The following is a 126,145-nucleotide window of genomic DNA, read 5'->3' as shown; positions in this document are numbered from 1 at the left end:
GAAGCAATACAGGACTGGTGAATTACTAAAATACAAGAAAAGAATGGAATGAGAAGGAAAGGAATACGAGAAATGTACATTTAGTTTGAGATAATGAACAAAAAGTACTTAGTGGTAAAACTTGAAAATAGAATGAAGAATAGTAAGCTTTTGGCAAAGAACTTTTGAATCTTGCTACATCCTTACCTTGTCCCAAACCCCTGCATCTCTAAAGTCTTACACCCCGTTACGTCGGGTTAGTCTTGTTGAGTACTTTTGTACTCAGGGTTTGTTAACCCTTGTTGCAGGTGAGTCACATGCGTAGGCTTGTTTTGGTCCCTGCTGCATGTCGGTGTTTGAAGTCAACGACGATGAGGAGTAATGAATGGCCTTTGGACAAGGCACTAGTTTGTATGATAAATAAAGTTAATGTAATATTATCCCGCTACTATAGTTGTATGACACTTATGGTATTGTAAGTTTGAAAACAACTGGTTTGTAACTATGTTATCTTAAGACTTCCGCTATCTTTTACTCTGGTATATATGTTTGAATAAAACTGTTGTAATCTGCAATGACTGTGGATGGGATCCTGTTTGAAAAGAGAATCATGGATGATTCGGGTTTCCCGAGGACACCCGACAGACCTGTTGAGTTGTTGGGAACTCGTGTACGCTATCCGAGGTCTGTTAAGACAACGATAGGTGCATGTGGGCCTGATTCCTCAGGAGGTTCTGCCACAGCTAGTATCAGAGCAGTTCCCATCTAAGATCATTGTAGGTTACTTTGGAAAACCTTCAAAATGATTTGGATCAAAGAAAGTAAACTTGATATTTTAAAGTTCAAATTTCTTTCTTCTTACCTTTGATCTAGCCTCAATCTTGTCTTATTTGAAAGTTTATGGCGGATAATATGCTTAGGTTTGTCCTATGTATTAAAAATCTAGTACTTATGATTATATTAATCTTTTGTACTTAGATTCGTAAGATCGATTCATGCATCATGCTTAAGCACATTGCATAATAAATCCCCTTAATAGTGGTTGGGTAAGTAATGTCAATCCCATTCTTGCTAACCTCCATTATCCTCAAGCTATTCTTATAGTCCTACCTTAAATCCTACAGGCTATGGCAAAGACCAAGAAAACCGCACGCAAGTCCACCGGACCTCATGGAGTCCCTCGTCACCAATTGGCACCAAGAAGCCACGAGCTTGGTGAGGAAAGTTCCAAGAACCTAGAAGAGGAAGGATCTTCAAGCAACCCCGCCAATGTCGAGAACCTTAACAAGGAGCTCAACACTCTTCGTCAAGCTCATGCTAAAGATCAAGAGGAGTTGGCGGAAATGCAAAGGGGCATCACCATGACCATGGAGCTACGGAATGAAGCCTGGACACAAGAGGATGTGGCCAATGAACGCGTCCATGAGTTGGAGTTCTACGTGGAAGATCTGGAGATGGACAATGCCATTCTTCATGAGAATGTCCACCTGTTGTACGCTCAACTTCATCCTCTTCATGGGGATGGTGAAGTTACAGATGAAGAAATGATTGTAGCTCCAGGAGAAGTCGAGAATGAAGAAGAGGAGGAGGATCCCGAGGAGTTAGTGTACTTCTCAGATGAAGATGAGGTTTCGTCCGATACGGGCACGGATGCCGAAGACTAAAAGCTTGGAGTAGAAGTAGTTCCTTTACTGCTTTCCTAGAAAACCAGGGTTGTCTTGTGGGATACAAGACATGTAATATAAATAAGGACCCTTTGTAGCATGAAACCTTTTAAATGCTTTCAATAAAGAATAATGTAAGTAAATGTGTTTCTCTAACAGATGCCTCGTCCTATCACCTGCACTGGTGCTAGTGGCTCACACGACGATGATGAGTGCCCAAATCCTCCACCAATGCCCTCGACTATGGCAGATGCCATAGCCGCACTCGTCAACGCAACGGCAAAGAATGCTAGGCTGTTAAGGGAGTTGGCGCAGAACCAGCAGGCACCATACCCTAATCGTGGCCGTCGTAATAATGGAAACGACGAGTCAACCTATGTGGATTTTACTGACACCCGTCCGCCTGTGTTCTCTAAGGCAGAAGAATCTTTAGAAGCTGACGACTGGCTTAGGACAATAGAGCAAAAGTTCGAGCTGATTCACTGTACTGAGGTTCAGAAACCAAGGTTTGTGGCACAGCAACTTCAAGGAGCTGCTGGTGCCTGGTGGGCAAATTTGGTAGCAGTACAGCCCGCTGGTCACCAAGTCAACTGGAGGGAGTTCAAGGATGCCTTTAGGGCACACTATATTCTAGACGGTGTGATGACCATGAAGTTAGAAGAGTTCTTGGCTCTTAAGCAAGGGGAGCACCCGGTGATGCACTATGTTGGACGCTTCAATCACCTGTCGCAGTATGCTATAGAGTATGTGAATACTGATAGGAAGAAAAAGAATCATTTTCTTAGAGGCCTGAACACTAAACTTCAGACCATGATGGCAACTTGTGGTAACACAACTTACCATGAGACAATCAACATTGCTATCGCTTCGGAGGAGAATTACCGCCGACACAAGGAGGCGAAGAAAAAGAAAATATTTGCTTCCGGATCATGGTCGTGCACCATTCCGCCCACAACAAGGCCAAGGCAGGCAGCATATCTTCATTCGCCCTGCAACTAATACGCCTTATCCTCATGTCTACCTCAAGGTATCACCGATGAAAGGAGTTCATCATTTTGGGATTCGGGGAAAGTTAGCGCCCTGTTATGTCGGTCCTTTTCAGATCCAACAATGATGTGGACCAGTCGCCTATCGCGTTAAGCTCCCAGATCACATGTCAGCGGTGCATGATATCTTTCATGTATCTCAGTTAAAGAAGTGTCTTCAAGTACCTGACAAGGAGATTGACTTTGGTGATGTAGAACTAGAACCTGATTTGACTTATGCCAAGTACCCTATTAGAGTCTTAGATCAGAAAGATCGAGTCACTCGCAGACGTACAATCAAGTTCTACAAAGTACAATGGAATCAACACACGGAAGATGAAGCTACTTGGGAGTCCGAGGATTACTTAGAAGAGAACTTTCCTAACTTCTTCGCTTCTATCTAGTTACAATACCTTTGTCTATATTGTAACTTGTCTTGTTGTTAACAGAATGGAAAACCCCCTCACTAGCCTTTTGAATAAAGTTATGATGTGTTAGCTTGACACATTTTCTTTTCCATTACTTAGCCTTAAGTTTTAAATCTCGGGACGAGATTTCTTTAAGGGGGAAGGGTTGTAACACCTCTGGTGTTTTGACCTAGCACTAAAATTTGATGTGTCATCATATGCATTACAAAGCATTCATAAAGTAGAAAATTTTGAATGCATTCACTAATAAGCTTTATTTCATAACGTTGTTATTTCATGTGATGCGATTCAAAACCCTAAATAAAGATCATGACTACAAGGGTCAAAATTCATGTGATCATGTGAGGTCATGTGTCATTTGACTCAAATAACCCTAATGGACCATGTTACTGGTCAAAAATCAAAATTTAAGTAAAAGGAAGACAAATCAAATTTGAATTCAAATTTAATTTATAAAAGTCATTTTTGCCCCTTTTGGCTAATTCAAAATCCATGTGGAATTTGGGGTTGAGGCAAAAATCAAAGTTGGAGATTATTTTATGTAGATCAACTTTGGTATTCAAAGTTTTTCAAGTTTACATATAAAATTTGGAGTAATTTTGAAATGATTCAAATGCTCAAATGCACCCCAAATTCAAATTTCAAAATGGAGGTAGAATTTGAAAATATTTCTAGAAGCAAAGTTGTAGAGTTTGAAAAATTGAACAACTTTCATTTTTGGAGATTTTCAACTTCTTTAGAAAATTTGTGAGTAATTTGAAAAATGGACGCAGTGGCAGTTCTGTAATTATTTCAAAAATCAACACCCACCTCTCTGCTTGCCGCCGGCGCCACGCGGATGTCGCCGCCGATCGGATTTCATCGCTTCCTCGCGCCTTGACACGTAGCTGGTGCCGTGGTGGGTCCGTCCATGCGCTGTCGACGCCGAGCAACCCCTTCCCGGCTATAAATAGCAGCCGCCGCCGTCGTCATTCCCGTTTTTCCCCGTCTGCTCTGCTCCGCCGCTAGCTTGCTCCGCCGCTCGCCGTAGCCTCCGTCGACCAGCATCCGTCGTGCCCAGCTACGCCTACGCGATCGCCTCAGCCCTGCACTTCTCTATGGCTTGCCTACGCCACTTGGGTTGGCCGGAGTCACCCGGCGCAACACTTTCTTCCCCGAGACTGGTCGGACCTCCGCCATCATCGCCTCGACGTGGCCAGGCCGTTCCAGACCGTCTCCGGCTTCACCGAACGTACCGGCGTGACCGTGGTGAGCTATTGAGCGCGATACTTACCTTGTTTTATACTCTACTGCGCCATTACCGGGGTTACGCCGTGAGCCGTCATGCTCGAGCCGCCATGGCCGGTGTGGAGCCTTCTCCGGCGCGCCTTCTTCCGATCTGAGGGCTAGGATGAGTTCGTAGGAGTGTGTAGGTCATTTGGGTGCGGTCTGCCTCGCCGGAGCGTCACTGTCGACGCATTTGGGGCCGGCCAGTGAGGGCAGCGCCGCCGTGACTTCTTTGAGTCACTGACAGTAGGGCCTGGCTGTCAGTGCGAGTGAGGAAGAAGAACAGTGAAAATTTTTATTTTCTGAAATTGTGAATAGTGCTGAAACTTTGGGAATTTGTAGGAAATTCATCATAGCTCCAAAAATTCTGAAAATTGGTATGTAGCTTTTGTACATGTTCTAGTATGGTTTAAAAATATGAAACTTGAAATTTGAATAAAATTTTAATGTTCAAATATTCAGTCCATTAATTGATAAATGCAATTTCCATGATTTTTGTAGGTCACTGAATAATTCCAAAAATTATGAAATTTGTTTTGGTACACTAATTTGATATGAGGAAGCTTACATAAAATTTTGAAGTCTTTTCGAACAAGTTCATTTTTGGGCTTATTTCCAAATTAATTTAAAAATAAATAAAAGCAAACCCTAAGTGTTTGATTAGTGTTTGGTCTTGTTTTGGTCATGTTTTGTGACCAGTAGGGTTCAAGATCAGTGTGGTTGGAAAGTTCACCATAGTGGTCGGAGAGTTCACCATAGTGGTCGGAGAGTTCACCGTAGTGGTCGGAAAGTTCACTGAAGTGGTCGGAGAGCTCGCCAAAGTGGTCGGAGAGCTCGCCGAAGTGGTCGGTGCTGGCATGGTCACATCTGTTACGAATATAGTTTGGTTAGTTTGGCTTGTAACTGTACCATGGAGGAAAGTTGTATTCAAGGTGTTGTTATATTTCATGCACCATGAAAGCATCATGTTTACATTATCATCATGTTGAAGCATATGCTATTATTTCGTGTAGAAACCGAGAGTGAAACGATTCTAGTTGAACAAGTTCTAGAAGAGTCCCCGGTTGTCATGAGATTCGATAATCGTGGTACTGATCTGGAACCTGAGATCGTCAACGAAGGCAAGCCCCAGTTTATGCATTAAACCCTTACCTTGTTTACTTTGAAAAGTTTATCAACTATGTTACTTATTGCATTAAGTTAGTTTATTCAAATGTTTCCTACTTGATGCATTACCTACCTTGTTACTTGTTTACCATCCTTGGAGATGTTTTTATTTACAAAGATGTAGAATGCTTAGTATGTTTTATAGTAGGCTTTCAAAGTAAAAGTTTTGATACAATCAAAGATGGCATACTGGCCAAACAAAGAAAGAAGGTAGAATGAACTAGAGACTAGTCGAGTGACTTATCTTGAATGTTGGGTAATGTTGCCGACTATGTTGCTTAAAGGCCACTCATTGTGGATCTTCTGAACGAGACACTTTGTAGTACTGGTCACATACTACGGTAAGCCTACTTCGGCTAAATCCGATACTAAGACGAATGCCCACGCACTGGGAGTGGAGAGATGGCAGGAGTAGCGTGTACCCTCGTGGCTAGAATGTGGCCGAATTTGAGGTGTGCTGTGCTCTCGGGTGGTGTGGAGACGGCTTAGTATAGGAGGACCCGGTAGCGAGGTTGATATATGCAAGATTAAGTTCTATATATGTCGTGTGATAAGGAATCCCCAGCTAGGACTTGAATCAATTCGAATTGCCGGTGCTCCGCGGATATGGAGACTCGATTCATTACAGAAGCAATGCAGGACTGGTGAATTACTAAAATACAAGAAAAGAATGGAATGAGAAGGAAAGGAATACGAGAAATGTACATTTAGTTTGAGATAATGAACAAAAAGTACTTAGTGGTAAAACTTGAAAATAGAATGAAGAATAGTAAGCTTTTGGCAAAGAACTTTTGAATCTTGCTACATCCTTACCTTGTCCCAAACCCCTACATCTCTAAAGTCTTACACCCCGTTACGTCGGGTTAGTCTTGTTGAGTACTTTTGTACTCAGGGTTTGTTAACCCTTGTTGCAGGTGAGTCGCATGCGCAGGCTTGTTTTGGTCCCTGTTGCATGTCGGTGTTTGAAGTCAACGACGATGAGGAGTAATGAATGGCCTTTGGACAAGGCACTAGTTTGTATGATAAATAAAGTTAATGTAATATTATCCCGCTACTATAGTTGTATGACACTTATGGTATTGTAAGTTTGAAAACAACTGGTTTGTAACTATGTTATCTTAAGACTTCCGCTATCTTTTACTCTGGTATATATGTTTGAATAAAACTGTTGTAATCTGCAATGATTGTGATTGGGATTCTATTTGAAAAGAGAATCGTGGATGATTCGGGTTTCCCGAGGACACCCGACAGACCTGTTGAGTTGTTGGGAACTCGTGTACGCTATCCGAGGTCTGTTAAGACAACGATAGGTGCATGTGGGCCTGATTCCTTAGGAGGTTCTACCACACTCATGTTCCTTCATCTTGAAACTAGCAAATTTATCCTTGAGAATGTATGCCTTTGCACCCTTGATTGCCTTGGTGCCCTTAAATGATTCTTCCAATTTCTTCCATGCCTCATGAGCTCTCTCAATGTTCTTGATTTGCTCAAATGTTCTCTCATCCAAAGCATCATGGATGGCACTAAGAGCAATGTCATTGTTTTGGAGTAGCAATTCTTTAGCGGCGGTGGGAGCATCTTCATCTTCTATCTCAATTTTTGTTTCTACCACCTTCCAAATCTTCCTATTGATTGATTTGATATATATTGTCATCTTAGCCTTCCAATAGGGATAATTTGAGCCATCAAATTGGGGTGGCTTCTTAGTGTTGTTGATTTGAGTTATTTTAACACCGAAGGTTGTTAAGCCTCAAATAACGGTGACCTCGGCTCCGATACCACTTGAAAGGTCCTAATGGCTAGAGGGGGGTGAATAGCCTAATAAAATTTCTACAACAACACTTAATAAAATGGTTAAATAATTATGAGGCGAAGCAAGTGTTGCGCTAGCCTACTCAAAATGCAAGCCACCTACTATAATTCTAGTTTAGATAGTATCTATTCACACAAAAGCTATGACACTAGCCTATGTTAGTATGCTCTCAAAGGCTAACTAAAGAGCCACACCAACCAAGCAAGCAAGCTCTCACAACTAGCTACACTGAAGAGCTTAACAACTAGTTTGCGGTAATGTAAAGAGAGTGATCAAGAAAGTTATACCGCCGTGTAGATGTATGAACCAATCAATCACAAGTATGGATAATAATGAAGACCAATCACCTCGAAATCAAATGATGAACACAATGATTTTTTATCGAGGTTCACTTGCTTGCCGGCAAGCTAGTCCTCGTTGTGACGATTCACTCACTTGGAGGTTCACGCGCTAATTGACTTCACACGCCAAACCCTCAATAGGGTGCCACACAACCAACACAAGATGAGGATCACACAACTAGAGTACCTTTTGGCGCTCCGCTAGGGAAATGTCAAGAACCCCTCACAATCACCACAATCGGAGCCAGAGACAATCACAACCCTTCGCTCAACAATTCTTACTGCTCTAAGCTGTCTAGGTGGTGGCAACCACCAAGAATAACAAGCGAAATCCGCAGTGAAACACGAACACCAAGTGCCTCTAGATGCAAACACTCAAGCAATACACTTGGATCACTCCCAATCGCACTATGATGATGAATCAATGATGGAGATGAGTGGGAGAGCTTTGGCTAAGCTTATAAGGTTGCTATGTCAATGCAAATAGCCAAGAGAGTGAGCTTGAGCCGATCATGGGGCTTAAATAGAAGCCCCCACGAAATAGAGTCGTTGTACTCCTTCACTGGGCACAACGCGTGGTGACCGGACGCTCTGGTCTGATCGACCGGACGCTGGTCGCCTGATGGCGGCCACGTGTCTCCTGCGTTCAACGGTGATCGTTTGATCTCAATGGTCGAAATGTTGACCGGACGCTCCGACACTGTTGACCGGACGCTGGACCCTCAGTGTCCGGTCGTTTCCAGTAAGGGTACAAATCCTATTTTTGCCGACCGAACGTGTTCGGTCATGCTTGATCGGACATAGCCCAGCGTCCGGTGCTTAACCCTAATCACTGCGTCGTCTGACATTATGATCGGACGCAGCCTTTCCGCGTTCGGTCGCTGAGTGACCCAGCGTCCGGTCAGAAGACCAACGCCAGCATCATTGCGACCAACTCTATTTCACCTCAAACTTCTTCACCCTTGTTCAAATGTGCCAACCACCAAGAGTATCACCTTGTGCACGTGTGTTAGCATATTTTCTCAAACATTTTCAAGGGTGTTAGCATTTCACTAGACCCTAAATGCATATGCAATGAGTTAGAGCATCTAGTGGCACTTTGATAACCATATTTCGATACGAGTTTCACCCCTCTTAATAGTACGGCTATCAATCCTAAATATGATCATACTCTCTAAGTGTCTTGATCACCAAAATAAAATAGCTCCTATGGTTTATACCTTTGTCTTGAGCTTTTTGTTTTTCTCTTTCTTCTTTTTCCAAGTCCGAGCACTTGATCATCACTGTGGCATCACAATCATCATGTTATGATCTTCATTTGTTTCACCACTTGGAGTGTGCTACCTATATCATGATCACTTGATAAACTAGGTTAGCACTTAGGGTTTCATCAATTCACCAAAACCAAACTAGAGCTTTCAATCTCCCTCTTTTTGGTAATTGATGACAACCCTTATACAAAGATAAGAATTAAAATTTAATTGAATCCATGTTGCTTGTCCAAGCATATTTACCATTTGTAAAAGGATATGGACAAGTTTCATGAACCCCAAGTGGTAGCAATTGCTCCCCCTACATATGTGCTAAGAGTTTGGATTTTAACTTGCACATATGCTTAGATAGGAAATATAGGAGACAATGTCTACCAAGTGATGCTAAGGTATAACAGATGGACCTTTGTAGCGTGATACCAATCGGAGTGCACCATTATACCATTCTTAGCACCATAGTTAGCTTGATACCACTTGGAAACAACACTTTAAAAATGAAATCATTAGATGTCCTATGCATGCTAGTTTTTCAATTCATCATTCAATTTACCGTGTTCAAGGGACGGATCTAGGAATCTATAGAGAAAAAAAGAGGCTCAAGTCATTATCAACATCTATATTAACTATATGCTATATTCGTGTTTCTCTTTTCCATGTCTAAAAAAGTTTGAAAAAAAGTTCTATCGTCTGGTAGGAGAGTTTAAGCTTTAAGCCCCGCCCGTCCCACGGCTACATCCATCAGTGCCCCCAAATTCAGTACCTAATAACAACAGATCTTTTCATTCTTCTCATCTAAATTTAGTGAATCAAATATGCCAAGCATAAAAGCATTGACAAAAGTAAAATGGCTTCACAGACTACAGGCGCATCAGGCCATCTCCACGGGAAACAATCGACGGAGAGAGAAAGAATTCAAAACATAGTTGTTAACTTTCTTTGGATCAACTAGAGTAGATCTAGGCGGATGAACTCATAGATCCATGAAACACATGCACATTTAGACCTAGAACACTACACCGAGAGGGAGATAGGGGAGAGAGGGCTGGTGATGAACCTGAGCCTCCAGATGATGTCGCTGTTGTGCTAGCCATCGCGGGTTCGGTGATGGAGGCAGCACACGGGCAGCGACGGGTGGAGTAGAGGTTGCACGGACATCGATGCAGTGCGGTCGGGCGTAGCAGTGGCGACGACGAGGATCAGCGGAGCTTCCCGTCGCTGGCTGCGCGCCCTCTCGAGATCGGTCTAGGGTTTGTCGGTGGGGTTTGCGGCTCACGACGAACCTCGTACTTTGAGCCGCCGGCCCCCACCTCTTTATATAGCGCAGTGCGACGGGGGCCCACCAACCATGTAGGGTTGGGCGCCCCCGATCAGGGCGCGAGACCAAGGCCCAATAGGCCGTTGGGCTTATTGGTCAGGAGATCAATCTAACATTCTCCCCCTTGATCTCACTATTACTTTTATCTTTAAACTTTAAAACTTCAATCCTTTTATCCTTACTCATTTCTTCACAGATGATGCATAGAGCATGTCTCATCGTCACGGTCAATCGCCGATAGATTTAACAGCTACAATGCACGTCTCTGATCTGAAATAGTTACTTTAACTTTTGGGCCCTTTATAGTCCAGGAATCATAGGCTTTCCCTTAAACCCATGCCGGCTATATGTTCTCTGAACACGTTGGGTGGTAAGCCTTTTGTAAGCGGATCCGCGAGCATCTTTTCGGTACTTATATGCTCAAGACTTATCATTTGATCCCGGACTTTATCCTTCACAACATAATACTTTATGTCAATGTGTTTGGCAGCACCACTTGACCTATTGTTGTGAGCATACTGTACTGCTGGATTATTATCGCAGTATAATTTCAGTGGTCTATTGATGTCGTCAACCACCTTCAAACCGGGTATGAACTTCTTTAGCCAGTTCACCTGCCCCGTTGCCTCATAACACGCTACAAACTCGGCATACATTGTGGACGATGTAGTGACGGTTTGCTTTGAGCTTTTCCATGAAATAGCTCCCCCTGCGAGAGTAAACACATATCCAGACGTGGATTTTCTATTATCTCCCGCATAATCAGAATCTGAATATCCCACTATATGAGTGAATCAGATCTTCTATACGTCATCATGAGGCCTTTCGTTCCTTGCAAATAACGCAAGACTTTCTTTACCAATTTCCAGTGTTCTATTCCAGGATTGCTCTGGAATCTGCCAAGTAACCCGGTAACAAATGCCAAGTCAGGGCGCGTACATACTTGAGCATATTGCAAGCTTCCGACAGCTGAAGCATATGGAACCACTTTCATTTGATCGATCTCATATTGGTTCCTGGGGCATTGAAAATCCCCATATCTGTCGCCCTTGACTATAGGAGCAGGTGAGGGACTACATTTGTGCATACTGAATTTCTTTAAGACTTTTTCTATGTATGCCTTTTGTGACAGTCCTAATACCCCTTTACTTCTATCTCGGTGAATCTCGATCCCTAGAACGAACGAAGCTTCACCAAGATCTTTCATATCAAATTTTGAGGACAAAAACTTCTTTGTTTCCAGTAGTAGACTGACATCACTACTAGCAAGTAAGATATCATCCACATACAGGACAAGGAAGATAAACTTCCCATTCTTAAACTTTGCGTAGACACAATTGTCCTCAACATTATCTTTAAACCCAAAATTCTTTATTGTCTGATCAAACTTCAAGTACCACTGTCTTGAAGCTTGTTTTAATCCATAAATAGATTTCTTTAGGCGGCATCCCAAACGTTCTTTTCCTTCCATGACAAAACCTTTCGGTTGTGCCATGTAAACATTTTCCTCTAAGTCTCCGTTGAGAAATGCCGTCTTTACATCCATCTGATGTAATTCCAAATCGTAATGTGCCACTAATGCCATTATGATTCTGAAGGAATCCTTACATGAGACTGGAGAAAAGGTCTCATTGTAATCAATCCCTTCTCTTTGTGTAAAGCCTTTTGCCACAAGTCGGGCTTTATATCTCTCTATATTCCCTTGAGAGTCAAGTTTTGTTTTGTAGACCCATTTACAGCCTACTGTTTTGGCTCCTTTAGGAATTATCTCCAAATCCCAAACTTTATTTGCATTCATTGATCTCATCTCATCTTCCATGGCCTCAAGCCACTTTGATGAATGGTCACTTTTCATGGCTTCTTCAAATGAGGTGGGATCATCCTCCATTTGAAATTCTTCAGTGTTGTACACTTCATAATCAGCAGGAATAGCTGATTTTCTAACTCTTTGAGACCTTCTAGGGGCCTCCTCAATTGGCACATTTTCTGTTTGAGGCTGTTGTTGCTCCCCCTCATGTGTGGCAATAGGTTCTATAGGATCCTGAGCCACAGGTTCCTCATCATCATTCATTGTTGCCACAGGCGGGATAACAACAGGTGCTGGCACCACAGTGTCTTGTACTGTTGGTGCAGCAACAGCAGGTAGTGAGAAAAATGGCTCATGAATGATCGGAGTGGGTGCATACACCCGCTTCTCTTCAAGGTCAATTTCTCGAGCTACCATGCTCCCCCTAATCATTTCATCCTCTAGGAAGACAGCATGTCTCGTTTCCACAAACTTTGTATGTCTGTTAGGACAGTAGAAACGAAAACCTTTTGACTTTTCTGGGTAGCCAATGAAATGGCAACTCACTGTTTTGGGATCTAGCTTCCCAATGTTTGGGTTAAAAACTTTAGCCTCAGCAGGGCTCCCCCACACACGCAAGTGGTTAAGTGAGGGTACTCTTCCTGTCCACAACTCATACGGTGTTTTGGGCACCGACTTACTTGGTACTCTATTGAGAATATGAATGGCGGTTTTTAACGCCTCCATCCACAGACTCGTGGGTAAAGTGGAGTAACTTATCATACTACGCACCATATCCATCAAGGTACGGTTACGCCTTTCAGCTACTCCATTCTGCTGAGGTTCGCCCGGTGTTGAATACTGGGCGACTATACCATTCTCCTGTAAGAACCTTGCAAAAGGTCCAGGAACTTGTCCATATGGGGTATGCCGACCGTAGTACTCTCCTCCACGGTCAGACCTGACTATCTTAATCTTTAAATCATGCTGATTTTCAACTTCTGCTTTAAATATTTTAAATTTATCCAACGCTTCTGTTCTTTCTTTAATTGGATAAATGTAGCCAAACCGAGAGTAATCGTCTGTGAATGTTATGAATGAATCATAACCATCCACACTTTTCACAGGAAAAGGACCACATATGTCTGTGTGAATAATCTGTAGAATTCCTGCGCTTCGTTTGGCATTTTTCTTAATTTTCTTTACATACTTTCCTTTTATGCAATCTCTACATTGTTCTAACTCTGAGAGCTCTAATGGAGGAAGAATATCATTCTTAACTAGTCTTTCTATTCTCCCCCTCGAAATATGGCCTAAACGACAGTGCCATAATTTCGACAACGCATCTTGAGCTCTCTTTCGTTTTCTGTTTCCATTGTTCGATGAGGATACATTTTCATTCACATCACATACGGAATTAACATTTTCACGAAGTGATAACAAATAAAGCTCGTCTTGTCGGAAGGCAAGACCAATACATTTATTATTAAACAATATCTGACATTTGCCATTTCCAAAATGGCAATCATAACCATCATGGTCCAACTTTGAAACACTAATCAAATTTCTTTGCAAAGAAGGTACATAAAGAACATCTCTAAGAATAATTATGAAGCCATCAGCAAGCTCTAACGGAAGATCACCAACGGCCTCAACATCTGCTTGTTCTCCATTTGCGACTTTAATGAAACTTTCGCTTCTTTGCAAAGTTCTCATCGAACGGAATCCCTGTAATGAATTAGCAACATGAATAGTTGCACCTGAATCAATCCACCAAGTAGATTTTGAAAACTTTACATACAAGGATTCATTTACGAACGTAATAATGTTCTCACCTTTATTCTTCATAATCATCTTTAAGAAATCAGGACAATTCTTTTTATAATGTCCTGTCTTCTTGCAGTGGAGACACTGGTCTTTAGCCACTGGGAATTGCTGGTTCTGAGACTGTTGCATGGGACCTTTTCCAGATGATTTGGAGGAAGAACTGTTATTATAGTTCTTTTTCTTATCTTTTAGGTAGTTGACAGAACCACCTTGTGAAACTTTTATTCTTTCCTCCTCCTGCACACACATGGCTATGAGCTTTTCCAAATCCCATTTTTCAGGCTGTATGTTGTAATTAACAACAAATGTGTCAAATTCTTTGGGCAAAGAAGCAAAAATCAAATGAATAAGAAACTCATCCTTGAGTGCCAAATCCATTGGTTTGAGCTTAGATGCCAGATTGCTCATTCTCAGTATGTGCTCTCTAATGCCACTGCCGCCACCAGAGTACCTTTCTGTGACCAGCTGCTTGATCAGCTGGGTTGCATATGTCTTTGAAGAGCCAGTGAACTGACTCTTTATTCTGTCTAGGTACTCTGTGACCGTGTCACAGTCTGGAATTGAGCCCACAATAGCAGGCTCAATCGTGTTCTTTATCACTGCCAGACACTTCTTGTTGGCAGTGACCCATTTCCTATGCTCAAGGTCATAGGACATCTTTACGGGAGCAAAATCCCGCTCTCTGTTCTGCCATGCAGTATCAGTCTCATCTGTTTCCCTCACCGGTGCCTCAGGTTCTTTAGGGCACGGTGTGGTGACAACCCAGTCCACCTCAGCGAGGATAAAGGCCAGGTCTATCTTTTTCTTCCACTCAATATAGTTATCACCTTTTAGAGTGGGGATTTCTTTGATACAACTCATCAAGTTGTATCCTCCTGAAAACATAATTCAAATAGGGTGAGAACAGAAATAACAACAATAATTGCATGCCTTAGTTTAACGTTGGTCAAAATTAAAACATACAATTATTTTCTACACTAATTCTACATCACCGTTGGGCAGAAATAGAATTAATGTATAACAAAAAACATTATAATATTGTCATTAATCAACGTTGGTCAGAATAACAACAACATTATAATCAATTTAAAACATATCCATTTTCAAAATTAAATTCTCCCGTTGGTTCGAATTTAATAATGAAAATTACATCTTTAAATACGCAGCGGAAACTTTAACATTTAATAATCTTTTCCTATTTTCCAGAAGCAAATTTACTATTTACTGAACAAAAAATATCGTTGGATAAATTTTGTACAGAAAATTATCATAAAAAATCAATTCAAATTGATCAAACTGTTTTCTGGAAAATAAGAAAACAAAAACTGTGACAATATCTGTTCATTTGACCATTTCGGCCCAGCCAGCACACGCGCGGCCCACGGCCTGCTCACGCGCGCGCGCGCGCCAGCGAAACCGGCCCAGCAGCCGCGGCCCATCCGCGCGCTCAGCGCAGCCCCGCGCCCAGCCGTGCGCGCTCTCTCCCCCGCGCCCAGGCCGCAACCTGGGCCTGGGCCGGGATTTCGGCCTTGTGCCCTATCCCGCCTGGGCTGCGGCGCTGGCCCAGTCGCCCGTGGCCGTCCATCTCCATCCGACGGCTGCCCGCGCGCGTCGCGAGATCAAAACCCCAGCGACCGGCGCGGCGCCCTTGACCTAGCATCATTCGGCTTCGCTCTCTCTCTCTCTTCGCCCCTCTCTCCTCTCCACTCAGTCCCGCCGCAGCAGAAACCGAGCGAGGAGCTTCGACGGCGAGAGAGCTCAGCAAGCCCCGGCGCCGTCTCCGGCCCCCTCGCCGGCGTGCGCGCTCCCCAGTGGGTGAACGCGCCGCCGTCGAGCGGCCTGGTCGCGGCGCCCTAGTGGCCGTTCCGGCGAGCAGATCACCCCCGGCCGACCCTTTCTTTTCCCCGCGCGGCGGCGTGCACGACGGTGAGGTGAGCCGTGCCGAGCCACCCTCTTTCTTTTCTTTCCCCTTTCTATTTCTTTGATTCGGATTTGGCCCGATTTTCAGATTAGGGTTAGGGTTTGCTTTTCCGATTTGAAATCGGTTCTTTTCCCCTTCTCAGTCAATCACCGAGCGGGTTAGGGTATGGGTTGGAGACGGCACTGTTTTCTTTTCCCCGAATCACCTTCGGGTTTTAGGGTTCGTTCTTTGCATGAAAACCGAGCCCTCTTCTTTTCTCAGATCCGACGGATCGAGTTAGGGTTCAACCGAACGTCGGGTGACCCCTTTTCTGCTTAGATCCACACTGGATCTAATCAACTTTTCCTTTTCTAATCGGTACCCGTTCTAGATCTACGTGCTAGTAGGCTCTGGTACCATTGTTAACTTTCTTTGGATCGACTAGAGTAGATCTAGGCGGATGAACTCATAGATCCATGAAACACATGCACATTTAGACCTAGAACACTACACCGAGAGGGAGATAGGGGAGAGAGGGCTGGTGATGAACCTGAGCCTCCAGATGATGTCGCTGTTGTGCTAGCCATCGCGGGTTCGGTGATGGAGGCAGCACACGGGCAGCGACGGGTGGAGTAGAGGTTGCACGGACTGTCGATGCAGTGCGGTCGGGCGTAGCAGTGGCGACGACGAGGATCAGCGGAGCTTCCCGTCGCTGGCTGCGCGCCCTCTCGAGATCGGTCTAGGGTTTGTCGGTGGGGTTTGCGGCTCACGGCGAACCTCGTACTTTGAGCCGCCGGCCCCCACCTCTTTATATAGCGCAGTGCGACGGGGGCCCACCAACCATGTAGGGTTGGGCGCCCCCGATCAGGGCGCGAGACCAAGGCCCAATAGGCCGTTGGGCTTATTGGTCAGGAGATCAATCTAACAATAGTAACTAAGTAAAAAACAAAACAAACTGTGCTGCATCACCACCTTTCCTATTCTCATATAACAAAAAAAAAATCGCATCACCATTCTCATCATACAAGAACATAATTCTCGCGACGTGAGAAATTGGTTTCAAACGACAAACATTCAATGCAAACAGAGACGTGAAGTATAAGAATCAGGCAAGATTCATTCACCAACAAGGTGTCAGCAAAATCGATCTAAGCAAAACAGTACCTATACCGGAGAAGATCATTCACCACCGAGGTCTCAGCACATCATCCAAACAGAACAGTAGTTATCGACTATCGAAGAACACCAACACCACGATCGAAGTACTAGAATACCCGGACTCCGATTCAATCGCGGTCGACGCTCAACCTCCCGCGGCGCCGTACTGCTCTCGCACTGGGTCGGCTTCGGCTCCTCCCCCTGTTGCCGCTGCACCCTCATGCAGCACGGCGCCCTCGTCGTCGACGTCGTCCTGGTGCTCCGGGAGCGCGTCGTCGTCGCCGTGGAGCCCCGGGAGCGCCTCGTCGTCGTCGTCGTCGTGGTGCTCTGAGAGCGCGTCGTCGTCGTCGTCGTGGTGGTGGTGCCCCGGGAGCGCCTCCTCGTCGTCGTGGAGCTCCGGGAGCGCCTCGCCGCCGCCGCCGCCGCCGCCGTCGTGCTCCGGAAACGGCTCCTCATCAGGACCGCCCTCGACGCCCTCCAACGCGGCCTCCAGCGCGTACCTCTCGTGGTCGGCGCGGGTGAGGTCCAGCAACTTCCTCTCTGCGACCTCAATGTGGAGGTCCGTGTGAGAGAAGTCTCTCCGGGAAAATCGCTCGAACATCTGCCGAGGCGGTGCCACGGCGAAGCGAGCATCCGGGCGCGTTGTGCGCACACCAGCATCGGGGGATCGTCACCCTTTCCCCATTTCTCTGAAAACTCTAAACTCTTGTGCAAGAACTTGTGGGGGTATGGGGATGGGTTGGAGGTATTGGAACGGATTAGTTGGTTCTGATGCGGCGGACGGGTATATATAGAGGCATACATACGTGCTCCTTATACTAGAAATGGAGCCACAAACCACAATGCGGTAAGCCGGTAAGATCAATTAACAGTTTTTTTCTTTACAAAACCCATGACATATTTTGTAATTTCATAAAAAATGTTATTTAAACATTTCTATAATAATAATAATATAGGGAAAAAATTCCTCAAACAGGTCCTAGTGCAACTTCGCAATCTGTAGCCTGTTCGATTGGCTGGTTCATTTCGTTGCTGGTTTGTGAAAAAGTACTGCTGACTAATTTATATGAGAGAAAAATATTATTCCAGACTCAAAATTTACATCGTCACGGACCGCGGTGCACGAGTCGGTGAGTCCAGGTGTCCAACCTTCTCTCGTCTCGGGCCGAGTCGGCAAGTCCGCGACGGCGAGCCGTATATTACCCATACCCACCCAAGCCCAACCCGGACCAAAGAAAACCACACACCACCTGCTCGTCGGCTCGTCATCGCCATCATTTCATCGAGTCTCCATTCCATCCTCCCCAAATTCCCCCAAATCGATCTCCCCCGGACCCTCGAATCCCCACGCCCCCGCGTCTGAATCCGGCGCGCCCCGCTCCGATCCGTCCGATCCGCGCCGAATCGCCGCCGCTCGGGGCGGAACCCTAGCCCGATCTCGACCCGTTTCCCCGCGATGGGCGCCGGCCGTGTCTGCCGCGGCGGCCCCTCCTCCGCCCACCCCGCCGCCGGCGCCGCAGCGGGGCGGCCGTTCCCGCCCCTCGCCGCGTCCTCCTCCGCCTACCCTTCCTCGGCCCCCTCCGAGACGGCGTCCTCGTCGGTCACCAAGACGGTGAACGGCTCCCACCACTTCAAGATCGCGGGCTACTCCCTCTCCAAAGGGATCGGGGTGGGGAAGTTCATCGCCTCCGAGTCCTTCAACGTGGGGGGATTCGACTGGGCGATCTACTTCTACCCCGACGGGAAGAGCGGCGAGGATGGCGCTGCCTACGTCTCGCTCTTCATAGCCCTTGCCAGCGAGGGCACCGATGTGCGCGCGCTGTTCGAGCTCACGCTCGTCGACCAGAGCGGCAAGGGCCAGGACAAGGTGCATACCCACTTTGGGAGGTCGCTCGAGAGCGGCCCATACACCCTCAAGTACCGCGGCAGCATGTGGTGAGTCTCCCTCAGCCTGTGCATGTGTTAGATAGGCGTGCCTGCCAAATTGAGCTGACCTGCCCAATCCCTCAAGTACCGTGGCAGTATGGGCTGAGTCTATCTCAGCCTGTGCATGTGTTAGATAGGCGTGCCTGCCAAATTGAACTGACCTGCCCAATGAGAATTTGCTAATTGATCATTATCTTGAGTAGGAAGTGATGTATGCCCTCTAAGATACATGGTTATGTTGGTGAAACTTTAGTTTTGTATGATGTGAAACTGAGATGTTGGTGTGCATGTTAGGCTGATTGCCCCTTCAGGTTTATTAGCCATTTTGTATTCACAAGTACTACTGTTTTGAGGTGAAGTACATTCAGTTTTTGATATTCTTAGGGCCTGTTTGGATACAAGGGCTAATTGCTAGCTAGCTAAAAATTAGCTCAAGTGCATCCAAACAGGAGGGCTAATAGGTGGGTTTTTTTTTTTGCCGAGTCTTCAACTAGTTAGCCAACTAGCTAACCAACCACACTTAATTTAGGCTAATATTTAGCCCCCACTAGTAACTAGCCATGTTTACCCAAATAGGCCCTTAGTTGCATTCCTCTTATCGTTAATGTCACAAAGTTCAAAACTGAGTTGGTTCCTGTTATTGCCATTGGCTAATGCTGAACGTTTGATGGTTTGGTTGTGTGGTTTGCTGTAAAAATTGTGATGAATTCAGGTTACTTGAGATTATTCTGCGTGCCTTGATCTTTTATGTGATCTGGAATTCGATTTGTTATACATGTGAACTTGGCTAGTTGGCTTCATGTCATGAGTTCATTGACTGCTCTATGACGGAGCTTGTTTCTGTTACACCTTACTTTCAGGATGTGCAGTAAGTGTCATGTGGTTTAGACGCAGAGCTTAATTGTCTGTTTTTGCCTCATTAGTTTGTGAATCAATGAGGTGACTAGTGCTATAGATTTATGCCTTACCCTGTCAATATTAACTGGTTATCGTATTGTTATTATTGATTGGGCCATATAATTTGGTTTTGATGACTCTGGATTGAAAAATAACCCTGTCAATATTACTTTTATTTGATGTATGTGTTGATTCATCTTTGTTCCCACTGTGCTTCTGTTATTACACATTATTTCATCTACTATCCAGTATCCAGTTTGACTGGCTGTGTAGTTGCTTCTTGGATATAGCTGCATGATTTGATCCTTGACTACTTTTTCCGTTCACTGGTTATGGGGAGTAACTTATCTTTCTGTGCATGCAGGGGCTACAAGCGTTTCTTCAAACGAACTGCCCTGGAAACATCAGACTATCTTAAAGATGATTGCCTTTTAGTGAACTGCACTGTTGGCGTTGTTCAATCACATACTGAAGGACCAAAGATATACACAATTCCAGTACCGCGGTCCAACATGGCTCTACATATTGGTCAGCTATTGACAAGTGGAAAGAGGACAGACATTGCATTCGAAGTTGATGGAGAGATGTTTCCTGCCCACAAAGTGATTCTTTCAGCCCGGTCTCCTGTTTTTAGGGCACAACTTTTTGGTCCGATGAAGGATAAGGACATGAAGTGTATAAAGATTGAAGACATGGAGGCTCCAGTATTCAAGGTGACCCTGGCTCCCGGTTTTACTTGGTTATATGTCTTCTTTGGTTTTGGTACTGTCATGTCTTGGGGCAATCTCTCCCGTGCTACTACTATCTCTGTGTTATATTTAATTAAAAATAAAATACAGTTCATGCATTTTGACATCAACGGTATATACTACCTCCGATCACTCAAATATGGCGTTTCAGACACAAGATAGGTAGAAGACAGATCATTTATATTGTCTGAAACATCATACCTAATTTACTGTAGGTAGTTTCAACACCCAGAACATAGACACGGTTCAATTATGCCCCAAGCCCCCAACTTGCAAAAATGGAAATTTTAAAATCTTTAGAAGCTAAAAGGCAAGTTTTATAGGACGGCGATTAGACATGCTATGTTGTATGGTGCGGAATGTTGGCCTACGAAAAGACAGACATGTTCAATAGATAAGTGTCGCGGAAATGCGTATGTTGCGTTGGATTTGCGGTCATACAAGAAGGGATCGAGTTCGGAACGATGATATACGTGATAGATTAGGGGTAGCACCAATTGAAGAAAAGCTTGTCCAACACCGGTTGAGATGGTTTGGACTTGTCCAACGGAGACCTCAAGAGGCACCGGTGCGTAGTGGAATCCTAAGCCAGGATAGTAACGTGAAGAGAGGCAGAGGAAGACCGAAGTTGACTTGGGTAGAGGCAATAAAAGGAGACTTGAAAGGATGGAATATACCTAAAGACTTAGCCTTAGATAGGAGTGCTTGGAAGACAGCTATTCACGTGCCTAAACCTTGATTGCTTCTGCTGGGTTTCAACTCTAGCCTACCCCAACTTGTTTGGGACTTAAAGGCTTTGTTGTTGTTGTTGTTGTAAGCATTAAAATCTTTCCTTTGATTGCATTTAGAGTGTCTCGAAGCAAATAAAGCAGAACTCTGCTGGTTTTCTGTTTGATGGTTGGTACAGTGCTAACTAATGTTCCATGGTGTGCACCATTTTTAGGATATTTCAGCGATTCAATGTGCTGCTAGCATCGTTTCTGAGTTTCACTTAGTACCTATAGTTAAGCAGTCAAGTTCATCTACTATTACTTGCTTCATCGTATGGTAGTATAGTACTCCCTCCATTTCTTTATATAAGGCATGCACACATTTCAAGATTCAAACCTTGTAATTTTCAACCAATAACTAACATTACAGGATGTAGATTTAAAGTGATATCGTTAGATTCATAATTTCATATTTGAAAGTACCATAGTCTATGGTTATGATTTTGTTGCTACAAAGATCATATCATAAAAGAAATTACTGGTCAAAGTTAAGTTAATTGTTAATTGGTGAGATGTATGTTTGCTAAGTTTTGCCGCCTGGTGCAAGCGGTAGAGTCTTACCGCCTGTGACCAGAAGGTCCCGGGTTCGAGTCGTGGTCTCCTCGCATTGCACAGGCGGGGGTAAGGCTTGCCACTAACACCCTTCCCCAGACCCCGCACAGAGCGGGAGCTCTCTGCACTGGGTACGCCCCCTTTTTATGTTTGCTAAGTTTTGCTTTTGAATTCCATTTGCTGTCAGAAGCATGTCACATTCAATTTCTTGCTTGTCAACGTCTAGCATTTATTTATTCATTCTGAGTTTATACACGTTGAATTTTGCAGGCCTTGCTCCATTTCATGTACTGGGATGAGTTGCCGGATATTGAAGAGCTTACTGGTGTAAATACAACTTGGGTATCCACCTTGATGGCTCAGCATTTACTTGCTGCTGCAGACCGTTATGCATTGGAGAGATTAAAATTGCTCTGTGAACTTAAGCTGTGTGAAGATGTTGCAATAAACACAGTGGCAAATACTTTGGCACTGGCTGAACAGCACCACTGTTATCAGCTAAAAACTGTTTGCTTGAAATTTGTGGCTCTACCTGAGAATTTGAAAGGCAAGTGCAGCATTTCTCTATGTTAACTTGATTTTATATTGATTGCTCATGGAAGTTGTTTGCTCTAGAAGGTCAAATTGAGTATGTATCTGCTCTAGTTGCTATTTAGTTTTATGATCATGTCAATAGCCAGACTTATTCTAGGCTCACATTTTGCTGAAAATCTGCAAGTGTAGCATTACTTGTCTGCACTGGTCTATGGTCTTTCAACACTACTGTAAGGCTTTAGGCCTATGACGCATAATTGCCTCATTAGATTCTGTGCACTGTAGCTTAAGTTATACAGGGACACTTCCAATTTCTCTTAATTTGATGCTGATGAATGCAAAGATACGATGAGCCTGCATCACAGTTGTCATGAGTAGAAGTTCTGATTATAATTTGTTAAGGGTTTAAATCCTGCCAACCATTTCTGGTTTAAATGTTCTTGTTAGCTCTATAACTTTGTTCACCGGATCTTTCCTTCTTTTTGTGGGTGGATGGGTGGGGGTCGACATGGTGATTCTTTCTAAATTTCGTGTTTTTTTTTAAAAGATGTGAAACATGTGGGTTCTTTTGAATTGAAAACTGTGTGGACAGTTTGTCTTGAGACTATTTGAGGAATGAGTAAAGAGCTTGTCAAAAAGATTTCTTTAGTCGTAACTGTTTATTGCTAATTTTGGCTGGGTAGTAACTGATCATATCATTTGTTATGTGGAATGCTTGCTGCAAAATATGATACTTAGAACTGTTCATCCTGTACCATGTGTTACAGTGTCATTATTATGTACTGTACTGTTTACTGGCATATATCACCTTTATGCTGGAACATAAATAGGTGGAGCACATGCTTTCATATATCAACATCTGCTTAACCATGTTTTTTGTTTCTTTGCAGCTGTCATGCAAACCGATGGGTTTGATTATTTGCAGCAAAGCTGCCCATCCATCCTAACCGAGCTTCTTGAATATGTGGCCAAGGTAGGAGAGCACTCAGTGAGCCCCTGCTTGTATTCAACTGAAGTCCTTGATGGTGGCGATGCCAATGGACGACGCGTGAAACCAAGGATCTAACGGCTGCCCAGATGAGCCTAGAAGAGGAGTTCCTCGTGTCTTTTTTTCGTTGTAAAGTGTTTCCAATGACGGGTGCTTCTGTGGTGCCATATCATGCATGTTGTAGCGTGTGGGTTTGTGTGTGTGTGTTGTTGTGACTTCCAGCCCTCTCCCCAGCCCTACTGCTGCTACTGTGGAGGGAGTTGTGGCTAATATATATCCTACTGACTAGTGTATTGCATTGCTGCTGCAAAGCAGCCTGTCATCATAAGTGCACACAGGTGGCATATGGCAAGGATGGTCTGGTGCAAAGGTTTGATCAAGGGGAAATAATGGCGCAGAATGTGTTTTGCAGAAGTTTTACCTTTTGCTAGGCCAGATTTGTCGATTCACGGTCGTCTGTATTTGACTGTATTCAATTGAAATGGTGAAATGCAATGAAATGTATCCTGGACATTCACTTCCATACTGATCCGTTCATCTTTCCTACCCTGAAATTCTGGAGTACTTTTCACCTTTTTGAAATACCCGTTTGGTTATCTTTCACCGTTGTGAAATATCCCCATTTGATTCGTGACAGGAAACTATTATATATGATGAAACGGCTGGTGGTAGAAGGATTTGTACCTTTCGTGGTTTCCTCTCTTTGGACAAGTCATTCTAGAAGAGATTAGCCACTGGATACTTGATTAGTTGCAATCAAAAAACAAAATTTAGTTAAGCTAGCCGGGGAGAGGATTCAGCAGTATGCAGTTAAGCTAGCTAGCAGAGACAGAGGAGACAGGACTCAGGAGAGGAAACCTGCTCGCTGCTCTCTCCAAACCCTGACTCCCCGACCCCCCACAACCTGCTTTGCTTGCTCTGCACTCCGCTAATTCCTTCCGCGGCGATCCCGAGCAAGAAATCCAGCAGCAGCAAGTGCAAGCGGCGGCCGCCACTATGATGAGCGGCAGCTCGTTTTCGCCGCCCTCGCTTCCCGCCGGGGTACACCTCTCTCCATCTCTCTCTTCCCGCCGGGGTATACCTCTCCCGTTTCTCGCTAGATCTGGGAGTAACCTGTTTGTTTAGGGCGGGCGCCATGAATCAGGCGACCTTGTGATCTGATACTATCTGCCGTATCTAAGATTTTGATTCGGCCCCAGTGCGTTCGCGCGTGCTGCTCTCCACAGGCTAACCAATTTGTTGTTTGCTATTGTCTGGCGACAGAATTATGCTTGAAATTACTGTATGTCTCATCCTGCCTTTCGCCACCGATTAGATGCCGCGTGTTCGAATGAAAAAAAAAATACTCCGTTCTCGCTCTCATGACATCTGGTCTCGCCAACGAATGCAGAGTGGAGGCTTGTTCAGGGGGTACACGAAGCTGTGCAAGGGCCTCGCCGTCATATTGCTCCTTGTGCACCTTGTAGTCCAGCTGTTCCCGTCCGCCGTCACCTATCTCACGCTTATCCCTGGAAGGTAGAAGCTCAGATCTCCACTCTGTTGGAATTCTGTATCCAGAGTAACATCTTTTACTAGTTGCCTGCTTGGCTCCTAGTTTGCCCTAGATCTGTTTCCTAGTTACCACCGCACTCAATGGCCAAATTGTTTCTTAGTCACCCTCTGAGGTGAAATACTTAGTACTGACTATTATGTGGAGCTACTGATATTGGTAACCAGAACATCCATTTGAAATGCAGGTTTAAGCTGCTGAGTGCTGAGTTATTGTAATTATAATAATTAGTCAGTGTGTTAAATTAATGACATGTCGGTTAGTTGGTTTCACGGTTTCACCACTAGATGTCTGGGCTTCATTCAGCATTGCATCTGGTTTGTTTTGGCCTATGAAATTAATTTACCAGATATTCTCTAAAGGAAAAACCACTGAACCAAATGCGTGTCTTGAATATTCAGCTATTTGATTTATATCTGCAGGACGATCCCTTTTGCTTGGAACCTGCTAACTGCTGGCTATGTCGAGCAAACAATTCCAGGGGTAAATTTTTCCATCCCATCATTTAATTTATTCAGAGCACCTTCCTCATATATGCATGTTTATTATCCTTTCACTTTCATGTGAAAGAAAAAGTACTTCCAAATCAAGACAAAAACCTAATGACGCTTATATGTAATTAGCTATCGAAAGAAGCAGCTAACTCAAAACAGGTAATGAACTGGTTGAAATTCAGGTAGGGGGTAGAGTATAGTACATTGTGTTGGTTTCTGCTTGTTTGGATGTAACTTATGTCATGGAATCAATCGCATTCAAATAAATACTAACTTAATTTAGCTTCTAGCTTTCTCTTATTACAGTGGTGGTAGAGCATGGTTCTTGCTAATTATTACTTAGAGTTCTTCTAGATGTTTGTTGTACACTTGAATGTCACCTTAGGCAATGAAAAATACTAGCGTTCTGTTTTATAGATGTTTTTCCCTGGAGTGTTTGATCTGCTGTTTGCTGTTTTTGTGCTAAATAACATATTGCATCACATTTGTTAATGCATCTGCTTACTGGTCCTTTCGAGTATTACAAATATGTCATGTTTATTAACATATCAGAGCTCCTTCGACTCACATGACCAATATTTGTGCAGGTGGTTGTCAGCATCATTGGTCTTCTTTTATTTGGGAAGTTGTTAGAACCTCTATGGGGTTCAAAAGAGTTATCAAAGTTCATCTTTATTGTCAACTTTTCAACTTCTGCTTGTGTCTTCATGACTGCTATTGTGCTGTACTATATAACTCAGCAAGAGATCTACCTGTAAGTACTGTATTTCTCTTATCTCTACAAAATAAGTAGTTTGACATTTCATATTAGGTCCAGCCTTGGTGTTCTTACAATCTGTTTTTTCAGCTATACTCCTCTTTCTGGATTTTATGGGGTTCTATCAGGATTGTTGGTGGGCATTAAACAGCTTTTACCTGATCAAGAGCTTAATCTTTTTGTGCTACACATCAAGGCAAAGGTCGGTCTCTTTGAATATCAATAAAAGTAACCTTAATTTTCATGCTACCATTAATGTTTGCTAACGATCTTATTTTTTCTGGCTACACAGTGGATTCCATCTCTTGTTGCATTGATCTCCATTGTTGTAAGCTTCTTCGTAAATGACTTGATGTCTTACCTCCCAGTTCTGTTGTTTGGCATTTATATGAGTTGGATCTACCTCCGTTACTTTCAAAAGAGACTTGAGACTGGCCTGAAAGGAGATCCAAGTGAGGAGTTCTCTTTCTCAAGCTTCTTCCCTGAATTTGTAAGGTAGTTCATTTTCCCTATATAGAAGCTCTAGACTATTCTGCAGTTCGCTGAAGTATATTCTGACAAATTTGTCAAAACATGCAGACCAATTCTCGACCCAATAGCATCTGTATTCCATAGGCTACTTTGTGGAAGATCCGAAAGATCTGATGCCAGGGGAGAAACACTAGATACCTCACCACTGCCTGGTTCAGATTCAATTGAGGCAAACAGGAGGAGGTTAGCTTTCGTGGCTTTGTCTTCAGTTTTATCAGTGCATTACTTTTTCCTGCTTGTAACATTTTGTTCCTAATAAGCAATCCTTCGGTCCAAGCAATATTACTTCTGTTGCCCTGCTTTTTGACAAACAAATGATCCTGGATTCTTCCTCATGGGTTCTAGACCGTCATGTTTTCTGTTGTCAAGTCCATGAGCTAGTGGAGTCACACATTGTTCCTGTGACTGTCATGTTTTCTGTCTTTGTTCAACTATTGCCGTAGCTTGTAGCTCCATTTGGTGGTTTCATAGCACATGACTCTGTTGGCACTTGCCAGTTGCTAGTTGCGTGCAACCGTGGTTCTATTCTGTCAGGCATAATGTTTGTTTGCCTCATTGTAGAGAGAGGGGTCAACGGGCGCTGGAGCAAAGATTAGCCGAGAAGCTGGCTGCAGTCAGAAGTTCAGAGGGCACATCACTGGATGCTGCTGACAAAGTTTGAGTCTTCTATGCAACGAACAACAAGCTGTGCAGTTTGTGAATTCCTGGCGATTCGTTTCTTTGTGATTTCCTGAAGGATTGATCGAATGCGAATGATTCATGTACCTTCAGCAGCCCCAGCCCCACTGCCGAGTGCTTCATTTTTTTATGGTTTTTCGTAGTTATCATCGGGAACCAACTAATGATGAAGCGATGCGCTTCATTTTTCCCATGGTTTCTCTGTAGTCAACTAGTGAAGTGATCAAGTACTAAGCAGTGTACAATGCGATACTCCATAGGAGTATAGGACAAGAACTCATCTATGTTTAGTTTTCTGTTTGTTTCAAATGGTGAGGTTGATACTTGATAGTACGGAGTAGTTGACAAGGAACAAAATTATTTTTGTAACCTTTTAGAGCTTTGCACCCCACTTCTAAGCTCAAGGTAACTCTAATATTTACCTGTCGTCATTTCCACTTCGGTAGCCAAGGAAGATGAACCCAGCACACTCGGTCCATTGACCTTGCCCGCTTGTTATGACGCGATGGAATCGCCAAGGTTAGTAGCGTAATAGTTATCATAATAACAATCACTTTTGCTGAGTACTGGCTTTGTCTTTCTGTTTCATTCTCCCAATTTTAATTTTTGGTGTTCCTTTGGTCTAACAACCTGATCGCTTGGTCGTATCAGTCAGACTTATCAGTCATGATACAATGTTTTTTCTCTAAAAAAAACAACATCAGCTGATTTATAAACCATAGAAACGATCAAGCGATTGTCACGACCAAGAATTTTAAATCACGGTTCTCTCAATAAGGTTTTTGGTTAGCTAATTTGGAACCATTATCACAATCATACAACGCATCGATCTACAGAAATATAAAAACTTTATTACAAGTGGCTAACGTACGATTTACACTAGTGCTTACGTGGCTATAAGCACCTATCCTTCAATATACCTCAAGTTCATGGGCGTGATTGGCCTTTTAGGATTTTTGCTAGTCAGCAGCAAAAAAAAAAAAAAAAAAAAAAATCTTTCTTGCCAAAAGAAACTCCTAAAAACACATAACAAAAACTCAAAAAGCAACAGAAAAAAAACTATAGAAATAAAAAAAGTTGGAAAAGAGAGCCAGTAAAATCAAATCGGAAAGGGAGAATCTCGAAGCCTAACCGGGACTCTGGCATCCCACTCCGGCGCCACATGCCTCCTGTCTCCCTCGCCGCCGCCGCCGCCGCCACCACCACGAAGTCTGGACCCGCTTCCACCCCTTCAGCATCCGGCGGCGCTGCCGCTTCTGGTGCTAGCCGCAACGGAGCTTCCTTCTGAGCGCTGGTGGCGGGTGGGCGGGAGGGTCAGCGATGCCGCCGGCCCGTAAGAAGCGCGGGGCGGCGGCTGCCGCCGCCGCAGCAGCCGCGGCGGCGCAGTGGAAGGTGGGCGACCTCGTGCTCGCTAAGATGAAGGGCTTCCCGGCGTGGCCGGCCATGGTGAGTAGCACTGGCCACTTGTTCTCTCTGATCCGGCGCCCCCGGCACTAGTTTAGGCATCACGCAGTTTGGGGATTCTAGCTATAGTTGGAGAGCTTGCCTAGGGTTCGTCGTTTGACGAGAGCAGTCTTTTTTTTTACGGTGCTACTACGGACGGTAATCCCTACTAAAAGTTGAGGTTTCTATGGCTGCTCATTTTGATTTGGCAGACCTTTACAATTATGTTCTAGTTTTTGTGCTGCCTTTAGTGAGGCTTGGCATGTTCAGGGGCTTCTCGGTATATGAGATCAGTGGTGACCAACTTGCCGTGAATCTGTTCTGACCAGTTCGCAAGTTTCCACTAGTTCCATGCCCTAAGTATAATTTCTCACTGCAATGTCATATTGTTTCTCAAATATTGATTGCCTTGATAAGTGAATGATTACTGCAATTGAGATCTCTTCCTTCTGCTAATCGGGGTTGTAGAGTTTAATCGGCTGGTATATGGGAGCTTGTTTACCTTTGATATTGATGAAGATGTGCTAGATAAAAAACGTTTGTTGGAGCAAATGTTGGTTCCCCATGCCATAAGCTTGTGACCAAGGGTTATAGTCTATATTTCAACTAAATCCTGATCCTTTAGGCCAATCAGAGGTGCTAAGTGTTTTGCTTGTTAGTGCCAACGTGTTGGTTTCAGTGGTTTCTGAACGGTTTAGGTACTTGGATGCAACATGGTGATTTTCTGGTTGTGGAAGAACTGTGCCAGCTTTTGGGGAACCAACTGGTGTCTCTCAGGCTGTTGTTCGGTTCCATTCACTATGATTCTCTTTAGAATCCCTGTCCAATGCTTGTCTTTCCTCACCTTGGGTATTCCCTGGTTGGTCACGGTTGGCCACACCGCCACAGTGCCAATGTGCAATTAGCTTGGGCATATGGAACTGTGAAGTTTCAAATGGTTCTTTGATACTTGGCTACTTGGCTTCGTTATTTCTGATGCTTGCATACTGTTTTATATTCCTCGGCAGTTCGGTCCTCTAAGGATTATATATTGTACTTGAACTGGTGAAGATTTGGAAGCAGCCATTGATGTTTTCATTAATGGAAACACGATATCCTTTAAAGAGGATCTGTCAATCCTTATAATCTCTCTGCATTTGAAGCCAACCTTGCACCACTCTCACTTGGTTTATGATGAAGTTTCTCAGAGCATGATTTAAAGCCCTGGTGATTTTGGCTCTTAAGGTTGGTGGGCACCATGAATTTGGTTGATATAATTCTTGTTTTCTTTCTCATGAGTCATGAGTGTGGGATTTGGAAATTTTTTGATAACCACCAATTGAAGTACTTTCTGGTTTGTTTTTGTTCATTTTCTATAGCAGTTCATCAAATACTCAGTCCACGTCAACATTTATAGATCTCAAGGCATAGTTGTGGTATAGGTGATACGGGTAAGCTCCTTTCGGATGAGTTTTAACCTGTGGTATTTAAGGGCAACATAAGTAGGTTCAGTTACTAATCGATTAATATTCTGAGCATTGAGGGGCAGGATCTTAATGCTGCTTCTTCGTTTATTTTTGTTTCTGAAATTTCATAAACGACGAGGAAATGAGCTCTATCAATAGTGAAATGATACATATAGATCTCTAAAGTTCAGCACATGTCTCTAGAATTTTATGCAGTTTGTTCCACACTTAAATTGGGGTGTCTGCTGTGAACACGGATTTCTCTAGATATTTTCTTCTCTGTCATATACTCATTTCTCATTTTCTTGCAGTTATACTTTTATGGCTTTCTTACTTTTGCGTGTTATGTAGCATTACGTAGGTGTTAATATGCATAGGATAACATTCTCGATCACCATGAACTTTGATACTAACCTATAGTCCTAGATTTGCTGTTGAGATTTTCATGGTTATAAGTGATAGACAATTACTTTCTTTTCGAGCTCTTCATCTACGGTGTACTCCAGCCATCCAAATCCGGCGACCACATTTGGTTTTGCCACCGTGACCAACCAGGGAATACCCCCCACCACCCACACACACACACACACACACAAGTACCTAGTCTATTAACTCCGCGTTGTAGGAGGCACGATGTTGTTGGCGGAATGGGATGCATTAAAACTGCACTGCCCACGGACACTAGCATGCAGGAGAAATAGGTGTGGCGCAGTGAAGATAGAAATTCACTAGCGACCCACCCGAAGAGCCAAGCACATCCACCCGAGACAAACACAGTTAGGCGCTGATCAAGGATGGACGGAGAGAGTATTTCTTTGGCTCTGCCGGCAAAGGTTTCTTTTAATAATGTCTCTATTCTCTCAGAAGTTCTTTGGGCTATTTCAGGAAACCATTTTGTTTTTCATCTGTATGGCATGTTTATAAGTCTTGCTTCACATAACCATGCCATTAAGCTGAGATTTCCTGGGCAAAGCTGCCTCTAATAATCTCCACCTTATTCATGCACTCGTAGCCTTTTTTTTACTCTTGGAGATGCGCGTGGTTGTAGAGTTGAAACTGAAAATATCCATGTTGAGGATCTCAATCCCTGAATTCCCATACTGTTACAGATAACTGAACCAGAGCAATGGGACCTTCCTGCAGCTAAAAAGAAGTTTATTGTAGCTAAAAAGAAGTTGCTGGTCTACTTTTATGGAACTAAAGAGATGTGAGTATCACTTTTAATTTAAGATCTTCCTTTTCGATTGATATTCTATATATGTTCCTCTTCATCCCATATACATTGTTTGCTTGGACCAGATAGCTCTTTTCTTAAGATGTATATTATTCAGAAATAATTTGACTCTTCGCCATGTCGTCACATGAAATTGGTAGGATCCTAGTAAACTACAAACTTTTAGGGTTTATTTATTTATAGCTTTACATGTTGGTAGGATCCTAGTAAATTAGTTTAACCTTTTCTAAGATTTTATTTGGATTTTTATTTTTAGTTGAGATAAGGAACATATAATATCATTAGACTTTTAGGATTTATTTATTTTTAGCCTTACATGTCAGTAGGATCCTAGTAAGTCAGTTTACCCTTTGTAAAATTCTAAGTTTTATTTGGATTTCTGAGAAAAAAATCCTAATGTGATCTTACAAATTGACACATTTTGCTAAATGTTCGTACAATTTTACAAATTTAAGAATGCATATAAAAAGGACTACATGATGATCACATTCCAAGTCAGTATCCCAGATGATGATTGTTTATGAAAGGAGCTATAGATGACAAAAGTGGACAACAGTCTGTGAAGAGGTTCTCAGACAAAATTATTCATGCAATGTAATGTTAGTACACAGTCAACAAGTGGGGAATTAAGTATCTATCTGGTTCGCCATGCTAGATGGACACCGTATTGAATGGGTTTGTTCGTCCAATTTTTGTGGAGTGCCATTTGTAGTGTGGTGGTGTTGGCATGGTTTCATTTCATACCATGAATCAAGATGATTTTTATTTAGAGTATCTTATTTCCTGGCAACTCTAAGAATCTAGAAGAATAAACTTCATGTGCTGATAAATTCAGAACCAGTGAAAGATATGTCTAGTTTTAGGAATCTTGTATTAGTTAATTATGATTTATGAAGCTTAATTCTGTGATCTCTTTTCTTACTTAATGTCCAGTTCTATACTAGCATCACTAACAATTTCTGACATTGAAGTGGGTTAGCCTAAAGACATTGGTAACTTGCAGGAGTTCTACGTCGTGGCAGCTATTAGCTTGGATATATATATTACTTAATTCATTAAATCCCTATCCCACAATATGCAATGCTTTTTCTGACATTAATCTTTTCAATTATATTGTAGTGCTTTGTGCAACTATGCTGACCTTGAGGCATTCACCGAAGAGAAGAAAAAATCTCTACTTGTTAAGCGACATGGGAAAGGAGCAGATTTTGTCCGAGCAGTTAAGGAAATAGTTGAGATTTATGATTCTTTAAAGGAAGACAAGAAAGACATTAATAATGATAATAATAAGAGTGGCTTTACTGAAAATAATTTGAAGATAGATGTCGAGAATCATGTCAATGACAGCAGCAGTTTGGATACAGAAGGTCCTGATGATGGTTCTGATCCAGGCAATGACAAGAAAATGGAGGATTGTCCCTCCTCTTGCATGGATCACAGCATGGTAGGTACTCAGTCTATTATCAACACAATGGAGGGTGAGCATTGTGTTGTGGATTCTGCAGATGACGATCCTATTGAAAAGTCATCTATCCTTCATGAGAGTAAGCATTCTCCTTTGCATGCTAGTTCATGCTCAAAGAAAAGACAAAAAGATTCACAGAAACAAAATGCTTGCACACATGGTAATTTTGCGTCATCATGGAGATCAAGAAGTTCATTAGGTGCTGAATTAAGAACAAGCCGGGATTCTGGTGGTCTGATGAATGGTACTAATCTGCCTTCTGTTGATTTGATTCCTGGTGACAAGCAAGAAGATTCTGCTCACCGTAAGTGCATTGAGGATGATAAACCAAGCCCGTGTTCTGTTTCTGCTACAAAGGAAGCAGTCTTGTCACATCCAAGTCGAGGAACCTGCAGTCAACTTGTGGCCTCTGGGACCAGTAATGATGATAAAGGCCCATGTACTGTCATACATAGTGTACAATGCACTTTTAGTAATGAAGTATCTAAAACTGGAGTCAGGGATAAAGAAGTCAACCTGAATGGAATGGTTGATCTTCCCATGACCACCACCCGAACTTTTAAAAGAAAAAGAAGGGCAAACACTTGTCGTGCTAATAATCCTGTCAGTAGTGAGCTAAAAAATATGGATAGGGCATTGCAGCCTAAGTCAATTGGAGATCTTGTATATTCTCCAAATTTAAGGAATGAAATTAACAGATCAGATGGAGATGAGCACTTGCCATTGGTCAAAAGGGCAAGAGTCCGAATGGAAAGGTGTCCACTGGAGAATGCCACGGTTGATGAACCTGGCCATTCTTTTGACCAAACAGAGCCAGCTAAACTTGATCCATGTATTAAGCATGCAACGTCTGCAATATCTGGGAAGGATCAATCAGCTGATGATGTACCTCCTGGCATAGATGCTTCACCCAAAACAAATTACTCTGACCTGCCAGGAGAAGTTCAGAATTCTTGTATGAATAACAATGAAGAGCAACCAATGGTTATGACATTGGATGTAGAAGCTGCTTTGCCTCCATCAAAACGCCTTCATCGTCTCTTAGAAGCTATGTCTGTTAATGCATCTGAGACTGTGAGTACTTTGCCTGAAGTTACAAAGTCAAAGGAGGTTACCCTGGAAGGCTGCACTGCTTCAACAGAGAGGTCCCCTCCTAAAAACTCTGCAGATGCACTTGTTGAAAGTCCCAAATCTGCAATGGCTAAAAGCCCTAAGGTATCTTTGACTGTGCTTCCTTTAGATGTCCCAACTGACCAAAAGCATATCACAGAAGCTGTCATGTTGAACAAGGATGCCCTCCCTCCTGTTTCTTTGGATTTAAGAACTGATGTCAGTGACAGTTTACCAAAGGACAAAGTTTCTGAAGAAACCTGCATAGACAGTGAAAATTTGAGAACTTATGTCAGTGACAGTGTACCAAAGGACAAAATTTCTGAAAAAACCTGCATAGACAGTGAAAATGTACCTGATTTGGTTGTACATACTGGGATTGATAGCAATGGCTGTGTAAAAGGTACGGCCTGTTCCATGAAATTGGAAGAGCCTGGCTTTGCGAAGTTTGATCGACTACCTTCATGTAACGCAAGTGGAAATAAGCCTACGGAATCCATCGAGGGCTCTACTAATGGTTTTGGCAAAACTATAGATGTATCTTCTGAGCCAATTAGCCGAGCAAGTGCTACTGTCTTGTATACTAGCGGCAGCTGTGATCCTGTGCCGCATGTTGGCACTGTTTTAGATAAATCAGTAGTTAGTGTGCGTGACAGAACAAGTGCCTCTTCTTTGGTTTCTAAAGTTCCATGTATTCATTCTGACACAAGCACCAGAGCATTTGAAATGTAAGTCTTCTCTTTAATGTGAAAAAACAAACCTTCAATTTGTTATGTAGGCATGTTTGTCTACTGGCATTACATGTTCTTGCATTAATTGATTTACTGCAAATCTTAGGAGCCATATGCTTGTAACTTACTAAGTTCTTCACTTCTTCTCAAGTCTTATGTTCATAATCATGTTGACATGGTTAATAATAGTTTCGATGTTTAATCTTGTAGGCATAGTTCTTCAGTTATTGCACCGGAAGACCTTGACCACAGAATAAACCTAAAGGATAAGAGCTTATCTTCAGATTCAATGCCTACAGAAGAACTAGTTGCTGATGGACATGCCCATATATTCTCTCAATCAAATTCATTCATGGACAGTTCTCTAGATTCAAAATTTGCTTCGAAACCTTTGGTGAATATCCCTTCACTCAAAGAAGGATCAAGTAGCTGGTGTTCACCTTCAAATCATTCGATAAGGTCTGCATCAGATAGGGTTCATACTGAACAAGATAGTGGTGAGATTCCTTTTGATAATCTGCAACCGGAGGGCTTGTTAGCAGGTTGTAATGAAGCCCATTCATCACGGAGGGCGTTTGAAGCTTGCGTTGGTACACTAACACGAACAAAAGAAAGTATATCTCGTGCAACACGTCTTGCACTGGACTGTGCTAAGCATGGCATTGCTGGGGAGGTTAGGCCTTGCAAACTCCTCACCTTAATTTTAAAGGCATGCGGTTTCACTGTGGTTTATCTTAGATTAATTTCTCATGGTTTTATTATTACCGTTAACTTGCTTGTATTTGTACATTTGGTAGCTTGATAAGGCTAAGTTATTCATCTGAAGCCCCTGATTGTGATGATATCAACTCATGCCTAGGTTCCCATTTACAGATTAACTTTCATGCCAAAGGCTGATTTTGCTCATCATAGAAATATGGTCACCATAGCTGTTTTGTTCACCATAGTTTCCTGTATATCAATTCGTGGCCTTTGTATATATGACATAGCATGCTATTTACAAGCTAGAAATTAGTGGGTATGTTATGTTAACCACTATGGCACAATCTTCACTAGATTAAAAATTTTCAGGTTTTTTGTTTGAGCACAGTAACAGCTTTTGCTGCATTCAATCTTAAAAGTATGCCCTTTTATAGCCACTGGACCAATCAATCAGTTTTAAGTTGTGTGATGCAGATGTGATTTGATTCTGTTCTTTTTTTAACAAAATAATCTAGGTAATGGATATTATTATTGAACACCTGGAAAAGGAAAGTGATTTATATAAAAGGGTCGATCTGTTCTTCCTTGTCGATTCCATAATCAGATACTGTCGCAATCAGAAAGGTATGTGCATAATGTTTTTAAGTTTGTTTCATGGGAATGGACAGATTTAAATCTACTAAGCTACTGCCATGAATCATGTAGGTGGACCTGGTGGTGCCTATCCTTCTCTCATCCAAGCAGTCTTGCCACGAATTATATATGCTTCTGCACCACCTGGAAATTCTGCTTGGGAGAATCGGAGGCAGTGTCTTAAGGCAAGTGAATTCAGTACCTGATTAAAGAATACGATAAGTTTAACGCTCTTTCACATTTCTTTCACACGCTTTGTTTCTTGGTGGTTAGGTTTTGAGGCTCTGGCTTGAGAGAAAAACCCTTTCAGAATACATCATTCGCCACCATATTAAAGAGCTTGAAGCTCTTAATGATGCGTCATTTGGAAGCTCCCACCGTCCTTCAGGTAGAGAGAGAGCTCTGAATGACCCTTTGCGGGATGATGAGGCATTTTTTGTTGATGAATATGGAAGGTAGGCCTCTACTTTTTGAATAAGAACCCATTTCTGAGGTTAAAATGAGTGTACTGCTGAGGCTTGTTTATGCTGTTTATTGCTATTGCACACAAAATATTCTGCATATTTACATTTTGTGTTGGTTTTGGTAATCTTACATAATTTGCAAAAGGAAAAAAAACTGTTAGTACATGAGTTTGGTGCTGATAGCATGTCATCATCGTAGCCAGTAGGTAAATTGTTTCTGTTTTCCTTCAATCCAGATTGGCATTGTTGGAACTGTCTGCTATACAATTTCAGTGCTTGTATGTTTGGGACCTGTCAGATTGTAGCAAATGAGTGAAAGTATTATCAATACTAGAAAATCTTTCAAGAAATGTTGAAAAAGTTTAAAGGACATAAATAATAGTCATGACTCATGATGACACTTCAAGGTTATCTGAATGACTGCTGACTAGTGTTGTTGCTTATACGACTGAACAAAAATATGAAATGTCAAATTTTCAAACAAAATTTTGGATCTGTATTTGAGCGTGGTCTCACTTAGCATATGTAACAAACTGCGTTTATGCATGCTGAACTGCTGTACCATCGTTTTGTACTAAAAACTATCTGTTCACCATATCCCACGTTTATATGATTGATTATTCTTCACAGCAACGCTGGTCTTCATCTTCAAAATTTAATTTGCACGAAACTACTTGAAGATGAGGATGGGAGGTCCTCTGAGGAGAGGAGCTTTGAAGGTCTTACTCCTGAACATGAAGCTACTGGTGCTAATGAACAAGAGGCATGTCAATTGCATGTGACAAAGCATCAACTCCTATTGGAAGAAGTGGACGGTGAACTTGAGATGGAGGATGCAGCCCCGTCATCTGGAGCTGAAGCCAGTACTGGATGTCAAGAAGATCTGACTAATAACGATACTTCTATAGGAACTGATCAGCATCTCAGTTCCGTTCCGCCACTACCTGATGATAAAGCTCCATCCCCTCCCCCATTGCCATCATCACCGCCACCATTACCACGTCCATCACGTCTTGTCTCTCAAGATTCTCAGGTGCAAGGCGCATTGCCTGTGGCATCCAATTGTGTTGAGCAACACCATCCAGGAGCCAACTATGTATGTAGCTCTTATTTTGTTTCTGCAGGAAAACTGCTCTGGAATTTGATTTGTGGTGAGTATAGTTACTCTGTGATGTTCTTTGCAGAATGTTGAAGGCCAACATGCTTATTCTGCTGCAAACAATCGAGGCAACGTGGATGCATGTATAGCTTCTTCACAGCTTCCAGTACCATACAATTCTGGATATGCAGGGCATACTAATCAGATATATCAACCGCCGCCACCGCCGCTGCCGCCGCCACCACCACCACCACAGCCTATTGCAACATTCCCTTCTGGGCCCCATGGCAGCTTATGTGGGCCCTCAGTGCCACACCATGGAAATAACTATCACCATCCACCACCAGCACCACTGCCGAATAGTGGATACCATTTACAGCCACCGCCACACCCACCAGGTCCGAATCAGTTCCCATGTCCACCTGAACCAGAGCAGAGAGCACAGCCTTGGAATTGTGGCCCTCCGGCCCCTTCCTATCCTGAGAGATATCAATATGTTGGACATGATAGAGGACACCATGGATATGATAGAAGACCTTACTTTGATGATAGAGGACATCACTTTGATGATAGGGGGCATCGCTTTGATGGTGGAGGGCATTACTTTGATGATGGAATGCATCACTTCGATGATAGATTGCGCCACTTTCATGATAGGGGGCAAATGCACCATGAAGTTATGGATGGTGGAAGGTTTCCCTCGTTCTTTCCACCAGGTATTCCCCCCTCCTCTTTCTGCCAATGCAACATTTTAGTTTTGCATCCAACTGGTCCCGTTTATTTATGAACAATTTTGCTGAAATACCGGATTTACTTGTGTTTTTCATGAATTAAACTTTTATGTTTAGCCAATTTTGTTCTTATCAGTATCCAGTTGATCCTATTCCTTTTCAAGCAACGTGCAGTTCATGTTATTTATCACTCATTGCACTATCTTCTACAATCATTCAGGCCCCCCATGTCCAGATCACTTCGAAGCACCACCCAACCAATTTCACTGTGGACGACCATTGAATCCTCCACCAGGTCCATGTTCTGGGTGGCCTATGCCTCATAGGAGATCCTGATAGATAAGCCTAGTGCTAAAGCACTTGTATCTTACTTTTCCTGCACTTTTTACTTTCCTTGACTTCCAAGTCTAGTGTTAGGAATATGCTTAGCATCCACTTTAGTGGTTGTAATATGTTGTAGCAAGTGGGAGTCCCCTTTGCCTATAAAGGGTAATGGAGTGTCATTGTAAAAATAGGCCATTGTATTTTCCATTCAATCCAAGCGGCCAAGGGCCAAGCTGCCCTCTGGTAGTTCCAGATCTGAATCTGATATCCAATCGGGCCAACAATCTGGTATCAGATTCGAGAGGGTTATTGAGTGAGTGAACGCCATGTCCACCGCCAGCCAGGTCGCGAGAGCGCGCGCCGCTGCGGGTGCCAGAGCCAACGATCGCGCGACGCGCCTTGCTGCCGCAGAGGCTGCGGCGGCAGCCGAGGCGGCCAGGCAGGCGACGGCTGCGGCCCAGGCCGCGGTAGACGCGGTCGCAACACTGCACGCCGAGATGGAGCGGGAGCCGGAGCCAGAGCGGCGTCGTGGTCGGCGTGGCCGCTCCCCAGTGCTGCAAACGGTCTACCGCGACTCCGGAGCGAGAACGCCCTGGCCGATGCTCACCAAGTCGAACTACCACGAGTGGAGCCTGCTGATGAAGGTCAAGTTGCAGGCCCGACGGCTGTGGGAGGCGGTTCACGTCGGCGGCGTCGACTAGACGACGATCGCCGGGCGCTGGAGGCGTTGTGCGCCACCGTCCCCACCGAGCTCGGCGCCTCCCTCGCCAACAAGGCTACGACAAAGCTGGCGTGGGAATCAATCGTCGCGGCACGCATCGGTGGAGATCGTGTGCGCCGGGCGACGTTGCAGCGCCTCCGAGGGGAGTGGATAGGCCTCGCCTTTTAGCTTGGTGAGCAAGTCGAGGACTTTGCCCTTCGTCTTACCAATCTGATGAAGCAGATGGCGCGCAACGGCGACACCGGCCTCACGGAGGAGCGCGCGGTGGAGAAATTCCTCTGCTGCATGCCGAGGAAGTACGCGCAGATCGTCATGTCGATTGAGACGCTCCTCGACTTCGAGCAGCTCACCGTCGAGGACGTGTCCGGGAGGATCAAGGCGGTGCAGGACTGGTGCAGGACCGCGAGGAGGGGCCTCACACCGAGCCGAGCGCCGCCGGAGGCAAGCTACTATACACGATGGAGCAGTGGCGCGCCTTCGACAAGGAGGAAGGATCCGGTTCGTCCGGCTCCAAGGAGCGTCGCCGGCGTCCACGCGGCGGCAAGGAGGAGGAGAAGGGACCTCGGGGCCAGGTCGGTGCTGATGGCGGCGCCGCCGGCGAGCGCAAGGTGACCCGGGATGACACCTGCAACAACTGTGGCAGGACTGGCCACTGGGCCAAGGACTGCCGCCTTCCTCCACGCCACGGTGGGCAGGCTCACGTCGTGCAAGCAGAAGAGTAGAATGCCACCCTGTTCCTGGCGCACGGGTGCGTCGAGCTGCGGCAAGACACAGGGGAGGGGGTGAAAGGTCCAAGCTTTCCCCTTTCCAGGTCGGCTGGCTCCGCCGAGCTCCACCTCGATGAACCGCGCGTCCACGCCTTCCTCGGCAAAGGTGCCGCCGATGATAAAATCGACGGCTGGTACCTCGACACTGGTGCAATGCACCACATGACTGGTCGGCGCGAGTTCTTCTCCGACCTAGACTCCGGCGTGAAGGGCTCCGTCAAGTTCGGTGATGCCTCCGCCGTAGAGATCAAGGGCGTCGGCTCGGTCATCTTCAAGGCCAAGACGGGGGAGCACCGTCTTCTCACCGGGGTGTACTACATCCCGGCCTTGAAGAACTCCATCATCAGCGTCGGGTTGCTGGACGAGAACGGCTCGCGGGTGGAGATTGAGGACAGCATGCTGCACATCTGGGATAGAGGCTGCCGTCTTCTCGCCAAGGTGAACCGGGGAAGCAACCGCCTTTATGTGCTCCATGTACAGGTGGCAAGAAGGACGAGCAGCTTCGGGCACCTTCACTTCGAAGCCCTGAAGCAGCTCGGCAAGAAGGAGATGGTCCGCGGCATGCCCTGCATCGACCACGTCGAGCAGCTCTGTGACACCTGTGTGGTGACCAAGCTGAAGCGTCGTCCCTTCCCGTGTCAAGCCTCCTACCGAGCAGCTCGAGCTGGTGCACGGCGACCTCTGCGGTCCAGTGTCATCGGCCACTCCTAGAGGTCGGCGCTACTTCCTACTGCTCGTCGACGACGCCACCCGCTATATGTGGGCCGTGCTGCTCGATTCCAAGGTAGCAGCTGCGGACGCCATCAAGCGCCACCAGGCAACCGCGGAGGAGTGCGGCCGCAAGCTCCGGGTGCTCCGCACGGACAACGGCGGCAAATTCATGGCAGTTGAGTTCGTGGCGTACTGCGCCAACGAGGGGATTCAACGCCACTACTCCGTGCCCTACTCACCGCAGCAGAACGGCGTGGTCGAGTGCCGCAATCAGACGGTGGTGGCAGCGGCGCACGCTCTCCTCAAACAGCGCGGCATGCCGACGGTCTATTGGGAGGCCGTAATGACAGTCGTACACCTGCTCAACCGCTCTCCGACCAGTGCGCTCGACGGCAAGACGCCATATGAGGCCTGGCACGGGCGCAAGCCGGCGGTCAGCTATCTGCGCATCTTCGGCTGCCTCGCCTTCGTCAAGGAGCTGAACCACGTCGGCAAGCTCGATGATCGCAGCTCGCCGGGGGTCTTTATCGGCTATGCAGAGGGGGCTAAGGCCTACCGCGTGCTCGACCCGACGACACGGCGTGTGCGCGTGGCGCGCGACGTCGTGTTCGATGAAGGACGCGGTTGGGCATGGGATAAGGCGGTGGATGATGGGTTGGCGACCGCGCTTCGCGACTTCACCGTCGAGTACGCATGGGCTGGAGGTGCTGAGGAAGCACAAGGTGCATCTTCATCGACGTATGGGTCTTCATCACCAGTGCTGACCTCTTCACCAACTTCGCCTCGTTCGCCATCACCAAATCCGGGGGAGCTTGGCAACCCATCGGCGGTGGTCGACAGTCCATCGGTAGCAGCTCCGACCTCTCCAGCACCGCATCCGACCTCTACATCATCACAGCCGATCTCTCCAGCGTACCAGCCGACCTCCTCGGCGTCTTCTACCTCGCCCGCTGCGACTCCAGCGCACGCAGGGCAGCCGGAGGTCAAGGACGCCACACCGCTGGAGGACGATGAAGACCGCCTGGATGCCTACTACGACAATGAGCCTCTGCGATACCGCACCGTGGCGAGCATCCTCGGCGACTAGTCTTCACAGGACCAGCCCGAGAGGCTCTTCGCCCAGCTTCATCTGACGCATGCCGGTGAGCCGACCACTTACGCTGAGGCGTAGGGTGATCCGGTGTGGCGGGCGGCAATGGAGCAGGAGCTCAAGTCCGTCGAGCAGAACCGCACCTGGGAGCTGGTGCCACTGCCTGACGGCCACTGCCCTATCACCCTGAAGTGGGTGTTCAAGCTTAAGAAGGACGAGCTGGGCGCGGTGATCAAGCACAAGGCGCGGCTGGTGGCGCGCGGCTTCGTTCAGCAGGAGGGGATCGACTAAGACGACGCCTTCGCCCCTGTGGCGCGCATGGAGTCAGTCCGTGTCCTCGCGCTGGCGGCTCAAGAGGGGTGGCAAGTCCACCACATGGACGTGAAGTCCGCCTTCCTCAACGGCGATCTCAAGGAGGAGGTCTACTTGCGCCAGCCACCTGGCTACGCCGTCGCCGGAGAAGAAAGGAAGGTGTACCGCCTGCGCAAGCCACTCTATGGCCTGCGTCAGGCACCGTGCGCCTGGAACGCGAAGCTCGACGCCACACTCAAGAAGATGGGCTTCAAGCAGAGCGCGCATGAGGCGGCGGTGTACCGGTGGGGCAGCGGACGCAACGTTCTACTGGTCAGCGTCTACGTCGACGACCTCATCATCACCGGCGCTGAAGGGCAGAAGGTGGAGGTGTTCAAGGCGAAGATGAAGAAGGTGTTCGACATGAGCGACCTCGGTCTCCTCTGCTTCTACCTCGGCGTCGAAGTGCGCCAGGATGCCACCGGGATCGCCCTCCGCCAAACCCACTACGCCAAGCGCATCCTCGAGCTCGGCGGCATGACAGGTTGTAATCCGGCCCACACCCCGATGGAGAAGAAGCTCAAGCTGAGTCGGGAGAGCACGGAGGAGGTCGATCCAACCCATTACCGGCGGCTGATCGGGAGCTTGCGCTACCTGGTCCATACTCGGCTGGACATCGCGTTCGTCGTCGGGCACATGAGCCGGTTCATGGAGCGGTGGACGATGGAGTATCTGCAGGCCGTCAAGCGAATCCTGCGCTACGTGGCAGGCACCCTCGGCTACGGTCTTCACTACGGAAGGGCCTCCGACACGGCGTGGTTCGTCGTCTACTGCGACAGCAACCTCGCCGGCGATGTGGATACCAGCAAGAGCACAACTGGGACGATGTTCTTCCTCGCTGATTGCTTGGTCAGCTGGCAGTCCCTCAAGCAGAAGGTGGTGGCCCTCTCAAGCTGTGAAGCGGAGTACATCGCCACCACCACTGCCACAACATAGGCGCTGTGGCTGTCAAGGATGCTGGCAGAGCTCCTTGGCGGGAAGGTGGATGTGGTTGAGCTGAAGGTGAACAGCAAGTCTGCTCTAGCTCTGGCCAAGAACCTTGTCTTCCATGAAAGAAGCAAGCATATCCGCATCAAGTACCACTTCATCAGAGATTGCTTGGAGGACGGAAGCATCAAGGCTAGCCATATTGCCACTACCGATGAGCTGGCTGACATTCTCACCAAGTCGCTGGGGAAGTCCAAGTTCCAGAAGATGAGGGAGATGATTGGGCTACAGCAGATCACCTCCAGGGCTCGGCACAAGGCTTTGGGGGAGATTGATAGATAAGCCTAGTGCTAAAGCACTTGTATTTTACTTTTCCTGTACTTTTTACTTTCTTTGGCTTCCAAGCCTAGTGTTAAGAATATGCTTAGCATCCACTTTAGTGGTTGGAATATGCTGTAGCAAGTGAGAGTCCCCTTTGCCTATAAAAGATAAGGAAGTGTCATCGTAAAAATAGGCCATTGTATTTTTCATTCAATCCAAGCGGCCAAGGGTCAAGCTGCCTCTGGTAGATTCAGATCTGAATCTGAGATCCAATCGGGCCAACAGATCCAAGCACCCTCCAGATTCTAGACACTCAATGGAACCTCCAGTTTTCCAATGGAGGAGGTATTCTATTTCATTTTTCCTTCTGATGGCAGTCCTCTAGGCTCATATCATTATTTTCCATCATCACAAGCTCCGAATGTTTTAATAGTCACTTTTTTTTCACTTGAAGCTGAATGCTAGTCTCTGTTGTAAAATCAGGTTGGAGGAGGCATGGAAGACGTGATTATGATAGATACCATTGATGACTGGTATCAGAAGTTTTATGTTGGAACTACTGTGCTTACACGTTAGTCCCTTTACAAATTTAACTTCTGAGATGCAAGATTTACTTGGGATAAGGTACTCGTGAAGTGTGGAATAAGAGCATTCCCCACTAAGTTTCCTACATACTATTTCTCTTTTGCATTATTTCAGAATGATATCGGACTCTGCGACTCAACTCTGATCATGGCTGATTTGCAGCGCTTGGTTGCCAGGGCTGGGTGGTGTTGTGGCAATGTTTATGGTACACATTTCGTCCTTTATAAACTATACTTGTTATATTATTTCTTGGCGCATCTGTTGTCGTTTTGTTTATTGATCTGACACATGTTTTTTTTCTGATTATTTTTTCTAGGTTTTCCTTGTCATTGGTGAATTGTGAAGCATTCTTCAATGTCTCCGTTCACTGATGTGCTTAGTGTTAAGTCTTGAAAATAAGAGACGCAACCCACCCACTGTACATATGTAGCTGTAGCAATGTTCTGCAAATGCAGAAACGGGAGCCAGGCCAGTCGTCTGAAGGGTGCGAGGCATGTTGTTAACCTTAGCATTCCACCATCTTGTCGACATCGCTGTGTATTTCGTTCCTGTAACACTGTTGCATCGAACAATCATTTTTTTATGACCATTTAGTTTGTAGTTTGACAGTGGAGCACATGGCCAAAATTCAAATGATTTTTTTTTTGTACTTGTAGACTTTATTGGGCATCTTTTGATGACGTAAATATGGCTCAATATATTCTTGCGGCGAATGCAGCCGAGTCGCCACACACCGCGAGGCTGTTTGGCTCTTCTGAGGTCTGGGTTTGGGAATGTACAACTAGTTTCTACTACGATTTAATTGCAACTGCCCAAATTTAGTCTCGCTCGTCGACGACTCAAATTCAATCTAGGAAGGAAACCATGGTGGGATATTTTAGCGTAAGTCGTTCAGATTTATCTCGATCGGTGCTTGGTTTCGTCCCTCAACTAGAGGGTTAATTAGATACATGTCATTACAAATATCTCGGAGATATATCATTACTATTCACGGTATCGGAAGTATGCCATTATAATTTTGTATATCTTCGAAGTATACCACTACTTACCCCATCGACCTGTTTATCACAATTTCTAGACCAAATTGCCTTCATCTTCTTCCTCTCGCCTCCCTCTCCCTCTCCCTCTCATAGGTGCCTGAGCAACTCCTGGATTGCCAGTACTCCGTGTGTGCCTGAGCACCGGCTGCACGGAGGTCCATGTACGTGATGTACCTCTCGCTTATTAGTTATAGAGTAGCTAGCTCCATTATTGTAGAGTAGCTAGCTCCGCTGTGACCATCTAATTAGCGTGCGGCGTGCCGCAGGGACAAGCTGGAGTGCTCCATCCATTCGCAAGCCAGCAGTGCCGCGGATGTGCCATTGTGGCGGACCGGGAGCAGGAGGTGCGCATGCACGGCCACAGTGGGCAGTGGCGGGGCTGACGAGCTGGGCAGCGAGAGCGCGATACTTGTGGGCTAATGAGCAGGGAGGTGCGCACTGCGCACAGATATTTCACACACCCGGCCATGTCCAGCAGTGAACAGCTCGTACAAAATACGAGAGAGGGAGGTGAGAGGAAGAAGATGAGGGTAATCAATTTGGTCTAAATTGCGATACACATGTCAAAGGGGTAAGTAATGGTATATTGTAGAGATATGCAAAATTATAATGGTACGCTTCCCATATCATGAATAGTAATGGTATATCTCTGAACCACGATATTTGTAATGTCATGTATCTAATTAACCCTATATTAAACTGGTCATTTGAATCTTTTAGCCTTCCTTTTTGGCATGCCACTTTGGCGTGCCAAGACAAGCATATGCACGCGTCCCGTGTGCTGAGTCATCATACATATACGAGGCCATGGCCGTGCTTCAGCTCCGACTTTGTCGTTTGTGCACATGGCCATCTGAAAACTAATAACTCTCTCTAACTAGGCATTGTCAACATGGCGTCATCGCACAGGAGCATGCAGGGACTACAGTTAAGTGCTTTAGAACTTGAGATGAGATACATAAAATCAATGTGAGATCACACTACAATAAATATGAGATATCATCACTATGTTTATATGATATAAAATTATGTACTCATACAAAAATAGAGATCTCTCATTTGACGTGCATTTTAATATCTCATTTTTTATTTGCACTGATATGATCATCATTACTAGAATTATAATTGTTTAAAAAATCATTACTAGAATTATTAAAAAAAATGTTTCCAAAATGTATTATTAATCTTTCCTTTAGTCAAATTATCGTATTAGAGATCGAATCAATGTTTTAATAGGATGCAAACGTGCTCTTGGTATCGCGGATAGGCCTTCTTATGCATATTTGTTTAATAAATGTAATAATAGGTAGACTGATATATAAACTTCATCCTAAAAAGAGTGCTGGTTAAATTTTCTTAAGTTTAACTAGATTTACAGAAAATATTAACAATATTTGTATCTACAAATAAGTTTACTATTATGTATCTAAGGAAGTGAAGACTCGTAAAAGAAAATCTCTTACATACGTCAGCAATGCGCGTGCAATGCAAATAGAAATGCCGAGGAGTGTACGTTAGAAAAAATTCTAGTTCTGAAGTTTGTCGGCCTTTGCCAGGGCTTACTTGTTGTCAACTCATATTAATGCAGCTGGCGGCCACGTGCATCCATCTAAATCTCACAAGATTCGTTTGATTGATGCACGGCACCTGGGCCTTGTTTACCTCCAAATTCCAAGTTTTTTCACTCTCTCTCCATCACATCAATTTTTAGCCGTTTGCATGGAGCATTAAATGTAGTTAAAAAAATAACTAATTGCACAGTTTAGTTAGAAATCACGAGATGAATCTTTTGAGCTTAGTTGGTCCACGATTAGACAATATTTACCAAATAAGACGAAAGTGCTACTATTCATCGGTTTGAAATTTTTTACAATCTAAACGTGGCCCTAGCTAGCTAAACGACTCGTCAAGGCCACAATCATGCACCATATGAGCACACGGAAGCCACAGTACTAGTCGTCATATCTGTCGTGTACATATATGTACACCAAACCACATCATCATCATTATCATCATAATCATCTCATCAGAACAATCGTCTTTCGACGCGCGCACGCCAAAATACGCACAGAAGAATGCAGGCGTCTGCTTGCTTCTCCTCCATCTCGTCGCCGCTGCTAGTGATGCCAGTAGTAGTCTTCGTAATGGCGCCGCTGCTGCTCGGGCTGCTGTCCACGACGCCGAGCCTGGCATGGGCGGCGCCGGTGTCCCGGACCATCACCGTGGACTGTCACGGGCGAGGTGACGTCAGGACGGTGCAGTCGGCGGTGGACTCCGTGCCGGACGGCAACCGCGACTGGATCAAGATCCATGTCATGGCCGGCACCTACTGGTTCGTTTCGTTCTACACTTATCTCTACTCTACTGCTGTTCTGTGCTAGCTAGTACTAGTTCATTCGATATTATAACCTCTGGTATTATGTGGAAATTAAAAAGAATTGAAGGAACATACTCTAGTCTTAATTTGTTTGCTGCTGCTGATGAAGCGATGAGCTAGCATCTAGCAGTTAATGCAATATGTCGGTACTTGCATGCATGCATGCATTGCAGGGAGAAGGTGAGCATCCCAAAGCAGAAAGGCTACATCCTGCTGGAGGGGGACGGCTCGTCGACGACGGACATCAGCTTCGACGCGCACGCGGACGCCGGCATCGACGACATAATGGGCCGCCCCAACGTGACGGTGGACGAGCAGTCGCCGACGTTCCAAAGCGCCACCTTCACCGTCCTCGCCGACAACTTCGTCGCCCGGGGCATCGCCTTCAAGGTTATCCTTCGATCGTCGTCTTCTTCTTCTTGATCGATCGACGCTCGCAAGCCTCGCCAACGGGCAACGGGCAACGCGCGCGATGTGTGCAGAACACGTACAGGGCACCGGACGACCAGCTGAGCAAGGAGAACCAGGCGGTGGCGGCGCTGGTCGGCGGCGACAAGAGCGCCTTCTACGCCTGCGAGTTCCACGGCTTCCAGGACACGCTGTGCGACTTCCAGGGACGGCACTACTTCCGCGGCTGCCAGGTCCGGGGCGCCGTCGACTTCGTCTTCGGCTTCGGCCAGTCCATCTACGAGGACTGCGCGCTCGTGTCCGACATGCCGCCGGGCCCGCAGCCCGGGTGGGTGACCGCGCACGCGCGGGTCGCCGCCGGCAGCCCCGGCGGGCTCGTGTTCAAGGGCGGCGCCGTGCAGGCGGCGGGCGCGGCCCAGGGCCAGGGCCAGACCTACCTCGGCCGCGCGTGGAACGCCTTCGCCGCCGTCGTGTTCTACCGCACGCGCATGGACGGCGTCGTCGTGCCGCAGGGCTGGCAGGCCTGGAACGCCGCCGGCAACGTGTAAGCATCTATATATCGTGCATGCCACTGCTGCGCGCGGCGCCATGCATGCATTCGCCATGCGTGCGTGCGAAATGATTCATTTTGTTTTTTTTTCAGGTGGAGCGTCACGTTTGCAGAGGTTGAGTGCACGGGACCAGGGTCGGAGATGAGCAGAAGAGTTGGCTGGGAGAAGCGTTTGACCGAGGAGGAGGTGCAAAGATTCGTGGACATCAGATTCATCGACGATGGCTGGCTGTCAAACCAGCCATAGTCCACAGAGATTATTATTAGCTAGCTGCTACTCTGAAGGAACTGAAATTAATTAATTAATCATCTTCTGCGTTGCAAACGAGCAAAAAGGCTGATGTGAGTGGGTGAAGGAATCCTGTCGGCCACCTGAGTGCCGATTGGACCCCAACGGCCTGATATGGCCCACTTGGTTGTCGGCTGGAGGAACGCACATAAGAACTTATCGGCCGATAAGTGTCCTATCGGCCCTCAAATACCCGACTAGATACTACATTTACATTTTCCCTAAATAAATGCTATATTTGCGATTAATCATTAAAAAAATTCAAAGAGTTAAGACCCACCTACTACAAAATCGCATTGTAGGTTGCTGTTCTAAACATCATTTATTTTCTATATTTTGCCACTTATGTTCTACAAACTATCGTGAAAACTGAAAACATATCTTTTTCCAACCCATAAATGAGAAAAAATTAACTGTAGGCCTGTAGCCTCTGGTCTGAATGACAAGAAGCTTAGCCGACCGAAGGAGTAGAACAGCAACACGATCGTACAAAATACTAGTTTGGCCACTGATTAATATAGTACAAAAGATATACAAACTAAAGAGTTATAATGTCGTGGTGGGGTGCAGTATGTTAAGTTCATTTTAAACATATAAAGAGGCTATTTAAAAATAATAATTTTGGAAGACAAACTGACGCAAAAGCTATTTTCAAATTAAAGTTCACTTGACCTTACTACACAGTAAAATACAATGAAGAGCACATACCAAATTCAATTCAAAGGAACCTTTAGCAAGATCAAGATCACACTAATCTGGAATTGACGGACCCAATGCATAAAGACCGAAGGACCCACATGTTGGGGACATAGAGGACTCTTTTTTATGTGGTATGGACTATTTTTGAGTTAATTAATCTAAGCCACTAGCACATGAGTGACTTGGGCCCACCACCAACCAGTTGGGGCCTTTTTAGATCCTCTCCTCTGAACTTTAGAGCTCTAAACTTTAGATATAGAGTCTCTAAACAAGTGGTCTAAAAATACCTCTAAACTTTAGCTCACCTCACATTAGAGCTTTAAATCTTAAACTAAGCTAAAATGTTGTAAAGTTTTTAGAGCTCTAAAGTTTAGAAGAGAGTATCCAAACAAGCTCTTATTGGTGGAAACGACGTTATTATTAGACAAAAGAAAGATCCTTATTGGTGGAAGCGACGTTTTTATTAGACGAAAGAAAGGCTCTACAATATTTGTTATGGGCCATTTAAACTAATATAGGTCATTGGATTACCATAAAATCCAACGGTGTTAGGGGAATTCTAGTCAACCATAGGATAGGGTCAGAAATGCCTTGAGCCGGGAGGGATGACATACGGAAGAATCACCTTCTTACTTTTATTTTATTTGAACAAACAATACCCAGGAAGAAAATGTCCATTAGCAGGGAAGTTTAAATTTATTTGAACAAACAATACTGTTGATATAGCTAGCAAAGAATAAGATCATGGCCTCAGGAGGCTGTAATCCGGTGAGAAAAAAAGGATATACAAATAGAACTAAAATTTGAGCGAGTCATATAACCACACCACGAGCCGACAACGCCCCACCCCCCAACACACACACACACACCACAATGTCACACAAAGATAGCTAGGTGTGCAATAAACTAAGCAAGTCACACAAAGATCATCCATCCATAATAAAAGAAGCAAAGAAGAATTGAAGAAGAAGTCATCGTCCTCACACCACGAGTGGACTAAACAAACTGGACAATTGCCAATGGAAGTGGAAGTTGGGAGCATATCACACGGCGAGCATGAGGCACCTAGAACTCATCACCTTCTCCCCGCCTACTACTCCCATTCCAGCGCGAATCCAGCAACCATGCAAAGAGAAACATGCATCTGATGTCATGCATCATGGAATACACAGCTCGATCTATCTGACACGCACACATCGATGAGATTGGTCCATCCATAAGCATATGCATATATATATAAAGCCGCGGCACTCATCTACCATGCATCGAACATCATGACCTACATTCTTGAAATCTTGAAGGATTAATACCCCTCCCTCCACCACCTCCACCGGCCGAGAGCGAGCGGCCGGCCGGGCGGGGTTTCGGTTCGGCATGGCTGCTCCAGCGCTCCGCGTGGCGATCCTCGCCGCGGTCCTGCTACTCCCATTCCTCAGCGTGCCGGGCGCCGAGGCGCAGACCAAGAAGTTCTGCCTCACGCAGTTCGCCATCGCCAGCCAGGCCTGCGCCATCCTGCCGCCCACCAGCCCCGAGCACCACCACCACGATCACGACGACGAGGACGAGGACAACGACGAAGACGAAGACGAGGACAGTGACGACGGCGGCGGCGACCGTCGCCACCGTGACCAGGACAAGAAGAGCTCTAGCGGCGTCGTCAGTAAACCCGCCGCGTCCGCCAGTAAACCCGCCGCGTCCTCCATGATCACCGTCGAGGCGGAGGTGGACGCCTCCACCGACGACGACGACCGCAACGGCACCACCAGACACTCCTCCGTGGTGGGAAACGGAAACAACACCCGCAGCGGAGACGGCGGCGGCGGCAGCGCACGACGCCGCCACGGCTCCAGCAGCAGGCGCCGCCGTCGCCGCCGACACCGCCGTGGCCGTCTGCGTGATGGAGACGACGCCGACGCCGAGGACGAAGACGAAGATGAGGACGCCGACGAGGATGAGGACGAGGATGAAGACGAGGATGAAGACGAGGACGAGGACGAGGACGAGGACGACGAGGAGGAGGACGACCACCGCGCGTACAGGGACTGCTGCCGGTGGCTGAAGGAGGTGGAGCCGGACTGCGTGTGCGAGGCGCTGCTCCGCCTGCCGCCCTTCCTCGTCAAGCCGCAGCACAAGTACACCGTCAAGGTGGGCCACTCCTGCAAGTTCACCTACAGGTGCGGCGGCGTCTGATGATGAGCTGAAGGCCGTGGCCGGGCACGCTTGCATGCATGGCGCGAGAGCGTACGTGTAAGGCTAGCTTGTGCTAGTTCTCTACGTACGTGCGAGCCGTGTCCATACACTATATATACTGCGTGCTACGTGATTGACATTCGAAAAAGCGACGTTATTACCGGCCGTAAGTATATCCATCCATCTGTGTGTCAACCATCAAGTTTGTGTTTATCAGGTGAGAAAAAAAATCGTTTGGAAACCAATTAGAGACAGAGTTTGGCTTACATATATGTAAAACTGATCACTATATATAGATAGCCAAAAATTTGTAATGTAATAGTAATATTGTAGTACGTGTTATATATGTCGCACTACGGGATACTGTTTATTTACCGAGTGTGAGTAACACACGGCAAATAGTGCTACACACTCGGCAAACTGTTTACCGAGTGCCACACTCGGTAAAGTGGACTCGGCAAACAACGACTCGGTGAAGTTATTTTACCGAGTGTCTAATATCGGCGCACTCGGAGCATGGAGTTACCGAGTGCTACAATGACACTCGGTAAACAATTATGACTTGACAGTCGTCAGCCTCCAAACTAACCGTTAACGGCGAGGTTTACCGAGTGTCACTAGCAGCACTCGGTAAATAAATTAGCATTTCGTGATTAAAACAATTCCGGAAATAAATTTTTTGAATAATGTTTACCGAGTGTAGCTCCTAACACTCGGTAAAAGAATAACCATTTTCGTGATTCAAACAATTCCGCAAATAAACTTCAGGAATAATGTTTACCGAGTGTTCCCACTCGGTAAAAAGTAGTCAAATATTTCCGAGTGGGGACGCCGCACTCGGTAAAAAATGGCACTCGGCAAAATGCACAGAATCAGAACCAAATTGGTTCTGTTCGCTGTTTTACCGAGTGCTACACTCGGTAAAACTGACAGAATCTCTGTTTTACCGAGTGCTACACTCGGTAAAATATGTCCACATAATTTTTTTTGTTCGTTTCAGTGCATATCCAGTCACAATGAGCAACAAAATCACATGAAATTATAATAACATGACAGATAGGCAATATATATCACATATATGTCCACAAATGTCACATCCACTCACAATAACCAACATATGTCGACAAGCACCATGCAAAGTCCACAAACACCATCAACATATGTCCAAAGTCCACAAAGTTCAACCAAGTCCACAGTTCAACATACAAACCCATCAAACAAGGTCGGATGGCATGTCACATGGTCAGAGGCCTGCGGAGAAACGGAGTCAAGTCCAGGTCTTGATCACCCTGCATATCGTTGTTCGATCCAGCTGTAGAAGGTCCCTAGAATGAGATTGCACATGTGAGTTATCTGGATCAAAGCAAATTCTAAGGTCTAAGCTATGGTAGGTCAAACTAAGGTATAAGTCGAAGGTAGCTCTATATGACACAAAAGTGAAGAGTGCATCTAAGTGACTCACAGGAGTGCCATCGCACGGAGGTGGAGGCACCAACGGTATCATCGGCGGCGGCGGAGGCGGTGGAGGCTGGCCCATGCTCTGAGAAAAACGGGCCATGTACTCGTACCAGTCCTTGTGCGCCTGCTGGAAGGCCTCAAGCTGGGCCTGCACTCGCGCCCTCTCCTGTGCCAACTCGGCCTGGTGCGACAGCTCGAGGGCCTGAAGCTGGCTCTGTGAGGCTTGCTGTGACTCCTGCAGGGCTTCAATCTGGGCCTACAATTATTTATCACATAGTTAGAATGCAAATAAAGAACGAGTAGAAAATGAATGGACAACGAATGCAACAGAACTAACCTGGAGTGCTACCACCTGGGGCTGTGAGCGTGGGCGTATGGCCAGACTCGAACTCGTGCTCCGGGCTCTAATCTGGGCGAGTGTCTGAGTGTTGGCCGTGTCTATGGTGCTGTTGCCCATATAGTACCGCCCGTGTGGCTTACCTAGTCCCAACCTCATGACGATGTCACCCTCGAGGTCAGCGGTGCTCGGATCAAATTCTGACCCATGGATCTCTCTCGCCATCGCCGTGTACTCATTGAGGCGCCTGTGCACGCTCGGGTTGCTGTATGCCTCGAGTGGGTCCTCCGTGTTGTAGACGAGGTTGGGGTCCTTTGCCTTGCCCTTGTGTGCCAAGGCATATGCCTTAAACGAGGCGCACTCCTGGCTCTGCAGGAAGAAGCACAACAATAAGATATTATGCATTCAGAAGTTAGCATAGCAACAACGAAATGAAATCTGCGTACATATCTGGCTGCATATTCCTTAAGGGTAGTGGGGCCTTGTTTGTGCGAGGAACCCTGCATCATCGCACGGCAACGTGAGCGTACGGCGTGATATTGCTCGTACTCCTCACTCAACCACTTGTCCACAATGGCCTCCCAGCAGTTGTCCATCCCCGCACACCAAGCAGGAGGCACCTACACGTACACGAGCACATGACAAATCATAAATCAATTTTAGTGCAATTAATCGCAGACGATGTAATCTCATGTTTACCGTCAAGTATTGCTCCTTAGTCAGGGGCAGGTGCACTGCCTGCGCTCTGGTGACTCTGTGTCCTCTACGGGCATGGTAAATTCTTCTGCACAGGAGCTTTGTCTCGTAGAAGAGGTCCTGCACTCGGTGAACACAGACTCTGTTCACCACGTCATCCGCGTCCTCCCTACGTACTCCCTCCGCCAAGGTGTAGTAATCCTACAAGCAAATAAAGTCAGTAATATACAATTAATGTGATGTTATTATCAGCATAGTGCGATGAGCACGTACCCACAGCTCTTTCATCACCCGGTCGGCCTTGCTGTTATAACACCTGCCAGCTCGATCAGTCTGATCGCTAGCGGCGTGCTAGTGGGACCACTTCATGGCGGGCTGCACAACACCATCGATCCTCACCATCCCAGGGTAGTTTGCCCTGCACAGAAGACCTAGGATCCCGTTTACTCGGCGAGAGTGACTCCCTGGGATCACCATTTCCCAATCCCTGCACAAAGTTATTGAGATTGAATATTAGTTTCTGTTATAACTTAAAAACCTGTGAAGTAGTGTTAACATGCAAAAATTACTTACTTAGTTCCGGAGGGTCGAATCACTGGCCGTCTCTGTATGGGTAAGTCTGGGAGGCGCGACGACCCTCGTAGCCAAACCGTAGGCACCCCATTTTCCTCTGCCAGCAAGTCGGCATCCTCCTCACGCTCAGCCCGCTCGGTCTCATCCTCCCTCCGTGCCTCCTCCACTGCCTCCGCTATCTCCTCCCTGGTCTCCTCCTCCTCCTCATCCTCCTCCGTGGCCACTACGAACTCGTCGTCGTCGTCCTGTGGAGGAGGTGTCGGCTCTCGACGCCCTCGTCGTCGCCGTCCTCCTCCTCCACCCTTGGCTCCTCCTCCACCCTAGGCTCCACCTCCACCCTAGGCTCCACCTCCCTGGGCACGCCCTCGTCGTCGTCCTCCTCCTCCTCCCTGGGCACGCCCTCCACCCTTAGTTTGTGCACGCCCTCCTCCTCCACCCTGGCTAGACCCCTCGCCACCAGCCAGTAAGGTCATAACCGACCTAATCTTCCTGATTCCACCGCCCACCATCAATCACCTACAACAAAAGGAATAAACTATCAGTACGCATATACAAAAGTAAATGTATCATACATGTATAAAAGAGATGCAAAATAAGTAAATGTATCATACATGTATAAAAGAGATGCAAAATAAGTAAATGTATCATACATGTATAAAAGAGATGCAAAATAAGTAAATGTATCATACATGTATAAAATTGCCATAAGTACTACAGATCTTACATGTACTAGAAATAATCATCAAGATCATTGATAGGTGGGCCAAAAATCTCATCATCGCTATTATCGACGTAATTATGATCGTCTCTCAAAGTCTCATCACTAGCGACACTGCCTGAATGGTGTTGCTCAAGTAATAACAAGTCCTTCGCGTTGTGAACCTCCTCTCCATCATCCCCGTCAACAATGACCGTATCATTGTCTACTTCCATTGCGAGATCTACATCTAAGACAATCTCAAAACTCCCATCTAATCCTTCTTCTTGAAAGAACTCTTCGTCATATGTGTTTGCATCGATGTTATAATCATCATCGTTTGGGACGGGTACTTTACCATGCGGCGATACCTTGTACACCACATCATACGCCTTAAGACGGTCTTTGGTTTGGCACGGGTATGAGAGATAATAAACTTGCGTGGCCTGTTGGGCCACAATGTACACGTCGTCTCCTAGCAAGACGGATGACTTTAGAACTTCGACTAACCCAAGCTCAGGGGTCTTTATCACTTCTTTGGGATCAAACCAATGGCATTTGAATATGACAAGACGAAGAGGTACACAACCAGGAAACTTGAGTTTGTATATTTCTTCAATTATTTCATAGTAGTCCAACCCATCTGTGCCTGGCGTGAAAACACCGGTATTTGTGGTTCTTCGATTCGGCCGACTCTGCTCGTGCCGAGTTGTGTGAAAGCGATATCCATTGACATCGTACACAGAGAATGACTTGACCCTAAATTCAAATCCATTGGCAACTTGCCTCAACTCGGCACTCATAGACACGCCAGTTTTGGCCTGCTAGTTCAAGTAGGATGATTCGTTATATATTTGTCGAGTTGAGAGTTAAGTACAAACAACAAATGAAATTGAACAGTACCTCCTCCTTGAACCAACAAATAAAAGTGGGATTTTGTTCTCCCGCGCCATGTCTTAGAAGGGTTTCAACTTCCGCTTCGGTGGGTTCCCTCCGTGAAGGACGATGGTAGAGGAGAACAAATTTGCTGTAACGGCCGTTAACAAGAGGGTTGGATGGGTGCATGCAAAATATTGACAAGAAAAGAAACAAGTTTGTGTAAAACTTACGCAATGTACGGGCCAACCTCTTCAAGGTTCCGCAACACATACAGCTGGATAGAGCGCCACTCTTCTAGGCTCAACATCTTCAAGGTAGGTTCACTTGCACTTCCGAGTTGCCCTCGAAAAAGGCTGAGGGTCGACTGATTGTCGACAACATTGTAACGAGGGGGTGGATTATGCACATTAGGAAGGTTGTCGGCATAGTATCTTGTTGTGAAGTATGACACCTCCTCCACAATGGATGCCTCTGCACAGGAAGCTTCAAATTTGCATTTATTTTTGCATTTTGTTCTAAGAACCTTTAGGCATCGCTCAATTGGATAGCACCAACGGGCATGCACAGGGCCCCCCATTTTTGCCTCATATGGTAGGTGCAAGAGCAAATGTTGCATCGGATTGAAGAAGCCGAGGGGAAAGATCTTCTCCAACTTGCAGAGCAACACCGGGGCTATTCTTTCCATTTCTTCAATCTCGGTCCGAGATATCTCCTTAGCACATAGCTTGTGGAAGAACATGCTCAACTCTGCCATCACTCGCCAGATGTGATCAGGGAAATAGCCACGAACCATCACCGGAAGAAGGCGTTCAATCCATATGTGGTAATCATGACTCTTGAGCCCTGTGATTCGCATGGTACTTAAGTTCACACCCCTCCTCCAATTCGCTGCATACCCGTCAGGGAACATCAATGATTAGAACCATTGAAGAACTTCTTTCTTTTGGGCCCTCGTTAGGACGAAGTCGGCCTTAGGCTTCTTCCATGACTTCCCACGTAAGGGAGGCAACATGTTTAGCTTTGGTCTATCGCACAACGTTGCTTGATCCAATCTAGCCTTGACATTGTCCTTTGACTTTTCCCAGTCCATGATTGTGTGAAGGACCGCCTCGGCGAAATTCTTTTCAGTGTGCATTACATCATTGTTATGTGGAAGAAGGAGGTCCTTAAAGTAAGGAAGCTTCCACAAGCACGACTTGTGTGTCTAGGCATGCTCTTTTCCGTATCCCACGAAGCCCCCCTTTTCATTGTCGACCACAAGACCATCTAACATCTCAAGAACCTGGGCACCTGTCATCATTTCCGGTGCAGAGTCTTCCACTGTGACACCTTTTCGAAAGTTCTTCTTGTCTCTCCTGAATGGGTGGTCAAGAGGGAGGAATTGTCGATGTTTGTCAAACGAAGAAAACTTGCCCCCCTTCTCCAACCGAAAGAACTCCACAGCTGACTTGCATATCGGGCATGGCATCTTCGTGTGAACACACCAGCCACAAAATAACCCATAAGCCAGAAAGTCATGCATGGAATAATGGTACCAAATATGCATTCTGAAGTTTGTCTTTGTGAATCGGTCGTATGTCACTACCCCTTCGTCCCATGCATGGACCAAATCGTCTATCAAAGGCTCCATGTACACACTCATATTAGCCCCCGGGTGTCCTGGAATTATAAGTGACAATAAAATATTTTGCCGTTGAAAGGCGACGCTAGGTGGGAGGTTGAGAGGGATGACGAATACGGGCCAACATGTGTATGGTGAAGAACCCATTTCATAAGGATTGAACCCATCAGTTGCCAGTGCAATGCGTACATTATGAGCCTCGTCAGCTTTGTCGGTATGCTTCCGATCGAAGCTTTTCCATGATTCACCATCGGACGGATGTATCATCTTGTCAGTGTATCGGCGTCCAGTTTTGTGCCACGTCATCTGTTTTGCGGATTCCTCGCTCATGAAAAGCCGTTGGATCCTCGGTATGAAAGGAAGGTACCTCAGGATCTTTGCGCCAACTTTTGTTTGCGTCTTCCGACCATCACCAGATTCTAACTCAATGTACCTAGATGCCTTACACTTCGGACAGTACTTATCGTCAGCATGTTCTCCCCTGAATAAGATGCATCTGTTCGGACAAGCATGTATCTGCTCGTACGACATCTTGAGTGCACGAAGGATTTTATTTGACTCATACGTGTTCTTTGGCAGAACGTGATCATCCAGAAGTAGGGTGCCAACTACTGTCAACAGTTGATCGAAGGATTCTCTACTCCAGCTAAACTGGGACTTCATAGCCATTAGACGTGCAATGGCATCTAGTTTAGAAACATTGGTGCGCTCATGAAGGGGTTGTTGTGCCGCATCCAACATGGCATAAAACGCTTTTGTAGTTTGCTCTGGCTCCTGCTCTACACTTCCTTCATCGAAAGCCATGTCATGGTCATTTAACATTTCTGCCACCCCGGCTTCAGAATCAAACTCCTCGATCCGTTGTCTCACGACCTCTTCTCTCGCACGATGGCGTTCACCATGCATGGTCCACCGGGTATAGTTCTCTACAAATCCATTGTTGACAAGATCTTTAGTCATCTCCTCATATGTTTTTATTGCCTTGTTCTTACACTTCCTACAGGGACACCAGGCATGTCGCCGTCCATTTGCAAATGCCTTCGTCATGAAATCATTGGCCTTCTCAATCCATTCATTTGTGTATTGACCCCTCTTCTGATAGCCCGTGTACATCCACTGACAGTCATCCATCCTAACATATAGACGATATTGCAGTTTAGAGCAATAGAGTAGTAGTGCTAGAGAAAAACCATATGAGATGATAAAGAGACATTCATGTTCTTGGTCGATTCACATAGAAGATGTTTGCTAGATTGGATGATGAGATTTTACCTAAGGTTGAAAGGCCGCTATGTCACTTGTAGATGGAGGAATACATGGAACCAATTTTTTTGTAGCCACAAACATCACTAGCAAGATTTATCGAAGATTGAGGTAGAGCACGACGACAAGTGCGTGAAGAACAACAAGGTGACGGTGCAGATCGAACTTGTGCGACCACGACGTGAAAAACAAGAAGGAAAACAACAAGTAGTAGTAGTACGTGCTAACTTATGAATCTTGTGCCTCTTGGCGGAACAACCAGAAGTCGCAAGGTCATTCGCTAGCTGCCAACTTGTATTGGTTCTTACTACAACTTTTTAAGATGAACTACTCTCCTTGTGTTCTTTATTTGCCCGTCATCATTGGTATGAACGAATATTTCTAGCATACTCCTACATTTGTTTGTTATAAAGACAAGAATAAGCACAAATATTGGGTTGAGACCAATGAGTATGCAGATGAATGCCCTGAGATGGTAAAATATGGCTTTTTCATATGCTGATGTGTAGGATCACGGAAGAAAAAACATGTACTTCAGAACACAAAAGATGTCTGCAAAGAAAGGGTAATAAAGTGGACACGGCATAAAAGGCATCCGTGATTGTCCATATACACGCTAAAACTCCATGCTCTGTTACTGAACAGCACGAGCTGACCAACAACATAATAGCTAGTGGAGTAGATGACTTCAGATCTATATAAAGATCATCACCTAGCTGACTAATTTTCACATAATATTTCTGGAAACCATACTTGTTAAAGTAAAAGGGAAGCAAACATATATACAATTTCGACATCACAAGCTAGGAATTCTAGAAACAGGTACATTATATATTAAAAAAAGGAACAAAAGGTAGCACCACATAGTGTTTTTTTATGCGTGAATTAGTGGGCATAATCTTTATAACTGACGGTTGGAGACCAGCATCTTGAGAAATTAACTTTTCTGCTGCATCACAAATGGCAGAGAGCCCTAATTTCTGTTGTTAATCCGTCTACCAGGTCAATCCTTGGACTTGGTACGCAAGCGATTGTAGCTAACAAAGCCCTCTGCCTAGTTTGATTAATCACTAGCATCATAGGGAAGCTGTGCTGCGGCTGCCTTTCAATGTGAAAGCATGAGTAGTTTGGGAAGAACAAGCCATTATCCAAAAAAAAGTTTGGGAAGAACAAGCAAAATCTTCCATTGGCCAAATCGGCTAGTACATAGTAGAGGTCCGTCAAAAACAAGGCACCAAGCAAATTGTATTACAAATCAGTCATCAGTCAATAAAGTGAATATGCATGGCAGGTGATGGATGTTGTGTTGTAGGAGCCGATCCTTGCCTGATGTCGCGCAGAAGTGTCCGGGAGGCGGCCGTGGCGGCGGCAGTCCCGCGGTGGCGGCGGGTGACCGCCCTCCCCCGGTGGTGGCGGCTGTGGGGGACCACCTGGTGGCGGCGGTGGTGGAGGGGAGGAGGCGGCCGCGGCGGTGGGGAGGCGCTGGCGACGGCGTGGAGGGGAGGAGGCGGCCGCGACGGTGGGGAGGCGCCGGCGACGGCGGGGAGGCGCCGACGACGGCGTGGAGCGCGCGGGCGCGGGCGCGGGGAGGCGCGGGCGCAAGTGCGGGGGACGGCGGGGAGGCGCCGGCGCGGGGGACGGCGGTGGTGCGGCAGGGATGTGCGGGCGTGTGCGGCGCGGGGATGCCTGCTAATGTCTGTGCACGATCTGAGGGAGAAACGGGTAGGTGTTGAATGCTTCTGTTTACCGAGTGCCTAGATATACGGCACTCGGTAAACTCAAGCACCGCAGCCCAATGACATGTGGGTCTGGTACATGTTTATCGAGTGCCCAGATCTACGGCACTCGGTAAATAGAAGCACCGTGGCCTGGTACATGTTTACCGAGTGCCCAGATCTACGGCACTCGGTAAACAGAAGCATGGCAGCCCACTGTGGCGGACAGGTGGGCCGTGGCTAACCTTTACCGAGTGTTTAAGGTCACACTCGGTAAAAGTATCCATCATTTCATGCAAAACTAAAAAGAAAAAATGCCAATTTAATCCTAAAATTCACCAAACTTTCACATGAACTATTTCATGTCATCTATTTACTATCTAAAAAATTCCAAGTTCAAATCATAATGTTGAATTTCACTCTTAATAGAAATCCTACTCGTCATTGTTAATGTTTAGTGTCTCTTTGGAAGATGTACCGGTTCGGCAGCGATGAATGAAAATATACTTCCGAAACGTTATGAAAATTTTTCTATAATATAGATGTATGCTTCAATGTTAATTCTTCCAATCTCGTGATTTATCGAGTTCAATTTTAATTATTACAATTAAATTTACACGATATGTACCTAATTTTCATAAAGAATGAAAATTTTGTGAAATATAGTAAATAAATCGAAATAAACACCATATTTTGGAATGGAGTACTAAATATCATATGTGGATAGAGGAAAAAGAATGAAGGGAAAAACAAGAAATTTGGTTGAATTTTACCGAGTGTTGCGACAATACACTCGATAAAACATAGTGTTTACCGAGTGTTGTGCACTTACACTCGGTAAAACTTTATTATTACCGAGTGTGACACTCGGTAAACATTTTTGGTCTTTTTTATTTGCTATGAGCGCTTGATGGGCGGAGCTGTTGTTACCGTGATGTTTGCCGAGTGTATGCTCATAACACTCGGTAAACATGTCATGCCGTGACGCCGTTTGACGCACGGTTGCTATCCTAGGTGACGTGGCACCTTAATACCGAGTGGCTGTTTTTACCGAGTGCGCCCCTTCGGTAAACTTGTAGTTTTAACGAGTGTCTTAAGTTACCGAGTGTGGTGACTCGGTAAATCGGTCTACTACCGGGTGCTTATGTTTTCCGAGTGTTGGCACTCGATAAGTAATGTTTTCCAAGTGCCCCGACTTTTGACACTCGGTAATTGTCGGGGCACTCGGTAACTACACAGTATCCGGTAGTGTCGGTATCTGTTGTGTGTCACTAGCTAGTGATTTGTTGTTCCAAATGCTATATGTATACGTTGTCCCTGGAGACATGATGTGTTAAATATGTGCATGTGTTTGACATTGGTCTCGACAAAAAAATCATTGAGCTGGCTTGGTGGCTCGTTTTAAAATTACTCCGCTTCAATCATTTTTTGACAAAAATAAATAAATTGGTTTTCAATGACTTTCGACTTTAGCTCGACTCATTAAGTTCGATTTGCATCCTATTCGACTGGGGCTGAAACGCTCGTATACGATCGTAGATTATTACTGCTGGCTGGTTTGGTGTGAGAGAAAAATATTGTTCTGACTGAAAATTTACGATCGTTTACGACCAAGCGAACAGGCCGCTGAAGTGCATCTCAAACAATTCAAAAGACTATAACTAATAATATTATGTCAACATTTTCCCAAAAAACAATGCAAAAACCACTCTCTTCGATAGAAAATTTAATCCATTTAATGTATATATAAAAGGTAAAACATTTACCACCAATAGCTGCTCCACGTAACATTATTATTAGGAAATAATTATATCACATGAAAAATAACTTTATCCATGAATATACTAACACCTATCTTACAAACTTTAAGAATATATATGTATCTATTTTTTGCGGTACAAAGACCATACAAAATTGAAACAAAATATCATAAAATATGAAAACACTTTGATCATGAATATGTCAGCATAAATCTTAGGCTTCGTTCGGCTGGCTGAATTTTAGCTGAAACTGGATGAAAAATACTATTCTGGTTGAATTATTGTGAGAGAAAAACACTGTTCCGACTGAAAAAAGAAGTCGAACCAATCGGATATAGGATAAGCCCAACTGGACCTATATAAGGAGTACAGCATTAATCTGCATACCATCTTGACTACAAAACAACCACGCGTGTACCCACCAACACACGCATGAGTGTGACCGTTTCAATCGCGTACTAATAAATTGCTGAAAGCACTAGTCTTGGCCTAAAGTCATGTGCACCATGACTTAAATCTGGGTGTGGATAGAGTCTTATACTCTCCCGACACCTTCGCCACCTATTTTGTTCATAAATGGCTGGGGAACGGCCTCTTGGCCAAGTGGTCAGCGCAGACTCATTACTTCCTGGGCGGCCCGAGTTCGAACCCCTAGTTTGAGCCCTGTTGGTTTCGTTTGTCGGACGACTGGAAAAAACGGCCAAAGCAGCACAGTAGAGGTTCTACCTCCTGGGCGTCCCATCCTGAGTTCGAGCCCTGTTGGGCGTGTTCGTCGAGCGACGGGAAAAAAACAGCCAAAGCACACGGATAGAAAATAGTTTTATCCTATCTGAAAGATAGGAAGTGAGCAAGATTATATCCAGTCTGCCTCCGCTCCAAAAAAATGTGCCTCTTTTTTACTCTACGTCCCACATGTTTTACCTCTTTTTTTTTAAAAAAAAAGAACACAGTATCGATATGGATGCTCGCAACTCGCATGATCATACATGTACCGCTCATTAGGTCTTGTTTAGTTCCACCCTAACTTCCAAAAAATTGCTACAGTACCTGTCACATCGAATGTTTGCGGCCCGTGCATGGAGCATTAAATGTAGACGAAAAGAAAAACTAATTGCACAGTTTGGTGGGAAATTGCGAGACGGACGTTTTGAGCCTAATTAGTCCATGTTTGAACACTATTTGCCAAATAAAAACGAGCGTGCTACAGTAACCCAAAATCCAAATTCACCCAACTAAACAAGGGCTTAATCATCTTATACTCAAGCATATATATAGTTTTTTTTTATCTCATGCCCAAGTCAAATAGACATGTATTTGAATCGCAAGGAGCATTTTATAGACATGTTGAAAGTGATAGTCAAAGTTTTTAGCTTTTTATATCACACGAGGGCACTTTTTATTTATCCGGTAGGGCAATGGACAACAATAAACACATCATCCGCGTGTCTGACACGGGGCCCACCCGCCAGTCTCTAGTCTCCACCGCCCGCAGCCTGAGGCGACCGGATCACGCGCGTCCCATCTGGGCGCTCCCCGCCGGGGACGGACACGGACGGTAGGTGGAAGTGGAAGCAAGGCGTGCGAGCCCGGCGAAGCGAAGCCTCCCCCTCCCTGTTTCCTCCCGTGCTCCCCACCCGGCCACCCGGGAAAAGGGGCAACGAGAAATCGAACCCACACGCAACGCGAGTACGCGACACCTCCACCTCCACCCGCTCGCCTCTCGCCTGTGTCCAGATCCAGCCGCCCGCATCTCTCTCTCTCTCGCTCGCGCGCGATGAGCTGCCGCGGCGGGCGGGCGTGCTAGCGGTAGCAGCGAGCGGTGCGCGAGGGCGGAGGAGGCGGAGGCGGGTGGGCGGATCCGGGGGGCGGCAAATCTGGCAGGCGCCGCGGTGGGGCTGCGAGCGCGGGGGAGGGCGGGGGGCTGGGCGGACGACGCGGAGGGCGGGGAGGGAGGGGAGGACTGCGGCAGGCTCAGGCCCTGGCGCAGGAGGCTGCTCGCGTCCATGGCGCTCTCGTGGCCCTCGGCCGTCCGCCTCGCCGTCGCCGCTGTCCTGCTCGTCGCCGTCGGCGTCGCGCTCTTCACGCTCCCCGTCGAGAAGGTTCGGGTTTCTGCAACTCTCCACCCCGCCGCTAGCTAAATCGGCCCGTTCGCGATTCCATGTTGGGATTATCAGAGGACACGCGTTTGGGATGATCTGTGCTGCTTATAGCTTCATTCATGATGTGGTTAGGCATGGAAACAGTCATCCTGGTTGTTGAAACGTGGGTTCGTTTGCTCTCGTGATTGGTTCAGCTCCACCTCCCTCCCCTCGGTACCCCCAATCTGCCATGGTTATACTTCGTGTTGCTATCTATTTAGCCGGAAATTCCTGTTCGAGTGGAGCTAATGATGGGCCGTGTCAAATGTGCATTCGAATGTTTCAGTCATCAGAAATGTAGTATCGTTTTGGGTAGACTAGGTCAATGCGTTATGACATGACATGGTTGTAAGTAACGCATATCATGAATACATGTATTCCCAGATTGAAAGACTTTTCCTGTCTAGCAGGAAACTTCCAAAGGGTACTCTATTGCTTCTCACATCCACTGTTGCGTGCCATAGTAGGTCAGGATGCATGAATCAGGAGGATTAGTTGTTGGAATCATTTTTGTCATCTGACCATTCTAGTGCTTAATTTGTCATCCGTTCATGCCTTGTTCAATTATGGATATATCCTTGTGGTATTATCTAGTTCTGTCTTTAGTAACTGTTATACCCTGTTATGGTATTCTGTTAGGATATATACTGCTTTCTGTTTTAATTTGCCTCAAGATGGTCATAACTTGTGATGGATGAGGTCACAAGGGACATACAAGGGGACATCCCTTGGTGTATGCTTTTCGCGGACGATGTAGTGCTAGTTGATGAAAGCCGGACAGGAGTGAATCAGAAACTGGAGTTATGGCGGGAGACTTTGGAGTCCAAAGGTTTTAGACTTAGTAGAACTAAAACTGAGTATATGAGATGTGACTTCGGCACTACTACTCGGGAGGAGGAAGATGTTAGTTTGGAAGGTCAAGTAGTGCCTAGGAAGGATACCTTTCGATATTTAGGATCAATGCTACAAAGGGACGGGGATATTGATGAAGATGTTAGCCATAGAATCAAAGCAGGGTGGATGAAGTGGCGGCAAGCGTCTGGTGTCCTATGTGACAAAAGGGTACCACAGAAGCTAAAAGGCAAGTTTTATAGGACGGCGATTAGACCTGCTATGTTGTATGGTGCAGAATGTTGGCCTACGAAAAGACGACATATTCAACAGCTAAGTGTCGCGGAAATGCGTATGTTGCGTTGGATTTGCGGTCATACAAGAAGGGATCGAGTTCGGAACGATGATATACGTGAGAGATTAGGGGTAGCGCCAATTGAAGAAAAGCTTGTCCAACACCGGTTGAGATGGTTTGGATATGTGCAACGGAGACCTCCAGATGTACCGGTGCGTAGTGGAATCCTAAGTCAGGATAGTAACGTGAGGAGAGGCAGAGGAAGACCGAAGTTGACTTGGGTAGAGGCAATAAAAGGAGACTTGAAAGGATGGAATATACCCAAAGACTTAGCCTTAGATAGGAGTGCTTGGAAGACAGCTATTCACGTGCCTGAACCTTGATTGCTTCTGTTGGGTTTCAACTCTAGCCTACCCCAACTTGTTTGGGACTTAAAGGCTTTGTTGTTGTTGTTGTTGTCAAGATGGTCATAACTTAATACCTGAAGTTTACCTTTCTCAGCTGTCCAGCTCACAGCATTACCTGCTCTGCTTTTTTTCATCTTGATTGAGAGATTTTTTGTCAATTAGTTTTATTCTTTTTACCTAGTTTACATCATAATGCTGTGATATTTTAATTTACTAGGATAATCCAGAGTTTGAGAAGTTCTTGCTTCCCTTCTCCTCGCTTTCTTGTTGCCTATAAATCTTAAGATTATGGAGCTTAAAATGTAGATTAATTTAACTTCCGCATCAGGTACTTATTGGTTTAAGTTTACATTGACAGATTTTAAAGGACTTTCTGGTTTGGATCAAGGAGAACTTGGGTCCATGGGGTCCTTTGGTGTTGTAAGTATTGAACTCTCTGCACATAAGTGGTAGTTTCTCACTTGCAGCCACACTTTTGGAGCACACTTACTGCTATACTCCACTACACAGCTTTTCATAGAAAACATATGTCCTGCCCCTTAAATAAAACCCAAACCCACCTACAAGATATATATAAGCCTTGCTTTGTTATGCCTGGTACTGGTATTTGGCTTGCACTTGCAGTGACATGCCATAAAGCTGTGTAGTGGAGTATCGTTGTTCTATATTATGTTATATGACCTTACCATCTTTTTCATTTCCAACTTAATTATATTCGTGTTGTGTAATATTACAGGGCCCTCGCTTACATCCCTCTGACAGTCTTAGCTGTTCCAGCATCAATTCTTACAGTACGTTAGATTGCTATTTCCCCTTTTTACAAGCCTTGCCCTTTTCCTCTTTTAAGAGCCCTCACGTTAGATCACCTTTTTATGTTGCTGCAATTCTTTTACCAGCTTGGAGGGGGCTATTTATTTGGATTGCCAGTAGGGTTTGTTGCTGATTCCATTGGAGCAACAATTGGTGCAACTGCTGCATTTCTGCTTGGCAGGACGGTATGTATAGTAAATGTTCCTTTTTCTGTATTAAAAAAATTATATATTGCGAATCGAATAGTGCTGTTGGGTAAATGCTAAGTGCTAAATCAGTTCATTGCATCTGGTTGGTTGCCCAGTTATTGCTATCTTTCATGTTACAAACTGTGTATTCTGTGGTGCATGCCTTTTTTTTTATCTTGTGTTTCGACTACAACAATCTTGGATGGGCTCCTAACGAGCTAATTTTCACTATTTTTGTTTGTAGTTTTCCTGTGATTCTAGACACGTGTTTGAAATTTTGGGTCTTTTTTTGTTTAAACCGTGTAACTACATGAAAGATAATTGGTTACACCTTATGCACCTTGTTCCTGTGGATAATTATGTCCGCTGAGTAGATTTCCAAGTACTGTAAGTTTCAATTATTTTCAAGTATTATTACTTTTGTGATATCGTAAGAGTTCTATAATATTGTTGCAGATTGGGAGGCCTTATGTTCTCTCGAAATGCAAAGATTACCCTAAGTTTCAAGCAGTAGCCATTGCCATCCAAAGATCTGGCTTCAAGGTAATTTTTTGCAGTCTGGAGGTTTTAGACACACAATTGGCTGAAAATAACATTGGACTGATATGGGATTGCCCAACTCTAACCATATTATGAATTTGTCTGATTCATTTACGTGGTTTCACTAAGGCTTCTAACATATGTGCAGATCGTGTTGCTACTAAGGCTTGTACCTTTACTTCCGTTCAACATGTTGAACTACCTGTTATCTGTCACTCCTGTTGGTGTTGGAGAGTACATGCTGGCTTCTTGGTTGGGAATGATGGTATGCTTCCACTTGTTACCTTTTTACATTTTATGTCATCTTTGTTGATGGCTTCTTTGGGCTTCATGTCTAGACTACCCCAAATGGTTGGGGAGAAAAAAAAGGCTCTGTTGCTGTATGACGGCACCAGGCTACTGGCACATACTATATCTGGCTCATTGAAACTTTGCTTTGTAACTATCTGCTACATTGTTTGCATAATTGCAACCATTTGTTTGTTTGCATAATTTGCTGTGTTAGACTATGCTTTATAAGTAAATGTGCTGTTTTCCTTTGGTACTTGTTTGATACTAAATCTATTTTATTGATAATATATTTACACAGAGAACTTTGTGAGTTGTGACTATTAACAGCATACTCATGTCATTAGCTAACTCAGCTTTATATTACCCTTTTCATTTATGAACTGTTCTTAGCCCATCAAGGCAATGCTACATTTCATTGTTGCTAATCATCCTTGTTTTACAGCCAATCACTCTTGCCTTGGTGTACGTTGGAACAACACTGAAAGATCTATCAGATGTGACACATGGGTGGAGCGAGATCTCGACTACTCGATGGGTGAGTAATACTAATGACGCATTATCTCAATTGCTGCATTGTGCTTGTGATGTCATGTATTGGCTTGTGTTTTGTAACTATCAGTTGATATAAAATTTCTGAATACAGAGTAAATAACTTTTTTCATAAAGAAAGAAAAATGTATCATTAGGTTCTTTTTTTTGCATTTATCTTTGGTTCCTACATGAACACAAGTCATTAAATATGCCTGTTTGCATAAACGATTTGTTTATCATACAGAATTAAGATGATTGGGATCTGATAAAATTTGTCCATTTGCGCTCCCAGTACATCCGTGTTACTATTAAGTTGTGTCATCAACGAACCTCTGCAAAACCTAGAAAACTTTGCAGTTATTTTGTTCATTTTCACTTGTACTTGAATGAGTGATTTAATCTTCGGATATTTGATTTGAGCTTGAGGGCAAAATTTTGATCACTGCCACAATTCTTACATGTGTGGTGGTATATCAGTGTGTTGATTAGGCTGTGCTTGATTTTGGTGGGTAGCACTTGGAAGTAGATGGAACAGTTGCAAGTTATGTCTTAGTTTTAGCGGAGACGTGCAAGGAAAACATTAAACATCCTATATCGACAAGCTCCTTCCATCCCAAAAAAGAATGCAAATCTAGGTGACAAGTCGAACTTTCTAAAATTTGACCATAGAAAATAATCTCAACATTTATGTCTCCAAATATGTTTACTATGAAATATATTCCATAATTGATCTAATGATATTTATTCAGTATCATAGTTTTTAGTACTTTTTTGTATAAATTTAGTCAAACTTAAAATTGTTTGACTCTTTTTGGGATGGAGGGAGTAGATAACAAATGCTACAGCAAAGAAAACCTCTTTCTTTTTGGTACCTCATCACCAGTGAATCAAATGTTTCTGTTAAGTTGTTCCTCATTTTTTTTCTCGAAGGATGCCGGAGAAGTTATTCCTCATTTGTATTTCAGAAGTAGATTTTGATTTAATACATTGGTTCTAGTAACTTCAGCTGATACCTATGCTTGTTTCTTTTTTCTTTCAGATTTTGATAATATCTGGCTTTGTATTATCAGGTATGTGCCATTATCCTCCCTCTATAGTTCTGATAGCATCTGTCTTTTTTGGTACTTAGTTACAGGTATAATTCACTCTAATTTTAACCAAAATCTTAATGTCTTAAAAATACCAAGCCAGTTGACTTAAGTCATGTGTTTTTTACCTTATCTTTTTAATACATCAGGATCTTGTAAATTGAGCCATTCTCCTTATTTCATGTCCGGATTTATACACAAGTCCTAGGAGATTTTAAACATCCTTGCTTTTGGTTTCTGAATCTACTTATGAAAGAACAGCAGTGCATGCTGATAGCCGAGACATGGGGATCCCCTTGAAGGTTTTGCTTGCCCTGGTTATAGATGACTAATGAAATTTCATCTTGGCACAGCTTAGGCCTTGAGGAAATGAGGAGCAGATAAAACTGATTCAACTGAAATTTAATTGCAATTCTAGAAGGTCTATGGGACTTGGGAGAAATAAATTTGCACATTTTAACAAACCTGCATTCTTATTAATGGATATCCCGAAAGCAAACAGAACTGCATTCTAACTGTAGGCCTTCAATTCAGCTCAGTGGATTTGCAACATTGAGTGGGCAATCCCTTCTCTATAGAAAATTTGAAGAATTTATCTTAAAATGACATGTTAAATTATTCCTGTTCAGTTATCTTAACAAGCCTCTTCTTGCTCATGTATATACTGGCTGTTTTCACTGTGGTCCTGCAGTGGTCTTGATTATCTGCGTCACAAAAATTGCAAAATCATCTCTGGAGAAGGCATTGGCCGAGAATGGAGAGCTCGATGTAGGAACATCGCAGCTTCCTGTGGTAGCCTCTCCCTCGGATCTGCAACAACCTCTTGTAATCAAGATTGACACATCAAATGAAGATCATGAGAAGTAAAAGTGTTGGGTTTACAATCCCTGATGTACATTCTTTGGCTGTTGAGTCGGTAGACTATACCCATAGCTCTGGTGAGGCCGGTAAAAGGGTAAAACACAACCCAAAAAGAGAGAAAATGAGGGTGAGTTTGACTGATAGGTAATAGTAATACGCTATGCGCTCTGTTTCACTCCACGTGCTACCATATCTTTGGTGAAAATGCAATTGTAGTATTTAGTTTTCTGACGTGCCCAAGTTTCGAGCTTCATTTGGGCCTACAGGCATACCTACGTTCTTTACATGGTTATAAACATAACCCACATTCCCCCCAACACCCCACCCCTTTCTTCAACTACTTAGAACCTGTTTGGCAGGGCTCCTTGCCCAGCGGCTCCGGCTCCCACGGCACTGCATAACACTGTAGATCCCTGTAGCAACGAAAAAAACGGCTTCGGCTCCAGCGAGAATGAACGGGAAAATAGGAGGAGCCAGAGAAGCGTGCAATTGGGTGCTCCGGCGGCTCCTCTACAGTGGTGCTACAGTAGCAGAAGCCAGAGCCGCCGGAGCCTCTCCAAACAGGTCCTTACTCGAATAAATTAATTCTAGTATTGTCTTAAGTTAAACTTTTTATGTTTGACCGAATATATAGAAAATAGCATAAATGTTTATGAAACTAAATGAGCATATTGGCCCTGTTCGTTTCGCTGAAAAAACAAGTCGAAACATTGTTTCGGCTGATTTGTTGGGAGAGAAAAACATTATTTCGGTTTAAAAAATAAGATGAAAAGTATGGATTATAAGAGAAGCGAAAAGGGCCATTATGAAAATATATTTTTATGATAGATTTAATGATACTAATTTGGTGTCATAAATTTTTTTTTCTTTCTTTTCTATAAATTTAGTCAAACTTAGAATGGTTGACTTAAAGACAATTCTAAAAATTGATTTGTTTGTGGGCGGATGTAGTATGTATTAGTCTATGATTTGTCGCTTTTGTTTGTAGTCAACTTTAATCTAGTTTATGGAAAAATACATAAACATCTACAAGTTCAAGTGAGATTATTAATTGGATTTCTGATGAAATATGTTTTAACAATGTATTCTTGAACTTGCATATAAATGTTGATGCACATATTTATCTAAAAGCGTCGTTAAAGCTATTAGATAAAATTAAAGTGGATGGTGGGAGTAGCAGGATTGGTTAAACATACGCTTCTATCTGAACAGGTACGCTCTTTGGTACAATCAGCAATGTTTTACGGATGTGTGCTACATTGTCATCATGTTCTGTTATTCATACAAAGGTGAGCCGCTGGTCGTGTCCGCTAGATAGGCATAAAATGCCAAAACAGCCTCTGCTTTTGGTGAATTTGTGGCCAAATCGAACTATATAGATCTTTTTGTCCGAATTTTATACGAGGCAAATGATTGGGCACTTTTGGGGTAGTTTTTTCTTTCTATTTTGGGCTAGCAAAAACAAAAAGTAGCTCCATGACAGAGATAGCCAGATAGGTCGGGAGGAGTATAATCATTTTCACTTACGAATATGGGCCGGGCCGGGCCGGTATCTCTGGGTCTCAACTCAAAACAGCGACGCCCTTGACCTGGACTGTGTTTGGTTCTGAGAAATGAGGTGGTCCTTCTTCTCCTCACTCATTTTTTTTATTTGATTTGTGGAATGGAATAAGTTGATCCATCACTTTATTCATCATAAGGTAACAATTAATATAAGCATGAGGAATGTGTTGATTCCACCAAAATTTATGGGATGAACTCATCATGCATCAGCTCATGAAGCATGTCTGCACGTGGTGACTCCACGAACCAAACACATTAAATTCTATCTTTTTTATACATGTATAAAGTAGTATATATGCTCTCGCGGATGAAGCAAGCTATGTACGATACTAATTTAGATCATGTTCGTTTGTCTTATGAGCCATACTATTTTAGCGAACGAACAATGCTTTTCTCTCACAACAAATCAACGAACCGTACTTTTAGCTATGGATTTTCATCAAAACCAACAGGGCCTTATTCTCTTTTTTTCGCTGCTTTTAATGTACGAGGCTGATTTATTCTTTTTTTTCCTGCTCTTAATTAATGCACGAGACTGATATATTCATGCAACGGAGAAGCAGGGCGCTGCCAAATGCCAACTCGTCGGTTCCATTCCATCCTTGGATTTGTCGCTCGGTCGCCGGCCGGCCTGGCTCCTCTCTTGGTTCTTTCTTCCGCGTAGCCCAACAAGGAGAGAACAAAACAACCGCCCTTGCACTGGATCCATCACAATCACAAGAACGGCAGCAACAAGGCCGCCACAGAGACGCGATCCCCGCCGTCTCCCCGCTCGCCCGCCTTGTTCACTCGGTGCGCTCTCGCACTACACGTGCCATGCCGCATGCAGCGAGGAGGAGCCGCCGCAGCCGCCGCTGTTAGCAAGCGACGATGGAGATGGCGAGCGCGCGGAGGAGGGCGAAGCTGCCGCAGGCGGCCGGCGGCGGAGACCAGCAGCTCGCGCTGTGGGCCACCTGCGTGCTCCTCTCCTCCCTCTCGCTGCTCATCGCCGCCGCTTCCTCGGGCCTCGGCGGCGACGCGAGGCTCACGCTCACGCTCACGGCCGACCGGGATCGGGAGGCCGGTGCGCTCGTGATGAGGGCAACCGGCGCCGCCGTTCGCGGAGCGGCGGGCGACGGCAGGAGATACTGCGATGAGGACGACGACCTGATCCGCGGCATGTCCGTGGACGGGGAGTGGGTGCTGCGCGACGCCGACGAGTCCGAGCGGCACTACGGCCCCGGGCAGTGCCCGTTCGTCGACGAGGGGTTCCGGTGCAGGGAGAACGGCAGGCCGGACGGCCAGTACGCCGAGTGGGCATGGCGGCCGAGGCGCTGCGCGCTGCCAAGGTTCCCAACTCCCAAGCATGTGCATGCATATCTATCTATTGCACCTGGAAGCCGTGCGCACGCTGGCTTCGTCCTCGTTCTCACTACCTTGATCATGATCTTCATCATATGGAGTACGTATATGTATATCAGATTCGACGCGGCGAGGCTGCTGGGGATCCTCCGGAACCGGCGGCTGGTGTTCGTGGGCGACTCCATCGGGCGGAACCAGTGGGAGTCCATGCTGTGCATGCTCGCCTCGGCCGTCGCCGACGACGATGGCAAGCAGGGCGGCGCCATATACGAGGAGAACGGGAGCCCCATCACCAAGCACAAGGGCTTCCTCTCCTTCAGGTTCCGCGACTACAACTGCACAGTGGAGCACTACCGGTCGCCGTACCTGGTTCGCCGCGGCCGCCCGCCGCGCCGCTCGCCGAAGCACGTCGTCACCACGCTCCAGCTAGGCGCCATGGATCCCAGGGCTCCCCGGTGGAAGGACGCGGATATCTTGGTGTTCAACACGGGCCACTGGTGGAACCAGGAGAGGCTACACGAATTGTAAGTCCGTACTGTCACGGCCTAAACTCTTCTCTCTCTCTCTCAATGTCACGGTCTAATAAACTGCACACTGCGACGATAATCCACTCTGATGAAAGAAGAATACAGAATCTAGAGGATTAATTAAGAGAAGTAAAAAGGTTCGGGAAGAACTTATATATTAAGCCCTTGTTTGGATGTTATCGGATAATTTCACCCTAATCCAGCTCAACATATCTGGATTGATGTGAATTCGACTACGTCTAAACAATGCCTAAGGCTTTGTTTGTATGCACGTGTATCTACTTTAATCCACGTGTGTTTGAGTGGATTGGAATGAAACTTAGTTTAAATCCACTCCAATCAATTTCAGCACATGTGAATTGAGATGAATACATGGTCATCCATGCAAGGCCTAACGTGGGGGCAGATTAGGAAGAAGAGGGGGTTAGGGTTTGAGTTATTACATCCTATTGTTTTGGTACTCCTAAATAACAATAAGCAATGAGCCGTTTTATTTAATTAGATCATATGGTTCAGATCATCTATTATTTCCGAAGAGATAATAGATTAATATATTTTATTTAATTTTAAAATAGCTCATATAAGGAAAGATTTATATAGAAAAATCGTTTTTATTATAAATTGGTGCATGCTATATTATTTTGTTGCATATGCATGCGTGATCTATATTATTTTGCTAGTCATTAATATAATTCCTAAATTAGAGCATTCAGAAGCTGTTTAATTTGTTTCCTTTTTCTGGCGCACCAAGTGATCTTTTTCTTTTGCATATCATTAATATAATACCGAGAGATTAGGGGACTCGGAAGTTGTTTGTTTCCTTTTTTTTTTTTGAACATATTGTTTGTTTCCTTTTACTGGCACACCAACGGAGATGGGAAGAGCCACCGTCTTTTATTTTTCTTCCGAGATTTGGGGGGTTTGGCAGTTTTTCTTTTCTTTTTCTACTAGATTACTTTTTTACTTAATTAATTTATATAAAATCTAAAAAATAAATGGTCCAGTTTGTTTCGACTATTACCTATTACCTCCTACTTATTATCAGGTAATGTGAGTACCGTACCATAAGTCCATACTTATTACAATGGGTGACGTCTGGCCCTAGGCCAGCGTTCAGGACACAGCTCCCCACGCCCTGCGTCTGCTCCGTGTTGCACGCCTCGCTTGCTCAGATTTTGCGCCGCTTTGAACGATTCACCCTACCCATGCTGTCACACCCGGTTTTCATAGACAAAACCAAGTGCACTCACATGTATGTCAGGATCTGTTTAATCATACATGCAACGACAAAATAGTGATACATAGCAGCGTTTATTACAAAAAGCGTACATATTACAAAATGACCATAGGGTCAAACAAAAATTACATTAGAGTTCGAGCGAAACAGGGTCTCCATCCCCGCAGGCAGCCGACCGGAGGTACACCAGCCTAGCAACGACACCGTCTTCAGGAAAAACATCGTCTTCTAAGACTCCGTCTTCTAGTCTAAACAGCTGGGTGTGGTAGCAAGGGGGACAAAGAGAAGGGTGAGTACATCGAAATGTACTCCACAAGTGTAGGAAAATATGACATGAGGCCAACTCAAGGAAAGGCTTACCAAGTTTGACTCAAGCACTTAAGCGACACATCCTATTATACCTTAGGAACCTTAGCACCTATTTACTATTTTATATCCGCCTTCTCCTCGGAGAACCACCAGAACCACACTCGGATCCCATCCGAGCCAAACCACACTTGGATTCCATCCAAGCAACCAACACTTGGATTCCATCCAAGCCAACCAACCAGAGCCATCTAATCTCGAAGAAATCCAAGCCGCTCTTGATCGTGAGCACAGTTAATATATCAGTTTTACACTCTGCAGAGGTTGCATATTTTCACAACGAGTCGTGATGCCCTTTTGCCTGAGGTAGCTAGCCTCTTGACCCACTTCCAAGGTAGATCGGCAGGGTTCACTACAAAGCCTTTACAAAGCCCCTCCAAGTCTGTTTACCCCCTACATAAGTCAAAGACCCCAGGGGATTGCTCTTGTGCCACTAAACAAACCCGATGTAGCATAACTCGGAGAAACTAATTAATTAGCCAGGTCCATCCCATTCCAAACCTCGTGGTTGAGCTGTTAAGCCAGGTTACAGGCTTCGAGAACCGGTCCTTGGGATCCAGACAGGATACTAGCACAAACCCAATCCACCAACATCAGCCACCATACCATGGCATAAACCAACCTCAACCAAACGGTCCATCCTGCCGGATTTACCTACTCACCATGTTACTACAAACAACGGGTTACCAACCCACATAAAAGTTGCATAGCTCATTAGTCAAAATTATTATTAAACCTTTCCAACCCAAGACTGCAAGGCTAAGCATGATTCTACCCATCTAGCCTAGGGGTTTCAAGGGTGATAAAAGCAAGTTCTAGTAAATCCTAACATGGGATTCAAATTTAAACTCTGCATACAACTAATGGTCTAGCTACTCTAACTCAAAATAAAATAAATTAGGTGCAAGATGATCAAGGACACTTGCCTCCAAAAAGTTGTCCAGACAGTAGATTGTTTCTTCTCGATCAAGCTCGGACATCTTTTCTTCGAGAGATAGCAATCACGGAAACAAGCATCACAAATATATATACCTAAAAACAGTACACCAAACATGAGAAAAACAAACTAACAAGGCTACTAATGTGTAAGTCTTGCTACTACGATCGCGCGAGCACAAAAACAACTAAAAACTGAGCTACATTAAAAAGATATAATATTTTGAAGTTTCAAAGAATAAATTAAGAATTGAAATTTGATATAAAATAAAACCAGATAAGGGTATTATGGATAGACTATGAGCAGCGAGATAAATATGGAAAATGTCAAGACAGATTCTTGTAGGGAAATTTATGGACCAAAAAGATTATTGAAAGGGTAACAAGGTGGAAATGAATTATGACATCAGCATGATGTGATGCTAACAGGGCAACACATGAACAAGTAGCATATATATGTATCAGGTATCAAGTTTGGATTTGTGTGGCAGATCATGCAGGAAGCACAACGTGATCATGGAATTTTCCTTGGGTAGTTTACGGGCTGCTGGTGGAGCTTTGCTATGCAGGTTTGGTGTACGACAAACGGCATTCTTTTGATAGTTGCTATATCATGTTGCTGACGAACACCATAACTGCTGGCCATAGATAGGAATGAACGTAGAGGAGAACATGGGCATATATGCTTCTCACCTGTGCGTGACTTTCGCTGGTGAAATGATCGTCGGCAAGGCAAAGGGAGACTGCGGCAGCGTGGTACACGATGAAACAAAAGGGTACATCAGCAGCACATGTCTAGCAGTGAGGCACTACAGGAACGGCTGGCTTCCCCGAGTGCTAGTTGCACTCGGAGAAGGCCCAGTTGTACTCGGAGAAGCCTTCCCCGAGTGCAACACTAGGGGAAGAGCCTCCGGCTAATCCTTCCACGGGAAAGGCGCCTTCTCCGAGTGTCGAAAATCGTGCACTCGAGGAAGACTTTGCCGAGTGCCGTGCTGACACTCGAGGAAGACTTGACGCCGTTGGCCGACGGCCGACGCCGTTTTTTTTATTTTCTTCCCCGAGTGCAACACTCGGGAAAGATTTTTGAATTTTTTTTAAATACTCTTTGCCGAGTGCCGCAGCTCAGGCACTCGGCAAAGAAATTTGTTTTTTTTTTAAAATCCCTCTTTCCCGAGTGCCACAGCACAGGCACTCGGGGAAGCCACCTCTAAAATTCTTTTTTTTTTGTTTTTTTGCTTTTCCATGTAAACAACAAAGCATATATATATATATATATATATATATATATATATATATATATCACAAACCACAAATCAACACCAATATGTCACAAACCACATTTATATATCACAAACGACCAAATTTGTCCGAAATCCACAATATATTACAAACCACATGTTCAAAAGTATACACTATTCCAAGTTCACAAGTTCAATACATAAAAACGACTCCGAAGGCGGCTCACGGCGACTGTGAGGGGTGGGACGCCCCAGCGTGCGATCCCGGCGACGGTCCAGGTGGGGATGGCCCGACGTGCGATGCCGGTGACCCTTCGACATGGTTCGACGCCGCCCCCGATTGATGCTGCAAAAAAGAGAGGATTCATGAACAGATATGCGATTCTCCTAGACTGTTACCATCTTCTGATTCACATGCCACCAGTCTTAAAAAAAATCACCACAGCAGATATGCGATTATTTATACTAATGCATTCATTGTTCTATAATGTGTCATCTTAATTCATAATTGCATACAAGATCTTAAAGAATGCCAAAGGAAAATACTGGCCCTTCGGATGTGAATAGTTGCTATACAGATGTAAATAGTTTACAAGTGGTCTGATTCACTGAAACCCCTCCCTAACCTGGTCCCGCCCCTCTCAAATGAAAAATCATATCTTCAGTATTCCACAATATTCAGCTACTGTCTTAAGCCTTCCAAATGTGAACAGAACTGATTCAGTTGTGTGCATATGTGCTTCAAGTAAGGATGAAAATAGGATCTAGATTACCAATTTCCAGAAAAATTCTCACAATAATGAATTATACAATATAAAACATTTGTGTGTGAGAGAGAACCGTGTGCCGCCGAACAAGGAAATTTGTTATTAGTTATATGGGATATCTAGTATGTAAAAGAGAAATTAGGTTCACCTGCTTTCTATAAGAACAGAAATCACTGCAACCAAGAATTATAATGTTGAGAACTGCAGAAACAAGTTGAGACGTATTACAAATAAAAAAAATGCTCTAGTAGTATTCATAAAACACGTAACCAGTGTATACTGATTTAGAGCAGTAAAAAATACCAAGATAAGCTTAACAACCTTGCAGCAGCTGTCATCTACTACATCCTTCCTGTCTTTAGCAGTAATGGTCTTTAGACAGGGCAACCAGACTTACTAATTGCTCTGTTTTAAGATCCAGTCCAACTGATTTTCCAAGTAGATAAAGCAGCGGACTTCAAATCTGACTGACCCACAGAGTGAAGGATGAGTATACTATTGTACACATATACTAACATGTACATAGAAGACTTTATTTAGGGTATAAATGCGCTACCATGCAAATGTTTACTGATCCATTATAGTGAGCCAAATAAAATTGGTAATAGAGTGAAGTGAAGGACTGAGGGAGAAAGAACTTACCAAGATGATAACACTATGAGTCCACTCATAACTGCTCTAAATGGATCAGCCAAGGAACTTAAATTGTAAAGAGGTCATACAGATCAAACAATCAGAATACCCCCCCCCCCCCTAAATTACCGGAAAGTACTTGGTATCGCAACTCTAAATCAGGGAAGAAGAAGATTCCAAAATAATATGACCCAGCACTAATTAGTACTAATTAGAATGTCCAACAGTATTAGTTTTGTTTCCAACCAGGGAATTGGCAACATAAATTCAAGATGAAGCACAAGTTCGACAGATCTTCAAGAATATCTTCTACTGTGTGCTGCTTTATATTTTCTTATATACGAAGCAGACCTTGCTCATATACATGAAGAGCATTAGAATTTGCATACACAGCCATTGAAAGGGAATAAAGAATTAAAGAAAACCCAGATTACCTTGGTCCAGTAGTGGTTACACAAGAGGAACTTGGAAATCACCAGATCACATCTGAAAAAAGGGTGCACTAATATAGTTCAATTTCAAGGATAGATTACTCCAAAGATTTCACAAATAAAATTAATAAGACTTTCGCTAGACAATAGAGAAAAATGCTCCACGAACAGTTATCAGATATCATATATACCAACTTGATAGCCGCTGCAATCAATAGGGACGAGGTGTCGGGGATGGCCGGATGGAGGGCATCTTGATTGTAGAAAGCGTCATTCTTCTCCCCTTTTTTTATATCCTAAGCAATCAATTTCGAACTGAATCAACTCAATTAGGAGCAAGTAGGTTAGAGGAACTAAGCTATCATTGTCAGGGAGGGAGATGCAAAGGGGTAGGGTGCATCGGAGGGAACCTGACCTCTTGCCTCAAGTGGTAGGACAGCTCATCGTGACCGGCATCCATGGTGGCAGTGGCGGCGCTGGGCCGTCGTGCCGTCTGTTCCTGCACCACCCCGCCTCGTAGATGCGCGCTACGCAGCAGCAGGGAGCCGCCGCCGCCGCCGGTGGGAGGGGGCCACGCGGGGCTGGCCGCCGCCTGCGGACGCAGGGCGCCGGGCCGTCCTTGCCTTGCTCCGGCTGGTTTTACCGAGCGGCTGCATGCCCGCACCCGCGAAGACGGTGAAGTCGCGACCGCGGACAGCGCCCTCCACCCGCGACTGCGTCGGCCGTCGGCGCGCCCCCCATGGCGCGGACGAGATCCTGGCCGGGGGCGACGCCGGTGCGGGTGACCTCCTGGTCGGGGGCGTGGCCAGGGCGGGCGAGATCCTCGCCGGTGGTGCGCGGCCTCCTGGCCACGGCCGCGTAGCATCCTGGCCGAGGGCGACGCCGAGCCAAGCAGCCTCCTGGCCGGAATCGCGAAGATGAAAAACTCAGGCGGCGGAGGGGGCTGGCGGCGGCGGGGTAGCGCGTACGGGCTGGCGGGCGGCGTGCGGATGTGGGGTGGCCGGGTGGGTGGCCGGTTAGGTTTAGATAAGGGGCCTTTTTTTTTTTAAGTCTTCCCCGAGTGTCCTGGCACGGAAAGAAATTTTGTTTTTTTGTTTTTTCTACCTAATTTTTTTGTGAGGCTTTCCCACATTATTTAAAACTCCCTTTTCAAATTTGGGACAATTTTGACTTTTTTTTTATATTTCGTTAGTTTTTTCGTTTCGTTGAATTTTTTTTGCATACTTCGAATTTGAATTGCAGGTGCGTGAAATAATAGAATTTGGTGATTCAAAAAATTATATTAATGATATTTGGTGTATGTTGAGGCTTTATCCAGGAACTCACATGAAATGTCGAGCATCTTGTTGACGTAACATGACGAATAACTTGCGGGAAAAGTGTATTTAAATTATATAAAATTCGAACGAAGTCCGAAAATCACAAAACTTGTCTGGGCGTCGTGTTATCGCATGTAGAGGCTATGATAAAAAAATGAGAAGGTTTCGAGCAAGTTGCGACGTCAGATGCCTAAAACCCAGACATCTTCGCATTGATCACTTGTATAGGCATGCGGAGATGTCTGGGTTTTAGGCATCTGACGTCGCAACTTGCTCGAAACCTTCTCGATTTTTTATCATAGCCTCTACATGCGATAACACGACGTCCAGACAAGTTTTGTGATTTTTGGACTTCGTTCGGATTTTATATAATTTAAAAACACTTTTCCCGCAAGTTATTCGTCATGTTACGTCAACAAGATGCTCGACATTTCATGCGAGTTCCTGGATAAGGCCTCAACATACACCAAATATCATTAATATAATTTTTTGAATCACCAAATTCCATTATTTCATACACATGCAGTTCAAATTCGAAGTATGCAAAAAAATTCAACGAAACGAAAAAAACTAACGAAATATAACAAAAAAAAAAGTCAAAATTGTCCTAAATTTTAACAGGGAGTTTTAAATAATGTGGGAAGGCCTCACAAAAAAATGAGGCAAAAAAAAACAAAAAAAAACAAAAATTCTTCCCCGAGTGCCTTCGCTGGCACTCGGGGAAGGCAGCCTCTTCCCCGAGTGCCCTGTTCTGGCACTCGGGAAAGGGCCTCTTCCCCGAGTGTCAGGGAAGGCACTCGGGGAAGAATTTTTTTTTTTAAGTTTTAACGGCGTGGGTGGGGTGGACCGTCAAGTAACAGGTTTCTTTGCCGAGTGCCGATCTTCCCCGAGTGTTGCACTCGGGGAAGAGGGCCTTTGCTGAGTGCTGCTCTTTACCGAGTGCCAGGATCTCTGCGGCACTCGGGAAAGCCTCTCTTCCCCGAGTGCAATTCTTCCCCGAGTGCAACACTCGGGGAAGATTCTCTTTCCCAAGTGCCCGATTTTTGGCACTCGGGGAAGCCAGCGACACTCGGAGAATTTTGCCTCTCCCGCAGTGAGGAGAGGTCCAGAGTACCAAAGGCGGCTTTAAGTCCGGAGATTTCCTGCACAAGAATCACGAAAGAATAAAAGGAATCGGTCTGGTTATGTTTCTCGTGCTAAAACCTGTCCAACCGGATTCAAATTCTCAACTTACGCGGATACTTGTATTTTCTCGAATTTATTTTAGGATTTAACGGCGCTATGCTTTTAGTGGTAGGCGACGTCCCCGTCGACAGCGAGACGTCAGTGGTGACTTCGTGAATCTCGAGATCTGCCAGCTTAGTCCTTCGGAGGTGCTCATAGGAGTAGGGTTTACATACGTGTATTTATAGGAGTGAGCATGAGTACATATTGTGGATGTCTGCGTTGTACTATGTAATTCTTAACAAACAAACAAAAAAAATTATAGACTGCAACAACCATTCTTGATATGGACGAGCAAGAGGAAACCTCACCAGCACACAGCGGCAGCGCGGCGAGTACGAAGTAACGATGACGATGGAATTGCTTCTGTAGGGAGAGACGGGGTATGAGGAGGTGCCGAGATTCTGTGTGAGCATGGGTGACCCAAAGTGTGCTGCTCTATTTATAGGGAGAGAGAGGTTAGCAGCCAGCATGTGATGTTAATCCCGGTTGATGGTGGAGCTTCCGTTGCCACTTGCAACTACATGCGATTCATATTTTGTGGGGTGGAAACTGATAGAAGATAAATGAAGCAATCAGTTGTGCTTGTTTGTGGACAACTGGGCATCGGTGGAGTTTTATTGATCCACTAGAAAAAAAATACTTTATTAAGCGGTCATGGCATGCAACAGGAGGAGAGGTAACGCTCAAAGAGGAAGGCAATAATGGTGATCCGCGGCGCATGCGTGACAAGAAGACTTGGCTGGCTTATTTGCTGGTGGTACATGCATGCTTGGGATTAAATGACGTGCAAGGAAAAAGAGGTCCAGGGGAAAAAAGTGACTTGCACATTTAGTAGAGAAGGAGATTAAAGGGCCAAGGAAGAGACGATACAATGCATGAACTTGGTTTGCAAAACTATAAAACTTGTTTTTAATATTATTTGTGATTTCAAAAATATTTAAATAAAAATTTTGAAATAATTTAAACTATACTTTGAAGCATTTTTTTACTTTATAAATAGAACAAAAACCTATTAGCGTCCTAATCGGATTTCTAAATCCATTTTTCACCCAATAAAGTTTAATGCAAAGGCATGAGTGCAAACGAACATATGAAATTAAATTCTAAAAATTTTGGAAAAAACATATTTTTACACTTTAAATTGTCAACAACTAAATAAATCTTGTAAATTTTTAGAAAACATATAAAATCATTTATTTTATTTAGTGTTTTCTATTCACAACCCAAAATTAAAATTTTGGGGTGTGACAGACTACCCCTTAACAGGAATCTCGTCCCGAGATTTGCTGAAGCTACACTCATTAAAAAAAACAAATCACTCAAGTTCATAACAACAAATCAAACAACCGCTTAAATGCACACTAACATGATAGGGTCCTTAATGGAAAGCACACTAGCATACAACTTATTATCATTACTGACCTAAAAGCGCCTAGGCTAAAAAACTTCCTATAAAGGGCATAGGATAGAACGGTCTTGAAAATCTTCGGTCTTGACAGGAATGATTCTTATTGACGGCTTCACGTTGAGATCTTCATCTCGTCAAACAACTTCAACTCTCGAAGTAGAATCTTGAACTCCTTCATTGATCTTGAAGAACAAAGTGAAATACTTTTATAAATAGAGCATAGAAGGAGCAAGACAAGTTTAGTTTATATGAAAATAGTTTTAGAAAATGGCCATTGCTAACTAGGCTGACGTCCTACGGTCAATAGCCCGCCCCCATGCGGGCCCACACCACCCGAACATCACCAACATCGAGAAGAGGAGGAGACACTAAGATGAGGTAGCAGAAGGCGAGGAGGGAGATGCAACACCCGATCTACTTTTCAAACATTCAAATGAAACGTTTGCAACATAAGTTCGAAACAGTTGAAACACTTGCAACATATGTCTGAAACATTTGTAAAAAGACCTGAAAAACGCTTGAAAAAGCCATTGCAAATTATATACAACATCCAAATGAAACATATGCAATATCCTGATAAACACACTTACAACACGCATCGGAAAAAACAGATGAAACATTGAGAACGGAAGCTTGCAACATACGTGCACAACCATTGCAACATAAGTAACACACCAATCTACTTATGCAACATCCATGTGAAACAAATTGCAATATGCATATAAAACACTTGAAACATACACTTGCAACATGTGTTTTTCACCCTTCTTCCGGACGACGCAAAACAGAGCGGGGACCGGCCGGTTCCGGCCAGCTGGCAACCGAGGATGGTGGCACGGCATGACAGCGGCCAGCTGCGCTTACACCTGGCCTGGTCTGGCCACTCTGGATCTCTGATGTCGCGAACTGAGGACGAGCGTCGCAGCGGCGCCGACATCGAAGCGGCCACGACCTTCTGGCAAGGAATGACGGCGTCGGCAGCACCTGGACACGGCGGGGGACGGGGCATGGCGCTCAACTACGGGGCACAGAGCACGACACATAGGAGCGGGGAAGGGGCACCTCGCTGCGTGGGATGGGGCGCAACGATGTGGAGCGTGCGCACGCAGTGCTAGACGCGGCGCGGGATGGGGGCGCTGCGTGATGTGAGGCGGAGAGGAAGCGAAGCGAGTGCGTATTGGGGAATTTTGTTTTTCTAAGAGAAGGTGGGGACTTCTGAGGGAGCAGACCCGTTGTTAATTTGTTTCTCCTGTACTGACGTACGTACTGTACGTGTGGTGAAATATATGAAGAGGATGCTACTTCCAGGACGGCAAGACGGTGCGGCTGAACATGAGCGTGGAGGACGCCTACCAAAGGGCGCTGAAGACGCTGCAGAAATGGGTCCAGAAGGAAGTAAACACCACAAAAACACTGGTCGTCCTCCGAACATACTCACCGGCACATGTAAGCAGGTACAGTACATTACGTTACATACGGTGATCGATCGAGCAGCTTGCATTGCATTGCATTGCTTGCTTGCTTGCTTCCTACTCCTACTTAGCTTGTAGATGGTGCCTGGTGCCGGCCGGTGGTGGTGCATATATGCAGGGCTTCCAACGGCAGTGGAGGCTGGTGTGGCAGGGAGACGGTGCCGGAGCAGAACACGTCCAGGATCGCGCTGCACCGGTGGCCGGGCCTGCTGAACCCGAGCCCGGCTTTTATTGAAGCGGCAGCGGCGGCGAAGCAGAAGAAGCGGCGGCGGCCGGTGATGCATGTCCTGAACGTGACCCTGATGACGGCGCAGCGGCGAGACGGCCACCCGTCGGTGTACAACGTCGTCCGCCTCCCGTCGCCGGCGGGGGTGCAGGCGCAGCAGGAGCAGGTGATGAGGGCGGCGGACTGCAGCCACTGGTGCCTGCCCGGCGTGCCGGACGCGTGGAACCAGCTCCTCTACGCTTTGATTCTACGTAGTAGTATGTCAGGAGGATCGGATTGGATCGGAGCTAGTAGTTAGTATAGCTAGCTACCTAGCTGAGGTGTTTTTATTTATTTATTTATACACATCTCCTAGAGTTCAGTTGCCTGAGCTCTCAGGCGACGAGTTGAGGACACGATCTACTACTTTGCTGCTAAGCTGACGAAAGGAAGAAGAAAGCCTGTTACTGTTGGCCATCACACGTCGCCTGAACTTTAGGAAGAAATCAGGCGCCTGTTTAATAGCAATTCCCTTATTTATATACATAAATTAATTCTCCTAATAATAATACCAATGACGTGTCCGGCCCAATTTTCCATTTCCCTAAACACTCCCAATTGCAACTTATCATGAATAATGGCCCCGTTCGCTGGTCTGAACTTTGGCTGAAACTGGCTGAAAAACACTGTTTCGGCTGAATTGTTGTGAGAGAAAAACACTGTTCCGGCTGAAAAAACAAGCCGAACAAGCCGAACTTTAAGACAAGCGAACGAGGCCAATAGATTGAGAAAGCCTTGCAGGGAGTAGTCAAATTTACAAAATCATAATTTAGATCGACTCGTGTGCCGCTATGCGGTATGTTTCTTATTATATTAATTAATGGATGGATTATTGTATACCAATCAATAATTTGAAAATTACACGGGACGAGATGCTAAAAATTCATCTTTCCTTTGATTCCTTGGTGGTACAGACTAGAGATGCTTTGATTTTTAAAAAAATTAAAATAATTTATAATTTAGAACGGAGAGAATATATAATAACTAAAAGGTCTTAGGACGACAAAAATGTGTACTGTATGCTGCCTAAGAGTCGTTTGCATGCCGCAGTGGAGTTATCATGGTAGATCGTGATGGTCCCTGTTCCTAGCATAGCTAGGAGCCGCACATGACAACAGGCGGGCAACAACACAACACAGCATATGTTACGCCAGCAGTAGCAGGAGGCAACAGAGAAGGCGTAGATGGGTCATGCACTCATGCACGGCCGGTGTACGTATCTCTCGAGGTGATTGTGATCCCATCGTGAAGAGTGATGTCGTCGATGAGTGAACGAACAAAAATTAAAGGAGATAGACACGTGCGGCCGCACGGCATATACGTGTCTACTGTCTTATATATACCCACTCCATACTAAATAATAAAATCGTTTTAGACAACGACACGGTCTCCAAAGTATTACTTTGACTCCTTGTTTTTATAAAAATATTTATCAAAAAACGATATATGTATATTTTATAAAAGTATTTTTCAAAACAAATCTATTTATATGGCTTTCGCATTTCCAAACTCAACAACTTAAAAGTTATGCATGACTTATATTCCCAATATTTGACCCAAGCCTTTTCCAAAACAACTCTATTTTTTAGTACGGAGGGAGTATTAAATTAATAATAAATATTTGATGATGTAACAAAGCGATCATCATAAAGTTAAATGGCGTTTCTAGTTGAGTTGATTCTTGATAACGACACTACTTTCATGCATATATATGTTACTCATTCATACATAATTGTTCTCACATAATAGTTATAACGCACGGGTAAAATTCTAGCAAGTAGCAATAAGCAGTAAAATGCATGTCCAGTGATGATGTATTACTCTCAGTCTTAGCATAGCACAGGAGAAGCCTTCTCTTGAGCCTTAATACAGAATCTTCTCGTCTCTCGTTTCTCTTGCTGCGGTCTTGCGGAGGCTTCTCCGATGCATAAGAGTATGTCCAAGTATAAACATTGTCGCATTGCTTGGTTAATGTCAATTTTTGCTTTGATGCTGGACCTATAAGAGTTCTTCAAAACTCGATAACTTGTTGTCAAGTATCGATATTAGGAATACCCAAAGCAAGAAAGTTAACGCCAACGCTGACTTCCTCGGATGGCTCGAGACGTATTAAAAGGTCCCGCCCGACCCCAAGGTCACGGGCTTCGTCTCGCCCGGCCTCGAGGCCGCGGGCTCCGTCTCGCCGGACCCCAAGGACGCGTGTTCTGTCTCGCCCAAGGTTGCGGGATCCGTCTCGCCCGACCTCGAGGACGCGGGCTCCGTCTTGCCCAACCTCGAGGCCGTGGGCTCCGTCTCGCCCGACCCTTTGACTGCGGGCTCTGTCTCGCCCGACCGAAGGACGCGGTTTTCGTCTCGCCCAAGGTCGTGGGCTCCGTCTCATCCGACCTCGAGGACGTGGGTTCCGTCTCGTCCGACGGGGACCCATACCGCCGCCAACCACTCCAGGTCCAAGCGTATGAGCCAGGGCCAAAACTCTGATGCCAGGGAAGAGGCTGGCACGCCTCGATGTAACCCGTGGCCATGACGGGCCATACCTGGGGATTCACATCAAGAACAGTGTCGGCCATGCCGGTGCTGTTCTGCATAACCCTCGTACGGACGCTAACAGGCGCGTCAGTTCACCACGATGTTCGCCAGGACGGAGTGGAACGCCATGACCGGCAGATGACGCCTGCACATGGCTCCAGTGACGAACAGAGCCACGACATGGAGCCGTCCCTGTTGACATCTACAGGATCGGCGGGACCCGCATGAAGGAGAAGAAGGACCCGGCAACCCTGGAAGCCTTCTTCTCTCTCGTTCTTCTCCATTTCCTCCTCTGTAACCCGCGCTTTCCCTTCGTCTATAAAAGGGAAAGCAGGGCGTCCCATGAAAGGGGGATCTTGACACAAGAGCACGACACAACAACATGGCTAAGCGACAAGCGAGCTCTAAGCACCTGTTCACTCCTTCCACCAGAGACTTGGGACCTTCTCCCTCTCTCGCCTGTTTGTAACCCCTACTGCAAACCCAGTGCCGGTAACACGAGCAGCAGCGAACTGGACGTAGGGACGTTCCGCCCGAACCAGTATAAACCCTTGTGTCCTCTGAACACACCATCCGAGCCAGATGGGCAAATACAAATTTACTCGTCGGTGGTTCGAAAACACCGACACTTGTAGACCTCCTATGAAAGCTCCATCCGCTTTTATGTTTTATCTTATATATATGGCCTTCAGCGTGAAATTCAGTACTTGATACGAGGAATAGGAATTGTAAATTCTACCGTTACTTTCCACACACACATAATACAAAAGAACTAAATAACATATATATTGTAAAAGTGGAAGTACTTCTCCGTCCGTTTAAAATTGTAAGTCGTTTTGGCTTTTTAGATTCATAGTTTTTATTATGTATATATCCACACATAGTATGTGCATATCTAGGTGCCCAAAAAAAACTATGTAACTATAAAACCCAAAATGATAGCAATTTAGAGCAGAGGAAGCACTATTTATTTTTATCTAATATTTATGTTTTATACTGTTTCCTTTTTATCCAAATTTAGGTAGTGAAGGTCTATTGGTCTATGCACTAATTTATTTCATAAAAAATGGTGCGTTACTTTGTGAGCTTAGATCATCTCCAAAAGAGTTCTCAAAACACCCCTCCAGTTCAGAATTTTTGATAAGATTAAAAAAACACACCATCAACAATTTCAAACCCTAGTCCCCAATCTTTTAGCACTTGGGAAAAACCGAGACACCCGCGTGGGAAAATACACGCAGTTGCGCGTTCGCGTGTCCTCCTCGCGCCAGGTTTCTCGGGCGATCTGCTCCTTCGCAGCCGTCTCAGACTTGTTTGGCTACCCCTAGGCTGGCCTTGCTTGCCTGCGGCCGGCTGGCCCTGGTTGTCGTGCCCTGTCTGGCTGCTGGCTGCCTGTGGCCGGTTGTGGCTGGCTGCTTGGCGGCTGTGGCGAGGCGTGGCGGCCGTGGCGTGGATGGAGGCGGCCACGACCAGGATGCAGGCGCAGACGTGATCTCCCGTGTGTCCAAGTTTTTGATACTTTAGGAGTTACTTTTTGAAAACTGTTGGAGAGACCTGCTGTGCTGCTCCCAATTATTTTTGGCAACTTAGAAAACTCAAGGATTTTGATAACTAAATTTTGGGAACTCTCGGAGATGCTCTTAAAAAAGTATACTGAACTAATTTTTTTGGTAATACTTGGTGACAAAGTGCACCACTTAAAAGTTTGCATGTATTGATATGTAGTAAGTGAAGACTAAAAATAGCAAGCAAAATATCTCCGATTCATTAAGTGAACTTGATGTGGATTGTGAACTTTTAGGACGTAGACCTCTGCGTGAGAGACGAGAAGGAAGAAGGAGATGAAGAGAATGACGCGCCAGCCTATAGTGGCAGTGAGACAAAAGAGACCCACTCATGGGCTCCAATTTGGTGGTTGTTGGGCCGACCCAGCAGATCCACCGTGAAGCTCTCACAAACACTTCTACGAGAAATAGTAGGATCTCAATCCATGATGGAGCTGCTACAAGTTGGATCTGTTTTTTCAGAGCTAGAGCTCTGCCAAACAAGAAAAAAGCGAGACAGAAGAAGGATGATTAAAAAAATAAAAAAAAGATTGGAAGAAATACTTCGCTCTTTAATACTAAAAGTACGTAGATATAAATTTACCCTGACTAATACGTAGACTTGTACATAAAGATAAACTCTCAACCTTGTTTATTTTTCATTTTTTTCTACACATGCAAAGTGTAAGTAACTAAGTTTTCTCGAAACAGGACACACTTGCATGTACGTATTCTCGTAAGATTCTTTGCATTGGATGGACGCCGCACTTGCATGTATTATTTTAGATGGAAAAGACCTGTTTTGTTTAGAGCATTTTGCACCGGTAATCTTGAATCTGGAGTTTCTGTTCCAGGCGATCTTTTACCGGAAGGAAGGCAACGTCTTTTCCCAGAGCGTGCGTGGGGCGGGAAACCCCCTGACCTAAATATAGCAACGACCAGATTAAATTAAATCAGTTGATCCTCGTCTTTACCTTAGCTTTTATATATATATATATATATATATATATATATATATATATATATATAAGCTAAGGTAAAGACGACCCTTATCTTTCCCCACTAATAACATAAGTAGCGCCGGCCGTGCCATCGAGAATAAGGGGCTGTTTGGCTCTAGCAGGAACTCCTAAAATTCATGTCACATCGAAGGTTTGGACATATACATGAAGTATTAAATATAGACTAATTATGAAATTAATTACATAACTTGTGACTAATTTGCGAGACGAATCTTTTAAGCCTAATTAGTCAATGATTTGACAACGTGGTGCTACAGTAAATATCTGCTAATGACAGATTAATTAGACTTAAAAAATTCATCTCGGAAATTAGCCTCCATCTATGTAATTGGTTTTATAATTAATCTATATTCAATGCTCCTTATTAGTATTTAAACATTCGATGTGACATGAATTTTAGAAGCGACTAAAAAACCAAACAGCCCGTGAGAAAGTTCTCTCAATCTCAGTCTCAGAAGAAAAGAAGGGCGGGCCGGGCGATCATGGCGGCAAAGAAGGTGGGCAGCTGGCGTCTCATCATCGTGGCGGCGCTAGTGCTGCTGGGCCTGCTGCTGTTGGCGGGGCTGCGGGAGGCTGACGCCGCCGACCTGTGCGCCAGAGATCCCCTTTTCCAAACATTCTGCGACGATGAACCGTCGCCAAATGCATCAGCTGGGCTGGCCGCAGGGCCAGGATCTCTGATGATCACGCGAGAAGACAGCATGCATTTGGTCTCTACTCTCTACTGCTCATGAGTTCTTATATTAATTTATTCAGTCCCTATACTATGTACTTTCTTCGTTCCAATTTATGGGTCGTTCTAATTTACCGTCATACTAAAACGTTTGGAAATGAGCGATCGAAAATAACAAAATACTGTAGGCCAGTTGTTCAGACTTCCGACAAGCAGAATAGCCAGACTCCCTTAAAAAAAGAATAATAGGACAGTTGGCACATATTCCTTTTATTATGTTCCCTAATTGGAGGTGTCCTTGACTGAAAATCTTCGATGCTGGATGAACATTTCAGCTCCAACTGAAGCGTGCACAGTGCAGTAGCCATTGACAAGGTCCCTGTCCATCTGTACTTATATGTCATACGATTAGTTCCGCAAGAAATCATGGTAACAAGATTATAAATACTTAACAAACTATATACTGTTGAAGAATTCCAATTTAAATAAGTGTTATTTCTGTATAAAAAAAACTCCATTCAGTACCTGCAATGTTTTTTTTTTTGTGACTTCAGTACCTGCAATGTTGCAAAGCACGGTCCATATTAGTTACTCTGTCATTCAGTTACCGATGTGAAGAATGGAGGATTTGCATTATGCAACTTTAACAGTTTCATTCACATGCTCCTTACCTCTAATTAAAGTTTCACATGCATATACAACCTATGCTCTTATCATCAGATGGCAACAACCATATTATCGCCTCGGCCAGACATTGATTTCTTATATATGGCGCGTTCGCTGGTCTGGATGGTCCAGACCAGCCGGCTGACTCCCCTCATAAAACACTGTTCGTCAACCAGCCGCTACAGTGTTTCTCTCTCACAAAACCAGCCAGTTTCAGCCAAGTTTCAGACCAGCGAACGGGGCCTATGGCTAAATGTAATCCTCGGCATCACTTATATAGGAGTCTGTCAGCCATGTAACTGCATTGGCTAAAGCGCATTTCTTCTTATCAAGCTGGCCTACTTTGGCCGCTAACCAGCCGGTCCACATCACCTCAAATTGTTTTCACCGTTGGATTTCGCGATCTACGGCCCTGGTTGCTCCCACCGATTCCTACATAACCGCCTCGAAATATCTACTCCCCGCGCGTCCGCACCCTCCCGTCCCCTCCCGTCGTCCCGTCAAAAAAAAGAAGGAAGAAAACCCCGTCTCCCTCAATCTCTCCACGACGCTCCCTGCCCCCTTCCAGCGATGCGCCGCGCACACGCGTATCCTATCAGTTCAGGTGACGCTCTCCCTTCGATTGTATAACAGCCGCAATTCTCCGTGGAGTGTGGCCCGCCGCCGGTTGAGCGTTTGCAGAGACTCTTGTGAGAGACTAATTGCAATCTGACTAGCTCTAGGCCAAACAGAATCGAGCTACTCTACTTGTGGATTCACTGATGGACCACAGAAACTGTATCATAATTAACAAAGATATACTGATGCCTGGTATTGGGTTGTGGCTAAACATACACTGGGCATTCAAACAGGGAAAACTGAAGCCAACGTGCCATCTCGGAAGTGCATGGTTACAGAACCACTCTGGACAGTCTGTGTTATATATCCCAAAAAAAGAGAGCTATGTTACAAAGCCACTCTCAATCTTCATCAGGTAAGTTGGAGATTGGGTCCCTATCCACCCTGTGCTTCTTTCGCTTGAGCTTTGGCAGTGCCATTATCCAGGAAGGCACTTCACAGCCTGAAGATACCAACACATTGGCGATATTCCTCAAAAATGGCTTGTCCTCCTCTGTGAAGAACGTGATAGCCTCCCCAGACCTACCAGCTCTTCCGCATCGTCCTGTACAGAGGAAATATAGATACATTTATAAGGCATTTCAGTATCACAAGGTGCCCACACCAGATGCACATATGCAAACTAATGTGACTGCAAACTAATTAAAGGATCACTTAATAATCTTATTAGTGCAAGAAAAAGCTGGGCACGTTTATATCTGATAAGTATTCAAAGAAAGGAACCTAACAGGCACGATGATAAGCCATATTTGAAAAGAAACTAATCTAAAGTTCTATTATATTTCTATATAAATTCATAACCATGAATCAATATTGAGCCAATCAAATGTAGGAGTACATCAGAGCTCAGGCATCAACATTGTCAGTGTGCAGGCAGAAGTGTCTGCGTCAGTCAAATCCAAATGTCTTTCTTACCTATCCTGTGAATATAGGCAGCAGCTGACTCTGGAAAATCATAGTTTATCACGCAGTTTACACCTTTGAAGTCCATTCCTCGGGCAATGACTTCTGTTGCTATCAGTACCCAGGTCTTTCCAGCTCTCAAACTGTCAACAGCATCTTGACGCTGCAGTAAAGCAAACATATGTTGACAACATGTGAACCTGATACAAAAGTACCGCAACTCTAAACAAAATAGCACCTGACGTCTCTGAAATATAGCAGTAACAATAATATGCAAAGCAATACCTGCTGCTCATTGAGATCTGCATGAATTGCATCAACTCTAACGTCGTCAAATGCCAGTTCTTTGTAAAGCTCTTTGGCCCTCTCTTTGCTTTGAACAAAAATCAATACTGGAGGATTGAGAGACTGCAGTTCATGAAAAAAAAAATCTGATGAGAAATAAGTAACATTATCTATAAACATTATAAAAAAGAAACCTTCATGTATAACAGTATTTTTAGTTAGGTATTTTTCAAATATTATGTTCAAAAACATAATTGCAGCAGCAGACTATGTCCATGTCTGACATTGTTATCCATATGTGTGCACTGTTAGCGCATAAATGGGTAGTACATGGAACTGTAGAGGGCTAAGCTCAGCGTTAACAACGCAATTCGTGCAGCAACAGTATTTTATACTTCAAATAACTGCAATTCACAAGTGAAATTCCATGCAGATACATTTGCATTCCTTGGTTTACCCATCATTTGGAACCCTGAAAGTGCATTGGATATTTGGAACAACAACAACAACAACAAAGCCTTTAAGTCCCAAACAAGTTGGGGTAGGCTAGAGTTGAAACCCAGCAGAAGCAATCAAGGTTCAGGCACGTGAATAGCTGTCTTCCAAGCACTCAGGCTAAGAGTGCTTGGAAGACAGCTATTCACATGCCTGAACCTTGATTGCTTCTGCTGGGTTTCAACTCTAGCCTACCCCAACTTGTTTGGGACTTAAAGGCTTTGTTGTTGTTGTTCCAAATATCCAATGCACTTTCAGGGTTCCAAATGATGGGCAAACCAAAGAATGCAAATGGAACACAGACACAAAACCCAAGAAGGGTTAATAAATACCTCTTGAAAGCTTTGGCGAAGAGCTAGCAACTTTCCCCTCTCAGTTCCAGCGAAAATCAACTTTTGCTTAATCAGTGAGGAGGCCGAATTCCTGTTAAGTCGAACAGAAAGTGATGAAATAACAAAGGAAACGGACCAGATTTAGGTTCATATTTAGAGGAAGAAACTCACTTTCTGCCGACAATGACTCGAATGGCATCATGCATTATAGTGCCTGCAAGAGCCTCAATTGAATCGGGCAAAGTGGCACTGAACAGACACCGAATTATTGAAGGATTGGAACAGGCTTCAACAACTGAATCAACCACTTCAACAAATCCAAGCTCAAAAAGTTTATCAGATTCATCCAAGACAAGGTATTCCACACTGCAAAGGAGGTTCTGTTATTCAGATTATGCTTTACAATGCGGAAAGAAACAATTCACTAGTTCATCCTTAAATAACAAGAAAACACAGGTGAGTTGGAAAACAGAACAAGGGTAGCCTTAACTGATCTTTCGAAATTATGATTCCTAAATTAAATAAATAAGAATAAAGGAATCACAGGCTTTGTACTATTTCTAACAAACAGAACTCTATTTCCTGAATGACACATGAAGAATTGTAGCCTCCTACAAGTTTTTTTTTTTTTTTTTTTGATGAAATGCTACAAACTGCACAAGTGTGCAATAATCTGTTTTTAAAATAATGTTAGAAAATGGAACACCATGTTTCAGCCATGATTCAAACAATTAAACATAAACCAAAACAACCTGCCAGAAGTGGCCATCAATACATTGCTTATGAACCAAAACCAGTGGAAAACAAAACAGCAAAGGATTCAAAGTCATGCTCACATACCTACTTAAATCAAGGTCTCTTTTCTTTACAGCATGGTCCAAACGAAGAGGGGTGGAAACAAGGATATCACAGTGCATATCCTTGAAATTCCCTGATTTGGATAGTTCTTTGGTCATCAATTTAATATAGTACTTCCTCCCCTTAACCAACTTCTTGCATTCTCTCACAGTTTGTGCAGCCAATTCCCTTGTTGGGCAAAGAATCACGGCTTTAACACCACCTTTTGATCCTGGCTATTAGAACAAAACTCATCAAGAGTCATATCGACCAATCTGAACACTATAGTGCAATACTATAAAGACATACCTTAATTTTCATAAGAAGTGGAAACAAGAAAGCCAGTGTCTTGCCAGAACCAGTAGGTGCACACGCAAAGCATTCCCTACCCTGAAAGTAAGGAATGCAAGATAAATCACCCTAAGGGCTTAAACAATTATAAGAGTTTCCCAGGCAAGAGTATTAAATCCAGAGAGTTCAAACTCACTCACCGAAAGAAGAATGGGCACGGCCTGCCTTTGAATTGGTGTAGGTTCTTGAAAACCAAGTTTTGACAAGTTCCCAACCAAATACGAATCACAACCATACCTAGTGCAAAAATGAAGTCAACTTAACCGCCTCAAATGATTCCATTATAACCATAATCTGAAGTTGATCTATTATGGTAGAAAATCCTAACCTTGAAATCAATTCTTCAAAGCTCTCAAGTGGTGCTGGAGCATTTTGCCCGGCAATGTGGATGTCAAACCTCTTACGAAGAACTGCGGCCCTCTGCAAAGGGAAAAGCAAAATCAAACCAATAAAACTCCAGCCTTCTGCCATCCAGATGAAACAGTGATAACAAAAAAACTTTGGAAATTGCAATTGCAAACATAATACATCTAGCTGTAATCTCTGGCACTACCGTCAATTCAAGCAGGCTACTGAAGGGGCCACTCCGCAAATTTTAGGACACGCAGGCTTTTAATAATCAAATCTTCATGAGTGATAATCCAGGTCAACAAAAACTGGCCACTTGCTTACATGAATGGGATAATCATGTCATGTAATACAGCGACACCAGTGCATTGAAGAATTTCAATTACCTCGATTTCCCTCTCAATCTCCTTCCGCCGCCTCACAGCCACCGAATCCTCATCCTTCCTCATATCCACCTTCTCAGAACGCAGCTCCGCATTATTATTCGCCAATCCCTTGAAAACGCTGAACCCCTCCACGACATCTGCAGAGCACAGCACACGCGGCAGGATTGAGTTACCAACGCAATCATTAACCAAGCGGCAAGCCAACCAACCGGTAGATAGCCACACCCGACGAGGCGGCGGCCGCATCTTCGGCTCGCTTCTTCTTATTCTTCTTCGCCTTTGCCTTGCCGCTCTTGCGCTTCCGCTTCTTCTCCGGGGACGGCGCGGAGTGGGCGGCGGCGGATGGGAGAGCCGGGCCTTTACGGAACCGGGCGAAGTCGGCGGCGAAGCGCTTGCGGTCAAAGTGGGTCCCGGCGAAGAGCGCCGACGAGAGCTTCGAGTTCTCCATGGCTCGCCGTCGCCGCCGCGGAGAACCCCCTTGCTCTAAAACCCTAGGTACCCCTGCTTCTCTCTGTGATTGCTGCGGGACCCTCACGCAGTGAGAGAGCTAGTAGAGTTGGCCTGGCGGCCTGTCCCCACGTCACAGCGACAGAGCTCGCGCTCCCCACATTTCCTGTGGGACCAACGCAGCCTCCTGTCACTGGAGTAGGGGGTGGCCACTGCAGACCCCACTAGTCAGCGAATCTGACAGTGTGGACCCACTCCCCCTGGATGACGCGGCGTGCGTTTCCGCTTCTGGTAGGTATCCGTATCCAGTCCCTTGCTTTGCCCCTCCGCCCCCTTCCTCTCCCTCCCTCCCTCCCCGCGCTCCCTGACGTAGGAAGGGGGAAGGAAAAATAATAATTCGGCGCGCAAATCTCCGCCTCCATTCGCACGCCGCGATTCTCGTGCGCGATCCGCCGCGAGATGATGATCCCGTGGGGCGGCGTGGGGTGTTACCTCAGCGCTGCGGCGCTGTATCTCCTCGGCAGGAGCAGCGGAAGGTACCGATCCCTCGCGTGTTAATTTTTTTTCTTTCTTTTTCGGTGCGATTTCAGCGACATTCATGCTATTTTTATTTTGTCTGTTTGGTGCTCAGGGATGCAGAGGTGCTGCGGTCGGTGGCGAGGGCTGGCAGCATGAAGGATTTAGGTCAGTTTGTGACGGGCTAGGGTTTGGCTAGTCTATTTGTGGTTAATTAATAGTTAGTAGTGTATTCAGCCTTTGCGAAGGTTCATTGTTTGATTTCATCTATTCTGTTATTCTGTATGATACAAATGATAGTGAAACCGAAGTGTGTATATGTGAAAGAAAAAGTCAGATGAGCTTTTTCAGCGAAGCGAACGGTGGTACTTTTTTATTCTACATATCTGTTGAAATGATCTTAGATTACTACTCCTGATTCTTAGGTTACCACTACTCCACTAGGGTGTTGTCATATGGTTTTGTTCCCTGGTAGAATTGTATCAGGTTTACACTGACCTGACTTGTCATTTTATGATCTATATACACGGTTGTCAAAAAAATTGACTGTTCACTTTGATATGCTTGCTTGATTGTTTCTCCAGTCATTTCACTCTATATTTAGGCATATATGTTGGTTTTAGTGTGTGTCGCTAAGACCTCCTAATGGGTGGATACTAACCTATGCTCTCGGTAAAAGTGCAAACAGGATAAGTTTCTCAACTGGGGTTCATATTTGCCAATTAAAGCTTTTGCAGATTTTCTCAGTATACAATCAAGATAGAGAACTGTAGTCTTGTTGTGTTTTGGTTGCTTATAAGAATCTATAAAAGAACTTCAGTTTAGGTGTATATTTTGTACAGAATTTATCGGTCATTTTAATTGTTTGAGTATCAACAACAACAACAAAGCCTTTAAGTCCCAAACAAGTTGGGGTAGGCTAGAGTTGTGAATAGCTGTTTTCCAAGCACTCCTATCTAAGGCTAAGTCTTTGGGTATATTTCATCATTTCAAGTCTCCTTTTATTGCCTCTACCCAAGTCAACTTCGGTCTTCCTCTGCCTCTCTTCACGTTACTATCCTGGCTTAGGATTCCACTACGCACCGGTGCCTCTGGAGGTCTCCGTTGCACATGTTCAAACCATCTCAGTTGTTTGAGTATATGGATGATAAAAAAATTTTGACATGTGTGCACTGTCTTCAACAGCTGCTATCTTGGACACTGCAAGTAAAGTCCTACCTCTTGTAGTTGCTGTCTCTGGGAGAGTTGGTTCAGACACACCACTTATATGCCAACAAAGCGGCATGAGAGGTGTAATCGTTGAGGAAACGGTAACTACTGATTTCATTCATTATTTTGTTATTATTACGATGTGTAATGTGATGCAATTAATATAGTATTTCTATTTCTGCTTAACCTTTCTCTTTGTAGGCAGAACAACACTTCCTGAAGCACAACGATGCTGGATCCTGGATTCAAGATTCTGCAGTGATGCTTTCTGTTAGCAAAGAGGTTCCATGGTATCTGGTAACTAACTGCTGTAGCTATTATGCTGTGATTTGCTTTGCTTTTTCAAATATAAGACTTCCAATTTAGCCTGGGCTCGAACTATCACTACTGTCAATATGCTAATTTATGCAAACTTGGGTTTACAACTAAGCTTATGGTCTTTTCTTGGCAAGCTTACTGATTTCGCTTGTTGTGTGGATAAACTCAGCTTATAAGCTCCAAAGCCCAGCCTTGCTAGCTCTGGCTGGCCAGGCTTACACCTTAAATTAGCCCCTAGCTTAGGCAGTGTTGATATCGTACATGAGCTTCTTGTCCCAAATGAATGATAATTCTAAGCATTGGATATGCCAATGGGTATTTAAACGTTTATCAAGCTACAGCTCAGGATGAAAATGAACATGGCTATTCCAGATTTGCTATATGGATCCCTTCATGCAAAAAAAATGATATCATTTCTAATAATTTTTATTTGCAGTTTGCAACTGGGAAGCTTCTCTAACCTTTAAACAATCACTAGGATGATGGAACTGGACGCGTATATGTGGTCGGTGCTCATTCTGCAGCTGGTTTAATTTTAACTGTTGCTAGTGAGGTTTTTGAGGAGTCAGGGAGGACTCTTGTACGTGGAACTCTAGATTATTTACAAGGGTTGAAGGTTTGTCTAATCACATCTTCAACAGTGCCAATACTTATGGAAACACAGACAGTGATTAAGCAATTATCTATATAGATGCTGGGAGTAAAGCGAACTGAAAGGGTTCTTCCAACCGGAACCTCATTGACGGTTGTTGGTGAGGTATTATTTCTATTATTCATTGGTCTGTGCTGTGTTGCATTAGTCTTTGTTGACATGTCTAATGTATATTTGTCTCTTCCTTTTGTTCTTTGTTCTTATATTGCATGAACAGGCCATTAAAGATGATGTTGGAACTATTCGAATTCAGCGACCACATAAAGGACCCTTTTATGTATCACCAAAAAGCATTGATCAACTTATTATGAATCTTGGAAAATGGGCCAAGTAGGAAAAATTGTTAGAACATTTTCTTTTGTTCTTAGTTAGGGTATCTTATGCTAGTAGCATGTTTGTGACAGGTTATACCGCCTTGCTTCAATGGGCTTTGCAACATTTGGTGTCTTCCTTCTTGCAAAGCGTGCAATACAACATTTTCTAGAAAGAAAGCTCCGACATGAACTGCAAAAAAGGTGCCTAACTCCTTACGTCACTTCCTTCTAGAACATTCAAATCCAAATGAAATGTAGTAGCATTCTTTAAGGTTTAAGTGTTCGGGTTTTTAAAGAGGTTTATCTTTCTGTTCTGGCCATGAGCCCATGATAGAATGTAAATGACTTGCACTACTACAATTTATTGTGTAACTTTGTAATCTTTGTATGCCTTTCTATTGACACATGTGCAACCTGTAGCTAATTTAAAACTTTTGTAGACGTCGCATGAAATTGGAAAGGATGGGTGATTGGGTGAATACGTCGTATGTTCTTAAGCCTGGACACAGATTCGGTGACTTGCCTCTTGCAAGTAACGCCGGGACTTACCCTGCCATATCCACCGTCCAATGATAGTCCAAAGGCTGCTAGCGATTTCATCCTTGGATTTGGCTTTTCACCCGTGAATGACAGGCCGCGAGCCTTTCTCAACACCCTGTGCACTGCATCGGACTGGAAGAGCTGGTGGTTCTCGCTCCGCCCCCAGAGGGAGAGGGAGGAGGGCAGGCAGTCGTCAGAACGCCATTGATGAGAAGCAAGCAAGCCACCGCCAGGGCGCAAGGTAGCCGCCGAGGAAAGGATGAGCGCTAGCGAGATTAAGATGAGGCCGTGGAAGCAGACTCTTGTGTCCATCCCTACGTGCGCGGACTCGGAGAATACGGAGAAGGGCCAGGCCTCCACAGAGGATTCCCGCGCCACGCCAGAGGATATTGACGGCTGGGCAGCCGCCTAGATTCCCATGTCATTCCAAAGGATGTTGGAGAAGGGTCGGGACTCCGCAGAGTGGTGCCACTGCGGTATCCTGCAGGGCCGGACCCAACGAGGCCTTTGCTTCTCCAACATCGGCTGCTTCATGGCCTACGCGGACAAACGGTTTGGTGAAGCATGAGGACTTGTTCTACATCCATGGCTGGGCCCTTTTTCGGCCTGATGGTGATTGGCACTTGCGTCAAACATGTGTCGACAGACTATGACAAGTGTGGCTACATGGGCACCGAGGTAGTTTCCACGGTAGCGCGAGGACGTGGTGATGGTGCTTGACCACACCTGCTTCACGTGTTCATGTGCCCATTGCACCGCAGAGGCGCACTAGCTGTCCACCAGTTGCCCATCGCAAGTGAAGCCCTTTTGTGTGGTCACGATAGCAGAGATGATGGCAGCGAGGTCTGTTGTCCCCGAATGCATCGTTGTCTCCAGCTGATGGTGCCAGTGCCGAGGCAAGGCCAAGCAGATAGCAGAAGTGCGGAGCTCCACCTCACCTGGGGCATGCCACCAGGCCTCTTTCTGTTGAAAATGCTAAGTCTGGAAGGGGAGATAGAGGACGATAATCGACTGGGAGCAAGCCATTGGATAGGAAACGGGTGTTGGGGATGGATGCTAAGTCACGTGGTGACTTACCAGAGCTACGTTATTGAATCTGCATCCCTTAAGCCTGGTATCTAATACCAGTGCTAATAGATTCTGTTTGTGTTTAGTGTTACTGTTACCACAGACTAATGCTAATGCATGTATTTGCATACTAAGGCTTTTGTGAGCACAGAAGATTTTGATACTATTTTATCCATATAGGGTTCTTAATGCAGCAGCACAAAGACAAGCTAGAGAAGCTGAAGGTGATTTCCTTATATATTGATATGTTGTATTATTAGTAATTGTCATGTTTAATTATTATCTTGTATTATTTTGTTCAGGGAGCAATGGTTCATCGGACACAGAGCCTAACAGTAAAAAAGACCAATTAGTGTTGGACATATGTGTCATATGCCTTGAGCAAGAGTACAATGCTGTTTTTGTGCCGTAAGTGTTGTATGTTTTCCAGAGCATGAATGTTCTTTGTTGAGAATGAAGCAGCTTGATTTCCTCTATTTTTCTATTTCCGTTTCCTTTTCCATAATTCCAAATATACTAGGCAACATTATGGTTGTCCTGTTTCCTGTTTACTAGTAGTTTTAAATTTTTTTCTTAATAACAGCTTGCCTCATAACTTGACAAAACTTGAGTACTGCTAAGGCCTTCTTTGGATGTTGTAGTATTGAGAAACTGTAATTTTAGAACCCATTGATCTGCGAAACCATGGTTTACAAAAAAGAGGCCTAGAGTGGAGTTTTAAAAACTCGAAAAAAAACTACAGTTTTTAGCAATACCATGGTATTCAAAACCATAAAGTTTGTTGCATCCAAACAGGGTCTAAAGGGTTAAAAAAGACTAAATAAGCATTATTTCGCACAATGCTTCACCAAGAAGCCTGAGAAAATAGTCGAACTGCAGATATGCAAATTTCGCTCATAATTTTAATCCTTGCTATCATTGTTGTCGCCACTGAAAGTTTCTGTTTGGATTTTGAAGTGACTTGGTAATTAATCTAATAATTACACAGGTGCGGTCACATGTGTTGCTGTATGGCATGCTCTTCACATTTGACAAACTGCCCACTTTGCCGGAGAAGAATTGACCAAGCTGTTAGAACATTCCGCCATTGACGGTGATATATATAATGCAAAAAAACTGGCATGGTACCACCACGTGCACTGCTTCTGAAACCAATTGATTATTGGAAGTGCTGGCTGCTGTCAACCAACGACATGAACTGCAATACTGGGGCGAAGCATCTTCAAGGAGTTTGCTTTCGAGTGATGACAAGTTGCAAGCTCATAATTGGCATTTAAGATACTCTCTAGATAGTGCCATTGGGTGCTCTTGCCTGTAATGTACTACAACTGTGTACAGGACGCTCTTGTGTAAATGCACGTAGGCTAGCAGCTTGCTTATTGACAACACTGATGCTGGTAATATTTATTGTTGCCCGATGGGAATTTGTTCCAAGGAATAACAAAATCAGCTCGTTTAGTTGTGATAATCGATTTTTTCTGGCGAATGGGAATGAGAGGCGTCTCTTGGGGGTTTCTTTTGTGCCCGGTTGTATTTGGCAGGATCATAGGAAACAGAAGATTTGTAATAAGTTGTATATTTTAAGGCTCATTTTGTAACCTGTACTGTATGTGAAACTCCATGTTGACACATTAGTTTTCTCTCCATGCATGTTCTGTGCTGATTTACAGACGTGCAATAAGGTATGACACTAGGCTGACTTTCAGTGAACGAAATTATGAACTGGGTGGTTATTGCCTTTTGGCCGGGTAATTGTGCGTTCCCCTAATTGTGCGTAGTCCCTAAGTTTCTTGTAAGGCGTCATTGGACCTGTCGCCGTCTTCAACTTTTCTATTTTGACTATTAGTATCTCGGAGTATCTTATAATGTTTATGACTAAGTATAACATTATATAAAATTGTTTTCCAAATATGAATCTGATACTTAGATTGAGTGTCAGTCAAAGATTAATGTTTGAATCTTACATTGTTTGCGTGTTTTATAATTACAAAAATAAAAGGAGGGAGTGCAAAATTGTTTCACTTTTCTAAATTGCTAAATCGCTGACTAAACACGTGCAAAAGAAACAAAAGGAAATCATATTGGCCTTGGAGTTACTCCGATATAAAAAAAAAGGAGTATATAGCTCTAATGGTGTGTGTGGGTGTGTGTATTTGTAAGAGTTTTCTACCATTTTTTTTAATATAATGATATGTAGCTCTGATATAGTATGTAATAAGTTCAAGAGAAAATTTTACTGAAGTCTTATCAATTTTAGCAAACTTAACTATAGTCATTAGGGATAAAAACTTTCTTGTTGTGGGAATGCTATCAGGTTACCATCCGTCTCAATCTAAAAAAGTTTACCCGCCGCGAGTAGCAGAGTGCCACGTGAGACAGGACCCGGGTAGGAGTCATAAGGCCAGTTTTAGTGGGAGTTTCATGTTTCAGTTTCCAAGACTCTTGTGTGTCGAAACAGACAAGTTTCACCCTGTAAGACTCATTTTATCTCATGAGACTTTCATCATATCTCTCTTCGTCTATAATATGCCATGTCAACTCATGTAATATCCATAAAACTTCCATGAAACTCCACAACTAGCCTAACAATAACTAGCTAATGCACGACAACAAGGTAAGAAGGCGTAGCTAGAGGTGGGACTTGGGTTATGTGGTGCTGGCCCGACACTCGTGTTTCATACTGCTTTGGATCGTGACCTCTATGAACACAAGGCACGACAAGTCTTTGCTTCGGCCCATGACCCATAGCATGCTGGCACACCTGCAAGGATGATCCTCAAAATATCTTTGCTTACTTTCTTTGTCCGTTTGTGATATACAAAGAAATATATTTTGTATGTACCATTTTCATTAAAAGTATCAATAGTTTTTGTAATGCTTTCAAAAGTTTTAATGATTTTCATTGTGCATTCAATAATTAGATGAGAGGTCGTATAGTAATAACTAGAAAACTGCATTGTAGCGTTACGTAACATTTTTAGTGTCGTGCCAACAGAAAACAAGAAGAAAATACTCTCCTGCTAAATTTTCCTAAAGCATGAGCCACTCCATTAGCACTCCTATGACCTTTGACTTTGAAGTCTTAAAAAAGTCTCAACATTTCTTTTGCCTGTTCAATGATGATGCAACTAGGGGATCAATTTGGAATATTGCAATTGAGTGCCTTACTGTAGCCAGGCAATCAGATTCCAGCCATATAGGCCCCGTAGAGGTCGAGAGAGTATTTCGGATTCCCACAAAACCACTAATTTTCAGCTTCTTCGACTAAGGAACATAAACAATCACTGGTCCAGTGTGAAAAAACACAGCACAATGTATAGGCATTCATATAAGATATGTCCTCAGAAGGTAATGTAATTTGACTGAAAATCAACAAGAAAAATCATATGAGGGTTTCCTCGATATAGATACCCACCCGGATATGTGGTGGAAAAATGATACTCTCCTTGTTCTATTATACTGAGTCAAACTGTTTTAAGTTTAATCAATTGTTATTATATTCATTGTATATCACATGTATATTTGGCCCATGAATATGGATACTGTTTTCTAAATATTCGATCAAGCTTTAAATAAAACAAAATTTGAGGAATGTTTGAGTTTGGAGTGGGGTCATGAGGTGCCATCTTTTGGTGCCCGCCTCTCCTGCTGATTCTTTCTACGCCCGCAACCCGGGGTTTTTTTTTTTTGGATAACATGGCTATTATCACCTGGGAGTCAAGTCCTAATCCTAATCCAAAAGGACGCCATACCCATTCCCTGAAACGAAGACGTCCGCCCTAGCGGGAATCGCAATCTCAGGATCCAGCCGAGCCGAGCAGAGCTCCCCTAATCCCGTAATGCCCTCCGCCAGATTCCCATTCCCAATCCTGCACTCCCCGCTCGCCGCCGCCGTCCTCGCCTCCTCCGGGCGGGCGTTCGTTCGTGAGGCGACGCTCGGTGCTCCGACGTCCCGAACGCGCCCCCCCCCCCCCCCCCCCCCCCCCCCCCCCCCCGCCGTTCTCGTTGTGTTCAATGATGCACACAGTCGTTTTCAGAGTGTTGTTCAGCATGTCAACACCTCGACAACAGTAATTGAACAGTTCAAGGACGCTCTTGATCATTTTCAAAGTATTACGCAGAATGGCAAGGTGATAGCAACTGTGGAGTATGATACTGAAATGCAAGAGAGGTCAATGTGTGAAGAGCCCCAGAGGAAGGCCAAAGTAACAGCCATCGCTGAAGTACTGAAGCTTGGGTTTAGTGGAACTGAAGTGGTAACCACCGCAAGCATTTTCGCAAAGGAACCAAACCAAATGGACATGTTTCTAGCACTGCCAGAAATCTATAAGAAGGATTACATACTCCAGATGCTCAGTGGTATGCCATGTGATCCTCTGATCCTTTATACAATGCATCTCACTTCATTTAAGGCTGTAAAGGTCATTTAGCATATTTTCTTTTTAATTCTAGCATTGGCATTTGCAGCAGGTTTCAACTTTCTGATGAATATGTATATATGATTGTTAAGCTGCTTACGCTAGTTTCTGTTGGTTTCAATTTGAGTTTATGCCTGTTAGCCTTCAGGTTGCTTCTCCTAGGAGTGCAACGTGTGCATACTATAGGGTTTGGGACCATTCGTGGATCGTCCTTTCTGCATATGTCGTCTTTAGTTGACTGTGTACTAAAAAACATGATCGTGCTACCACATTTAGTTTGCTCTAGTTATTAGTCTGTTGCTGCTTGTTTCTGCCATGTCAATCAAGTTATGTGCACATGAGGTGAGAATAGATAATTACTTGCTGCTAGTTTTATGAGCAACCATGTGATGTATTGAAGGATGATTATACTCGACATTTCTTACCTGTTACTTCACATTATATGCAAGAACATTGTATTTAACTATGTACTACGTATTTATTTATGATTATCCTTCTTTTGGTAAAATATGAACCAGTTTTATTTGCCAGCCATTATATGCTCTTTGAGAAGCGGTTGTAAATTTGCGATGCTTTTTTTTTTTAGAAAACCAAGACTTTTATCCTGCAGTACAAGTATGTGCGGCAATTGGTTGGTTGTGCCTAGATGGAACACAACGAGATGAAGTTTCTTCCCATGTAAGATGAAGCTAACTCGTGTTGCGTTTCCTTTTGTTTCAGGTGGACAATGCATCCAATACTCTGCCGGTTAGTCTGTATTCATCGGGTTAGTAGTCGGCTAGATATTTGTAAACAGTTAGTAGTGCCCCCCACCCGTTTCTTGTTAAATATCTGACGTAGGCCTTATTAGATTGAGGTTAGGAATCGGTATTTGGCACTGTAGCACTTTCGTTTGTATTTGACAATTATTGTCCAATCATAGCCTAACTAGGCTCAAAAGATTCGTCTCGTAATTTACAATCAAACTGTGTAATTAGTTATTTTTTTTATCTACATTTAATACTCCATGCATGTGTCCAAAGATTTGATGTGATGGAGAGAGAGTGAAAAAACTTGCAATCTAAACAAGGCCGTAGTCTGTGAGACTAAGCATGGGTTAAAGATTATTTTCACTTTCTTAGTGTTGTGGTCCTTCCAAGTGTAATGTGTTTTCGATTTTGGATGTGGTATTAATCCGCATGTGCAAGATTATTCTAACTATCGAGTAGTTTTGTAGTGATGCAAGAATTATCTGTAACTTGTCTTCCTTCCCTCGAACCAGCAGTTACCCATACAGTTCATTCCTGCCCGAAGCATTCCTGTGTAGCAAGTACTTGCGTTTCCATTCCAATTCCCAAAACCAAAAACTGAGTTATTACGTTGCAATCACATTAGGATAAAATAGAACCAAAAGCTGAGTTATTATGTTATAGCCCCGTTCGGATGGTATGGTTCTAGAGAAATTTGTGAGACGAAAACACTCTTCCGAATAAAAAAAGAAGTGGATCAAACCGAATTTAAGGACACGTGAACAAATTTAAGGGCATGTGAACAGGGCCACAGTTACATTTGGATAAAATAAGCTCGATAAATGGATATACTACAAGACTAGTGCTGTCCTTTTTCAGTGGAGGTGGAACAAAGATGACAGTCGTCAACCTGATATGCAAGACTAGTGCTGTTCTTCTGTGGAGGTGGAAAAACATCAAGCCGCTAAACGAATAGGTTTGATTCTTATACGTACTCCTACGTGTGAAAGAGAAAAAAAAAAATTTTCCGCCTGGTTTGACAGTTTTGCGCACAACAGACCTCTTACGTGCATGCTTCAGCCAGATTTATGCATGACGTGGAGCGGAGCAGCTCATGAACAGAGTAACATGATTACACCTCACCAGGAGAAAAAAAAAGGCCAGCTTTAATTGAAAAGATACACAAAAGACGAAAGGCAATGGAGTAATTAACCAAAACAGCGACAATACTGAACTTCAAGTTGCTGGCATTTCATATCCACAAATACAAACAGAAAAATGATGTGAAAAATGTAGTCGACTTGTTCTTTGACAGTATTATTTTGCAAGCAAAGAAGACTTCATAGTCTGGATGGTATGACTTCCATGCCAAGTAGAAACACTAGCTAACCAGTGGAAGGTCACTCCTTTTTCCCCAATCCCATGAGACATGTTGTAAACTCCACGCCCCTGTTCGTAAAACCAGGAAACAAACCACCAGGTGAGAGGAAGAACAACCAAAAAGGAAAGTTAAACAAGTAATAATCTCTAAGGTGAAAGTTCAAACTTACAATCATGAACATGCTGGAGGCAGCAAGTGCAAGGGGGATGGCAACGGAGGTGATCACATCGAAGCGCCCTTTTCAGGTAGGTGTGCTTGGTCAAGTTCTGGAAGTAATGTTGCTGCTTTGAAGAGCCTCTCACGCGGCAGAAATGGTGCTTCTGTCATCCTGCATCAAAAGAGAATAAATTTACAGCCTACACTACCATAATGAGAGAACAAGCCTTTTTGAACTAATCTTCTGATATAGATTACTTTTCATGGTTACTTAGGGTGCAATCACTGATTGTAACAGTAAACATAAAAAAAATAAGCACAATTGACTTTAAAAATCCTAAACACATTTAACCCTCACAGAGTAAGTTGTGTTTGGCCTCACCTATCACAACAGGGGGGAAATAGCAATCTAGAATCCAATCACTTCTGTCTAAAAAGAATCAAGAAATACTTCAATCTAGCCATTTTTTTACGAGTTCCTTTAGAAACATTACAAGACAATTTGGTTTGCAATTAAACACATGTCTAATCATATAGTGACTGGTTAATCTATACTGGATAGCTGGAAAGAAACAAGTAGTGCAAGTGATCATCCAGAACTAAAATGTCTAGTACAGGCTTCAAAGCACTCATACTCAGGGCAGAGTTAAGGGGGAAAGGCAAATCCTTGGCCAAAATGTCCTCTGCCCTGGTTGAACATGACCAGAACAGTGTAGCACAAAATTAAATATTAAATATTTATTAAATTCAAAATTTTGCATCAATAAAGTTTCCAAGCATGGTAAGAAAATTCCATTGCAAGAAAGTCTCGCACATTCGACGATATTTTAAAGAATTTGCAAGCATGTTATGCAGACATTAACCATTTCTCAAAGGCAAACCTCTACAATCGTTATTCCTAATCATAACCTCAGCATCAACCAATTCTCCGGATGAAAAGACAAGAGACTAGGTGTCTAGGTCCATGCATTCCGCAGGGGAAAACTATGATTTCACATCTCTTCGCAATCAGTAATACTGCGAAAGTACCCTAAACAATGTCTTGATATCGCAAGGTAGCAGCAATTCGAGAGACACAGCTAACCATTACACCACACGGCACAATTCAACAAGCCAGAGTTTGAACCGCTTAATCCAATCGCTCGACTAGGTAAGATACAGATAGGCAGCAGCCAGCAGATCGGAGTCGAACACCCAAGTCGAGAGAAGACGACATCACGAAATCGCGGGTAAAAAGCCCGTCACATCGACAGGAAAAGAGATAAAAACGCAGGCGCACGCGACACCGCAGATCCGACGGAGGGACGGCCCCAACGACGCAGGCGATGCATTCGGCGCCACCAAATCAGAATAGGTAAGCTACCCACCCTTCGCCCGCTCCTGATTCGGGGACGAATCGGCGCGACGGAGGGCTAGAAATCTATAAGAAGGATTACATACTCCAGATGCTCAGTGGTATGCCATGTGATCCTCTGATCCTTTATACAATGCATCTCACTTCATTTAAGGCTGTAAAGGTCATTTAGCATATTTTCTTTTTAATTCTAGCATTGGCATTTGCAGCAGGTTTCAACTTTCTGATGAATATGTATATATGATTGTTAAGCTGCTTACGCTAGTTTCTGTTGGTTTCAATTTGAGTTTATGCCTGTTAGCCTTCAGGTTGCTTCTCCTAGGAGTGCAACGTGTGCATACTATAGGGTTTGGGACCATTCGTGGATCGTCCTTTCTGCATATGTCGTCTTTAGTTGACTGTGTACTAAAAAACATGATCGTGCTACCACATTTAGTTTGCTCTAGTTATTAGTCTGTTGCTGCTTGTTTCTGCCATGTCAATCAAGTTATGTGCACATGAGGTGAGAATAGATAATTACTTGCTGCTAGTTTTATGAGCAACCATGTGATGTATTGAAGGATGATTATACTCGACATTTCTTACCTGTTACTTCACATTATATGCAAGAACATTGTATTTAACTATGTACTACGTATTTATTTATGATTATCCTTCTTTTGGTAAAATATGAACCAGTTTTATTTGCCAGCCATTATATGCTCTTTGAGAAGCGGTTGTAAATTTGCGATGCTTTTTTTTTTAGAAAACCAAGACTTTTATCCTGCAGTACAAGTATGTGCGGCAATTGGTTGGTTGTGCCTAGATGGAACACAACGAGATGAAGTTTCTTCCCATGTAAGATGAAGCTAACTCGTGTTGCGTTTCCTTTTGTTTCAGGTGGACAATGCATCCAATACTCTGCCGGTTAGTCTGTATTCATCGGGTTAGTAGTCGGCTAGATATTTGTAAACAGTTAGTAGTGCCCCCCACCCGTTTCTTGTTAAATATCTGACGTAGGCCTTATTAGATTGAGGTTAGGAATCGGTATTTGGCACTGTAGCACTTTCGTTTGTATTTGACAATTATTGTCCAATCATAGCCTAACTAGGCTCAAAAGATTCGTCTCGTAATTTACAATCAAACTGTGTAATTAGTTATTTTTTTATCTACATTTAATACTCCATGCATGTGTCCAAAGATTTGATGTGATGGAGAGAGAGTGAAAAAACTTGCAATCTAAACAAGGCCGTAGTCTGTGAGACTAAGCATGGGTTAAAGATTATTTTCACTTTCTTAGTGTTGTGGTCCTTTCCAAGTGTAATGTGTTTTCGATTTTGGATGTGGTATTAATCCGCATGTGCAAGATTATTCTAACTATCGAGTAGTTTTGTAGTGATGCAAGAATTATCTGTAACTTGTCTTTCCTTCCCTCGAACCAGCAGTTACCCATACAGTTCATTCCTGCCCGAAGCATTCCTGTGTAGCAAGTACTTGCGTTTCCATTCCAATTCCCAAAACCAAAAACTGAGTTATTACGTTGCAATCACATTAGGATAAAATAGAACCAAAAGCTGAGTTATTATGTTATAGCCCCGTTCGGATGGTATGGTTCTAGAGAAATTTGTGAGACGAAAACACTCTTCCGAATAAAAAAAGAAGTGGATCAAACCGAATTTAAGGACACGTGAACAAATTTAAGGGCATGTGAACAGGGCCACAGTTACATTTGGATAAAATAAGCTCGATAAATGGATATACTACAAGACTAGTGCTGTCCTTTTTCAGTGGAGGTGGAACAAAGATGACAGTCGTCAACCTGATATGCAAGACTAGTGCTGTTCTTCTGTGGAGGTGGAAAAACATCAAGCCGCTAAACGAATAGGTTTGATTTCTTATACGTACTCCTACGTGTGAAAGAGAAAAAAAAAACATTTTCCGCCTGGTTTGACAGTTTTGCGCACAACAGACCTCTTACGTGCATGCTTCAGCCAGATTTATGCATGACGTGGAGCGGAGCAGCTCATGAACAGAGTAACATGATTACACCTCACCAGGAGAAAAAAAAAGGCCAGCTTTAATTGAAAAGATACACAAAAGACGAAAGGAATGGAGTAATTAACCAAAACAGCGACAATACTGAACTTCAAGTTGCTGGCATTTCATATCCACAAATACAAACAGAAAAATGATGTGAAAATGTAGTCGACTTGTTCTTTGACAGTATTATTTTGCAAGCAAAGAAGACTTCATAGTCTGGATGGTATGACTTCCATGCCAAGTAGAAACACTAGCTAACCAGTGGAAGGTCACTCCTTTTTCCCAATCCCATGAGACATGTTGTAAACTCCACGCCCCTGTTCGTAAAACCAGGAAACAAACCACCAGGTGAGAGGAAACAACAAAAAGGAAAGTTAAACAAGTAATAATCTCTAAGGTTGAAAGTTCAAACTTACAATCATGAACATGCTGGAGGCAGCAAGTGCAAGGGGGATGGCAACGGAGGTGATCACATCGAAGCGCCCTTTCAGGTAGGTGTGCTTGGTCAAGTTCTGGAAGTAATGTTGCTGCTTGAAGAGCCTCTCACGCGGCAGAAATGGTGCTTCTGTCATCCTGCATCAAAAGAGAATAAATTTACAGCCTACACTACCATAATGAGAGAACAAGCCTTTTTGAACTAATCTTCTGATATAGAGTACTTTTCATGGTTACTTAGGGTGCAATCACTGATTGTAACAGTAAACATAAAAAAAATAAGCACAATTGACTTTAAAAATCCTAAACACATTTAACCCTCACAGAGTAAGTTAGTTGTTTGGCTCACCTATCACAACAGGGGGGAAATAGCAATCTAGAATCCAATCACTTCTGTCTAAAAAGAATCAAGAAATACTTCAATCTAGCATTTTTTTACGAGTTCCTTTAGAAACATTACAAGACAATTTGGTTTGCAATTAAACACATGTCTAATCATATAGTGACTGGTTAATCTATACTGGATAGCTGGAAAGAAACAAGTAGTGCAAGTGATCATCCAGAACTAAAATGTCTAGTACAGGCTTCAAAGCACTCATACTCAGGGCAGAGTTAAGGGGGAAAGGCAAATCCTTGGCCAAAATGTCCTCTGCCCTGGTTGAACATGACCAGAACAGTGTAGCACAAAATTAAATATTAAATATTTATTAAATTCAAAATTTTGCATCAATAAAGTTTCCAAGCATGGTAAGAAAATTCCATTGCAAGAAAGTCTCGCACATTCGACGATATTTTAAAAGAATTTGCAAGCATGTTATGCAGACATTAACCATTTCTCAAAGGCAAACCTCTACAATCGTTATTCCTAATCATAACCTCAGCATCAACCAATTCTCCGGATGAAAAGACAAGAGACTAGGTGTCTAGGTCCATGCATTCCGCAGGGGAAAACTATGATTTCACATCTCTTCGCAATCAGTAATACTGCGAAAGTACCCTAAACAATGTCTTGATATCGCAAGGTAGCAGCAATTCGAGAGACACAGCTAACCATTACACCACACGGCACAATTCAACAAGCCAGAGTTTGAACCGCTTAATCCAATCGCTCGACTAGGTAAGATACAGATAGGCAGCAGCCAGCAGATCGGAGTCGAACACCCAAGTCGGAGAAGACGACATCACGAAATCGCGGGTAAAAAGCCCGTCACATCGACAGGAAAAGAGATAAAAACGCAGGCGCACGCGACACCGCAGATCCGACGGAGGGACGGCCCCAACGACGCAGGCGATGCATTCGGCGCCACCAAATCAGAATAGGTAAGCTACCCACCCTTCGCCCGCTCCTGATTCGGGGACGAATCGGCGCGACGGAGGGCTAGGTTTATGGAAAAGGGAAGGAGAGAGCTTCCCGACGCGTACCTGGCTGCCGAGGGGAGCGACGCGATGGCCGGCGGCGGAGCGGGTGGGGATCTGCGAGAGGGAGGCTGACCTGACCTGACGGAGGCGAAGGAATGGAACGAATCAGGGAGGCACGGCTTTTGCGGATTCGCTCCGTGGGCCAATCATTTATGGGCTCGTACTGGGCCGACAAAATGGCCCAGTTCACTGAGAAAAGAATTGCCATGACATTTCTCTTTGAAAATTTTCCAGAATATTCCCCTCAAAAAAAAATCTCCAGAATATTTAGAAACCTTTTATCCAAGTTATTATTAGCAATCTGTCTACACCGTCTATCATTAGCATTAGCAATCTCTGATCGGTTCACGTCATGAAAACAGAAAGAAAGAATGAAAGAAAGGTAAAAAAACAAAACTGCACACGGTATGGTGACACTGTACATCAACTGCATAAAAACAAGTGTCGTTATCAAAAAAAAAAAAAAAACAGTGTGATGGATTTTGTCAGAAACGTGGATGCTCCCGGTAGTATATAAGGATTCCAAGAATTGATCGTAACGGTAGTCAGAAATATGATGTCCAGGAGCATCGTCCGGTAGGAAAAGAGACCAGCAGGACCAGCGAAAGGACCGTTTGCTGTGCTGAGAATGAAATTCAGATAGACAGGAGTAAAGCTCTCGAGAGAAAGATTACCTTCTGTGCTTCTTTTTCTCCACATAATATTACCAATCAAGCAAAAGAACTAAACAGTGACTCGGCCAGGCAGCAAATAACTTGGAACTTCCAGTGCAATTGAGGCAGAAGACAGAAGGAAAAAAGACATCGACTTAGTCTTTATACTGTATATATATGCAGAAATCATAGGCAAATGTGATGCCCTGGCCTTCCAATCTGGTGCAGCGAAAAGCAAGCGAAGTGTGACAGTGGTAAACGGTGATGCATATGCAAAGAGACATTCCCAGTTAAAAAGCACCGAGTACTAGACAATCCTTCAAAAACATATGTAGCTTCTCCATAACCTTTAAATGAATGAATCAGAAGATGTCAATGTTTGTTGTTCCTGCTACTCACCGGTGAAGGCAATTTGACCCATCAATGTTCTCTCAAGGCATTCATTCATCATGCTCATCCACTATCTGGAGTAACTTGACAAAGCTCAACTACTGAAAGAAATGTCCTCAATGGTGGCTCTGATATAAATTGTTCAAACGCTGTCCCAAATTCTGGTGTGGCAAATGTACATTAATAAACAAACAACATTATAACATGTGACGCAAGTCAAATAATGTTTACAGTAAATAAATACCACATAGACAACATAATAGATTGACGCTTAGCCAATTGCCACTTGATATCATCGAACTAGAGAGTTTACAGTGTACACACGTGTCCATAGCATAAGGATCACAATTAACCAATCATTATTGGCCAAATCACAGTATCTTGTGCAAGTAATGAAAGGTAAGAAATGTAGAAATACAATTGACACTTCCATACCACCATTGGCATTCAAGCATTATCATCATCGTCCTCGATATCCCAGCTTAAATCCTCATCATCTTCAGCAACGCTCAGCCTCTTGCGCAGCTCCTCCTTCAGAGCAGAGCTTGAGGTGTGGGTGCCGCCTTTCTTTTCTTCATGCTCTCCTAGATCCTCAATCTCATCCCATTCAAGATCCTCTTCCTCCGCCGTTCGCTGTCTAGACACTATGGAGTAATTGCTGTCCTTGCTCGAATCACTCGTCTCATGCTTTGCTCCTTCCTTCTTGTCACCCAATTCTTCGACATTCGACTTGGAGGGCTCTGCATTCTCACCCTCGCCCACCACAACCAAAGAGCTACCGAGAACCGCTGGTTGTGGCTCATCAGCATTCTGCCGTTCCTCCTCCTTGTCCACTACCACCAAAGAGCTACCGAGAACAACTGGCTGTGGCTCGGCGGCATTCTTCTCTTCCTTCTCCAAATCAGGCACTTCTTCCACTGCCTCAACTCTGCTCTCTTCTACAACTCTCTCCCCATTTTCTTTATCAGCCACATCCTGTCTGACTTCTTCTTTGATCGTCTCTTGCCTCCTTTCCGCTAGCTCCTCCGTGCTGTCTTTGTGCTGCTCTTCCTCTTCCTCTTCCTCGTCATCGACCTCCCAGCTCAAGTCCGCGTCCTCCTCCTGCGCGATCACACGCTGCACGAGCTTCGCCCTGGCGTCCTCCTGCTGCTTCAGCTTATGGACGCGGTAAAAGTACCTCGCCCAGAACACCTCGCGGGGCACGGCGTCCGGGACGAGCCTGTCCGCCATGGCTTCCAGCGCGTCGCTGTCGTAGCACAGGGCCTCGATCTCCTCCTCCCTCTCGTCCAGGCTAAACCCCTCGCTCCACGCGGCGTAGTCCTCGGCGTCCTCGGGATCGGACGTGAACGTGGCCGGATCCGCCTGGAGCGCGCGCAGCTGCGCCTCGAAGCGGCTGTACCGGACGTGGGCCCCGGACGCGGAGCTGAGGTCGGAGTCGCCGCCGCCGCCGTCGGAGGCCTGGGGCCCGGCGGAAGCGGCGGCGGCCTGGGAGAGCGCATCCTTGCCCTGCGTGACGATGTCGGCGAGCCCGTCGAGCGCGTGCGCGGAGGACGGCAGGTCCCGCGCGGCCCGGGCGGCGGCCTCGCGGAGCACCTCGGTCTCGCGGCGCAGGCCGGTGCCGAACTCGGCAAGGTCGCGGCGGTAGGCCTCCAGCACGGTCTCGGACTGCGAGGTGAGCGTCTTGAGCAGGCCGCCAAAGCCCCACCCGCCGCCGCCGCCGCTGGAGGAGGAGGCGGATCCAGCGGGTTCCGGCTCCGGCTCCTGCTCGGGCGGCGGGGACGCCGGGTCCGGATCGGGCTCGGCGAGGATGGACTTGAAGAAATCCATGGCGGCCTGGATCGGATCGGAGACGTTGGTCGTGGGTTTGGCCGCGGGGACGGGAGGGGAGCAGTCGTTTCGATTTCGTTCGGGGGTGGGAGCCGAGCCGGGGAGGGCTTTGCTCTCGCTTCGCTTTCGCTTGCTGTGCACGGGTTCGTGACTGCCGTGTGCCCTCAGCCGCGGCCCGGAAGGCTTCCCCTCCCTGTGTCCCGGAGTGGAATAAAACGTTGTACACGTATTCCTGCCGTGACGCCGTTTTGCCCGAATTTTTTACATTTTAGTCTTTTTTTTTAGTTTCTCATAAATAGATCTCTGGAGAAAAGATTTTTAGAATATAGATCCTTAGCTCGGCGTCATTGACGTTGGTGCCGAGCTAACACGTTTCAGCGTTAGCTTCTGGGCTCGACGCGAACGTGGAAGGTGACGTAGCAGGGAGCTCGGCGCCGTAGATCTTGGCGCCGAGCTCGGCGTCAAAGTAACTAGCGCCGAGTTCCCTGCCATTTAACCCAACCCAAGCTTCGTGTCCGAGCGTTCTTCCTCTTCTTTCTCTTCCCTCTCGGATTTTTTCTCTCCACACTTCACCCTACCTCACGAATTGGTATATCGGACCTTGAAAACTTTGATTTGATCCATAGATCTTCGAGAGCAAGGTATCCTCGCTCATCTCCTAATTTTTTTCGTATCGATTCGATATATATTAGTTGGATTTTTTAACGTAATAATCGTCATCTCTTAGGGTTTCATTCTATCCCTCAATATATGTATTATACAAACGTAGGATGATGCTAAGGCGTGGAAAAGCTAGCAAACCTAGGCACATGTAGTTATGTTATGGATTCATTGCTGTGCATCAAATGAAAAACCCTAGGTTTAGGGTTTAATGTTAACTGCTTTTGGTTCTTAGGAAGAAATTGGTTGTATTGTAGTTATGGTTCTCATTGGCGTTTATTTGTGATGTTTTGATTTATGTTTGTTAAATTACATCCGTTTTGTTGGATGCAAGAAATGTTTTGGGAGGAGTTTTGACGAAAACGGTGTCGTCCTCGAGAATTATACTCCGACACGTCTAGCAAAGATGTCCCCGTCCCTCCTGACCTCCCTATCCCTAATTGTGACTGTGGTTTTCCGGCCCATATTTTTTAATCGAAACATCCAGACACAGTGGCACGTTGCTTCTACACATGTAGTCATTTTAATGTAAGAAATTGTTTTCACTATCCTTTTTATTTATTTGTGTAAGTATGGTACTAATATTTTGTTGGAATCTCGTTGTCTAGTAGCATGAGAGGTGCTTTTTCTTTCAGTAGATCGACGGTGCAGACAAGTTTGATCCTAGTTACCTCCTTTTCGACGATTGGTTTAGAGGGAGAGATCCACGTGAGCACTTCAAGCGGTGGGTTCCACCCCCCTAACCCTCCGCCAATGACGGCTAAGGAGAAGCACCTAGCCGTAGTTAGACGACTCGAGAAACCTCCTCTATGCCATTGTGGAGATCGAGCTATGATAAACCCTGAGAATATGTTGGAGTTTATGTGTCCAAACAAGCATTAAATAAGTACAAAGTGTATGTGTTGAAATATTGAGCTATATGTGTTCATATACTATTGTCTACTTATTTAGGTGTTTTCAACGGCGAAGTGTCATTTCAAAGAGTGGTTGTATGGTCCTAAGGACCAATGGCCGGAAGAACCGCGAAAGGTTAAGGAAAAAAAAGAGTAATTTACAAAGCACCTCCTGTCATATGCGAATGTGGTGTTAAATCCAACTATGGCCTAGTCCTTTCGAAGCTTGGAATAGGCCATTATTGCGGCCATATGGTTGAGTATGATGAGGTTGGTTATTTTTGTGGTAAACATGAAATCGTATTTTTTTTTCTTTTGCTAAGACATATATGATATAATTTTTCGTTTGAACAAAGCACTAGGAAATGCAGGTGGAAATATTATGATGGTCAAGCTAAGTTCTTGAATGAACTGAAGAAGAGGCAAGTAATTGCACGAAAGAGGAGATATGGACCTGACTACGTCAACCTATTCGTTAAACATCATAAAGAAAAGATGCGTGAGTTTGCTAGACAACGCGATATTTGTAACCCGATCAATGTTGGGCTTAACAAATGGGGATTGGAGAGACGGATGACGTTAGAGGAGGAGAGGGCAAGGAATGAGGCAGGGGAGAAGACAAGAGTACAGATACAGGTCTTGAACGATCATATTGTTGTATTATGTGCCAGTGGGTGGTTGAAAGCATTTTTTTCGTTGCCTGATTTTATATAATCGTGTTGCTAACTGATTGCATTTCATACATGAAGGGATTGGTTACAGCGAGGAACATGCCGTAGAGCTGGCTCGTGTAAGGTATGAGGAGAAGACGTTAGATGAGCATAGATCGCGAGTTGGTCGTACCGTTCAATCAGCGATTGTGTTGTCTAATGAGGGGGATGAGGATGAGGACGACACTGGCAGACTGAATGAGCTCATTGCTCTAGCAGAGGCGGGCTTACAGGCACAGGAGGTTGAGGACGATACTGGTAGACTGAGCGAGCTCATCGCTCTAGCAGAGGTGGGATTGCAGGCGGAGAAGGCTGAGGAAGACACTAACAGACTAAGCGAGCTCATCGGTCTAGCAGAGGCGGGCTTACAGGCGGAGGACGATGATGACGCATTCTTCACTTAGGCCGCAGCGGTGGCAGATGAAGTGGAGACCGCTTACTACAGGCGATAGGTAGGTCAGAGCAACACAGGTGAGCCTAGCCATAGCAACAGGGTTATAGTAGAGGACTGGTACTCGGATGATGAGTTGCTTACTCAGTTGTTTCAGACTAAGGATTTTGGAAGTGCATTTGCCCTTATGTCTACTGTCGGCACGTACTTCTAGTATTATTATGTTGTTTAATGTGGCATAGTATTGAACTTTTTATTATATGGTTGTTTTTATTATTTATAGTCTCAATATTCCGCTTAATGTTACGGACGTATTGAAATGTGAACACGTGCTGCAAATAAAACCTAACGATGTACGACATTATATAATTTAACACACGAAACACATGAAATAGCATGTGAGAACATATACCAAACCTAGGTACAGAGTTTCCTTCGACTAAACCTAACATGCCTTAGATAATTAAATCAAACAACAAACACATAGATGTAAGGAACGGGATAAGCTCCCAAAAACCATGCGATTAAGACACTTACTCGGATGATTCTATGTCAAAGGAATCTCATGAGGAGGATCTACCATAGAAACATGAGTCTGACAACCATCTCCAACTACCACATTGGAGGCAGATTGAGTATCGGGAACCGTAGGTGCAATATCCACATGCATATAAGGTTCCGTAATAAGAGGATCGATGTATGCCTGCTGATTCATTGCTGGGGAAAACCCATGAGGGATGGGATCAACTAACACCCGACACACACCACATCCAAACATTGTAGCTGGCTCTTCATAGCCGATCTCACATAGTTCTCACACTGATCCGCACAACTAATTGAGATCATTCGCCTGAAGATATTGAGAGAAGAACCTAGGTGCAGTACACCATCAACTGCAATGTCATCATCTCCAAGGCAATGCAGCTCCTTCTGAGCCCTTGCAACCATCTCACTAAATGAAGGTCTATCATTGAATAGCACAGGCACGCTTTGCATATCAACAAACTCAACATATCCATAGCAATCGCTTTCAACGGTGCCTCTATGATATATGGTCACTAGGTTGTCCATCTAATTCAAACACGTAATGAAACACATGTCCTTTAGTCTAAATTAGATGATAGATAGTACCTAACAAATACTTTCTAACTACAAACTAAGTAAATAAGATAATAACTACGTATATATATATATACAGTGTACTCACTAAATAACTAGATCATATTTAATTAACTAAATATGTAACTACATATCTAAGTAGCTATCTAACTATATCTATGTACCTATGTATCTATGTTTCTATCTGTCTACATATATATCTCACTAGATCACTAACTAAATCAACTACCTGAGTCATTATATTAACTAGTAAATACCAAATGCCAACTAAGTAGGTACATTGCATATTCATAATTTTTACCTTTCCAACGACTGATCCGCGGACGTCGACGGAGTCACAACAGACGATGGGCATGGGTCAGGTCGACGATCTAGGCCGGCGGTGGCACGACCGGCCGCTGCAGGTGGCGAGGCCGGTGGTGGCGCGACCGACGACAGCGGTGGCGCGTGGTGGGCGTGGGATCCTCAGGGCTCCACACGGCGAGTCTGGCTTGACGAGAGTGGGAGGCACGGCGGCCGCGGTCGAAGTCGGCGGTTGAAAGATCCTAATGGCTAGAGGGGGCGTGAATAGCCTATTAAAAATTTCTACAACAACACTTAACAAACCGGTTGGATAATTATGAGGCGAAGCAAGTGTTGCGCTAGCCTACTAAAATAGCAAGCCACCTACCTCAATTCTAGTAAATATAGTTTCTAACCATACAATAGCTATGACACTACACTAAGTTGGTGTGCTCTCAAAAGCTAACTAAAGAGCCACACTAACCAAACTAACAAGCTCTCACAACTAGCTACACTAAAGAGCTTGACAACTAGTTTGCAGTAAAGTAAAGAGAGTGAGCAATTTATTTATACCATTGTGTCGATGAAGGAGCCAATCAATCACAAGAATGAATACCAATGAAAACCAATCACCTCAGAATCAAATGATGAACACAATGATTTTTTACCGAGGTTCACTTGCTTACCGGCAAGCTACTCCTCGTTGTGGCGATTCACTCACTTGGAGATTCACATGCTAATTGGCATCACACGCCAAACCCTCGATAGGGTGCCGCACAACCAACACAAGATAAAGATCACACAAGCCACGAGCAATCCACTAGAGTACATTTCAGGTCTCCGCCAGGGAAAGGTCAAGAACCCCTCACAATCACCACGATCGGAGCCGGAGACAATCACCACCCTCCGCTCAATGATCCTCGTTGTTCCAAACCATCTAGGTGGCAGCAACCACCAAGAGTAACAAGCGAATCCCACAGTGAAACACGAACCCCAAGTGCCTCTAGATGCAAACACTCAAGCAATACACTTGGATTCTCTCCCAATCTCATAAAGATGATGAATCAACGATGAAGATGAGTGGGAGGGCTTTGGCTAAGCTCACAAGGTTGCTGTGTCAATGCAAATGGCTAAGAAAGTGAGCTTGAGCTGGTCATGGGACTTAAATAGAAGCCCCATGAAATAGAGCCGTTGTGCCCCTTCACTGGGCACAACACGGGGTGATCGGACGCTCTGGTCATATTGACTGGACGTTGGACCTCAGCGTCCGGTCACGCGATGCGTGCCACGTGTCCCCTCTCTTCAAATGTTGATCGCCCGATCTCAACGGTCAAGAGATGACCGGACGCAGCACCTCAAAGTGACCGAACGCTGAACCCCAGCGTCCGGTCGTTTCTAGTAAGCATCCAGAGACGACTTTTCACGACCAGACGCGTCCGATCATGCTTGACCGAACTCACCCAGCGTCCAGTCACACGACGACTCCCCTATGCATGACCATGTCAGTGTGACCGGACATAGCCAGCTAGCGTCCGGTCGTTTCAGCGCCAGCGTCCGATCGACGACCGACGCTGCGCTTTTTCTGCTGCTACTGACCGGATGCACCGGTCTTTCAGAGACCAGCGTTTGATCACTTACAGTGACCACGTTCACCTGAGTTTAGGGTGCCGGTGGTACCATCGGACTGTCCGCACTCTACGGCAGATACTCCGCTGGTGAAGTTCCTAACCCTTGCTCAAATGTGCCAACCACCAAGTGTATCACCTTGTGCACATGTGTTAGCATATTTTCACAAACATTTTCAAGGGTGTTCATACTCCACTAGATCCAAAATGCATATGCAATGAGTTAGAGCATCTAGTGGCACTTTGATAACCGCATTCCGATACGAGTTTCACCCCTCTTAATAGTACGGCTATCGAACCTAAATGTGATCACACTCTTTAAGTGTCTTGATCACCAAAATAAAATAGCTCCTACTATTTATACCTTTGCCTTGAGCCTTTTGTTTTTCTCCTTCTTTTCAAGTCCAAGCACTTGATCATCACCATGGCATCACATCATCATGTCATGATCTTTATTTGCTTCACCACTTAGAATGTGCTACCTATCTCATGATCACTTGATAAACTAGGTTAGCACTTAGGGTTCCATCAATTCACCAAAACCAAACTGGAGCTTTCAGCGGTGGAGGGCGGCAAGGCGGGGCGAGGCCAAGGCGAGGAGAGGGCGCGGCGCGAGCTCAAGAACTAGTGAGGGGACCGGGGCATGGGTGGAGGGGCGCTGGCCACGACGCCGGCGGCCAGTCGCGGGCAATAGCACGACGCGGGGGGACGGCGCGGCCGTGGGGCGCGACGCTCCTGTATGCTGAGGCACACTGACCATGGGGGGAGGGGAGAGGGGTGGCATGGCCCTAGGGCATGGGCCATCCGCGGTGGCGCGGCGTGGGATGGCCTCAGGGCGGCCGTGGTGGCGCTCGGCGGGCTCGGGGTGCGGGTGCAGTGGTGCACGCGGGCGTGGGAGCAGGCGCAGTGGTGTAGCGGTGGCACGGCCACGGGCGCGGGCGAGGGCGGCCGGTGGAGGCGCGGGCACGGGCGGCGGCAGTGAAGGTCGGCTCTGCTCTGCTAGGCGAGAGAGGGAGAGGAAGAGAGGAAGAGTGGGGCGGGGCCTATAGGTAATAAAGGCTCGGGGCAGGTCACTCTAACGCCGAGCTCGTCGCCAAGATCTACGGCTAAAAGGTCCTAATGGCTAGAGGGGGGGTGAATAGCCTATTAAAAATTTATACAACAACACTTAACAAACCTGTTAGATAATTATGAGGCGAAGCAAGTGTTGTGCTAGCCTACTAAAATAGCAAGCCACCTACCATAATTCTAGTTTATATAGTTTCTATCCACACAAAAGCTATGACACTACACTAAGTTAATGTGCTCTCAAAGGCTAACTAAAGAGCCACACTAACCAAACTAACAAGCTCTCACAACTAGCTACACTAAAGAGCTTGATAACTAGTTTGTGGTAAAGTAAAGAGAGTAAGCAATTTGTTTATACCGCCGTGTCGAGGAAGGAGCCAATCAATCACAAGAATGAATACCAATGAAGACCAATCACCTCGGAATTAAATGATGAACACAATGATTTTTTTACCGAGGTTCACTTGCTTGCCGGCAAGCTACTCCTCGTTGTGGCGATTCACTCACTTGGAGGTTCACGCGCTAATTGGCTTCACATGCCAAACCCTCAATAGGGTGCCGCACAACCAACATAAGATGAGGATCACACAAGCCATGAGCAATCTACTAGAGTACCTTTTGGTCTCTGTTGGGGAAAGGTCAAGAACCCCTCACAATCACCACGATCAGAGCCGGAGACAATCACCAACCTCCGCTCGACGATCCTCACTGCTCCAAGCCGTCTAGGTGGCGGCAACCACCAAGAGTAACAAATGAATCCCGCAGCGAAACACAAACACCAAGTGCCTCTAGATACAAACACTCAAGCAATGCACTTAGATTCTCTCTCAATCTCACAAAGATGATGAATCAATGATGGAGATGAGTGGGGGAGGGGGCTTTGGCTAAGCTCACAAGGTTGCTATGCCAATACAAAATGGCCAAGGGGGTGAGCTAGTGCCGACCATGGGGCTTAAATAGAAGCCCACGAAATAGAGCCGTTATGCTCCTTCACTGGGCACAACACGGGGTGACCTGACGCTCCGGTCATATTGATCGGATATTGGACCTCAGCGTCCGGTCACGCGATGCGTACCATGTGTCCCCTCTCTTCAAATGTTGATTGCCCGATCTCAACGGTCAAGTGACAACTGGACGCAGCAGCTCAAAGTGACCAGACGCTGAACCTCAGCGTCCGGTCACTCAGCGACTCCTCTGTCCACTGCCACGTCAGTAGGACCGGACACACCCTATTAGCGTCCGGTCACTGAGTGACCCAGCGTCCGGTCAGAGACCGATGCTGCACACCCTCTGCTGCCACTAACTGGACTCGTCGGTCCAACCGAGACCAGCGTCCGGTCACTTACAGTGACCTCTGTCTTTTCTGTCTAGGGCGCCGGTGGCACCGTTGGACTGTCCACACTCTACAGATGGACACTCCGCTGGTGAAGTTCCTAACCCTTGCTCAAATGTGCCAACCACCAAGCGTATCGCCTTGTGCACATGTGTTAATATATTTTCATAAACATTTTTAAGGGTGTTCGCACTCCACTAGATCCTAAATACATATGCAATGAGTTAGAGCATCTAGTGGCACTTTGATAACCGCATTCCGATACGAGTTTCACCTCTCTTAATAGTACGGCTATCGAACCTAAATGTGATCACACTCTCTAAGTGTCTTGATCACTAAAATAAAATAGCTCCTACTATTTATACCTTTGCCTTGAGCCTTTTGTTTTTCTCCTTCTTCTTTTCAAGTCCAAGCACTTGATCATCACCATGGCATCACCATCATCATGTCATGATCTTCATTTGCTTCACCACTTGGAATGTGCTACCTATCTCATGATCACTTGATAAACTAGGTTAGCACTTAGGGTTCCATCAATTCACCAAAACCAAACTGGAAAAAAAATAGTCAAATAGCTGGTTTAGCCTCACCAGTTCTATCTGACTGTTTGTTATCACTTATCTGTTAAGTCAAATATCAAGTGGCTTTAGTTGAACTCTGTAGGAAAAAAATTGTCAGAACGTGTAATGAATTGGAGAGCATCCGCGTGTCCACATCCTATGCCTATAGATGTTCATGCAGCCCGAGGCACGACGGCACGGCACAAAGCCCGTTTTTTTAGCCCGGCACGAGCACGGCCTGGCCCGAGGCAGCAGGCCGTGCTTGGGCCGCACCCCAGGCACGTGGGCTGGCACGACACGGCCCAAAATTTAGTGGAGGCCCGGTGTCGGCCCGCTGCTGGCCTTGGCCTGCTAAAGGCCCACGCTCCCACTCCCCCAAAACCCTATCCCGTCTCCCTCCCGGTCTCCCCACGCGCCGCACTCGTGCACCGCGAGTCCGCGACTCGCGCACCGGCGCCGCACTTCCCACTCCTCACTCCTCACCCGCACTCGGCTCTCGCTCGTCGCTCCCTCCGCACGTCCGGTCGCAGCTCGTGCGCGCAGCCTTCGGCTTCGAGCGCGCCGGCAGCCGGCCTCCTCCTTCACGACCCGCCCCCTCGAGCGGCGACCGCCTCCTCCACGACTCGCGCGGCCGCACCGCAGGCGCCGACATCGAGTGTGGTGGCGTCGAGTGTGGCTACCGGCCGGCCGGCCACCTCCTCCTCCACGCCCCCGCGCGGCCACACCACAAGCACCGGCCACCTCCGCCTCCTCCACGCCGCCAGTGCGGCTCGCGGTCGCGGAGCTGCCTGCTGCCTCCTGCTCTCCCGGCCTCCCCTTCCCACTCTCTTAGTGGGCCTCGGGCCGGCACGGCCTGCTAAAAAAGCCGGGCTCATCGGGCCGGCCCGGCACGAAAAGTGGCCCGGCAGGCCGTGCCTGGGCCATCGGCGAGGCACGAAGCCCGGGGAGGCACGGCCCAGAGGCACGCCGGGCCCTGTCGTGCCGTGCATCATCGGGCCGTGCCTGGCACGGGCCCGTGCCGGCCCGTTGGCCGTATATACCTATGCCTCAGTCACTATTCAATTTCCATTAAGAACTGCTCCATATGGAGACTACTTGTAACTGTGTACACAAGGCACGGTTTAACCAGGTGATTTTTAGGGTGCTTTGGGGCCACAGTGGCCCTGTTATAGGGCTCTTAACTGTAGAAGGGA

At 44.9% G+C, this 126,145-nt stretch overlaps 12 protein-coding genes across 21 annotated transcripts in view; 9 read left to right on the top strand and 3 right to left on the bottom strand.

The window, feature by feature from the left end:
- Window positions 1-18,181: 18,181 nt before the first annotated feature.
- Window positions 18,182-23,877, top strand: LOC136542724 (BTB/POZ and MATH domain-containing protein 1-like). Its single transcript, XM_066535295.1, has 4 exons — window positions 18,182-18,875; window positions 20,128-20,476; window positions 22,105-22,381; window positions 23,259-23,877. Exons 1-4 carry the CDS (start codon window positions 18,397-18,399, stop codon window positions 23,432-23,434), a joined length of 1,281 nt encoding a protein of 426 aa, XP_066391392.1. The 5' UTR covers window positions 18,182-18,396; the 3' UTR covers window positions 23,435-23,877.
- Window positions 23,878-24,177: 300 nt separating this feature from the next.
- Window positions 24,178-27,942, top strand: LOC136542725 (rhomboid-like protein 19). Its single transcript, XM_066535296.1, has 8 exons — window positions 24,178-24,397; window positions 24,747-24,871; window positions 25,328-25,388; window positions 25,987-26,153; window positions 26,247-26,358; window positions 26,449-26,651; window positions 26,736-26,870; window positions 27,249-27,942. The coding sequence occupies exons 1-8, from the start codon at window positions 24,353-24,355 to the stop codon at window positions 27,346-27,348; spliced, it is 948 nt and encodes a 315-aa protein (XP_066391393.1). The 5' UTR covers window positions 24,178-24,352; the 3' UTR covers window positions 27,349-27,942.
- A 547-nt stretch (window positions 27,943-28,489) lies between these two features.
- LOC136542722 (protein HUA2-LIKE 3-like) lies at window positions 28,490-44,823 on the top strand. 8 transcript variants are annotated; one of them, XM_066535290.1, is made up of 13 exons: window positions 28,490-28,811; window positions 31,363-31,460; window positions 32,607-34,790; window positions 35,004-35,466; window positions 36,011-36,119; window positions 36,201-36,313; window positions 36,402-36,583; window positions 37,223-37,688; window positions 37,777-38,407; window positions 38,643-38,717; window positions 44,118-44,205; window positions 44,334-44,424; window positions 44,536-44,823. In XM_066535290.1, exons 1-11 carry the CDS (start codon window positions 28,686-28,688, stop codon window positions 44,159-44,161), a joined length of 4,491 nt encoding a protein of 1,496 aa, XP_066391387.1. In that variant the 5' UTR covers window positions 28,490-28,685; the 3' UTR covers window positions 44,162-44,205; window positions 44,334-44,424; window positions 44,536-44,823. The 8 variants fall into 8 exon arrangements, with proteins under 8 accessions (XP_066391387.1, XP_066391385.1, XP_066391386.1 ...); XM_066535288.1 differs by having other exon boundaries at window positions 44,118-44,258; window positions 44,382-44,424; XM_066535289.1 differs by having other exon boundaries at window positions 44,118-44,258.
- Window positions 44,824-47,150: 2,327 nt separating this feature from the next.
- LOC136542727 (probable pectinesterase 66) lies at window positions 47,151-48,935 on the top strand. Its single transcript, XM_066535298.1, has 4 exons — window positions 47,151-47,591; window positions 47,810-48,026; window positions 48,119-48,588; window positions 48,688-48,935. The coding sequence occupies exons 1-4, from the start codon at window positions 47,335-47,337 to the stop codon at window positions 48,839-48,841; spliced, it is 1,098 nt and encodes a 365-aa protein (XP_066391395.1). The 5' UTR covers window positions 47,151-47,334; the 3' UTR covers window positions 48,842-48,935.
- Window positions 48,936-50,956: 2,021 nt separating this feature from the next.
- Window positions 50,957-51,772, top strand: LOC136542726 (uncharacterized). Its single transcript, XM_066535297.1, has one exon. It carries the CDS (start codon window positions 50,957-50,959, stop codon window positions 51,770-51,772), a length of 816 nt encoding a protein of 271 aa, XP_066391394.1.
- A 12,497-nt stretch (window positions 51,773-64,269) lies between these two features.
- Window positions 64,270-70,926, top strand: LOC136542721 (uncharacterized). Its single transcript, XM_066535286.1, has 9 exons — window positions 64,270-64,870; window positions 66,801-66,862; window positions 67,179-67,233; window positions 67,339-67,437; window positions 67,897-67,983; window positions 68,129-68,245; window positions 68,714-68,806; window positions 69,842-69,872; window positions 70,582-70,926. Exons 1-9 carry the CDS (start codon window positions 64,775-64,777, stop codon window positions 70,755-70,757), a joined length of 816 nt encoding a protein of 271 aa, XP_066391383.1. The 5' UTR covers window positions 64,270-64,774; the 3' UTR covers window positions 70,758-70,926.
- A 2,534-nt stretch (window positions 70,927-73,460) lies between these two features.
- Window positions 73,461-85,740, top strand: LOC136544631 (protein trichome birefringence-like 11). The gene is made up of 4 exons (XM_066536722.1): window positions 73,461-73,642; window positions 73,775-74,179; window positions 85,037-85,198; window positions 85,335-85,740. The coding sequence occupies exons 1-4, from the start codon at window positions 73,473-73,475 to the stop codon at window positions 85,738-85,740; spliced, it is 1,143 nt and encodes a 380-aa protein (XP_066392819.1). The 5' UTR covers window positions 73,461-73,472.
- LOC136547386 (uncharacterized) lies at window positions 78,047-80,762 on the bottom strand. The gene is made up of 4 exons (XM_066539342.1): window positions 80,206-80,762; window positions 79,986-80,086; window positions 79,794-79,845; window positions 78,047-78,305 (listed from the first exon to the last, which is right to left on the bottom strand). The coding sequence occupies exons 1-4, from the start codon at window positions 80,653-80,655 to the stop codon at window positions 78,183-78,185; spliced, it is 726 nt and encodes a 241-aa protein (XP_066395439.1). The 5' UTR covers window positions 80,656-80,762; the 3' UTR covers window positions 78,047-78,182.
- Window positions 85,741-92,770: 7,030 nt separating the features above from the next.
- On the bottom strand, window positions 92,771-97,039 carry LOC136542719 (DEAD-box ATP-dependent RNA helicase 57-like). Its single transcript, XM_066535281.1, has 11 exons — window positions 96,693-97,039; window positions 96,468-96,604; window positions 96,062-96,153; window positions 95,874-95,970; window positions 95,692-95,772; window positions 95,386-95,618; window positions 94,717-94,911; window positions 94,546-94,636; window positions 93,719-93,841; window positions 93,446-93,596; window positions 92,771-93,074 (listed from the first exon to the last, which is right to left on the bottom strand). Exons 1-11 carry the CDS (start codon window positions 96,913-96,915, stop codon window positions 92,872-92,874), a joined length of 1,626 nt encoding a protein of 541 aa, XP_066391378.1. The 5' UTR covers window positions 96,916-97,039; the 3' UTR covers window positions 92,771-92,871.
- A 68-nt stretch (window positions 97,040-97,107) lies between these two features.
- Window positions 97,108-102,763, top strand: LOC136542720 (E3 ubiquitin-protein ligase SP1-like). 3 transcript variants are annotated; one of them, XM_066535284.1, is made up of 12 exons: window positions 97,108-97,244; window positions 97,276-97,450; window positions 97,546-97,598; window positions 98,616-98,740; window positions 98,841-98,936; window positions 99,436-99,573; window positions 99,649-99,714; window positions 99,827-99,939; window positions 100,014-100,124; window positions 101,712-101,755; window positions 101,834-101,939; window positions 102,520-102,763. In XM_066535284.1, exons 2-12 carry the CDS (start codon window positions 97,374-97,376, stop codon window positions 102,620-102,622), a joined length of 1,032 nt encoding a protein of 343 aa, XP_066391381.1. In that variant the 5' UTR covers window positions 97,108-97,244; window positions 97,276-97,373; the 3' UTR covers window positions 102,623-102,763. The 3 variants fall into 3 exon arrangements, with proteins under 3 accessions (XP_066391381.1, XP_066391379.1, XP_066391382.1); XM_066535282.1 differs by having other exon boundaries at window positions 97,232-97,450; XM_066535285.1 differs by lacking the exons at window positions 101,712-101,755; window positions 101,834-101,939; window positions 102,520-102,763 and adding an exon at window positions 100,364-101,704 and having other exon boundaries at window positions 97,232-97,450.
- An 11,992-nt stretch (window positions 102,764-114,755) lies between these two features.
- Window positions 114,756-116,478, bottom strand: LOC136547385 (uncharacterized). Its single transcript, XM_066539341.1, has one exon. It carries the CDS (start codon window positions 116,309-116,311, stop codon window positions 114,932-114,934), a length of 1,380 nt encoding a protein of 459 aa, XP_066395438.1. The 5' UTR covers window positions 116,312-116,478; the 3' UTR covers window positions 114,756-114,931.
- A 9,558-nt stretch (window positions 116,479-126,036) lies between these two features.
- LOC136544630 (uncharacterized) overlaps window positions 126,037-126,145 on the top strand; it is a 14,683-nt gene continuing 14,574 nt past the window's right edge. The window contains exon 1 of the mRNA XM_066536720.1: window positions 126,037-126,081. Within this exon, the coding sequence (XP_066392817.1) occupies window positions 126,037-126,081 (45 nt within the window). The remainder of the gene's footprint in view (window positions 126,082-126,145) is intronic.

The sequence above is a fragment of the Miscanthus floridulus genome, chromosome 3 (genome assembly GCF_019320115.1).
Source record: "Miscanthus floridulus cultivar M001 chromosome 3, ASM1932011v1, whole genome shotgun sequence".
Lineage (NCBI taxonomy): Eukaryota > Viridiplantae > Streptophyta > Magnoliopsida > Poales > Poaceae > Miscanthus > Miscanthus floridulus.
This window is presented reverse-complemented; position numbering and strand designations above follow the sequence as displayed.

What these genes read in the sequence shown, in the direction of transcription:
- LOC136542727 (XM_066535298.1), top strand. Translation starts at nt 47,335, where the DNA reads ATGCAGGCGTCTGCTTGCTTCTCCTCCATCTCGTCGCCGCTGCTAGTG. An exon ending in GTCATGGCCGGCACCTACTG is followed by an intron (nt 47,592 to 47,809) that starts GTTCGTTTCGTT and finishes CATGCATTGCAG; the next exon opens with GGAGAAGGTGAGCATCCCAA. An exon ending in CCCGGGGCATCGCCTTCAAG is followed by an intron (nt 48,027 to 48,118) that starts GTTATCCTTCGA and finishes CGATGTGTGCAG; the next exon opens with AACACGTACAGGGCACCGGA.
- LOC136544631 (XM_066536722.1), top strand. Translation starts at nt 73,473, where the DNA reads ATGTCCGTGGACGGGGAGTGGGTGCTGCGCGACGCCGACGAGTCCGAG. An exon ending in AGGCGCTGCGCGCTGCCAAG is followed by an intron (nt 73,643 to 73,774) that starts GTTCCCAACTCC and finishes TATGTATATCAG; the next exon opens with ATTCGACGCGGCGAGGCTGC. An exon ending in CAGGAGAGGCTACACGAATT is followed by an intron (nt 74,180 to 85,036) that starts GTAAGTCCGTAC and finishes AAATATATGAAG; the next exon opens with AGGATGCTACTTCCAGGACG.
- LOC136547386 (XM_066539342.1), bottom strand. Translation starts at nt 80,655, where the DNA reads ATGCTACGCGGCCGTGGCCAGGAGGCCGCGCACCACCGGCGAGGATCT. An exon ending in TTGATTGCAGCGGCTATCAA is followed by an intron (nt 79,846 to 79,985) that starts GTTGGTATATAT and finishes CCCTTTTTTCAG; the next exon opens with ATGTGATCTGGTGATTTCCA. An exon ending in GTAACCACTACTGGACCAAG is followed by an intron (nt 78,306 to 79,793) that starts GTAATCTGGGTT and finishes TCTTTTTTGCAG; the next exon opens with CATCAATCGGGGGCGGCGTC.
- LOC136542726 (XM_066535297.1), top strand. Translation starts at nt 50,957, where the DNA reads ATGGCTGCTCCAGCGCTCCGCGTGGCGATCCTCGCCGCGGTCCTGCTA.
- LOC136542720 (XM_066535284.1), top strand. Translation starts at nt 97,374, where the DNA reads ATGATGATCCCGTGGGGCGGCGTGGGGTGTTACCTCAGCGCTGCGGCG. An exon ending in TGGCAGCATGAAGGATTTAG is followed by an intron (nt 97,599 to 98,615) that starts GTCAGTTTGTGA and finishes TGTCTTCAACAG; the next exon opens with CTGCTATCTTGGACACTGCA. An exon ending in AAGAGGTTCCATGGTATCTG is followed by an intron (nt 98,937 to 99,435) that starts GTAACTAACTGC and finishes AACAATCACTAG; the next exon opens with GATGATGGAACTGGACGCGT.
- LOC136542722 (XM_066535290.1), top strand. Translation starts at nt 28,686, where the DNA reads ATGCCGCCGGCCCGTAAGAAGCGCGGGGCGGCGGCTGCCGCCGCCGCA. An exon ending in ATACTGTCGCAATCAGAAAG is followed by an intron (nt 36,120 to 36,200) that starts GTATGTGCATAA and finishes TGAATCATGTAG; the next exon opens with GTGGACCTGGTGGTGCCTAT. An exon ending in ATCGGAGGCAGTGTCTTAAG is followed by an intron (nt 36,314 to 36,401) that starts GCAAGTGAATTC and finishes CTTGGTGGTTAG; the next exon opens with GTTTTGAGGCTCTGGCTTGA.
- LOC136542724 (XM_066535295.1), top strand. Translation starts at nt 18,397, where the DNA reads ATGGGCGCCGGCCGTGTCTGCCGCGGCGGCCCCTCCTCCGCCCACCCC. An exon ending in AAGTACCGCGGCAGCATGTG is followed by an intron (nt 18,876 to 20,127) that starts GTGAGTCTCCCT and finishes CTGTGCATGCAG; the next exon opens with GGGCTACAAGCGTTTCTTCA. An exon ending in TCTACCTGAGAATTTGAAAG is followed by an intron (nt 22,382 to 23,258) that starts GCAAGTGCAGCA and finishes GTTTCTTTGCAG; the next exon opens with CTGTCATGCAAACCGATGGG.
- LOC136547385 (XM_066539341.1), bottom strand. Translation starts at nt 116,311, where the DNA reads ATGGATTTCTTCAAGTCCATCCTCGCCGAGCCCGATCCGGACCCGGCG.
- LOC136542721 (XM_066535286.1), top strand. Translation starts at nt 64,775, where the DNA reads ATGGCGCTCTCGTGGCCCTCGGCCGTCCGCCTCGCCGTCGCCGCTGTC. An exon ending in TCACGCTCCCCGTCGAGAAG is followed by an intron (nt 64,871 to 66,800) that starts GTTCGGGTTTCT and finishes TTACATTGACAG; the next exon opens with ATTTTAAAGGACTTTCTGGT. An exon ending in ATCTGGCTTTGTATTATCAG is followed by an intron (nt 69,873 to 70,581) that starts GTATGTGCCATT and finishes GTGGTCCTGCAG; the next exon opens with TGGTCTTGATTATCTGCGTC.
- LOC136542725 (XM_066535296.1), top strand. Translation starts at nt 24,353, where the DNA reads ATGATGAGCGGCAGCTCGTTTTCGCCGCCCTCGCTTCCCGCCGGG. An exon ending in TCGAGCAAACAATTCCAGGG is followed by an intron (nt 25,389 to 25,986) that starts GTAAATTTTTCC and finishes ATATTTGTGCAG; the next exon opens with GTGGTTGTCAGCATCATTGG. An exon ending in TTCTTCCCTGAATTTGTAAG is followed by an intron (nt 26,652 to 26,735) that starts GTAGTTCATTTT and finishes CAAAACATGCAG; the next exon opens with ACCAATTCTCGACCCAATAG.
- LOC136542719 (XM_066535281.1), bottom strand. Translation starts at nt 96,915, where the DNA reads ATGGAGAACTCGAAGCTCTCGTCGGCGCTCTTCGCCGGGACCCACTTT. An exon ending in TGCGGCCGCCGCCTCGTCGG is followed by an intron (nt 96,605 to 96,692) that starts GTGTGGCTATCT and finishes TGTGCTCTGCAG; the next exon opens with ATGTCGTGGAGGGGTTCAGC. An exon ending in TTTGAAGAATTGATTTCAAG is followed by an intron (nt 95,971 to 96,061) that starts GTTAGGATTTTC and finishes TTTTTGCACTAG; the next exon opens with GTATGGTTGTGATTCGTATT.